At 42.8% G+C, this 144,179-nt stretch overlaps 4 protein-coding genes across 4 annotated transcripts; all 4 read left to right on the forward strand.

The window, feature by feature from the left end:
- Nucleotides 1–28,654: 28,654 nt before the first annotated feature.
- LOC129811471 (glutamate-rich protein 1) lies at nt 28,655–51,906 on the forward strand. Its single transcript, XM_055862806.1, has 6 exons — nt 28,655–29,117; nt 29,546–29,686; nt 29,902–30,048; nt 38,211–38,597; nt 39,277–39,471; nt 51,048–51,906. The coding sequence occupies exons 1-6, from the start codon at nt 29,099–29,101 to the stop codon at nt 51,173–51,175; spliced, it is 1,017 nt and encodes a 338-aa protein (XP_055718781.1). The 5' UTR covers nt 28,655–29,098; the 3' UTR covers nt 51,176–51,906.
- Nucleotides 51,907–59,895: 7,989 nt separating this feature from the next.
- On the forward strand, nt 59,896–80,104 carry LOC129811472 (cytospin-A-like). The gene is made up of 11 exons (XM_055862808.1): nt 59,896–60,244; nt 61,479–61,588; nt 62,575–63,489; nt 63,688–63,761; nt 72,351–72,913; nt 73,357–73,453; nt 73,648–73,714; nt 73,839–74,011; nt 76,514–76,630; nt 79,180–79,339; nt 79,454–80,104. Exons 2-10 carry the CDS (start codon nt 61,549–61,551, stop codon nt 79,270–79,272), a joined length of 2,139 nt encoding a protein of 712 aa, XP_055718783.1. The 5' UTR covers nt 59,896–60,244; nt 61,479–61,548; the 3' UTR covers nt 79,273–79,339; nt 79,454–80,104.
- A 5,432-nt stretch (nt 80,105–85,536) lies between these two features.
- On the forward strand, nt 85,537–105,036 carry LOC129811473 (CD109 antigen-like). Its single transcript, XM_055862809.1, has 24 exons — nt 85,537–85,646; nt 85,774–86,022; nt 86,555–86,659; nt 86,887–86,949; nt 87,053–87,235; nt 87,452–87,595; nt 88,100–88,195; nt 88,566–88,690; nt 88,905–88,961; nt 89,102–89,219; nt 89,495–89,608; nt 89,899–90,117; nt 90,827–90,968; nt 91,598–91,774; nt 93,604–93,685; nt 93,788–94,016; nt 96,627–96,798; nt 97,096–97,286; nt 97,449–97,604; nt 97,751–97,816; nt 103,292–103,434; nt 103,611–103,767; nt 103,962–104,064; nt 104,174–105,036. The coding sequence occupies exons 1-24, from the start codon at nt 85,572–85,574 to the stop codon at nt 104,353–104,355; spliced, it is 3,348 nt and encodes a 1,115-aa protein (XP_055718784.1). The 5' UTR covers nt 85,537–85,571; the 3' UTR covers nt 104,356–105,036.
- Nucleotides 105,037–112,401: 7,365 nt separating this feature from the next.
- LOC129811239 (uncharacterized) lies at nt 112,402–113,427 on the forward strand. Its single transcript, XM_055862397.1, has 2 exons — nt 112,402–112,856; nt 113,064–113,427. The coding sequence occupies exons 1-2, from the start codon at nt 112,402–112,404 to the stop codon at nt 113,425–113,427; spliced, it is 819 nt and encodes a 272-aa protein (XP_055718372.1).
- Nucleotides 113,428–144,179: the final 30,752 nt, after the last annotated feature.

Here is a 144,179-nt window from a genome sequence, read left to right on the forward strand (position 1 = left end):
ATCGCAATAAACTGATATAAACTGCTATAAGTCGGTTTAAATTAACTACCTTATGATGTCTTTAACACCTATAACGAATAAAAACATGACCGGAGATATAGAACTGCTAAAACGAAAGCTTTTGCAGGACGCCATTGTGATGTCCCTCTTGCGCCAGGCGCCCCGTTGAAAAGAACGGTACTTCCGTTCCATGAGCCTTTATAGTGTCCCAGATTGCGCAATCCAGTCCATTCAAATTCTCACCGCTTACTGACATCTAGAGGAAGGCGTATGCAGTGCATGTAGCCCCATAGCTTACATAAGCTATGGGGACTTATAAACTGACCTCAGAACAGGGACCTCGATTTCAGAAATCTCACTTCCTGACAGGAAATGTGCTGCAGAATCAGTTCTGTTTCACTCAGAGAAATAATTCAAACGGTTTTAGAAACTAGAGAGTGTTTTCTATCCAATAGTAATAATAATATGCATATTGTACGAGCAAGAATTGAGTACGAGGCAGTTTAATTTGGGAACGAAATCATTACAAAGTGCAAATAGCACCCCCTATTGACAAAAGGTTAACTGCCTTGTTCAGGGGCAGAACGACAGATTTTTACCATGTCAGCTCAGGGATTCCATCTTGCAACCTTACGGTTAACTAGTCCAACGCTCTAACCACCTGCCTCACGAGGAGCCCGCCTGTTACGCGAATGCAGTAAGAAGCCAAGGTAAGTTGCTAGCTAGCATTAAACTTATCTTATAAAAAACAATCAATCAATCATAATCACTAGTTATAACTACACATGGTTGATGATATTACTAGTTTATCTAGCGTGTCCTGCGTTGCATATAATCGATGCAGTGCGCATTCACGAAAAAAGACTGTCGTTGCTCCAACGTGTACCTAACCATAAACATCAATGCGTTTCTTAAAATCAATACACAGAAGTATATATTTTTAAACCTGCATATTTAGCTAAAAGAAAACCAGGTTAGCAGGCAATATTAACCAGGTGAAATTGTGTCACTTCTCTTGCGTTCATTGCACGCAGAGTCAGGGTATATGCAACAGTTTGGGCTGCCTGGCTCAAAGCGAACTAATTTGCCTGAATTTTACGTATTATGACATAACATTGAAGGTTGTGCAATGTAACAGGAATATTTTGATTTATGAATGCCACCCGTTAGATAAAATACGGAACGGTTCCGTATTTCACTGAAAGAATAAACGTTTTGTTTTCGTTTTGTTTTCGAGATGATAGTTTCCGGATTCGACCATCTTAATGACCTAAGGCTCGTATTTCTATGTGTTATTATGTTATAATTAAGTCTATGATTTGATAGCGCAGTCTGACTGAGCGATGGTAGGCACCAGCAAGCTCGTAAGCATTCATTCAAACGGCACTTTCGTGCGTTTTGCCAGCAGCTTTTCACTGTGCTTCAAGCATTGCGCTGTTTATGACTTCAAGCCTATTAACTCCAGAGATTAGGCTGGTGTAACCGATGTGAAATGGCTAGCTAGTTAGCGGGGTGCGCGCTAATAGCGTTTCAAACGTCACTCACTCTGAGACTTGGAGTAGTTGTTCCCCTTGCTCTGCATGGGTAACGCTGCTTCGAGGGTGGCTGTTGTCGATGTGTTCCTGGTTCGAGCCCAGGTAGCGGCGAGGAGAGGGATGGAAGCTATACTGTTACACTGGCAATACTAAAGTGCCTATAAGAACATCCAATAGTCAAAGGTATATGAAATACAAATCGTATAGAGAGAAATAGTCCTATAATTCCTATAATAACTACATCCTAAAACTTCTTACCTGGGAATATTGAAGACTCATGTTTAAAGGAACCACCAGCTTTCATATGTTCTCATGTTCTGAGCAAGGAACTTAAACGTTAGCTTTCTTACATGGCACATATTGCACTTTTACTTTCTTCTCCAACACTTTGTTTTTGCATTATTTAAACCAAATTGAACATGTTTCATTATTTGTTTGAGGCTAAATTGATTTTATTGATGTATTATATGAAGTTAAAATACGTGTTCATTCAGTATTGTTGTAATTGTCATTATTACAAATACATTTTAAAAAATCGGCCGATTAATCGGTATCGGCTTTTTTTGGTACTCCAATAATTGGTATCGGTATCGGCGTTGAAAAATCGGTCAACCTCTAATACAGAGTCAAGTTATTATGAGGTGAGGTAAGGACAGAGGCATTAGACTAGACAGGGTAATATCTCTTTACATCGCTCTGTCAGAGGAGACCCCGTGTGGCTCAGGTGGTAGAGCATGGTGCTTGCAACATCCAGGTTGTGGTTTCTATTCCCATGGGGAACCAGTACAAAAATGTATGCACTCACTACTGTAAATCACTTGCTTTAGATAAGAGCATCTGCTAAATTACTAAACTGTAAAATGAGACAATACCTGACAGACCCACTCCTTGAAAAATAACATAACTACTTGTTTGACAGTTGGTTTCAAGGGCACCTACCTCCACATTTAGCTTACATTAGACTTGATACTCTCAAAGTAATGCATTGTAGAAGTGCTCTAAGCACAAAACGACTGCAGCTTCATACAGTAGATGTGTCTAGATTACAGTAGTTGTGTCTAGATTACAGTAGGTGTGTCTAGGTTACAGTCAGGGTGTCTAGATTAAAATTGGCAGCATTTAAGCATTACCCTGCAAAAAGCTCTCTCTCTCTCTCTGTCTCTGTCTTTCTCTCATTCTGTCTCTCTGTTTCTCTCTGTTTCTCTCTCTATTCTTCCATGGTCCTAATCCCTCTCCCTCTCGGTCTCTCTCCCAGCTCCTTTCACCATCTCTCTCTCTCCTCCCCTTTTCTTCCCTCCCTCCCTCCTTCCAAAGCAGCAGAGAGGCTAGGAGCTGCAATAGGAGATGATGATGGGGCACCATAAACTAGGCATGGAAGTAAAAAATGGTGATACAATGGTGAAATATAAATACTCTAATGAATGCCTAAAAATAGGCAGCAGAAGCTTTGAGTCCATGCTATACGCATGCTGGTTCCCCAGGCCTCTCTCTGAGTACGGCGGGAGAGGAGGGACACACTGATAACAGACACACAGTAATATAAGGAAAACTCATCTTCATGGTTAATATGTAGATCCAATGAATATACAGTACAACTACAGCCTCTTTGATAAGGTACAACTTAAAGTAATGGGAAATGTGTGAGTGTGGGGGGATGGGGGTGCATTGACAGTAAAGGGGAGTGAGATAGAAAGGAAGAAAAAGAAAGAAATAGGGAGAGAGAGTGGGTGAGGGAGAGGCAGAATGAATTAATGTTTTTGTTAATGCATGGCTGTAGTGTACAGAGATGTACACACTACAGCATAGTGCCAGCAGAGGGCGCCACTAACTCAATACAAGGAGAGGAGGCACCCTAAATGTTGTGGCACTCCTTGTCACACACACACAATCTCTCATGCACGCACGCACACACACACACACACACACACACACACTAAGGGGGTTTGTCTTTATAAACGATGGCAGAAATGCCATCGTTTATTTATTTGCTGGGATCTAAAGTGGAATTTAATTTACAGTACAAAACTGCCAGGGTCCCAACTAGATATTGATATGGCAGAAATGCCATCGTTTATTTATTTGCTGGGATCTAAAGTGGAATTTAATTTACAGTACAAAACTGCCAGGGTCCCAACTAGATATTGATATGGCAGAAATGCCATCGTTTATTTATTTGCTGGGATCTAAAGTGGAATTTAATTTACAGTACAAAACTGCCAGGGTCCCAAATATGCTCCATCTTCTCATCTACATTATGTTATTAAATCAAATTAACATAATTTCTCAGCTAATGTATCAAAGCAGCCATTAACTCTCTGAAAACATATTTTTTTCAACTAAGGTGTCCATTTCCAAATGTGCATGTCCATTTAGGACAACTATTCATCATGGTTATATCATTGAATCAACAGACAAGTGAATGTAATTGACAGGATGCACAATACCATCTTTTATAACCTCCACTGGCATCCATGGCTCTGTCGCCATAGAAACAGAATGTGGCCATAGTGATTATATTCTCAAATTGTTGAGGTTATTTGAGTTTGTTGAGCTGAAATAACAACTCCAGTACCTACCTCACTAACGTAAGACACAAAAGAACTGTCACAGATTTCCCTTGGAGAAATAATGACACAGTTGAGTTGTGATCTATGACCCTTGGAATATTCATAAGAGGTACGGGTGACATTCAACTCTTCTTTTAATAGTCAAGCAAGACCGAACACAGTCACATATTGATTTAAAAACAAATCATCGCATTCCAAGATGGCGTAGCAGTTGGACATGTGTTTGTCTTGTCCCGTCTTGTCCCGTCTTGAAAGTCATTTTCCTGTTTTTTTGTTGTTATATATTTCATATATATTTTAGTCTAACTTTCCATCTATGAACTGAATATACTTTCCTGCAACCCGCCTCACCCAATGTGGTACGGATCTGCTATTTTTATACTTTACAATCGGAACCCCCATCAGAAGCTAGATGCTAAATTGTAATTATTTCGCCTCTAGGGCCTATTTATTGCCTTACCTCCCTACTCTTCTACGTTTGCACACACTGTACATAGATTTATCTATTGTGTTATTGACTGTACGTTTGTTTATGTCTAACTCTGTGTTGCTGTTTGTGTCGCACTGCTTTGCTTTATCTTGGACCAGGTTGCAGTTGTAAATGAGAACTTGTTCTCAACTGGCCTACCTGGTTAAATTGTCACGCCTGCTCCCGCTCTTCCTCCCTCTGGCGCTCGAGGGCGCCAGACTCCCCAACATTACGCACTCAAGCCACCATCAGTACGCACACCTGACTTCCCCCTGTCACGCACATCAGTGATCATTGGACTCACGTGGACTTACTTGTGTCATTACCTTCCCTATATCTGTCTGTTCCCAAGCTCTGTTCCCTGCTTCTGGATTGATTGGCATATGTCCGTGTTACCCGTGTTCTGACGCTGTTCCTGTCTTGTTCTATGTCTGTTCCCTATTAAATGTTTGACTCCCTGTACCTGCTTCTCCTGTCCGGCGTCACTCCTTATATAAATAAAGGTGAATTTTTTTAATTTTTTTTATTAAAATATTTTTTGTTGTTGCTGAGGGTGTGAAATGTCATTTTAACATGAGTTTGACATCAAAGTAAGTAATCCCTGAGCTTCAGACTGCCTCTGTCACCCCATAAGTGACAAGGTTTCTGATAACAATATCCACTTGAGACAGGCCTGGGCTTGTTTTTGTGGCGTTAGTTACAGCACTAACACACAGCAGTTATTAGTTTCAGCAAACTGTGTATCATCTCCTGCGGTCATATTTTCCCAGGATTTGTGGGAGCGTAATAGTCTTAGCTACTCTGATAAGAACTTCCAGTCCCTCTACAATCACACTGGCCAAACAAATAGACAGGTTGCCATGCTAGCTCTGTCTTGTGCTCTATATAAAGACTGGCAGCTGGCACCCAGAGAGAGAAAGAGAGTTTGATCTCTGGCTGTGACCTCACATACGGCTTGGCTGTGTCTGATGTGAGGCATCAGTGATTTGGTCAGTAGTCAGTACTGTGGGTATTCACAACCCCTATCTCTGTGGGTGAGAGTGAATGTAAGGGTGAGAGTGAATACACTACATTGAAATTCTTCTTAGTGCTACGATGAGGCCCGGCGTTGGCCCAAGCTGCTGCACTGAGGTAACACCTTCTGTCTTAGCTGCCTGGGAGATATAGACAGGTACACCAGGAGGGGGCGCTGCCATGCCCCTCATGCAGACAGGAGACCAAGGTACTGCATTCTGGTGTGGCTAAACTAGCAGATCATTTTGCCATCATCGGTTTGGTGACAAGAGGACAAGAAGAGTCAGAAGTGGGCGTCTAATGTGAGAAACATGCAGATTAGAAACTGAAGATATTCTGCACATCGTGCCACAGGTTTGTGCTTGGAAAAGGAATAATCAACATGTGCGCGCCCACACACACACACACACACACACACACACACACACACACACACACACACACACACACACACACACACACACACACACACACACACACACACACATACACACACACACACACACACACACACACACACACTGTGGCGCCCACACACACACACACACACTGTGGCGCCCACACACACACACACACACTGTGGCGCCCACACACACACACACTGTGGCGCCCATACACACACACACACACACTGTGGCGCCCATACACACACACACACACACTGTGGCGCCCACACACACACACACTGTGAATCGTAAGAGCTGAGCCAGGTGGACTTCAAGCTAACTCTTCTCTCCTAGTCAGCCACTGTGTGCTTTAGTCCCATGGAGACGGAAGACATCCACATTCATAAGGCATTGTTTGGATAAATGTCCACTCAGTCATAACTACTCCTCTCTGAACAGCACCAGTACACCCAAGACACATTCCTCCACATTCATTGTTCCACATTGTCACCTGCTTCAACAAATACCAGTATGAGATGGCATCTATTTCCCTAGAGATTGGTGCATGAAGATTTAAATATGCACTCATAGCTGTCAATAGAATATAGATACTAATTTGTTTCACTAAGGTCAGATACAGATATTCAATCAGACTTTAACTTTTAACTAACTTGAACTTGTAGCTCTACTATTTTTATCTCTCCTCAGGGTTTCTGTTCCCTTGGTGCTCTCACCCCCCCCTCACACCCCCTCCCCCCTCTCACCCCCCCACATCCCCCTCATCCCGCCACACCATCCCTCACACTCTCTTACATCCACTCACACCCTCCCTCACACCCCTACATACCCCCTCACACCCTCTTACACCCCTCACCCCACCTCACCCCCCCTCACACCCCCACACACCCTCCCTCACAACCCCTCACACTCCCCTCACCCTCACCCCCCCCCCCCCCCTACACACACACACACACACACACACACACACACACTGTGGAGGATGCAGAGTCAGCCGCAGCCCACTACAGAGGCAGGATACGCTCTGCTTTAGATCAATGCCAGCAGAGGCAAACACCCCCCCTGGACCAGATCGTATGAGACTCACTGGATGAGAGGCGCCAACTGCAGGCCCTGTCCCAGTCTCTGAAGCACCTGCTGAACAACACATGTGACACAAAGCTGCTGTCCCAGAGAGGAACACTGACGGCACTACAGGAGCCTCACCTCCTGTGGGGACACTGCCACCCCACTAGCCAACTCCACTCTCCCACAGAGGCACACTCAGTCTCCTCTCATTACCAATGATCTGGAACTGAACATGCTGGTCCCACGAAGACAACAACAACAACAACAGAGATTGTTGCTGTAGAATCTCAGCTCCTCCATAGAGCCCTAACACTGACTCTGCGGTTCTGGAAGTTGGAGGTGACAGTATAGAACTGAGTGTAGGAAAGAGCAAAACTTCTATGAACTTCCCTTCTCGGGTATCAGTCAGTAAAGATGGCTGAACTCTCTGGGGAAGCAGACTGGCTCCTTCTCAGGTATCAGTCAGTAAAGATGGCTGGACTCTCTGGGGAAGCAGACTGGCTCCTTTTCAGGTATCAGTCAGTAAAGATGGATGAACTCTCTGGGGAAGCAGACTGTCTCCTTCTCAGGTATCAGTCAGTAAAGATGGCTGGACTCTCTGGGGAAGCAGACTGGCTCCTTCTCAGGTATCAGTCAGTAAAGATTGATGAACTCTCTGGGGAAGCAGACTGGCTCCTTCTCAGGTATCAGTCAGTAAAAATAGCTGGACTATCTGGGGAAACAGACTGGCTCCTTCTCAGGTATCAGTCAGTAAAGATAGCTGGACTCTCTGGGGAAGCAGACTGGCTCCTTCTCAGGTATCAGTCAGTAAAGATGGATGAACTCTCTGGGGAAGCAGACTGGCTCCTTCTCAGGTATCAGTCAGTAAAGATGGATGAACTCTCTGGGGAAGCAGACTGGCTCCTTCTCAGGTATCAGTCAGTAAAGATGGATGAACTCTCTGGGGAAGCAGACTGGCTCCTTCTCAGGTATCAGTCAGTAAAGATGGCTGGACTCAATGGGGAAGCAGAATGGCACCTTTGCGTTCCTAGACAAGGGGTCAGACCTCGGGTCCTCTGAGGGGTGTCTAAGGTCACCTGTGGTTGTGGCTGCATCCAGTCTGGGGTGCATGGTGGTCCTGGCCATCCTGAACGCAGGTGCATCTTCATCCACACCTGAGATGGGGAAAGACTATTCACCCTCCAGCCAGAAGGCCTTTTGGAGGGCCAGATATTTGTGACTGACCACTGTGAGGAAGGTGTCCAGACCATCCTGACCATAGAGTGGATGACAGAGAACCTGCTGCTAACCCTAACTGAAGTGGCCCAGCTTTGTGGCCAGGACAGGGGGACCCCCAGCTTTGTGGCCAGGACAGGGGGACCCCCAGCTTTGTGGCCAGGACAGGGGGACAGGGTGGCTGTGTTTACTGAAGACTCTGGTCTTCTCTATGACACTACAAGCTCTCTGCTATGGAGGAGTGAGCAGAGAGTTGTCCACCCAACTGGCATCGCTATAGATGACAGGAATAATGTCATAGTAGCGAACCACAGCCCTGGAGATATGGTGGTTTTCAGCAGTGAGGGGAGGTGGCTGGGCTGGACTGGTAGAGGGTTGGCAGGACCTCAAGGACTGGCACTGGGTAATGACAGGGTGCTTGTCATTACTAACAGCCAGAACAAAAAAACATTATAATACGCCCTTATCAATATCAAGATACTAATGTCAGCTTTCAGAAAACATTGGCTATCAGAAATCACTAAATGCACTAACCTTCAGGTGCTGTTAAAGGATATGCTGCTAATAGACATATGGCACAAAAGCATTCAATAACTCATCTTTTTTATTTAGGAGCTAAATCAAATATCTTGGGACAGAACGATTCTGTATCTAGTGAGCATACTAATCCATCTAAATCCTGTTTTCTCAATGATCCAGTCGTGTCCATTTCCCCCAATAGGATGCAACAGGTGAGTAAGCACGACACATGGCTGTGGGCCAACAACACTACTGCGGCATTGCTTTGTGAAATGAATGGTTTGTGGAACCCTCATGCAAGGTAATAATGGGGCCCTACCCTACAGCAAGAGCATAGAGAGAAAAAGTGGGCAGCTCTGTAAAAGTAAACTGGAGAAAAGCCTCAGCCAGGTACCTGAGTATATCTCCCTGCTCTTCAATTTCATCAGCCACCTCTTCACACCTGCAACAATGATGTGAAGAAGCCCGTCATGTGCAGAGCAATGTTACAGCAGCCCTGAAACTGGTCAAGGCAAGGACCTTCATGCAGGAGGCTGGCAGTAATATAGCAGTTAACATTCAGTGCAGCCGTAACATTGAATCATTTGCTTTAATAAATCACCACCCGTCCTAACCCCAAACTGAACAACATGAGCAAATACCTGTTGCCGTTTCAAATGAGCAGACGGCTTCTGCAGTAGCACTGATGACACCCATCAGCATTTACACTGAGTGAACAAAACATTAAGGACACCTTCCTAATATTGAATTGCACCCCCTTTTGCCCTCAGAACAGACTCAATTTGTAGGGGCATAGACTCTACAGGGTGTCTAAAGTGTTCCACAGGGATGCTGGCCCATAATGAATCCAATGCTTCCCAAACTTGTGTCAAGTTGGCTGGATATCCTTTGGGTGCTGGACCATTCTTGATACACACAGGAAACTGTCGCTCGTGAAAAACCCAGCAGCGTTGCAGTTCTTGACACACTCAAACCGGTGCGCCTGGTACCTACTACCATACCTTGTTCAAAGGCACTTAAATATGTTGTCTTGCCCATTCACTGATTGGAACACACACAATCCATGTCTCAATTGTCTCAAGGCTTAAAAATCCTTCTTTAACCTGTCTCCTCCTCTTAATTTACACTGATTGAAGTGGATTTAACAAGTGACATCAATAAGGGGTCATAGCTTTCACCTGGATTCACCTGGTCAGTCTATGTCAAGGAAAGAACATTGTTCTTAATGTTTTGTACACTCAGTGTATTTATACTCCCGGCCGAGAGGAGACAGAAACAGCAGGTCTTTCCCTGGGACACTCCAGGGACCAGGTGGACAGATATGAACCCCCTCATCCCATGCTGGCTGGCTGACAGTAGATCTCCCCCTGTTCTAGTCCCCTATCTGCCTCTGCTCTGAATGATGTGTTTGGCTGTGGGGCACCTGCTCTTACCTGTGTTTGTGTCAGGTAAGATACAGCAATGCTTCTGCAGGATGCTCGGCAGCACCTGTGGAGGGAGACAGAGAGGGACAACAATTAAACAGGTGTGTCACACAACAGAATGGATGGCAATGAGTCCTGGGAGACCATTCAGCCACACTTAAAGACCTACAACTACAGCAATAGGCAACAATTTCTCACCGCATTTGTATGGGCTGAGAATCATCATGTTTATCTAAATAGATTTGTTATGCAGCATTTGATTCATGCAGTAAACCATGAAATTGTGGTCCAGATACAGATGTGTGTGGGTGGACTATTTCATTCTAAGAGAGTTTTATCTCAACATTGGCAGAGGTGTATTTAGTGTTGTGGAGAGGAGAATGTGATAGGATATCAAGTATCTAGCCCCTGGGAACCAGTAGTAGCACAGAAATACTGTTCAATGAAGGAATGGAAGACTATCTGATAATTTAATCTGACGCGTTCACTACAAGATTGAAGAAGCCTGATTTAGAAGCATTTTCTGCATCAACAGTTTGCCAGGAAGTTATGGAACAAAAAAATAGAACATGCACGTACATTACTTCTATGATATAATTAAGCAATAGGGGGTGTGGTATATGGCCAATATACCACGGCTAAGGGCTGTTCTTATGCCGCCTGTCCACGAGAGACTAGGGTAGAGCAGGTGTCACAGCAAACCTTTTCATGACTACTGATTTACAGGTTCAATGTCATCAAAATTACTTTCATAATATATTATAATAACGACTGCTCTGCATCCTCCCATTTATCCACGGGAAGACCAGTGGGAAGGGAAGCAATAATATTCCCTTTATTTGCTCTTCTCCGTAACTTCCAACACGTCAATCTTCCAGAGTATTTCAGGTCCTATTACTGGATATTGGATAGGCCTCTCTTAATTAAAACTGAAATATATCAAGGTCCTATTTGACCATGATAGGAGTCTAGGAGGAATATTTATTTTATTTAACCTTTATTTTGACAGGAAGTTGTGCTGAGACCAAGCAAAGGTCTCTTTTACAGATGAGCCCTGTATACACATCAATACACATCAATATACATACACATCCATATACACATCAACATTTACATCAATATACACAACAAAACACAATCACAGAAAACAAACACATTCCTCAGAAAAAAGGTCCTCAATCAGCCTTTTGAAATGCCTTAGAAGCAATATAAATATGAGTTAAATCAATGGGCCTCTCTGTTGGGGGTTACTAATAAGCCACTGCATGAGATCCTACCAGAGGTGCTATAACATGTACTTTCCATTGTCATGAGCAGCATGTATCTGAGTAGATGACTCATAACTGTAGCTATGTATAGGTTAATAACATACTGTACACATGACCATTGCATTCTCACCACTGTATTAAAGGTGCAATATGCAGAAATCGCTCTGCCATTTCCTGGCTGCTAAAATTCTAATAATTCCCCTAATGTCAGTTTATGTTTAACCTCTGCTTCATAAGCACCCCAAATCATCCACACCTTGTCCTCTTAATTAGCAGCTGTCATTGGCTGCTGCTCCACCAGGCTCAGCCAGGCCTTTAAAAGATGACCTAAGCCGTGCCGTGGTTAAGTGGATAAGAAGCAAGAGAGTAGCATCAACGCCAAATGAGAGGCTCCACAAAAGTGAATGATAAACAGTTTGGCCTGTGTGGATCGAACTCAGCATAGTGGGCTAAGCGATTGGGATGACTAGATGGTGCTGGGGGATGGCTGCATGGTATGACTAGATGGTGCTGGGGGGTTGGCTGCATGGTGATGGGAATGGTGATGGCTGCATGGTGATGGGAATGGGGACAGCTGCATGGTGATAGGGATGGTGATGGGGTAGGCTGCATGGTGATGGTAATGGGGATGGCTGCATGGTGATAGGGATGGTGATGGGGACGGCTGCATGGTGATGGGAAAGGGGACAGCTGCATGGGGATAGGGATGGTGATGGGGATGGCTGCATGGTGATGGGAATGGGGATGGCTGCATGGTGATAGGGATGGTGATGGGGACGGCTGCATGGTGATGGGAAAGGGGACAGCTGCATGGGGATAGGGATGGTGATGGGGATGGCTGCATGGTGATGGGAATGGGGATGGCTGCATGGTGATGACGATGGGGATGGCTGCATGGTGATGGGGATGGCTGCATGGTCATGAGGATGGTGATGGCTGCATGGTGATGGGATGGTGATGGGATGGATGCATTGTGATGGGGTTGGCTGCATGGGGGTGGGGGTGGCTGCATGGTGGTGAGGATGGCTGCATGGGGGTGGGGGTGGCTGCATGGTGATGGAGATGGCTGCATGGGAGTGGTGATGGCTGCATGGCGATGAGGATGGCTACATGGGGGTGAGGATGGCTGCATGGTGATGGGGATGGCTACACGGGGGTGGGATTGGCTGCATGGGGGTGGGGATGGCTGCATGGTGATGGGGATGGCTGCATGGGGGTGGGGATGGCTGCATGATGATGAGGATGGCTGCAAGGTGGTAGAGATAGCTGTATGAGGGCGGGGATGGCTGCGTGATGATGGGGATGGCTGCACGGGGCTGCATGGTGATGAGGATGGCTGCATGGCGATGGGGATGGCTGCATGGGGGTGGGGATGGCTGTATAACAATGAGGATGGCTGCATGGGGGTAGAGATGGCTGTATGGGGTGGGGGGGATGGCTGCATGGTGATGGGGATGGCTGCATAGTGATGAGGATGGCTGCATGGGGTGGGGGTGGCTGCATGGTGATAGGGATGGCTGCATAGTGATGGGGATGGCTGCATAGTGATGAGGATGGCTGCATGGCGGTGGGGATGGCTGCATGGTGATAGGGATGGCTGCATAGTGATGGGGATGGCTGCATAGTGATGAGGATGGCTGCATAGTGATGAGGATGGCTGCATGGCGGTGGGGATGGCTGCATGGTGATAGGGATGGCTGTATGGGGTGGGGGGGATGGCTGCATGGTGATGGGGATGGCTGCATAGTGATGAGGATGGCTGCATGGGGTGGGGGTGGCTGCATAGTGATGGGGATGGCTGCATAGTGATGGGGATGGCTGCATAGTGATGAGGATGGCTGCATGGCGGTGGGGATGGCTGCATGGTGATAGGGATGGCTGCATAGTGCTGGCTGGCTGGGCTGGCAGAAGTTGCTTTAGGAGGGGGAGAGACAAACTGTTAGGATGCTCATCAATGTTTCACACCCAGAAAGAGGAGTACTCTCACCCTCTCATTTCCGCTTTAAAGGGATCATAGGGCTTGAAGGCATATCGTCTCATTTCATATAAACATGTTAGGCATCTGTCTGTCTTTCAGCTTCATTTCATATAAACATGTTAGGCATCTGTCTGTCTTTCAGCTTCATTTCATATAAACATGTTAGGCATCTGTCTGTCTTTAAGCTTCATTTCATATAAACATGTTAGGCATCTGTCTGTCTTTAAGCTTCATTTCATATAAACATGTTAGGCATCTGTCTGTCTTTAAGCTTCATTTCATATAAACATGTTAGGCATCTGTCTGTCTTTAAGCTTCATTTCATATAAACATGTTAGGCATCTGTCTGTCTTTAAGCTTCATTTCATATAAACATGTTAGGCATCTGTCTGTCTTTCAGCTTCATTTCATTTAAACATGTTAGGCATCTGTCTGTCTTTAAGCTTCATTTCATTTAAACATGTTAGGCATCTGTCTGTCTTTCAGCTTCATTTCATATAAACAAGTTAGGCATCTGTCTGTCTTTCAGCTTCATTTCATATAAACATGTTAGGCATCTGTCTGTCTTTCAGCTTCATTTCATTTAAACATGTTAGGCATCTGTCTGTCTTTCAGCTTCATTTCATTTAAACATGTTAGGCATCTGTCTGTCTTTCAGCTTCATTTCATTTAAACATGTTAGGCATCTGTCTGTCTTTCAGCTTCATTTCATTTAAACATGTTAGGCATCTGTCTGTCTTTAAGCTTCATTTCATTTAAACATGTTCAGCATCTGTCTGTCTTTAAGCTGCATTTCATATAAACATGTTAGGCAATATTGCAAAAGAGAGTTTAGTATATTACCCTCAGGACTAAGGACAGATCTTGTGAATGAACTGTCTGAATCCACTGTGCCAGTGTGCTATTAAAAGGTGCCATTAAGCTAAGCTATATCAGTGCTTACAAATCCTTGGTGTTACTGGCAATATTATTCTATGTTATGGTTTTTGCTTAACCCTTTACACTCGTGGGAAATGGCCATATGGATAGGGCTAAATTGAAACGTTTCTTTTAGAAGAAATATGAAAAGCATATGCATAACCATGATAACAAAGGAACAGTTTGGAAACAATGGGAAATTTATTAGACCAAAGGTCTACAACAGCAGTTCACCTGACACAAGACATCACACTGTTGATTTCATGTGCATTTACAGTACTTTTCACCACATTTGTTGATAACGAAATCTGAAAATACTCTGGATACATTCAGTAACATGATAAGACTATTCATGGAAAATATGGGGTAGGTGCAACATAAGACAACATTTTGGGTTAGGTGGGCAAGATTTGAAAGCTTTTTCTATTGCCAACATGACTAGCTAAATTACAAAACATAATCTTACAGTGTTAGGCTTTCATAATGCAATTCAGAGAAACACATTGAGTGCATTCAGGTGTGTGTCGGCGGCTAATTTTCATAGGCTGTCACGCCCTGGCCTTAGTATTCTTTGTTTCCTTTATTATTTTAGTTAGGTCAGGGTGTGACATGGGGAAGGTATGTGTTTTTGTATTGTCTAGGGTGGTTGTATGGTTTAGGGGGTTAAGTAGAGTAGATGGGTTTGTGTTTAGTGTAGGTGTCTAGCTGAGTCTATGGTTGCCTGAATGGTTCTCAATCAGAGACAGATGTCATTAATTGTCTCTGATTGGGAGCCATATTTAAGACAGCCATAGGCACTAGGTTAATGTGGGTAATTGTCTATGTTGTACGTTTGTAGCTTGTGTGTGCACTTACGTCTATAGCTTCACGGTTGTTTTGTTTCAGTTTGTTAAAGTGTTCGTTGCATGGTTTTTCCTTTCTCTAAAATAAAAGAGAATGTATTTTGCACAGGCTGCACCTTGGTCCACTCTCTCTCAGCAAGACGATCGTGACATAGGCTCAACATAGGCTCATTCTGTTCAGAACAACCCAAGGTATGACGACATGTCATCTTATAACTATCTTAATACATGTCATCTTATAACGACATGTCATCTTAATACATCAAACATAGTGATCATAAATGTTGACACTGTATATGACATGGGTTTAATGATTTGTAAATTAGATGTGCACATTTGGACTCATGGGTATTTGGCTTACTTGTATGACATCAAAGAGGTATTTATTATCATCCTCAATGTCTCATCTTTCAAAATACATAGAGTCCTCTTAACTTACAGGATTTCCCTCACTCAGACAATTACAAATTACAAAGGGGGCAACTTCTTGTTGCTCAAGTTCAGGACGGCTGTCAATCAAAACTCATATAGCGCTGTGAAGCGCAGAGGCAGAACTCTGACGGCATTTATAGCATGTAACTGTACAGCCACTACGATCCAATTTAGGCGCTTATTATTGCCCAAATTTTCAATTTTCAACCTGTACATGGGTACAAGTGTAAAGGGCTACTCATCTTCGGGGCTGCAGATGAAATAGAAAGGAATCAGAGTAGGTCTCATTATTCTCCTTCTGGATGCTGCCTGTTTGTTTCTCTCCCCTCATCTGCCATGTGTGGAGAGACACATTAAATTAACTGTGGGGTCACACATTAAATTAACTGTGAGGTCACTGTAACCAAGGAGAACACACAACAAACCTGTTTCCTGGCAAAGCCAAAGCATCACAGCAGGAGGATTTTCTCAGAAGAGAGAGAAAAGAACGATGAGAGTAAAGATAATGTATTGTGCACTTTACAGGTTTCTGAGAAGTATGAGTATTTTCATTGTCAACCTACCTGAGTACAGCCTATTAGATCCGGGACAATACCAGTATCGTGATTCTCCTTAATATGGTGGCAAGGAAACAAAACACGAAGCGGATTTAACTTCTTCTTTTGTTGAAAACAAACATGTTCTCAGCCAGAGTGACATTTACAGTACCAGTCAAAAGTTTGGACACACATACTCATTCAAGGGTTTTTCTTTATTTTTACTATTTTCTGCATTGTATAATAAAAGTGAAGACATGAAATAACAGATATGGAATCATGTAGTAACCAAAAAAGTGTTATATATGTTATATTTGAGATTCTTCAAAGTAGACACCTGTCAGGGGTTCACCTAGAGGTCATGATAGGGCCTGTACCAAATGTTTGATGTATTATCATAATTTATTATGCTTATGTTGTATTAATCGAAGGGGAGGGGTTATAAGACCCCGCCCTCCTTACATTTATAGGGTTCTAGACTACAGATTGACAATATATATATATATATATATATACACTGCTCAAAAAAATAAAGGGAACACTTAAACAACACAATGTAACTCCAAGTCAATCACACTTCTGTGAAATCAAACTGTCCACTTAGGAAGCAACACTGATTGACAATACATTTCACATGCTGTTGTGCAAATGGAATAGACAAAAGGTGGAAATTATAGGCAATTAGCAAGACACCCCCAATAAAGGAGTGATTCTGCAGGTGGTGACCACAGACCACTTCTCAGTTCCTATGCTTCCTGGCTGATGTTTTGGTCACTTTTGAATGCTGGCGGTGCTCTCACTCTAGTGGTAGCATGAGACGGAGTCTACAACCCACACAAGTGGCACAGGTAGTGCAGTTCATCCAGGATGGCACATCAATGCGAGCTGTGGCAAAAATGTTTGCTGTGTCTGTCAGCATAGTTTCCAGAGCATGGAGGCGCTACCAGGAGACAGGCCAGTACATCAGGAGACGTGGAGGAGGCCGTAGGAGGGCAACAACCCAGCAGCAGGACCGCTACCTCCGCCTTTGTGCAAGGCGGAGCACTGCCAGAGCCCTGCAAAATGACCTCCAGCAGGCCACAAATGTGCTGTGACAAGGTAGGGGTGGTATACAGAAGATAGCCCTATTTTGTAAAAGACCAAATCCATATTATGGCAAGAACAGCTCAAATAAGCAAAGAGAAATGACAGTCCATCGTTACTTTAAGACATGAAGGTCAGTCAATATGGAACCTTTTAAGAACTTTGAAAGTTTCTTCAAGTGCAGTCACAAAAAACGTCAAGCGCTATGATGAAACTGGCTCTCATGAGGACTGCCACAGGAAAGGAAGACCCAGAGTTACCTCTGCTGCAGAGGATAAGTTCATTAGAGTTACCAGCCTCAGATTGCAGCCCAATAAATGATTCAAAGAGTTCAAGTAACAGAAACATCTCAACATCAATTGTTCAAAGGAGAGACTGCGTGAATCAGGCCTTCATCGTCGAACTGCTGCAAAGAAACCACTGCTAAAGGACACCAATAAGAAGAAAAGACTTCCTTGGGCCAAGAAACATGAGCAATGTCTTTTGGTCTGATGAGTCCAAATTTGAGATTTTTGGTTCCAACCGCCGTGTCTTTGTGAGACGTAGAGTAGGTGAACAGATGATCTCTGCATGTGTGGTTCCCACCGTGAAGCATGGAAGAGGAGGTGTGATGGTGTGGGGGGTGCTTTGCTGGTGACACTGTGATTTATTTAGAATTCAAGGCACACTTACCAGCATGGCTACCACAGCAATCTGCAGAGATACGCCATCCCATCTGGTTTGAGCTTAGTGGGACGATCATTTTTCAACAGGACAATGACCCAACACACCTCCATGACATGTAAGGGCTATTTGACCAAGAAGGAGAGTGATGGAGTGCTGCATCAGATGACCTGGCCTCCATATTCACCCGATTTCAACTCAGTTGAGATGGCTTGGGATGAGTTGGACCGTAGAGTGAAGGAAAAGCAGCCAACAAGTGCAAATGTGGGAACTCCTTCAAGACTGTTGGAAAAGAATTCCAGGTGAAGCTGGTTGAGAGAATACCAAGAGTGTGCAAAGTTGTCATCAAGGTAACGGGTGGCTACTTTGAAGAATATCAAATATCAAATATATTTTGATTTGTTTAACACTTTGTTTGGTTACTACATGCTTCCATATGTGTTACTTCATAGTTTTGATATCTTCATTATTATTCTACAATGTAGAAAAAAGTTAAAATGTCCAAGCTTTTGACTGGTGCTGTATATCACAGAAGACTGAAAAATAACAATACCATTTGACATAGAAACACCAGATTTTCTATGTTTATTTTTGTATGTTTATTAATTACGAAATTATAAAAAATATTAATAAGATTCCACCCATGAGGCCACTAGGTCATTTGACTGCAGGATAGGGCTACACCTTAAATACACTACAAGTTTTAAATGTCCTGCATTGGAGGAAATTTCTCCTGCAAGCATTAGAGGAAAGTTATCCTGCAACAGGATGATTAAATTAAGATCCTACACCTGTATAAAATCTCCACTTCATGTGTAGATGCTTTCAGTTTCAGGATAGGATGTGTATACTAATGCACCATAAATAAAGATAATACATTTTACAACACCTATGCCATGTTTGTATCGTCCCTAACGGTTCACACCAAAATACCTACGAAAAACAGAGAGAGAGAGAGAGAGAGAGAGTCTTTCTGAATGAAGGTTAAATGAGATGAAGTCTGGGCTAGGGCTTTAGCCTTGGTAGTGGGGAGGATGAAATAATGGCCTAGGCAGGATTCCCCATGGTAGCCTCTCTTCTCACAAAACTGTAGAAATACTGAGTTTGTAAATGTGTTATTAGTCCTTGATAAATGAGACTGGTCCATCTCCTGAGTCATTATCGTACACAATATGACAAATAAGGTACAGCAATACATTTTCTGAAAAATACATTCTGGTTTCAAATTCCATACCTATGGCATGCATTAGACTTCAAAGCCATCAAAGGACAATATTTAGATGTTCTAATCTTTCAAGTTCAGTGTAGTTCCTAGTAGCCTGATATTGGTACATCTCAGCCTCTAGTATCATTACACCTCCATAAAGTTCCCACCGTAGAGTTTAAGTGTTTTACTCACATCTGTCTGATTGTTAATCTCTCCCTGTCGAAGCAGAGCAGAGCCATGCAGAGAAACACAGTTTGTTAAAGTAAACTGTACTGTCACATTAACCTTCTGCATCAACAAACAAAGGCAAGAGAGACTACTAGGCCTGTAGCTGAAGAACTTTACTGTACTGTACAGTTTAGTTCTTCAACTGTGGAAATCAGAGGGAACATGAGCAGCAGAAGTGATACCACAGGGAGAACAATTGCCAATTAAGTCCAACTGAACAGCATGATCAGATGTAAACAATAGCTGCTTGTTGACTAAAGAAGCCAGAGGCAGAGCTCTGTGTTTTTACAGTATCTTAATCCAATTTAACTCATACTGGACCCATTAAGTCTGTGCCTGATAAAAAACAATTTTGGAAAAAGTTTAAACAGAGTTAAATAATTTCAGTACTGGCTGTGTTTTTACAATAAAATGTATTGACTTGGCTGTAAAGGAACTGGGCTTGTAGCCAATGATAATGGTATTACACCTATAACCAGCCTAGTAAAAGAGAGAACAATCATTCTGAAGTGCAGTCAAGCATGCTTTTGTTTGAGTGTTGCAGTGGTATCAAATCTATAGACCAAGTGTTAACATTGCATTGTTACCAATAAGACACAAATCAAATTTGTTACAGAAACAATGACCTTCGTTGACCTCTATCTCTACCTAAAATATTAAAGATGTACTATGCAGAAATGGCTCCACAAATTCCTGCTTACTAAAATTTGAATACTTCACCTAATTTCAGTTTACGTGACAAAACAAGCAATGTACTGTACAGTGTAAAGCAGGAATTCCCAAACTTGGGTACACGCAATGCTGGGGTATGCCAAATAAAAATGTGATTCGTATTTTCAAACAGTCCATTTAAATTTTCCAACGTGACTATACATTTGTGTCAGGTTTTCTTCTTGCCTGAGTAGCCTCGTTGCACTCCCAAAAATAAAATTAAACCATCTAGTGTTCAGCGAAATAACAACACGATGTCAAATACAGGTAGCCTAGTCAAATAATTAACATCCAATTGCATTAACCGTTAATCTCTTGCAGGAATTCCACTAACGGTCCGTATGTAGCCAAACGTAGCTGCTGCTCATTCGTTTGCTCGAAAATTGATAAATGGTTAAAAATGTAAGGCCCGCGTCCATAAAGACACATACCAGCTCTACTGCTTGTACTGCTACTACCAGCAGTACTACACCTGCACCTGTCGACAAAACAAGTTGTTCTGCTTCCACGAGCACATCCAATGCTAGCATCAGTAACTCTACATTTGTTGTTAGCCCAGCTAGCATGGACATGACAATTATGAATCTGATGACAGGGACGTTGGACCATCGAAGAGGCGCAAATATGATGAGAACTACATTGATTTGGGGTTCACTTATTCTGGGAGTAATGCCTTTCCTCAGCGACAGTGTGATATTTGTGGAAAGGTACTATCTAACAACTCGATGAAACCTTCACTCTTGCGCAGACATTTAGAAACAAAACATGCCAATTTGAACTACAAGCCACAGGAGTTTTTTGTGCGAGAATTAAGACAGCTTTCGAGAAGTAAGTCATGTATAAAAGCAATAGATACCATTAATAAGAAGGGGCTAGAAGCATCTTATACGGTGAGCTACCTAGTTACTCGGACAGGCAAACCCCATACTACTGTGGAGGACTAAATTCTTTCTGCTGCCGCGGATATGGCTGGGACAATGCTGGGGAAAAAGGCCAAAAAAACTATACAGACAAAGCCTTCATCAAACAACACTGTTTCACAACACATCAGTGACATGGCAGGAGATGTTGTGAAACAATTACTGCTTCGCATACAAGCCAGTGAATTACACGCATTACAGCTGGATGAGTCAACAGATGTGCCGGGCCTTAATGCCTTTTTCATTGGCAAGATAAGCAAACTTAGGGATGACATGCCAGAAACAAACGCTGACACTACACATCCAAGTATATCGGACCAAATTATGAAAGACAAGAATTGTCCTTTGAATTCCGTAAAGTCAGTGTGGAAGAGGTGAAAAAAATATTGTCTATCAACAATGACAAGCCACCAGAGTCTGACAATATAGATGGAAAATTACGGAGGATAATAGCAGACTATATTGCCACTCCTATTTGCCATATCTTCAATTTAAGCATACTAGAGAGTGTGTGTTGTTATGAGAATTTCGTTATCAATGTTCATAAACTTCAATTAATCTACTCAGTCTGCAACCCAGAGTTTGTAAGGTTCTATTTTAAATGAAACAGACAGATTTCCCAGCTTACAATAGTCAAAATGTTTATTCATGAGAGCACTCTAACATCAAAAATGCAACCCAGTCTTTATAACACACACAAACAAGTTCAAATCTTAAGCTCCGCCTTGCTCAGAAAGTCTGTGTTTTTCCACTACACAGATACATTGTTTAATCTGCAACATGTTTCATCATTCTCTGCAAGCCTAACAGTTTCTCCCCTCCACGGGTGGAGACAGAATGTCCTGTAAGGAACACAGTAGTCCAGCTTGTCTGTCGATAGCTCCTCTTATCATTTGTTTCCCACTTGCACCCTGCTTATATACTAAAAAGGAACAAAAGGTCCTTGTTCTAATTCTGACTAAAACTACACACATCATCAGATTATAGTTTTATGATTCTAATAAATTTCATACAATTATATGGTTTTAGAGTGGAACTATTTAATCATTATCTTTAAACATATAAATTATTTTATCAGTGCCCTCATGCCTGGAGGGAAGCTAAAGTCATTCCGCTACCCAAGAATAGTAAAGCCTCCTTTACTGGCTCAAATAGCCGACCAATCAGCCTGTTACCAACCCTTAGTAAACAACTGGAAAAAATAGTGTTTGACCAGATACAATGCTATTTTAGAGTAAACAAATTGACAACAGAATTTCAGCATGCTTATAGGTAAGGACACTCAACAAGCACAGCACTTACACAAATGACTGATGATTGGCTGAGATAAATTGATGATAAAAGGATTGTGGGGGCTGTCTTGTTAGACTTCAGTGCAGCTTTTGACATTATTGATCAGTCTACTGCTGGAAAAACCTATGTGTTTTGGCTTTACACCCCCTGCTATAATGTGGATAAAGAGTTACTTGTCTAACAGAACACAAAAACCTATCAAATAAAATCCAGTTAGAATCAGGAATTCCCCAGGGTAGCTGTTTAGGCCCCTTGGTTTTTTTACATTTTTACTAACAACATGCCACTGACTTTAAGTAAAGCCAGAGTTTCTATGTATGTGAATGACTCAACACTATAGATGTCAGCTACTACAGCGACTGTATTGACTGCAACACTCAACAAAGAGCTGCAGTTAGTTTCAGAGTGGGTGACAAGGAATAAGTTAGCCCTAAATATTTCTAAAACTAAAAGCATTGTATTTGGAACAAAACACTCACTAAACCCTAAACCTCAACTAAACCTTGTAGTAAATAATGTGGAAATTGAGCAAGTTGAGATGACTAAATTGCTTGGAGTAATACTAGATTGTAAACTGTCATGGTCAAAACATATAATGCAGTATAGCTAAGATGGGGAGACGTTTGTCTATAATAAAGCGATGCTCTGCCTTCTTAACAACACTATCAACAAGGCAGGTCCTACAGACCCTAGTTTTGTCGCACCTTGACTACTGTTCAGTCGTATGGTCAGGTGCCACAAAAAAGGACTAAGGAAAATTGCAATTGGCTCAGAACAGGGCAGCTGGTCCTTGGATGTACACAGAGAGCTAATGTTAATAACATGCTTGTCAATCTCTCCTGGCTGAAAGTGGAGGAGAGATTGACGTCATCACTACTTTTATTTATGAGAGGTACTGACATGTTGAATGCACCGAGCTGTCTGTCTAAACTACTGGCACACAGCTCGGACACCCATGCATACCCCCACAAGACATGCCACAAGAGGTCTCTTCAGAGTACCCAAGTCCAGAACAGACTATGGGAGGCACACAGTACTACATAGAGCCATGACTACATGGAACTGTATTCCACATCAACTAACAGACGCAGTAAAATTACATTTAAAAACAGATAAAAAAACACCTTATGGAACAGCGAAGGAAACATTGGCACAGACACATGCATACACACACACGCACGCACGCACGCACGCACGCACGCACGCACGCACGCACGCACGCACGCACGCACGCACGCACGCACGCACGCACGCACGCACGCACGCACGCACGCACGCACGCACGCACGCACGCACGCACGCACGCACGCACGCACACACACACACACACACACACACACACACACACACACACACACACACACACACACACACACACACACACACACGGATTTAGTAATGTAGATATGTGGTAGTGGTGGAGTAGGGGCCTGAGGGCACACAGTGTGTTGTGAAATCTGTGAATGTGTTGTAATGTTTTAAAATTGTATAAACTGCCTTAATTTTGCTGCACCCCAGGAAGAATCGCTGCTGATTTGGCATCAGCTAATGGGGATCCATAATAAATACAAAATACAAATACAGCTCCTGGTATATGTCCATTACGTTTATGGGGGGTCAATTAAGGAAGACATCCTCTTCAGAAAACCACTGGAAACCAGGACAACAAGTGACATCAAATGGACTTTGGTGGTCAAGATGTGTTGCTATTTGTACTGATGGCGCAAAAGCCATGACAGAGAGACATAGTGGAGTGGTAACACGCATGCAAGCAGTTGCTCCCGACGCCACTTGGGTAAACTGCAGCATCCACCAAGAGGCTCTTGCTGCCAAAGAATGCCTGACAGCTTGAAAGACGTTTTGGACACTAGAGTTAAAATGGTTAACTTTGTTAAAGCAAGGCCCCTGAACTCGCGTGTATTTTCTGCACTATGCAACGATATGGGCAGCAAACATGTAACGCTTTTACAACATTCAGAAGTGCGCTGGTTATCAAGGGGCAAAGTATTTACACGAGCTTAAAGTTTTCTTCACTGACCATCATTTTCCCTTGTCTGACCGCTTGCATGATGACAAGTTTCTCACACGACTGGCCTATCTGGGTGATGTTTTTTCTCGCCTGAATGATCTGAATCTAGGATTCCCGGGACTCTCCACAATTACATTCAATGTGCGGGACAAAATTGAGGCTATGATTAAGAAGTTGGATCTCTTCTCTGTCTGCATTAACAAGGACAACACACAGGTCTTTTCGTCATTGTATGATTTTTGGCTTGCAAGTGAACTCAAGCTTACGAACAATGTCAAATGTGATATAGCGAAGCACCTGAGTGAGTTGGGTGTGCAATTACGCAGGTACTTTCCCAAAACGGATGACACAAACAACTGGATTCGTTATCCCTTTCATGCCCTGCCTCCAATCCACTTACCAATATCTGAACAAGAGAGCCTCGTTGAAATTGCAACAAGCTGTTCTGTGAAAATTTAATTTAACCAGAAGCCACTGCCAGATTTCTGGATTGCCAGAGTATCCTGCCTTGGCAAATCGCGCTGTTAAGACACTGATGCCCTTTGCAACCATGTACCTATGTGAGAGTGGATTCTCGGTCCTCACTAGCATGAAAACGAAATACAGGCACAGACTGCGTGTGGAAAATTGTTTAAGACTGAGACTCTCGCCAATGCAACCAAACATTGCAGAGTAATGTGCATCCTTTCAAGCACACCCTTCTCATTACCCTGTGGTGAGTTATTCAAAATTTTCGATGAACAAATCAAGTTTTATATGTAAGATGGCTAAATAAAGAGCAAAATTATTCATTATTATATTATTATTATTTGTGCCCTGGTCCTATATGAGCTATTTGTCACTTCCCAACAGCCACGTTATGACAAAAACTGTTTAATAAATGCATCGTGTGGCAGGCTTACAATGATGGCAAAAAACAACATTTGAGAGTGCGCTGACCCTGGTGCTAGAGGGGGTGCGCAGCTGGAGGTTGAATGTTGGAAGTGGTACGGGACTATAAAAAGTTTGGGAACCACTGGTGTAGAGAATCATCATACCATCTAAACCACTGTGAAATATATTTTCAATAACAACAAATATTGCATTTTCAGCTGTTTGAAGCTGATGTACAAAAGTAAAAGATGCAAAAACAAACTTAAGAACCGAAGCATAGAAATAGCGCACATTGAACATATCTAACGCTTCTTAGACTTGCTTTCAAGGAGAAAGACAGATCTATAACTCACATTTCTATGTGAATTTGGTCGGGTCGCCCAAAAAGTTACATAATGCAGGTTTAAGTCAACTATTGAGATGACTAACACAAATGTGAATAAGAGAAGATTGTCCTTTAATAATTTTCGGTGTCATGGGGCTTTATGATGACGGGCTAAGTGACATGAAGGGTAATAACACCCTCATCATTATGAAGAGGTCTGATTAAATTGCCTTTATAAATGGCTGTGCAATTAGTGTTAAGAACATGTTACAGATAAGACAGCCTGTTAATGGACGTGGTAATGAGTCAGCTGTGACCTAGGGCGACATGCCATGCACTTACACTCACAGTTACTTAAACTTACACCGGGAGCCTGCAATGAGGGTCACTCACTTAAACCTAGCTGCAGTAATGGTGCCGGCACACACACTTAAACACAATTAAGCTATCATGCATGGCCAAATTCATATAGCTCAGTCCCAGGCTCCCAAATTTGTCTGCAGCACTCTACTGAAGCCAGACTAATAGAGATGCTGGTAGCATTATGAGAAAGACCGATTGAGAGAAAGACAGATTGAGAGCGAGAGAAAGAGAAAGAGAAAGAGAAAGAGAAAGAGAGAGAGAAAGAGTGTGTGTAATTGGGGAAAGAGAGATAATGAGGTAGTACGACATTTGGGTTTAACCAGAAATCGTTGCACACACATTGTTACTGCTTCAACTCCCACTAGGGTCTGGTAACTGAGCCTATCTGCTTAAGAATCTTAAACGATACTCCCTCAAACAACAAGCTACCTACAGTACCAGTCCCAGGAGTTACAGTTTTTCATACAGTAGCTTTTAATTAGGCCCTCTTCCTTTGAAATGAGGCAATTGCCTGCTAGGACAGAGAAATAAAAAATGAAGTACCTGAAATTCTCCATCTCATCTGAATAATTACAGTTTCATTGAAAAGCTGCTAATTTGAAGTCAAAGGGCAGGTGATTGGAAGAGTGATAAATAGTGTCCAGGCGGATTGCCAGCTTTTTGCACAAGCAATTCGTGACTTGACACACAGCCACACCGAACCACACACACTCAACCTCTTGATAACTCCTTGTTCGTTTGACTCCAGGTCCGCCCACCTCTTCCATTCACTTTATCTCATTACACAGAGCTTGCCCCCTGGCTGTCTCTCTCTCTCTCAGCTATATTTCCACGCGTTTGAAAATGCAGTTTCCATGTTGCGACTATAGCAGACCTCCCTGTTCATCTAGGGAGGTCTGCCTCTCTGGTTTCTGCCTCTCTGGTGCGCAGCTGGCTGTCATTGAAGAAAGACATGTGGGATACTATGAGCTAAAAATGAAGACAGGCTCATTGGTATGTGGGGTACTTACAACTCTCTTTACGGTACCAATGGTACACCAGGAATTTTACAGCACTTCTTCCCATTGTCCTCAATCACCCAATTTTGCACAACAAAACAGCTTTTTTGTGGGCATCAATACTTGCACCTGCAAACTGTGAATCGTAACTACTGTCGCCTTAGTGACTCATCATCATACCTGACAATAGCAAATATCATACTGTATACATTTTCAATAAGCCAGCCTCAGCCCAAGTGATGTAACCTAATTCACAAATGATATGTAATTTAGGGGTGTATACACCCCTCATGGAAATACATCTAGTCTTGCTGCTAGTGATCAGTGGCAAACAAACAAACCTCACAGTGTGCACTTGTAGATCATTATTGTCCCAGATAGTGTTGTTGAATACTTGGCTTTTCTCAATGTGTCCTCAACACCCAAGCATTACATAACATGTTTACTCAGGTTTTCTTCTCAGCTTCTCACTGAGAGACTGAGACGGACTATTCAAACACCGCTGCCTGCCTGCCTCCCTTCCCTAGCTGAGCCAAGCTCTCCTTTGACAGCTTGCAAGGCAACTACCCACCACCACCGCTACCACTGAGTATAGTCTACACAGACAGATAGCAGCAGCACATTGCATGTCTGGCGGCTGCTCACAGGAGTGTGTGTGATTGTGATGCACTGTAAGTGTTAGTGATCAGCCTGGCATGCATTTCAGAGTTTAATACCTCACAAAAAGTGTTTTTTTTCTACCTGGAAAGTTCCCATCTCTCACTATCCTCCTCCAGGACAAAGTTGTGCACATGCAGCAGCAACCAGAGAGAACAGTGGTGTCGGTGAACAAATTGACACCTGCACTACAATGCAACATCATTCAAATTAGATTATTTCTAGGAAGGACGCAGGGGAAAATGAGTAATTGCTAATAATTCAAAAAGTAGTACATTATCTTTCCTAACAGAATCATCTATCAAAATTCCTCAACAACGGATATGAAATTAGACTGATCAGTCATACAGCAAATTCGAGGTAAGATGCTGAGACCCACCCATTTCCCAACTGACTTAATCTATGGGTATGCTTAACGCGCTGACTGTTCAAACACACCGAAATCCATGCGCTGCCAACATTGCTAACCCAACACACTTAGACTTTTCTAATAGACTATAACTATGACATGAGAGGTACATTATGATTTTAAAAAACAATTACCTTCTTCAGAGCTGACATTCTAGTTAATTCCTCCTCCTCAAATCCTGTTCACATGCTGACGTTCCCAGCGAAGTTCAGAGGGTGCGCGCATTCCAAACTAGGCTCACTCTGGTCCTGATGCTGAGCTATTTGATATTCACATCGCGGTGTCCATGCGCTGCTGTCAAACCCTTCTTTCACAGCTGGCTTAGTTTGCGCATGTCGATGGATTTGATGTTACTGGATGCGACCAGAGGGGGAGCTGTTGGTCAGGCTACAGACAGCCACCGTGTCATGCAGGCAGTTCCTTCAGAGAGGAAGAAGCGAAGCAAGACGTATGACAGGGTATGACCCAAAATCTGTATTCTCCATTTTTTCCAGTTTTTTTCGCTCACCAAGCAGATTTTGTATGGAGATCAACGAGTGTTTCAAATTTGGTCATCAAAACATGTAATGGCTTTATTTGCTACGTGAGGCTTATTTGATCGAATACAAGTTTCGTAATGGTTAGGATGTTAAGAGTGTACTGATATAAGTAGGACAATTGACATCTCGGAAACGTTGAGAAAAAACATTTTATATCGGAGTTATGCCTGTTGTTCACACGTTTATCTGCCCTCTCATTGGCTAGAATGGTCCCACCTGATCTTGCCTCCTCTCGACTGCCTTCCATTGTTGAAGACATTTCACATAGTTAGAGCGGCCACTTCAGTATCTGGTCAATATGGATCATCTTTGGTTCCTTCCTCATGTGTGGATGATTGAGGTCTGTGCTGCAGCTCGTTTGGTTGTTTTCTGTCGCGGCTGTGCACATAATGATATTTAGCGATATTTTTTCAGTCGTAACTGAGCATGATTTCTCATCGCAATGATGCAAACGATGGGGTGTCATTACAAAAGTTCCTTAACAAAGCTGCAAAACATCAACTAGCAGGGTTGATGCCAGGAGCTAGCAATGCTAACTAGCTAGCTGGTAACATTAGCATTTTTCACAAGTGTGTTTTATCTAATGTTACATTCGAGTTAAATATAGTGATATGGCACATAGGAAAGAAGGTAAGTACTTTATTTACGTATGTCGTTGCTGAAACATTAAACGCCAGATGTAGCTAGTTTTTACTAGTCTGTACTTATAGCTAGTTTCTGTCACGCTAGCCAGGCAGGCTACTGTCGCGCAACTCATTGAGCGTTAACAAACGCCAAGTTGACCGATCAATCCCGCGTGTTTTTGTGCTACCTTCGCTGATGTATAACGTTATATCGGTGAATACGTTGGATCACGTTTCGTTTTTATAGGCTTCTGATATTAATAAATAATTTATGCATTTTGTGAATTTTACTTTGATCTATCAGCTACTAGTTATTGAGATTAATTTCAATTGAAATTGTGTAATTAGCAAAACATGTATTTATACCCTAGATGGCTTGTACTTGACATGGGCAGCAATGTGGAAGTAATGTTAAGAATGTCAACTACGTTTCAGTATTCCAGTCTAAAGTTCTTCAGAGGCTGTACCCCTTACCTCCCAAGCCTGAGAAAGAACCCAACTCTTCACCCCCTGAGTTTGTTCTCGAAAAGTCCTCTGTGAAACAAAAAGTAGGCCTAGAGGAGGGCACTATCACTGGTAAGTAAAGTCCATTGAGTTATGCTCAATTGAATTAGAAATATTGTTCCTGGAGCTAAGCGAAGTGAGACATCACCCACTTTTTATTACTTCCAAATAAGTTGGTGTCACAGTCTGGAAATTATATAGCCTACAATACAATCACCTCCAAACCAATCGCCAAACACTTACAGTATAGCTAATGTTCTTTCTTTCTCATTTGCTCTGTGTCTCAGGAGATGAAGGGATAATACCATCCTCAACCCAGCCAGGCAGACGAATGTACACAGTCGTAGCTCCCCCTGCAGAATACAAGACAGGTGCAGAGGGATCTGTCACGCTCTCTCAGCCAGCATGCATAAATACTGTGGAAGACCCAGCTGGTAAGAGGGCTATAATCTTACATTTATGGACTGTGGTGACAGAGATGTGCCATAAAGCAGGGGATTTACTAGAAGGGGCTCTCCTCAGTTCCTCTGTCCAACTCAGTGTTACCATCACTCTCCTTTATTGTCTTTTCCAGTCCAGTTGTGGGGAGATTAAAGCGGGAACAAATATTTTTATCCAAGACCTTAGTTGATAAATGTGAGATGGTTGTGTTGAGTGTACTGATGAAGAAATCCCATCTGAATGCAATCTGTGCCAAATGGATCAGACCACCCACTGTCATTCACATTTAATGCTGTGTGTTCTCAAGGTCAAATGTTGTTATTATTACAGATACGTGGTGATTATTTAAAGGTATATGGCTTATGTGAGCACTCATTGAAACCATTTTAGGCTCAACAGTTGACATTGATTCACCACAGAGCTGATCATTTTGTGATATATGATCAGTAGACTTAAAGGTGCAATATGCAGAAATCACTCCACCATTTTCTAGTTGCTAAAATTCTAATAGTGTAATTTCAGGTTGTGACAAAACAAGCATTGTGTAGAGAATAATTGTACCATCTAAACCTCTGAAATATCTTTTCAATAACCAAAAATATTGTATTTTCAACTGTTTGAAGCTGGTGTACAAAACTGAAAGTAAAAGATGCAAAAACTAAATGTATGAACGGAAGCATAGAAAAAGCGCATATAGAACATATCTACCTATTCTTTGACTTGCTTTCAATGAGAATGAAAGATCTATAACTCATATTTCTATAATAATTTGTTAGTATCGTCCAAAAAGTTGCATATTGCGGCATTGATGTAATGCAGCACATTACATGTGTTTTAGTGAATGTTTCCCTGGCATCAAAGAGCTAGCTGAACAACCTGCTCTAAGCCGTCCTGACAGGATATCCACTACTAACCCAGTCCGTTTCATTCAGTCAGCATCTGCCTGCCAGAGAGGTAAAGGGGTTTAGGCTACCTGACAGAAACTGTTTAGATTATATTAATAGTTGACAGTAGAGAAATTAGCCTTGGGCAACACCTTCATTTGGGTACACTGAGTAGGTTGTACCGGTATTTCCACTTTACCTGCAGCAAATTTCACATTAATTGGAAGACTTAATGTATGTTTTTCTAGAAACTCAAGAATTTATGACTTCGAAGTATATTCAATGCGGCTATATTTGCCTGTTATAATGGACTAGTCAGCCATTTAGGCCTATTAGTGCTTTCTCTTACGTACTTGGTCATCAGATGGCTGGGTTCATGTTCATTCACTTTGTGACTCTGCTGATGTAAAAAAAGGCTTTATAAACACATTTAGATTATTTTAGAAGTAGTACAAGTTAGCCATTAGGCCTAGTCTTGTAGCGGTACAGGTGGAATAAGGGAGTGGTTTTTAGCTTCTTTCTGCAGTCTTGAAATGGTCTGTGTGAGCAAATGTTTGTGGCTCTGTGCTACGCTTTCAGGTATCTGTTACCATGGAGAAAGCAAGTACACCATGACAACCTCATAGTCATAAATGTTTTTGTTTTTTGGTTACAAGTCCTTTATCATTTAGCTGGGCAAGGTGTCTACCTTGAATAATGTCTTAAAATACTTTCATGTAGATCAGCTGCTAGGTCTGTACACATGAAGCAGTTCTGCTCTAATTACCATCTAGGCCTAAGAAACAAATTAAGTCATCATAAATATTGCATATTTTAAAAGGCCAACTTATGGGAAAATCTGAATGCACAGTGCGCACACATGCTAAATATTTAGCAAAAACAACTAAAAATAGGCATGGAGAGAAGCTCAGCAATACTCAAATTATGGAATAATGAATTTTAATCATAAAACATTGACACTGTAAGAGCAATGTTTACAATGATTTTAGAGAGCCTAGTTGCTCTTAGCCTACATGGCCTGGTGATTATTGTTGGGTTCTGAATAGGGCTGTTACGGTGACAGTATTACCGCTACACCGGCGGTCACGACATTTACATTTACATTTAAGTCATTTAGCAGACGCTCTTATCCAGAGCGACTTACAAATTGGTGCATTCACCTTATGACATCCAGTGGAACAGCCACTTTACAATAGTGCATCAATCTTTTAAGGGGGGGGGGGGGGGGCAGAAGGATTGCTTTATCCTATCCTAGGTATTCCTTGAAGAGGTGGGGTTTCAGGTGTCTCCGGAAGGTGGTGATTGACTCCGCTGTCCTGGCGTCGTGAGGGAGTTTGTTCAACCATTGGGGTGCCAGAGCAGCGAACAGTTTTGACCAGCAGTCAAATTCCACATGACCATTTAGTCACGGTAATTAGGCTTCTCCAAGCTCTGATGCTGCTGATGGTCATTAGTAGCCTACCAAACTTGCTAACTGCCTGGTACTTGGCACTCTATTGTCCCACTAATCACTCTGAAATCAATGCAAATGTAATCGAAAATCGAATCAAACACTTCATGAGAGCTCATGTTGCATAACACTTCTATAGTCTATCGAATTGCGTTAGAGAACCGATTGATGGCCTCTTAACCTCTCTTGGGTACGTGAGACGTTAGCGTCCCACCTCTTCAACAGCCAGTGAAACTGCTAGGCGCCAAATTCAAATACAGAAATACTCATTATAAAAATTCAGAAAACAAAACATATTTTACATAGGTTTAAAGATTAACTTCTTGTGAATCCAACCATGGTGTCAGATTTTTAAAATGCTTTACAGCAAAAGCATACCGTACCTTACAAATCATTACAAACAGTAACCAGCCAAGTAGAAGTTACACAAATCAGAAATAGAGATCAAATTAATCCCTTACCTTTGATGCTCTTCATATGGTTGCACTCAGCAGACATTAATTTACTCAATAAATGTTCCTTTTTTTCGATAAAGTCTCTATATCCCAAAACCTCTGTTTTGTTCGCACGTTTTCTTCATTAATCCACAGGCTCAAACAGCCAAAACAGGCAGACAAAAAATCCAAATTGTATCTGTAAAGTATATAGAAACATGTCACACGATGTTTATATTCAATCCTCAGGTTGTTTTTAGCCTAAATAATCGATAATATTTCAACCGGACAATAACGTTGTCAATATAAAAGGTAAACAGGAAAGGCACTCTCTCGGTCGCGCGCATGAAAAAGCTCTGTGACACGGCAGGGTCCACTCATTCAGACTGCTCTTACTTCCTAATTTTTCAGAATAGAAGCCTGAAACAATTTCTAAAACTGTTGACATCTAGTGGAAGGCATAAGAACTGCAATTTGACTCCTAAGTCAATGGATACTGTAATGGCATTGAATAGAAAACTACAAAACCAAAATAAAAACTACTTCCGAATGGATTCTCAGGTTTTCGCCTGCCAAATCAGTTCTGTTATACTCACAGACACTATTTTAATAGTTTTGGAAACTTTTGAGTGTTTTCTATCCAAATCTACCAGTTATATGCATATCATATCTTCTGGGCCCGAGAAGCAGGCAGTTTCATTTGGGCATGCTTTTCATCCAAAATCCCAAATGCTGCCCCCTAACCTAGAGAAGTTAAGAAGAGGATACCATCAGCTTTCTATAGGCAAGGATGACTATTTAATTATCAACTTTCCTAATATTAAGCACATTGCTTCTCTTTACAACAGGAGTATAGCCTACCTGGCTGGCATGAAAAATAACCACTGGAAAGGCGTCCTCCATTCGCTATTTAAGTGCATAGATGACATGTATTCCTTTGTTCCTTGTTGCAAATAGGATGCATGTTTTTTTATATATTTTTTTTTATTTATAGACTTCCTCCTTTTCGTTTAGTCAATTAGGTTAGTATTGTGTAGTAAGTACAATGTTGTTGATCCATCTTCAGTTGTCTCCTATCACAGCCATTAAACTCTGTAACTGTTTTAAAAGTCACCATTGGCTTTATAGTGAAATCCCTGAGCGGTTTCCTTCCTCTCCGACAATTGAGTTAGGAAGGACGCCTGTATCTTTGTCTTGACTGGGTGTATTGATACTAATTACACTTTGGATAGTGTAACTTCACCATGCTCAAAGGGATATTCAATTTATGCTTTTTAATTTTTTTACCCATCTGCCAATGGGTGCCCCTCTTAGTGAGGCATTGGAAACCTCCCTGGTCTTTGTGGTTGAATTGTGTGTTTGAAATTCACTGCTAAACTGAGGGACCTTAAAGATAATTATGTGTGGTGTACAGAGATGAGGTAGTCATAACACTGGTGCACACAGAGTTCATATAAGTTATGTGACTTGTTAAGCAAACATTTTCTCCTCCGTGGATTTAGGTTTGCCATAACAAAGGGGTTGAATATTTGACATTTCAGCTTTTCATTTTTAATGAATTTGAACAACATAATTCCAATTTGACATTCTGGGTGTGTGTAGGCCAGAGACAATCTAAATGTAATCTGTTTTAAATTCAAGCTTTACCACTTTGTGGCAAAGTTCATGGGTGTGAATCCTTTCTGGAAGCACTGTATCAATCATTCATTTGTTCATGTCATCACACAGCATATAAGTCATTAATGCTTTGAAATGCAATCAAACATTTTTGTTTTAAAATTGAATAACGGTAAATAAACCGCAATTCACTAATGCATGTAACTTTTTTAAAGTCTTTATATGTAAAGGCGATATACACTGAGTATACCAAACATTAGGAACACCTTCCTAATATTGAGTTACACCCCCATCCCCCTTTTGCCCTCAGAACAGCCTCAATTTGTCAGGGCATGGACTCTACATGGTGTCGAAAGCGTTCCAACTGGGATGCTGGCCCATTTTGACTCCAATGCGTCCCACAGTTGTGCCAAGTTGGCTGGATGTCCTTTGGGTGGTGGACCATAATAGATACACACGGGAAACCCTATCATACCCCGTTCAAAGGATATTAAATATTTTGTCTTGCCCATTTTATCCTCTGAATGGCACACATACGCAATCCATGTCTTAATTGTCTCAAGGCTTAAAAATCGTTATTTTAACCTGTCTCCTCCCCTTCATCTACACTGATTGAAGTGACATCAATAAGGAATCATAGCTTTCACCTGGTCAGTGTATGTCATGGAAAGAGCAGGTGTTGTTTTGTATACTTTGGTGGGGTGTGTTCCTTTTTCAGGACCCTGTCTTTCAAAGATAATTCGTAAAAATCCAATTAACTTCAGATCTTCATTGTAAAGGGTTTAAACACTGTTTCCCATGCTTGTTCAATGAACCATATACAATTAATGAACACGAACCTGTGGAACGGTCGTTAAGACACTAACAGCTTACAGACTGTAGGCAGTTAAGGTCAGTTATGACAACCTTAGAGGACACTAAAGAGGCCTTTCTACTGACTGGGAAAAATACCAAAAATAAAGATGCTCAGGGTCCCTACTCATCTGTGTGAATGTGCCTTAGGCATGCTGCAAGGAGGCATGAGAACTGCGGATGTGGCCAGGGCAATAAATTGCAATGTCTGTACTGTGAGGCACCGAAGACCGCGCTACGGACGGACAGCTGATCGTCCTCGGAGTGGCAGACCACGTGTAACAACACCTGCACAGGATCGGTGCATCCGAACATCACACTTGCAGTACAGGTACAGGATGGCAACAACAACTGCCTGAGTTACACCAGGAACGCACAATCCCTCCATCAGTGCTCAGACTGTCCGCAATAGGCTAAGAGAGGCTGGAATGAGGGCTTGTAGGCCTGTTGTAAGGCAGGTCCTCACCAGACATCACCGGCAACGTCGCCGCCTATGGGCACAAACCCACTGTCGCTGAACCAGACAGGACCGGCAAAGTGATCTTCACTGAGGAGTCGCGGTTTTGTCTCACCAGGGGTGATAGTCGGATTTGCGTTTATTGTCATTGCAGGCAATCGCAACGCTGTGCGTTACAGGGAAGACATCCTCCTCCCTCATGTGGTACCCCTCCTGCAGGCTCATCCTGACATGACCCACCAGCATGACAATTCCACAAGCTATACTGCTCGTTCTGTGCATGATTTCCTGCAAGACAGGAATGTCCGTGTTCTACCATGGCCAGCAAAGAGCCCGGTGGTGGCAGCAGCATCATGCCTTTTTTTTTTCAGCGGCAGGGACTGGGAGACTAGACAGGATCGAGGCAAAGCTGAACGGCGCGAAGTGCAGAGCTAATGAAAAACCTGCTCCAGCGTTCCAACAGTACAATGACCCTAAGCACACAGCCAAGACAACGCAGCAGTGGCTTCGGGACAAGTCGTCGAATGTCCTTGAGTGGCCCAGCCAGAGCCCGGACTTGAACTCTATCAAACATCTCTGGAGAGACCTGAAAATAGCTGTGTAGCAATGCTCCCCATCCAACCTGACAGAGCATGAGAGGATCTGCAGAGAAGAATTGGGGGGGGGGGGTGTATATATTTCATTAGAACAGACACACCGGTACACTTTATTTAGTGTTTACATTTTGTTCCAAATCGTCAGAAAAAAATATTGTCATTGTAACACTACTCCCACAACGTTTGATCCTATACCCTCCTTTATCTGGATTTCCAATAGTTTCCACAACTAAGTCAAATGTCTTCCACACATCTGACTTCCTGTTCTGAGCAACCAGTAAACATTCTCCAGGTTAGAGTTTATTTTTCACCACTTCCGCATCCAGTTTGCTGTCAGAGTGTTCGGAGTTTGATATAATCAATTTATTGATGTGATTGATAGGCTATAGATCAGGCCCTATTGGTCACGTGCATGAGATGCTTACATGTTTCACGTAAAGAGAGCAATGATTGAGGAAATAGGCAATGTTTTTCCTAAACAAATCAGGGATTTCGGTAACCACTTGTCAGTGAAACAAGTAAGAAACGAAATAGCTGATATGTTGCAGCTTCAGCACGGACAGTGCGAAGAAACACTTGCAGTGCTCTGGTGCCTTTTTCGCTGCAGCAGGGAGAAGAGTAAGACAATGTTCACCAGTCACAGGCATTCCCTGTCATTTTGTTTTTAACAGCATGGCCATCAGGCTCCTTCTTGAGTCATTTGTGTCTTAATTATTTAGTCAAACAGTGCTTGTGAAGCATAAGACAAGCTCAGTGCATATAGTGGATTTTATTCAAACACAAGGTAAATGAGAGGCAAGGTAGATAGAGCTAGATAAATCCAGAATAAGAATAGTTGATGAACATGGCGAATGCGAGCGCATCACTCAAACGACATTTGATGGTAAACAGGAAATGGCTCTGTGGTTTGATCCCTGACCACTAGAGTACATCACCACTAGAGGGAACACTGACTCACATTCATTTGACTGCAGTTTACCTGTTGAACAGTCTTAAGTCATGATAAAATGGACTGTGTGCATGTCCATCCTCATTCTACAGGACATCCTGTTTCTTTGAGAGACTTTTGAGCTGGACCTAGCTGAATCACATTTGCTGCATTATGTGCCTTTTATCAAGCCATGTCCGCTTTGCCCCACATCTGTTGCAGCATTCACTTATTGCCACCAACAGTAAATCGCTTCCTACATGCTTATTATGATTAGTTTTATGGAAATGCTGTGAATAATCATCACCGGCTGTTTATTTGTGCTGTTTCCAATTTCGATCTCCTTTCACAGCTGAGAATTGATACTTAACACGACCTTTTTTAAAGATTCTTATTGTTGCACTCTCTGCACAGCTGGCCATATGGTGGCAGTTTCTCTTTCAGACCAAAAAGCTCTTGAAACTGTTTCAAGTCTAGAGAAAGAGAGTGGTGTGTGTGCGCATGCATGCTCTGCAGTAGGGGGTACTGGAGTGTATTGACTGGTTGGGTTGCTCAATCCCAGACAGCCTCTCCACCCATCAGTTACTCTGGGGAACAGCCACCACACTCTGTGGGCAGGGGCCCAGCTTTACCACAGGGGAAGGTGATGCAGTCAGCTTTTGACTTCAGTGCTCTCTGAGCCCCAGACAGCCATCTATCCTTGCGCATCAATCCAAGGGGTGCTGCTTGGCTGAATAAACTTTCTGCTACCAAATAAACAAAGTCTTATGTCAAAGGTGGGATAGACATGGTGTTGAAGGTGGCTGATTCCAAGTGCTATGAAATGGATATAAGTTATGAATATGGATCATAGGGACTGACTTACCATAGCGCAGCACCACAGCCAAATGAATGCTAGATTAGTTAACAAGCTCTCGCTTTTTCTTCTTCCCTTCAGATGAGAATACTCATGAGTCTGAAGGAGAGGGAGAAAGACAACGACTGAGGAGAAAAAGAAGAAAGAGGAAGGGAATAACAGCTCCAGGAGGAGGGACAGTCGCGGGACAGGCTACAGACTCCAACCCTGGGGATCCAACCATGGCTCCGACCCCCACGGAGAAGGAAGGAGAGTGGCTCAGCAAGAACAAGAAGAGGAAGCTAAAGAAGAAACGCCACAAAGAAAAGCTCCTGTCTCTGGGTCTGATGCCCCGCGCTGCAGCTCTGGAGTTCACCTACCAGAGAGAGGGGAATGGGCAGGAGGATGAGGATGAAGAGATGAAGCAGAGAAGAGCAGCTGAAGTGATGGACTTCCTAAGGACCACACAGGAGATCTACGTGTCTGATCGTGAGTATCAACCCAGATACGGTCACACACAGCCTAGGCCAGAGCTCTCCAACCCTGTTCCTGGAGATCTACCCTCCTGTAGGTTTTCAATCCAACCCCAGTTGTAACGAACCTGATTCAGCTTATCAACCATCTAATTATTGGAATCCGGTGCGCTAGATTGGGTTGGACTGGAGACCTACAGGACAGTAGTCTCCAGGAACAAGGTTAGTCTGGCTCAGTCTTCCTAAGAGCTGGCCAAATGTAGTGCACTATATAGGGAAAGGGGGGTTTTGCACATGCTCTTCAAGTTCTGAAGCATGGTTTATTTTATAGCCTTCATATTGGCAAAAAATAAATAATTTGAGGAGCAGTGTGCAGAGCACAACCCAAAAAATGGTCCCAACTTGAGGACCATGGGAGATTTTAAGGTCTGAGGTGTTTAGGTTACTTCCTAATGTACAGGCTCTGTCGTCTGGTCTGGCATAATCGTTCCCTGACTTGCCTCTGGAAGTAATTCTCCTGTCCTTTTTATGTACCTCAGTCTCAACATAGACCTGACGATTGTTAAGGTATTAGACATTTTGCTGCTGTCATATGATTGAATTACCAACATCCTGCTTAGCACATTCCCATTCAGTAATGGATATTTGAAAGGTTGGTGGAGTAATAGCATCTCCTCTTTCCTCACACTCTCCAGGCTCATTGCCTGCAGTCAGGCTCCATGTGTCCTCAGTGGTAGTGGAGGGCCTTCTGACCAGTCTGTCCAATGGAACATTCCCCCCTCCTGTTTTGGCCCAACTCCACAGCCTCAAGTCCCTGGTGCAGCAACAGGACACTGAGAGGCTTGCCAAGGCTCTGCAAGAGCTCCAGAACAGCTCTACCATGTCTCCTAGTGAGTAGTCTTATCTGGTTTTCCCTTAACTATTCTTGTCTGAGCTCACCTGTCCATACTAGAGGTTGACCGATTTAATTAGGGACGATTTCAAGTTTCCATAACAATCTGTAATTGGCCTTTTTGGATGCTGATTACATTGCAATCCACGAGGAGACTGCGTGGCAGGCTGACCACCTGTTACACGAATGCAGCATCAAAATGACCTTGTGGCTGCAAGGGAGCCAAGGTAAGTTGCTAGCTAGCATTCAACTTATCTTATAAAAAAACAATCAATCTTCACATAATCACTAGATAACTACACATGGTTTATGATATTACTAGGTTAACTAGCTTGTCCTGCATTGCGTATAATCAATGCGGTGCCTGTTAATTTATCATCGAATCACCGCCTAGCAATTGTTGCACAAATGTACCTAACCATAAACATCAATGCCTTTCTTAAAACCGATACACAGAAGTGTTTATTTGTTATTTTTTAGCTGCTAATTCATGTTCAGGCAATATTAACTAGGGAAATTGTCACTTCACTTGCGTTCTGTGCACGCAGAGTCAGGCTATATGCAGCAGTTTGGGCCGCCTGGCTCGTTGCGAACGGTTCCGTATTTCACTGAAAGAATAAAAGTTTTATTTTCTAAATTATATTTTCCAGATTTTACCATTTTAATGACCAAAGGCTCGTATTTGTGTGTTGATTATAATTAAGTCTGTGATTTGATAGAGCAGTCTGACTGAGCGGTGGTAGGCAGCAGCAGGCTTGTAAGTGTTCATTCAAACAACACTTTACTGCAGCTCTTAGCAGTGCTTGATGCACAGCTCTGTTTATGACTTCAAGCTTATCAACTCCCGGGATTAGGCTGGTAATACTAAAGTCCCTAATACTAAAGTTCCTATAAGAACATCCAGTAGTCAAAGGTATATGAAATACCAATGGTATAGAGAGAAATAGTCGACGCGTCATAATTCCTGTAATAACTACAACCTAAAATTTCTTAACTGGGAATATTGAAGAATCATGTTAAGGAACTACCAGCTTTCATATGTTCTGAGCAAAGAACTTAAACGTTAGCTTTTTTACATGGCACGTATTGCACTTTTCCAACACTGTTTTTGCATTATTTAAACCAAGTTGAGCATGTGTAACGGATGTGAAATGGCTAGCTAGTTAGCGGGTGCGCGCTAGTAGCATTTCAATCAGTTACGTCACCTGCTCTGAGACATTAAGTAGGGTTGCCCCTTGCTCTGCAAGGGCCGCGGCTTTTGTGGAGCGATGGGTAACGACTGTGCTTCGTGGGCGACCGTTGTTGATGTGTGCAGAGGGTCCCAGGTTCGCGCCCGTGTCGGGGCGAGGGGACGCCGTAAAGTTATACTGTTACATTGATGCTGTTGACCCGGATCACTGGTTGCTGCGGAAAAGGAGGAGGTTGAAAGGGGGGTGAGTGTAACGGATGTGAAATGGCTAGCTAGTTAGCGGGTGCGCGCTAGTAGCATTTCAATCAGTTACGTCACCTGCTCTGAGACATTAAGTAGGGTTGCCCCTTGCTCTGCAAGGGCCGCGGCTTTTGTGGAGCGATGGGTAACGACGCTTCATGGGTGACTGTTGATGTGTGCAGAGGGTCCCTGGTTCGCGCAGAGGGTCCCTGGTTTTAATCAGTATCTGCTTTTTTTGGTCCTCCAATAATCGGTATCGGCTTTAAAATCATAATCGGTCGACCTCTAGTCCATAATACCAGTCACCTAATCATACCTGCCCTCGTCTGGCCATACTAGCATGCCTTACCTATACATGCATCTTCTCCCCTATCCAAACACAAACCAGTTTGACAGTCCCCAGTATCTCCTGCCACTGGGTGTTTTACTCAAGAGCTGCCAGGAGAGCAGACTTTGTACAGGTCTGGAAATTGTGTATGAGAGGGTCTCGTGTGTGTTTTGGGCCAGTTCAAATCTAACTGATAAGATCAGTGGTGACCTGGTTGGCCCTAGTGCAGAGTATACTACTGCAGTGTATTATACGACGGTCCTGTCCAGGGGATTCAGGGCACGGCTGAGCAGGTGGTCATAGTGATGATCAACTCTGCCAAGGCAACGCTGAAGAGGAAAACAAACTCCAGTCCAGACCTGTGATCAGTTCCCATAGCGGACTCTATAGACCAGGGATCATCAACTAGATTCAGAAGCGGGACGATTTTTTGTTGTTTTTGTTCTCGGGTGGCTGGTCGGGGGATCAGAACATAATTTGTAGACTGCAAATTGACTGCATGAAGATATATATTTTACTAGAACATAATAATTTCAAAACTTGCTTACATTTGTATATGATCACGTGTTTGTGTGTGAATACTTTGGAACAGATGTCCAAAATGAAAGTCACTTGGAGCTGATTTCCTGGTGTTTTTACAGACTTATGTCCAACAATAAAAATGTAACACTTGGGTAGTCAAATAATACCACCCGTGGGCCACCAGTTGGGGAACCCTACTATAGACTCACTATAAACTAAAACCACACAGCTTTTTCCTGCTGGTCCCTCCACCTGCGTGATGTGGACAAGCTTTGTGGATTCCACCAAAACGTAATTAGTCATTAAAGGTCAAATGCTGCCGCTTTCATCTCAATATCAAATCATTTCTGGGTAACCATTATGTACCTTATTGTGATGGTTATGAATTAGTGTCAGAAAAAAATTCTTAGCAAAGAGCAGTTCACGCAAGAATTTTACTTGGACTGTCTGGGAGTGATCTGAGTGGGAGGGGAAATCTGAAAACTAGCTGTTATTGGCAGAGAGGTTTGGAACTCTTTGTTAATGGTCTATTAACTAATTTACTGCCTGGTGATGTCCCCACGCAGGCCAAAACTCCATCCTACAAAAAAAGACTGAAATTTAACCTGTCTGGCTCCGGCGCTCCGCTAGCGGTGCTCCTCCCACATTCCACTGAAAAGGCAGCGCGCGAAATTCAAAAGATATTTTTTAGAAATATTTAACTTTCACACATTAACAAGTCCAATACAGCAAATGAAAGATACACATCTTGTGAATCCAGTCAACATGTCCGATTTTTACAGCGAAAACACCACATATATTTATGTTAGCTCACCACCAAATACAAAAAAGGACAGACATTTTTCACAGCACAGGTAGCATGCACAAAACCAACCTAACTACCCAAGAACCAACCAAACTAACCAAGAAACAACTTCATCAGATGACAGTCTTATAACATGTTATACAATAAATCTATGTTTTGTTCGAAAAATGTGCATATTTGAGGTATAAATCAGTTTTACATTGCAGCTACCATCACAGCTACCGTCAGAAATAGAACCGAAGCAGCCAGAGTAATTACAGACACCAACGTCAAATACCTAAATACTCATCATAAAACATTTCTGAAAAATCGATGGTGTACAGCAAATTAAAGACAAACATCTTGTGAATCCAGCCAATATTTCCGATTTTTTTTTGTGTGTTTTACAGCAAACACAATATAGCATTATATTAGCTTACTACAATAGCCTACCACACTACCGCATTCATTCATCAAGGCACGTTAGCGTTAGCGAATAAACCAGGAAGATATATAATTTTGACTAACCTTGATAAGCTTCATCAGATGACAGTCCTATAACATCAGGTTATACATACACTTTTGTTCAAAAATGTGCATATTTAGAGCTGAAATCAGTGGTTATACATTGTGCTAACGTAGCATCTTTTTCCCAGAATGTGCGGATATTTTTTCTGACACCAACTATTCTGACCAAATAACTATTCATAAACGTTACTAGAAAATACATGTTGTATAGGAAATGATAGATACACTAGTTCTTAATGCAATCGCCGTGTTAAAATTCTAAAAATAACTTCATTACGACATCCAGCTTAGTTATAGCGAGAGAGTGCCCAAACTCTGGGCGCAAACGACTAGTACAACATGTTCGACAGATATATGAAATAGCATCATAAAATGGGTCCTACTTTTGATGATCTTTCATCAGAATGTTGTACAAGGTGTCCTTTGTCAGGAACAATCGTTGTTTAGAATTTAGAATGTCCTCTTCTCCAGTCAATTAGCACGGAAAGCTAGCAAAGTGGTGCTAAGCTCTCCTTCCTGAACAAAGGCACACAACGCAACACGCCTAACGTCCCGAATAAATTTCAATAATCTAATAAAACTATATTGAAAAAACATACTTTACGATGATATTGTCACATGTATCAAATAAAATCAAAGCCGGAGATATTAGTCGTCCATAACGACAGCTTATCAGAAGGCAAATCCTGGTCCCTTCACACGCTCTCCAGAAAACAGGAAACTGGTGACACGTCATGCCGAGAGCTTTTATTCGACCCCAGATCAAGTTACACACTCCATTTCTTCTCTCACTGCCTGTCGACATCTAGTGGAAGACGTATGAAGTGCATCTATACTAATAAATATCAAGGACATTTAATAGGCAGGCCCTAGAACAGAGCATCGATTTCAGATTTTCCACTTCCTGTCAGGAAGTTTGCTGCAAAAGGAGTTCTGTTTTACTCACAGATATAATTCAAACGGTTTTAGAAACTAGAGAGTGTTTTCTATCCAATAGTAATAATAATATGCATATTGTACGAGCAAGAATTGAGTACGAGGCCGTTTAAATTGGGCACAATTTCCCCCAAGTGAAAACAGCGCCCTCTGTCCTCAACAGGTTTTAAGGTGTTCTCAAACAGCGCTTTCACTGAAAGGGCATTTATCATAATTTTCACAGTATTATTCCAACCTCGTATTGTGGAAATGTATATAAGTCACATTTTTGACTGCACTGAGCCTTTAAAGAGCAAATAAAGTAGTCTAATATCCATCCAGTCTGTTAACTAATCTATTCCCACCTGTTCTCTTTTGCTGAAGGCAAATGTCCATTAAACGGAATGTAAAACAATGGGGTAAAATAACTTACTGTTTTAAGGATATTTATATAGCTAAACAAATGGAATTGGCCACCAGTGGAATAAAGCCAGCTGTTTCTGTCCAGCCATGCTTGAGCCCAGTAAGCCTCCTGTTTCTGTCCAGCCATGCTTGAGCCCAGTAAGCCTGCTGTTTCTGCCCAGCCATGCTTGAGCCCAGTAAGCCTGCTGTTTCTGCCCAGCCATGCTTGAGCCCAGTAAGCATGCTGTTTCTGTCCAGCCATGCTTGAGCCCAGTAAGCCTGCTGTTTCTGTCCAGCCATGCTTGAGCCCAGTAAGCCTCCTGTTTCTGTCCAGCCATGCTTGAGCCCAGTAAGCCTGCTGTTTCTGCCCAGCCATGCTTGAGCCCAGTAAGCCTCCTGTTTCTGTCCAGCCATGCTTGAGCCCAGTAAGCCTGCTGTTTCTGCCCAGCCATGCTTGAGCCCAGTAAGCCTGCTGTTTCTGCCCAGCCATGCTTGAGCCCAGTAAGCCTGCTGTTTCTGTCCAGCCATGCTTGAGCCCAGTAAGCCTGCTGTTTCTGTCCAGCCATGCTTGAGCCCAGTAAGCCTGCTGTGCTGTTGGTTTAGCCTGTTCTGTGGAAAACTCTGAAGTCTTTTCCACAGTTCCCTGGAGCTTCTCTTCAGCTCTGAGAGACAGAGAGGGGGAATCAGTTGACCACGAGGGCAGTGCTAAAGCATATCCCACAGCTTACATTTCACTGTTCTACCCAACACCTCTGTCGGCGATGACGTCTGCTGCTTGCCTGTTGCCAGTTTTATTTGATGACTTTCGTGCACTTGTCCTTTTAATTTGGACTCAACAGCACGGTTATATAAAAGACATAGCCCAGGGGGAAAGGGAAGCTGTTAGAGGTACTGTAGGTGACAGTAATCAAATCAAACCTTTTGTCACATGCGCCGAATGACAGGTGTAGACTTGAAATGCTTGCTTACGAACGAGCCCTTCCCAACGATGAGTTAAAGAATAATTAGACAAATTGTAACACAAGGAATAAAATACACTAGAATTAAGCTATATACAGGGAGTACCAGATCAATGTGGAGCTATATATCAAATTTATTTATAAAGCCCTTACATCAGCTGATGTCACAAAGTGCTGTACAGAAACCCAGCCTAAAACCCCAAACAGCAAGCAATGCATGTGTAGAAGCACGGTGTCTAGGGAAAAACTCCCTAGAAAGGCCAGAACCTAGAGAGGAACCAGGCTGATGCGTGGCCAGTCCTCTTCTAGCTGTGCCGGGTGGAGATTATAACAGAACATGGCCAAGATCTTCATAGATGACCAGTAGGGTCAATTAATAATCAGTGGTTGTCGAGGGTGCAACAGGTCAGCACCTCGGGAGTAAATGTCAGTTGGCTTTTCATAGCCGATCATTGAGAGTATCTCTACCGCTCCTGCTGTCTCTAGGGAGTTGAAAACAGCAGGTCTGGGACAGGTAGCACGTCCGGTGAACAGGTCAGGGTTCCATAGCCGCAGGCAGAATAGTTGAAACTGGAGCAGCTGCACGGCCAGGTGGACTGGGGACACCAAGGAGTCATCAGGCCAGGTAGTCCTGAGACATGGTCCTAGGGCTCTGGTCCTCCGAGAGAAGAGAAAGAGAGAGAATTAGAGAGAGCATACTTAAATTCACACAGGACACCGGATAAGATGGGAGAAGTACTCCAGATAGAACAGACTGACCCTAGCCCCTCGACACACAAACTACTGCAGCATAAATACTGAAGGCTGAGACAGGAGGGGTCGGGAGACACTGTGGCCCCATCCGACGATACCCCCGGACAGGGCCAAACAGGCAGGATGTAACCCCACCCATTTTGCCAAAGCACAGCTCCCACACCACTAGAGGGATGTCTTTAACCACCAACTTACCATCCTGAGACGAGGCTGAGTGTATAGCCCACGAAGATCTCCGCCACGGCACAACCCAAGGGGGGGCGCCAACCCAGACAGGAAGATCACGTCAGTGACTCAACCCACTCAAGTGATGCACCCTTCCTAGGGACGGCATGGAAGGGCACCAGTAAGCCGGTGACTCAGCCCCTGTAATAGGGTTAGAGGCAGAGAATCCCAGTGGAGAGAGGGGAACCTGCCGGGCAGAGACAGCAAGGGCTGTTCATTGCTCCAGTGCCTTTCCGTTCACCTTCACACTCTTGGGCCAGACTACACTCAATCATAGGACCTACTGAAGAGATGAGTCTTCAATAAAGACTTAAAGGTTGAGACTGAGTCTGAGTCTCTCACATTGTTAGGCAGACCATTTCCAGGGAGTACCAGTACCAGATCACTGTGGAGGTATATACAGGGAGTACCAGTACCAGATCACTGTGGAGCTATATACAGGGTGTACCAGAACACTGTGGAGCTATATACAGGGAGTACCAGATCACTGTGGAGCTATATACAGGGAGTACCAGATCACTGTGGAGCTATATACAGGGAGTACCAGTACCAGATCACTGTGGAGCTATATACAGGGAGTACCAGTACCAGATCACTGTGGAGCTATATACAGGGAGTACCAGATGAATGTGGAGCTATATACAGGGAGCACCAGTACCAGATCACTGTGGAGATATATACAGGGAATACCAGTACCAGATCAATGTGCAGGGGTATGTATATATTAGAGGTCGACCGATTATGGTTTTTCAACGCCGATACCGATTATTGGAGGACCAAAAAAATCCGATACCGATTTAATCGCCGATTTATATTTTTTAAAAAACGAAAAAAATAACAACATTACAACAATACTGAATGAACACTTATTTTAACTTAATATAATACATCAATATAATCAATTTAGCCTCAAATAAATGAAACATGTTCAATTTGGTTTAAATAGTGCAAAAACAAAGTATTGGAAAAGAAAGTAAAAGTGCAATATGTGCCATGTAAGAAAGCTAACGTGTAAATTCCTTGCTCAGAACATGAGAACATATGAAAGCTGGTGGTTCCTTTTAACATGAGACTTCAATATTCCAAGGTAAGAGGTTTTAGGTTGTAGTTATTATAGGAATTATAGGACTATTTCTCTATACCGTTTGTATTCCATATACCTTTGACTATTGGATGTTCTTATAGGCACTTTAGTATTGCCAGTGTAACAGTATAGCTTCCATCCCTCTCCTCGCCGCTACCTGAGCTCGAAAGAGGAGCACATCGGCAACAGCCACCCTCGAAGCAGCGTTACCCTTGCAGAGCAAGGGGAACAACTACTCCAAGTCTCAGAGCGAGTGAAGTTTGAAATGCTATTAGCGCACACCCCGCTAACTAGCTAGCCATTTCACATCGGTTACACCAGCCTAATCTCTGGAGTTAATAGGCTTGAAGTCATAAACAGCGCAATGCTTGAAGCACAGTGAAAAGCTGCTGGCAAAACGCACGATAGTGCTGTTTGAATGAATGCTTACGAGCCTGCTGCTGCCTACCATCGCTCAGTCAGACTGCTCTTTCAAATATCAAATCATAGACTTAATTATAACATAATAACACACATAAATACGAGCCTTTGGTCATTAATATGTTCGAATCTGGAAACTATCATTTTGAAAACAAAACGTTTATTATCGCATATACCCTGACTCTGCGTGCAATAAATGCAAGAGAAGTGACATAATTTCACCTGGTTAATATTGCCTGCTAACCTGGATTTCTTTTAGCTAAATATGCAGGTTTAAAAATATATACTTCTGTGTATTGATTTTAAGAAAGGCATTGATGTTTATGGTTAGGTACACGTTGGAGCAACGACAGTCTTTTTTCGTGAATGCGCACCGCATCGATTATATGCAACGTAGCACACGCTAGATAAACTAGTAATATCATCAACCATGTGTAGTTATAACTAGTGATTATGATTGATTGATTGTTTTTTATAAGATAAGTTTAATGCTAGCTAGCAACTTACCTTGGCTTCTTACTGCATTCGCGTAACAGGCAGGCTCCTCGTGGAGTGCAATGAGAGGCAGGTGGGTAGAGCGTCGGACTAGTTAGCTGTAAGGTTGCAAGATTGAATCCCCGAGCTGACAAGGTAAGAATCTGTCGTTCTGCCCCTGAACAAGGCAGTTAACCCACTGTTCCTAGGCCGTCATTGAAAATAAGAATGTGTTCTTAACTGACTTGCCTAGTTAAATAAAGGTGTAAAAAAATTCAGATTTCCGATTGTTATGAAAACTTGAAATCGGCCCTAATTAATCGGCCATTCCGATTAATTGGTCGACCTCTAGTATACATGTACATGAAGGCAGGATAAAGTGACTAGGATATTCTTAGTGTGAAAGTGTGTGTCAAATCAAAAAAAATCTTTGTCAAATGCGCCGAATACAACAGGTGTAGACCTTACCGTGAAATGCTGACTTACAAGCCCTTAACCAACAATGCAGTTAATAAAAAAACAAGTGTTCAAGTATTTACAAAAATTAACTGAAACAATTAAGGAGCAGCAATAAAAGAACAGTAGCAGGGCTATATACAGGGGGTACTGGTATGGAGCCAATGTGCAGGGGCACAGGTTAGTCCAGCTAATATGTACATGTAGGGAGGAGTGAAGTAACCTACACATAGATAATAACAGAGTAGCAGCAATGTAGAAGGGCGGGGCAATGCAAATAGTTCGGTTAGCCATTTGATTAGCAGGAGTCTTATTGCTTGGGGGTAGAAGCTGTTAAGAAGCCTTTTTTTACCTAGTCTTCGGCACTCCGGTACCGCTAGTCTGTGACTAGGGTGACTGGAGTCTTTGGTAATTTTTAGGGCTTTCCTCTGACAACGTCTGGTATAGAGGCCCTGGATGGCAGGAAGCTTGGCCCCAGGCAGTGATGCAACCAGTCAGGATGCTCTCGATGGTGCAGCTGTAGGACTTTTTGAGGATCTGAGGACCCATGCCAAATCTTTTCTGTGTGGGTTTTGTGTGTGTATACACTGAGTATACAAAACATTAAAAGCACCTGCTCTGTCCATGACAGACTGTCCAGGTGAAAGCTATGATCCCTTATTGATGTCACTTGTTAAATCGACTTCAATCAGTGTAGATGAAAGGGAGGAGACCGTTTTAATGAAGGATTTTTAAGCCATGAGACAATTGAGACATGGATTGTGTATGTGTCATTTAGAGCGTGAATGGGTGAGGACAAAATATTGAATTTCCTTTAAACTGGCTATGGCAGTAGGTGCCAGGCGCACCGGTTTGTGTCAAGAATTGCAACGCTGCTGGGTTTTTCACACTCAGCAGTTTCCCGTGTGTATCAAGAATGGTCCACTAACCAAAGGACATCCAGCCAACATGACACAACAGTGGGAAGCATTAGAGTCAACATGGGCCAGCATCCCTGTGGAATGCTTTTGACACCTTGTAGATTTCATGCCTTGACAAATTGAGTCTGTTCTAAGGGTGTATACTCAATGGATATAGTCTTGAGTGTGCATTGTCCATGTAACCATTTATATAACTATTTAGCAGTCTTATGGCTTGGGGATGGAAGCCGTCTCAGAGCCTGTTGGTTTGAGAGCCGGTGCTCCGGTACTGTTTGATGGACAGTAGCAAAATGAACAGTCTTGGTTGGCTGAAGTCTTCGGCAATTTTTTCAGGCCTTCCTCTGACACTGCCTCATAGATGTCCTCGGTGGCAGGGAGCTCCGCCCCAGTGATGTACAGGGCCGTCCGCACCATCCTCTGTAGCACTTTGCGGTCGAGAGCGGTGCATTTGCCATACCAAACAGTGATGCCATCAGACAAGATGCTCTTGATGGTGCAGCTGTAGAATTTGAGGATCTGAGGGCCCATGCCAAATCTTTTTAGCCTCCTTAATGGGGAAGAGGCGCTGTTGTGCCCTCTTCACGACTCTGCGTGTGTGTGGACCATCCTTAGGGATGTGGACGCCAAGGAACTTGAAGCTCTCGACCTGCTCCACTACAGCCCTGCTGATGTGAATGGGGAAGTGCTCTCCCCTCTCCTATGTAGTCTACGATCAGCTCCTTGGTCTTACTGACATTGAGGGAGAGGTTGTTCTGTCACCACACTGCCAAGTGTCTGACCTCCACCCTGTAGGCTGTCTCATCACCGTAGGTGATCAGGCCTACCAGCGTCAGCTAACTTGATGGTGTTGGAGTCATGCGTGGCCACGCAGTCTTGGGTGAACAGGGAGTACAGGAGCCCCTGAGGGGCCCCTGTGTTGAAGGTCAGCGTGGCGGAGCTGTAGTCAATGAACAGCATTCTCACATAGTTATTTCTCGTCTTGTCCAGGTGGGAGATGGCAATGTGAAATGCAATGAGATTGGAGTGGGTCTGGGATGGTGTGTGTCATGACCAGCACTTCAAAATTACAGATGTGAGTGCTACTGGGGTGCTAGTAGGGTGATAGTCATTTAGGCAGGTTAACTTGGAGCTCTTGGGAACGGACAATGGTGGTCAGCTTAACATGTTGGGATTACTGACTGGGTCAAGGCGAGGTAAAAAATGTCTAAGGAGACAGACAGTACACACAGACAGACGGGTACAGTACTGGACCTAGACCAGGATAATTGTCCTTATCACTATAGAATGGCAGTAATGATGTCATTAAATAACTGTTTAACCACTCACTGTTCCTAATTGCAATCAAACTAATGTAACGTGTGTCTCGTCTTTCCAGGTGAGGCCACTGCAGTTGTGTCCTTATTTCAATACTGGATCACAGACATCCTGCCCCTGCAGAGACAGAAAGACAGGCCAACCAACAACACAACCTTCCTAGTCGAACCAACCAACAACACAGCTTAGACTTTCCTAGATGTTCAAGGTTTTAAACAATACTACTGATGGAAAATTAATCTGAATCATACATTGTGTGCCCACAACCACGACTGTTTGAGAAGACCACTACATACAAACGTTCTTAAAGGTGCTACCTGTAGGATTTTTTGTTTAATTTTTGCATTGTGATTTCCTGAAAATGTCCCTAATATATCTGCAGTAATAGTGGAATGATAGTATTACTTACCCACCTTGTGACTGGCTGTGATATTCAACCTATTGATTTATCCTGCCGGGCCGTCATCTGTTGTCAAAATAGGAAAGCTGTTCTGTCTTTGGCTGTGTTATCTAGTGGAAATCGGATTAAGCGGCCAATGTAGAAATAACTTTCATTTTTTTGGTCGCTAAAATTGTACTCTCAATTTCAGTTTGAGAGAAAACAAGCACTGAATAGTGTAGGGAATCATTGTACCATCTAAATTGCAGTGAAATGCATTTTCAATTACAAAAAAAAATGTTTTATAGCTGTTTGAAGCTAGTGGACCAAAACACAGTAAAAGGCTCACGCGCGAGGCTCTGCCATGTTATGGGTAAATGGATGCGGTGCAGGGGTTTGTTCTGAATGCAGCCTAGTGCGTACCACTTTTTCCCCCCATGTATTTAATAAAATTTTTATGCACACATGTGAAGCTGTTAATTAGGAGTGGATATGAATGGAAATCAATTCGTGTCTGTGCGTATTAAAACTTTTTGATATATTTTGCTTTTATTTTTATTGTCCACCTGATATACAGTAAGACATTACACCCTAATTACTTTAAATGAAGAGGCTGTTGGATCATTCTACCTTCCATGAGTGTGTTAATGCCACTTGAGTTACTGTTAGTTGTTTCATATGATAGCATAACACTACATCCTTCCAATTGACGTGAGACATAGGCCAAATCTGACGCAATTGTTGGCTTGTTGAAATAACATTTGGACCAACTTGATAGCTCACCAATTACTGTACGATGGAGTCTTCACAATCCATTTTCAATGAGGTCAGAACATACACCTTTTGACTAAACTAACTTGGCGACAATTTACTTCACTAATCAAGTCACGGTACACGTACGACTTCCGAAGTTCTGTTCATGCGACTGCAGCCCACTACATCCCCTTATCTATCAGTATATAGCACAATGCACAGTACATTGGTCAGTGCCGTAGTCTCAGTGGTTAGCATTGAGCCCGTTTAGAAGGCCTATTATGATTATCCTATGGATGCCATCTCCCAGACCATTATTCATGAATAAGAATGCTTTCCCCTTTAACCACATCATGTCATGTTGATTTGTCTCCCCATCAGACCCAGGCTATGGAGAGTGAGACCCAGAGAGCTGGGGACCTGCCCCGTCTGGCCATGCTCCTGGGGGCCTTGGGGATCGGGGTGTGTGGCTACAGCTTCAGGCAGCTGGCACTGCACCACCGGCCCTCTGCCCGCGTGCTGACCTGGATGGACGTTGGGAGCACCCCGGTGAAGGGGAGAGCCCCTTCCTTCATGGACCTGTCTCAAAGCCACAGCATCTGTCAGGACATCCCACCTCCAGCATTCGCTGGGCAGAAAGTGCCTTAAAACAACCACCAAATCTAGAGTGCATGTTTTAATCCCTCAGTATGCAGTACCTAGCCAGGTATGGTGCAGCTTTACTCCACTGTGCTAGCACTTCAGTGTTAACACACGTTTAACCCTAACCCAGAGATCCATAATCTGATAATCAATAATTACTAGCCACACCTGTGTGAGATTCTGCATTGACATGCAGTATAGGAGCTGCTATACCAGGTTATGGATTTAAAATAGCTGATTGGATGAGTAGGTCAACTTGTTGCCACAGTGGGTAGGAAGGTTTAGCTATGGAAGTCTGATTTAGCTACATCCTGTGTGTCTTTTGTGAAGTCACCGTGTTTGGCTCTGGTACACAGATGGTTGGCAACCCCTCGGGCTGGTTGCCATCCGTAAGTGTTGGCAGCTCATCCACAGCCAACAACTTCCATTGATTTCAACTGATAAGAACTATGGGGACCTATCCATCACTAGAGCTTGGCATCCACTGTCAGGTCTGGACTGGAGTGAAAGACACAGATTTTATTTCACGGTGTTTTCAAACGATAGTGCTACAGTAGTCGTCCTCTCTGAAGGTGTCAATTCTCTTACATATTGATATTGTAATGAGGTACATTGCAAGGAAAGGCTGGACGATTGTTCAGCTACAGTTACTGAAGCATGCTAGTGATGCCTCTGGTTGTATAGAATGATCCACACTCTCTTTATGATGTCTCACTGCCATGTAAATAATGTAACTGTATCAATACTGCTCATTAGATTATAGCTCTTATTTGAACCATGGTTAAAATGATGAGGGAGAGCGAGAGAGAACAAAGCTCCTCATCACTAAACCAATTTCCTCCTATGGGATTAAACCAGGTGGAACATCCGTGAGCTGGCATACATCGCTCCAATCTGGTACTAGTGATGAGGACAGGAGACTGGTTCCTGCAGTGCCATGAGCAAAGGCTTTGTTCCAAAGAGTTCATATGATATCAGGTATCTTTAACTAGATTGGGAAATGTGCACAGCATCTTTCAGAATGAGAATTTTTCTGTTACTGCTACCAAGGGCCGTTATGAATTTCTCAGAGCTAGTGTGAACCACGCCTATATTTTTCCTCCAAAGAAGATAGTGAGATGCAAAATCAAACATCCATTGTACAACCACTAAATGTCGAACCAATGCTTTTGTCTGTAAACAACAGAGGAATGATATTAAGGAGAGCAGGTACAGTAGAGGTCTGCAAAAGCTGATCCCATAATCCTTTTCCACAGCAGCTGAGCCAGTTTCCTGTGTCTGCCAAAATAGAAGTTTTTAGCAGGACCAGATTAGCTGTGCTAGCCCTGCCACTGCATTTTAGGTCACTACAAATGGCCCTAATCCACTCAGCAGATGTGCTAATTGGCTGAGCTGGCACCAAAGAGCGACCGGCAGTTCCCTCAACTCATGACAGAGACTGACACTCAAACACTTGTTAATGGACTATCTAATGGTTTTACGCAGAAACATGACACGGTGTGTTCCCGTTGAGCTCAAATTGGAAACCACTTTTTTTGGGAACAGAAAACGAATGCATTATGTTAGGTCAACCCCTATTTCCTTCCAACTAGAATATGATGTAGTCTGTACCTACTGCTTACATGTTGTATGAAATTTGCTTGGGCTTGTAAGGAATTTCTGGGACAAATAAATTTGTTCAACTTTTGCCATGGTTTTTCTTTTATCTATATTTGTTTTACAAATGTATGATTCTTTTAAGTTGTTACTATTGTTGACCGCTATTGTTGACTTTTACTATTCCTCAGTCTGTTCTCTACCTGTACATTAGTACAGATGGATTGAACAATGTGTTATCTATTGTTTAGTCTTATAGAATAATTAATAATGGTCACTGAAACCGCATGTGGGCATTTCCATCAAATGACCCATGACCACTGAAGTGATATTCATAGGAACATGTACAATTGGGTGTCACATGAAAGTTGGGTCTATATTTTTTGGGGAATTTGAGTTCTAAATCAACAGATGGAAAATGGGTCTTACCCTTTATTTTTTGGGGTATATGTTTTGTATCAGATATACATCAAAACACGATGTAATGACCCCTGCCTACTAATACCAACATATATATTTAGTTTTGGAGAAATTGTTTACCTTCTGTAAGTTTAAGAAATATTGCCTTCGGCCTCCCGAGTGGGGCAGTGGTCTAAGGCATTGCATCGCAGTGCTAGAGGAGTCACTACAGACCCGGGTTCGATCCCGGGCTGTATCACAACAGGCCGTGATCGGGAGTCTCAGGGCGGCGCACAATTGGCCCAGTATCTCTGGGTTAGGGGAGAGTTTTGCCGGGGGGAATTTACACTCTAGCAACTCCTTGTGGCGGGCCGGGCGCCTACAGGCTGACCTTGGTTGTGGAAATTCTAATCAAAAGGAAGAAAGATTGCAAATTCTTCAAAATAACTTTTTATTATAAGAGTTGCAAATCTGGAGCTGTTTAACAATCCACTCAACAACAGCACAGAGTTAAGAGCCCAACTCACAAGAGTTGGGTCTCAGCCTTAATATGAAAATACAACCTCTGTCTACGTGGCAGTTTAGCAGGTGTGTGAGAGCATGGTAAGAACATTGCGCACAAACAAGTGAAAACACCAGTTGTGTTACTCCTTTCTGCTGATAGAATTGTCGCTGATGCTCAAGCTAGCCTCTTCTCTTCTTATCTCCACACAGCTGTGCCCTTGAAAGATACGAAAAGAACCGGATGAACCAAAAACTGTGTTCTCTGAAGCTCTTTGTCTTTGGCCGCGTGACCAACTTGCTCAGAAAATAGAGGAAAAACACTGGCTTCTTCTTACATGAGAGAAACAGACAGTGGAACTGTACAGGTTTACAGTTCATACAGAGCATGTACATAACAAAGTTTGTCATTTTGCCACCGTATGGTGTAGTCAGGTGAACAGTGTTTCCTCCAACACATTGGTGCAGCTGGCTTCCGGGTTAAACAGGCGGGTGTTAAGAAGCGTGGTTTGGCGGGTCATGTTTCGAAGGACGCATGACTCAAAATTCGCCTCCTGAGCCCGTTGGGGAGTTGCAGCAATGAGACAATCGAAATTGGGGGGAAAAATGGGGGTAAAATATGTAATTCCATTAACAGAAACATATCTTTAAGATATTTTTGCATAGTAAAATACAGTACATAGTACAGTACAATAATTTAAAGTAAAAAGTAAAGTATATTGTATTGTACTGCACTCTACTGTGCTCTGCTGTGCTGTGATGTCCATACTTGTTGAACATGATAACATTAATATCCATAATTATGCTTTTCTTTGAAGTACAGATCACGACCCATGATGTAATTCCGATACCATAATTATGTTACTGGTTGTAAATACACTTCACTTACTGTAGATCAATAACCAAAATATATTTTTTCATAGCTGACACCCCATTCTTTCTGCAGACATCTTTGAATCTTAATTCGGAGCAGATATGAGAGTTTTTGGAGAACGTGGCAGCATAAACACCTGAGGGAGATTTTTCTGTAATTCCATTACTTAAATTTACATCTGCACAGTTCTTCCACTATATTTGTTTTAGTACATCTTTCAATGGAAATTGTTAAAAGTAGTCCTTGTGCATGGTTGTATCAGTGGTTTGTTAAACTTTGAAATCAATGCTTTTTGTTTAGCATACATTTTAAAGTGAAAAAACGAAGTTAAAGTAAAATTCCGTTATCGTGGAATTGCCCATGTAGAATAACATCGACTGTACCAAGAACACTAACAGGCATAGTTAGAGCAGTTGATGTTGTCTTATTCCTTCCATACGGTTTCCTGTGGAGGCTAAGGCTCTTTGGCTGTATAATGAAGAATTGGGCATGAAACAGCAATGAGAGGCATTACTTCTACATCAGCTCTGTTAGCTGTGGTCAACAGAGCAAACACAGTGCCTTCAAAAAGTATTCACAACCCTTAACTTTTTCCACATTTTGTTGTGTTAGTCTGAATTTAAAATTTAGTAAATTGAGATTTTTTTGTGACTGGCCTTCAGGATAAAAAGGAAACAGAATGGAGATAAACACAGGCAAAATCCTAGAGGAAAACCTGGTTCAGTCTGCTTCCACCAGACACTGGGAGAGGAAATTCACCTTTCAGCAGGACAATAACCTAAAACACAAAGCCAGATCTACACTGGAATTGCTTAACAAGAAGACAATGAATGTTCATGAGAGGCCGAGTTACAGTTTTGACTTAACCATTTTCAGGTCTTGCAATAGATTTTTCTAGAAATGATCAACAACCAATTTTACAGAGCTTGAAGACCTTTGAAAAGCTGTAATCACAGCTGTAATCACTGCCAAAGTTGCTTCTGCGAAGTATTGACTCGGGTGTGAATACTTACATAATAAGATATTTCTGTATTTCATTGTCAATAAATTTACTAAAATTACTAAAAACGTTTTCACTTTGTCATTATGGTATATTTATTGTGGTTGAGGAAAAAAAAATATATTTTGAATTTAAGATGTAACAACAAAATGTGGAGTAAGTCAGGCACTTGAAGGCACTGTATTGCTGGTGTATCCCCACCACCACACTATCATCATCCAACTAGATACCATACATTCTCTTAATGAACCCAAAGGTTGGAATAATGTGCTTTTACCCAGTACTAAATTCCAAATTGATTCAACTTAGTTTTATCAGGGAGAAATTGAGTCATTAATTATATTTAAGGAGGAAAAATTCACTGTGTGTGACAATATAAAGCCAAGTGTGTGAGTTCTACAACCAATGAGTGTATTCATAGAGTTGGGTTGTTTTTATTCATTCATGTTCTTCATAGAGATATATTACGGATATTTGGTTGTTCATTATTTTGCGTGACAAAGTATTTTTTAAATGTTTAATTCACCTTTATTTAACCAGGTAGGCCAGTTGAGAACAAGTTCTCATTTACAACTGCGACCTGGCCAAGATAAAGCAAAGCAGTGCGACACAAACAACAACACAGAGTTACACATGGAATAAACAAACGTACAGTCAATAACACAATAGAAAAAAGTCTATATACAGTGTGTGCAAATGGCGTGAGGAGGCAAGGCAATAAATAGGCCATAGTAGCAAAGTAATTACAATTTAGCAAATTAACACTGGAGGGATAAATGTGCAGATGATGATGTGCAAGTAGAAATACTGGTGTGCAAAAAAGTAAATAAAAATAATATGGGGATGAGGTCGGTAGATTGGATGGGCTATTTACAGATGGGCTATGTAAAGCTGCAGCGAACGGTAAGCTGCTCAGATAGCTGATGTTTAAAGTTAGTGAGGGAGATATGTCTCCAACTTCAGCGATTTTTGTAATTCGTTCCAGTCATTGGCAGCAGAGAACTGGAAGGAAAGGTGGCCAAAGGAGGTGTTGGCTTTGGGGATGACCAGTGAGATATACCTGCTGGAGTGCGTGCTACGGGTGGGTGTTATCGTTAAGTGTGGCTGTTGATACTCTATCAAATCAGTTTGTGAAATCCAGTGGCAATTTTAGCATGTAAATCTTGGTGGGACAAACTCCCAATATTATCAATGCATGATAGTTAAATGGATACATGAAACACATCCTAGCAGGCAATTGTTACATCTATTTTCTATGCAAACGTTCTAAATGTTGACTAAAGAAATCACAAGTTAATGGAAACTGTAGCTTCTGAAATCAGAATTATGGTTCTGTCGCCATTCAACACACCTGTCCGAATCTGTATCTGTCCAATTTGCAAACCTGAATTGGGAGATTCCAAGGACAGAGAGACTGGAGAGGTACCATCATTCCAGGGTTTCAAACCACAGGAGGTTGGTGGCACCATAATTGGGGAGGATGGGCTCGTGGTAATGGCCGGAGCAGAATTCCATTTGCTCTGTTCCGTTCTCCCCTCAGCAGCCTCCACTGGTTCGAACCACATAAAAGCTCCTCAAGCTGCTCACAGCATGGGTAGGCAGACCAGAGATGGTATAGAAAGCGAGACATCCCACTCCCTTATTTGTTCTGCCACTCTGGTCTGATTATTGCCCCAGCCCTGCTAAGAGGTGTTTTTTTTCTGGTTGTGCTGGGGCGGATGGGGCGAGTGGGGATGGGACAATAAGTAGACCAGAACCATCTGTTCACGCGAGAGAGGGAACGGCCACTTACACAGACAGGAACCTTGACCATTTTTGTTCAATGTTAAACGGCCTGAGTGAACTATCTTCATTTATCCACCATCTTTGACCAGACCACCATGAGAAACACTTTATGATAGATAACATGGCACTCCTTTTTAGCTTTGTACAAACCATCCTGATCTCGCGAGCTTAGGTTCTGTTTCGTGAGACCAGGATGATTCATACGAGGCTAACTCTTTTTAGGGCCCAAGCCAAGTTGGCATAGTCTAAAGTTTTTTTTCCCCTCAAGTTTGTATAAATCTGTCATTTTTATTTTGTCAGGCACTGTAAATAGCCTAATTCCCATAGAGACCTGGAACTTTCCATATTTTTTGTGAAATTAACCAATGATGTAGGCCCAGGCTACCACTGCCTCCATTCCAATGCTTTCAAGCCTCCAAGCCTACTGCTGGGCCAAACTTACAGGCGCAGGCCTACCCCTGCAACAGGATTCACCAATATGTTTAATTTTATATGATTATACACCTGAAATACTTAATAAGATACCACTAGATCATAAAGAGGTGACAACTCAAAAGGCTATAACACAGACTTTCAATACCCAGAGGCGCAACATCGCAAGTTTTCCGGGAACGCTTGATAAGCAGACCAGGCCGGGGTTTTGGGTTAGAGAAGTCAATGAGAGAAGTGAAAAATTCTTCCTTCGTTCCTAATTTTCTCGAAATCTAAAGGCACAACCTAGATTCAAGCCAACGTCTTAAGTAGTTGAATATGTCAATTTCTCCAGCCTCGTGAAAGTGAAACTACTTTATATTGAAGGAGTGCCTTTGATTTGACATCTTGTACATGCGCAGTTTGCAGCATGACGACCGTTAGATCCGATGACGTGTGTCTGCACATGAGATTTGCTAGCTATCTTCATACTGTACTGTCTTTGGCTATAATTCCATCTGGTAGGTTGCATGCTGTAGGACAGCCCAACTATGCTCCCTAGTGGTCAAGGCCAGAATTTAAAGGACATCAGAGAAGAATGGATCAAAGTTAGAGAAAGTTAGGCCTGTATAAAGTTGATAAAGATGCATTCAGTTCTCTTATAAAATAATCACATGACATATTGGGTGTTTTCATGAGAGAAACGGGAGTTTATATGTCAACTCCACCGAAAACAAGTGGAGTTGGTGCGCTTGGCTACTCCGTCCCGACTCTTTCGTTGTGCTCAACTCCACCGCATTGACAAAGACGGATCCAATGCGCGGTAGGCTACAGAGGGAAGAAAGGACAACACACGGACTATATTTCCACGAGGAGGAAAATAAATCGATTAAAAAAAGAAATTATTCTACTTTAAAGGTTGTGTATAGTTACTTTTTCGCAGAGTAAAAAGTTTGATGCATGCGTCACTGTTTGGAAAGAAAACATATCAGCCAACTTCTTTTGAAACTGGTTTTGTGTTTGTAGACAAACAATGTTTGCTTATGTAATTCCTTGGATATATAGGTATGTTTCTGAATAAATATTTTTATGGGACGACTTGGGTTGCCCTCCTAGGCTACATTAATTAGATTAAGGTGCGGTTCTGTACGTCTAGGACTACATGCATGAAACTTCATTCGGTTTATCAATCCAATTTAACATCTTGATTATTAAAGGCCTTCGTGTTCATTTAAAATGCGAGAACAATGCAAACGCCCAAAAGCCATTGAGGTTTGAGTGACCTCCATCATTAGTCGGCTACAAATTTGGATTGAGTACTGCCAGTGCCTCATGCATTGGCACTCTCCTTTGGACTGATGTTACGCACTCACACGATTACACAACCTAACATAGGATACCAGCACCGATTTTTATTATTATTACTACTACTACTAATGTAAATAGACTTATGTCTAGTGTCTTCTGTAATTAAAATGTATGCAAATTTAACTTGGATATGAAATCGTTTGTTTTCTGTGCTAATGATAAGAAGTTGTGGGGTTCTATTCTGTCTTCTGGTATATCCCTCTCACTAAAATGTAGTTTATTTTGTTGTAGGCTTTGATTTACACCACAGGTACTACAACAAATTCAAATGAACATTCAAATGAACATGGCGTAGAGTCTAGGGTGTGTAATGTTTAGTCTGGATGCACGATCTCTCTGTCTTACTGGGCATTCAATATGCTAGACTAGATGGTCAGGTTCAAGTGATTGGTTTACATGTGAAACAAAGTAGCCTTTTTCCATAGCACTTCTCTAATCATATCAAGTGATTAGAGAAGAACTATCACTGGCTTACCACACACCCTGCAGCCCCCACAAAAAAATAAACTGCTACGTTTTCTCTCAGCCTCATGCCAAAATGTGATATTAGCTATGTAACTGCACATTTTTATTTTTGCCCCATGGCCAAATGTGTAGAACTGTTGGAAGTTTGTTATTTTCCCCCAGACCTTGCAGGGCCCCTCAAATGTGTTATGCCACTGAGTTCTGTGTGTATGATTAGAGAAGTGATGACCGATTCATTGGTGCATAATTTCCCTTGTGGAACATGACATAATTGTGCAGTGTCATATTGGAGATTAATCCTACTGATTGTTGTGTGCAGGTCTCCTCTGCAGCCTCTGCTCTGTCCTGACTGAGAGCCACTGGTGTGTTGCCCACTTTCCCACTGCATCATGGGTACCTTCTCCAGCAAGGACGGCCATGGACCCACAGGTACCCTCTGCCCCCCAACAATACACACACACCTCACTTAAATAACCTGTCAACCCCCCTTGCTGTGCTGAACAAGTCTTTATTGACTTTTCTTACAGAGAACAAAGACAACATACCTTGAGACTCGCATTTATATTTAAGCTTTTAGTCACCGGTGGAAAGACCGAAAGGAGACAGGAGGGGGGATGGACAGAGACTGACATGAATAGAGAGAAGGAATGAGACAAGAAGAGGGGAAGAGACAGGAGATTGGGGAACACAAAGTGTGTGTGTGTGTGTGTGCGTGTGTGTGTGTGTGTGTGTGTGTGTGTGTGTGTGTGTGTGTGTGTGTGTGTGTGTGTGTGTGTGTGTAAGCCAGAGGGTAGAAATCTTGGCTTGGCTGGGCTCATTCTCCTCGCATCCTCTTGTGATTCGTCAGGCTCTGCTGCCCCAGCTGTGATGAATCGGCAGAATTCCCCAGCTCTGCACAAGGGCAACGGCTTAATCATGGCAAGCCTAATGCTGGCGGACACACACACACGAGCACACTATGGCTTGGAATAGGTACATAAAGGCAGCGGTGGAAGTGGGGACTTATGGCCCTTCACTCTGTTTTTGATGTGGATTGATATTTACCTGATCATGATGCATCACTTTCAATAACTTGTTTAGTTGAACTCTATCAGTGATAATATCCATTAAACCTAGAGAAGGTCTGTTCAAGCGAAGGACAGAGGAGGACGGGGTCAGTGGTGGTGTAGATCAGCAGCACAGAGCAGAGGAATGTGTCTCCTGATGAGCAATTGCCCATTCATCCGGAATGACAGCCTGGGTATTGTACGGGGTTAATGGTCTGGTTTAGTCATCCTGGCAGCTCTGCATGCCCAACCAGTGACCACTGCACTCAATCTCTCACAGTCTCTGTCAGTCTGCCTGTCTCTCTGACCATCTGTACGTGTCCCTCACTCACCCTCACACTCGTGCGTCGTTGCTCTTATTCTCTCCAGGGCCCAGCTTGGATTTGTTCCAAACCCCTCCTACTTCTCCAGTGACCTCCACCCTGCCTGCTCTTACTCCAATCACACCCTCTACACCAGGCCGGCCGGCAGCCCCAGTACCAGTCACAGCCCTATCCCCAGTACCAGTACCAGTCACAGCCCTATCCCCAGTACCAGTCACAGCCCTATCCCCAGTACCAGTCACAGCCCTATCCCCAGTACCAGTCACAGCCCTATCCCCAGCACCAGTCACAGCCCTATCCCCAGTACCAGTCACAGCCCTATCCCCAGTACCAGTCACAGCCCTATCCCCAGCACCAGTCACAGCCCAAGGCCCAGCACCAGTCACAGCCCAAGGCCCAGCACCAGTCACAGCCCAAGGCCCAGCACCAGTCACAGCCCAAGGCCCAGCACCAGTCACAGCCCAAGGCCCAGCACCAGTCACAGCCCTAGCCCCAACTCCAGCACCAGTCACAGCCCTAGCCCCAGCACCAGTTACAGCCCCAGCCCTAAGTGGGAAGAGACTCTTGCCCATCAGCCCAGGCTACTCTGTGATTGGTCCTGGGTTTATCTCCCTGCAAGGAAGAACAGGAAGTAATGCAGCAGTGCCTGAAGGGTGGGTTGTGATGGGGTGTAATGGAGGCCCCACCAGGTCTAGTCCCAGGATCCCTGTACCCCAGGGGAAGAGCTCATCGATGAGCCCCACCAAGACTCCTTCATCCCTGGGTAGCTCCCTGTCCTCGGCCAGCCCGATTAGCCTGGTCATCCCCTCGGGGCAGAGCGAGAAGGACAGTGGGCTGAGCCTGACCACGCTGGAGCACCATGGGGCTGCAGACAACCAGGGTGAGATTGAGAGGCTGGTGGAGGAGTGTAGGACAGCACTGGGTCTCAGTCCCAGTCAGTATGCAACACTAAACAGCGCAGGTAAAAGCAGCACATCATGTACATAAACATTACCACTCCCTCTTTATAGCAATGCCTAAAATAATCCCCCATTATGAAATGCATGATGTCATACCTCTGAATTATATGAATAACTACTACCAAACTACTACCATCTTTCTGTCCTCCTCCCTCTCTCGCGCTTACTCTCTCCTTTTTCTCCCTCCCTCCCTCTGTCAGATGTGTTGAAGCATCTGCTAGTGGAGCGCCAGGAGTTGACCGCTGAGGTCCAGAGTCTGCAGAAGACCATGCAGGTGAGAAACACCAACAAGGCATCCCAATAAACACTTAACTTACCTTACGACAGGAGATGTCCTGTTTCCAAATCAGGAAACTGATTTTACATAATGTAACCCTTCAGCTTCAGTCTAGTTCCAGATCTGATTAGGCTTTAGCCAATTCTTCTGACTATTGTTGTCATGCCATGCAGCACATTTGGCATAATACCAAAGGAACACTGTAGAGAACAGTTGGCTAAAGCACAAGTAGATCTGGAGTGAGGCTCATCATGGCTACAAATTTAGACAGTAGAGCATGACAGATTGTTTTCCTATTAATCTAAGTACTGAAGCCCAGGTGTGTTTTTAGGTTGGGAAAACTACCTTCAGTTTTAATCAAATCAAATTTTATTAGTCACATGCTTACTTATGAGCCCTTAACCAACAATGCAGTTTAAAAAAATATGGATAGGAATAAAAGTAACAAGTAATTAAAGAGCAGCAGTAAAATAACAATAGTGAGACTATATACAGGGGGGTACCGGTACAGAGTCTTTGTGGGGGCACCGGTTAGTTGAGGTAATATGTACATGTAGGTAGAGTTATTAAAGTGACTATGTATAGATGATAACAACAGAGAGTAGCAGCGGTGTAAAAGGGGGGGGGGGGGATGCAAACAGTCTGGGTAGCCAATTGGTTAGGTGTTCAGGAGTCTTATGGCTTGGGGGTAGAAGCTGTTTAGAAGCCTATTGGACCTAGACTTGGCGCTCCGGTACCGCTTGCCGTCCGGTAGCAGAGAGAACAGTCTATGACTAGGGTGGCTGGAGTCTTTGACAATTTTTAGGGCCTTCCTCTGACACCGCCTGGTATAGAGGTCCTGGATGGCAGGAAGCTTGGCCCCAGAGATGTACTGGGCCGTTCATAGTACCCTCTGAAGTGCCTTGTGGCTGAGCAGTTGCCATACCAGGCAGTGATGCAACCAGTCAGGATGCTCTCGATGGTGCAGCTGTAGAACCTTTTGAGGATCTGAGGACCCATGTCAAATCAGTCTCCTGAGGGGGAATAGGTTTTGTCGTGCCCTCTTCACGACTGACTTGGTGTGCTTGGACCATGTTAGTTTGTTGGTGATGTGGACACCAAGGAACTTGAAGCTCTCAACCTGCTCCACTGCAGCCCTGTTGATGAGAATGGGGGTGTGGAAAAGTTTAGAAATGTAAACAGGAAATGACACCACCCTGAGGCAGAGGTCAGGGCTGGGTTTCACCGCTTGTAACATCGGAGTTCAGGAGATAACAACAAAAGACCCTGTCATCTCCACCCAGAAATGGATCAGAGCAAGGTCCTCTGGGAGACGTGGTCCTGCTAATAGGCCTCTTCCTGTCCTAGACCCATCCTGAGAGGCCCAGGAGGAAATGCTCTGATATCATTTTGCCCCCCCCCCCCCCCCCCCCCCCCTTGCCCAACGCACTATCACAGTTTCCTGTGTTGAAAAGGCTAGATGGTGTGTAGAAAGACAAGGTAGGGAAGATGGAAGTTTAAATTCTTTGAGCGTTGCTCAGACAATCCAAAGAGGCTCCCAAGAGATTCCAATTCAGATTTTTTAAAAATCTGGTAATTTCCTGTCAAAAGCCCATTCCAAACCTTGACCCACCATAATTATTATTCTTTGCAGGGGCTCACATTTTTTCCTGATCTGCTACAGATTGGGAAGATGGAACACAAGCCCTACTCCCTCCATCCCTTTCTCTTTTCTTACCATCCTCTCTTTTTCTACTTCCTTCCTTCCATCTCTTTCTATCATTTCCTCTCCTTCCCTGAACTCTTCAACATATCTGTAGAGGCCCGAGACAGATAGACTGAGCTGGGGAAAGCCAAGAGAGACGGGCTCCAGTGAGAGAGAACCTCTAACCCTAAATATTCAATTCAGTGTTTCTAACTGTTGACTCAGTTGTGTAATATAAGTGATAAAAGCGTTAATGTACTTTCAGAGAGAGACAGATGTGTGGAGGAGGTGGGCTGCATTCAGTTGTCGGAGACAAAACTTGTTTTGTTTGGTGGCGTTAGGGGAAAAAGTCAGACTGTGTTAGAGGGAGAGAATGGAGAGACTGACTGACTATTGTTGGTGTGTGTGTGTGTGCGCTAGAGAGAGAGAATGGGGAGAGAGATCAGACACATTGAGAGTCTTGGCTGAGATGTGGCTGTCGGGCTGCAGTGTTTACCCTTTCCCTGGGCCTCGCTCTCTCTCTGTGCTTCTCTCTACCTCTCCGTCACTACCTCTCCCTACCTCTCTCTCTTTCCCTGGGCCTCGCTCTCTCTCCCTGTGCTTTTCTCTACCTCTCTCTCTATACCTCGCTTTCTCTACCTCTCTTCTAGCGGTCGACCGAATATGATTTTCCAACGCCGATACCGATTAGTGGAGGACCAAAAAAAGCCGATCTAAATCGTCCGGTTTTTATTTATATATATATATAATGACAATTACAACAATACTGAATGACCAATGAACACTTTTATTTTAACTTAATATAATACAGAAATATCATCTATTTAGTCTCAAATAAATAATGAAACATGCTCAATTTGGTTTAAATAATGCTAAAACAGTGTTGGAGAAGAAAGTAAAAGTGCAATATGTGCCATGTAAAAAAGCTAACGTTTAAGTTCCTTGCTCAGAACATATGAAAGCTGGAGGTTCAATATTCCCAGGAAAGAAATGATTCAGTTGCAGTTATTATAGGAATTATGACGTGCCGACTATTTCTCTCTATACCATTTGTATTTCATATACGTTTGACTATTTGATGTTCTAATAGGCATTTTAGTATTGCCAGCCTAATCTCAGGAGTTGATAGGCTTGAAGTCATAAACAGCGCTGTGATCAAGCATTACTAAGAGCTGCTGGCAAACACAGTAAAGTTTGAATGAATGCTTACAAGCCTGCTGCTGCCTACCACCGCTCAGTCAGACTGTTATATCAAATCATAGACTTAATTCTAATATAATAAACACAGAAGTACAAGCCTTAGGTCATTAATATGGTAAAATTTGGAAACTATAATTTGGAAAACAAAACATTTATTCTTTCAGTGAAATACGGACCGTTACGTATTTTATCGAATGGGTGGCAACCCTAAATCTAAATATTGCTGTTACATTGCACAAACTTCCATGTTATGTCATAATTATCTAAAATTCTGACAAATTAGTTCGCAACGAGCCAGGTGGCTCAAACTGTGTCATATATCCTGACTCTGCGTGCAATGAAGGCAAGAGAAGTGACACTATTTCCCTAGTTAATATTGCCTGCTAACACTAAATATGCAGGTTTAAAAATATATACTTCTGTGTATTGATTTTAAGAAAGGCAAAAGATGTTTATGGTTAGGTACATTCGTGCAACAATTGTGCTTTTTTTTTTCCAAAGAGCCTTTGTTAAACTTCTCTGGGATATATGGGACACTAGCGTCAACAACAGCCAGTGAAATTGCAGGGCGCCAAGTTCAAAACAACAGAAATCTCATAATTAAAATTCCTCAAACATACAAGTATTATACACCATTTTAAAGATAAACTTCTCGTTAATCCAGCCACAGTGTCTGATTTCAAAAAGGCTTTACGGCGAAAGCACACCTTGCGATTATGTTAGGTCAGCGCCAAGTCACAGAAAAGCATACAGCCATTTTCCAAAGAAGGAGAGGTGTCACAAAACTCAGAAATAGCGTTAAAATTAATCACTTACCTTTGATGATCTTCACCGGATGGCACTCCCAGGACTCCATGTTAGACAATAAATGTGTGTTTTGCTCGATAAAGTTCATCTTTATGTCCAAAAACCTCATTTGAAATTGGTGTTATGTTCAGAAATGCATTGTCTCAAACAAACATCCGGTGAAAGTGCAGAGAGCCACATCAAATTACAGAAATACTCATAATAAACATTGATAAAATATACAAGTGTTATGCATAGAATTATAGATAAACTTCTCCTTAATGCAACCGCTGTGTCAGATTTCAAAAAAGCTTTACGGCGAAAGCACACCTTGCGATTATGTTTGGTCAGTGCCAAGTCACAGAAAAACATACAGCCATTTTCCAAAGAAGGAGAGGTGTCACAAAACTCAGAAATAGCGTCATAAATATTCACTTACCTTTGATGATCTTCATCGTAATGCACTCCCAGGAATCGCAGTTCCACAATAAATGTTTGTTTTGTTTGATAAAGTCCATCATTTATGTCCAAATACCTCCTTTTTGTTTGCACGTTTAGTCCAGTAATCCAAATGCTCAATGCGCGATCACTTAGTTCAGACAAAGTAAAAAAAATTATATTACAGTTTGTAGAAACATGTCAAATGATGTATAGAATCAATTTTTTAGGATGTTTTTATCATAAATCTTCAATAATGTTTCAACCGGATAATTCCGTTGTCTTTAGAAATGAAAAGTAACGCAGCTAACTCTCACGGCCGCACGCCTGACTGAGCTCATGGCATTCTGCCAGACCCCTGACTCAAACAGCTCTTATTCTCTCCACCCTTTACAGTAGAAGCCTGAAACAAGGTTCTAAAGACTGTTGACATCTAGTGGAAGCCTTAGGAAGTGCAATATGACCCCATAGACACTGTATATTGGATAGGCAAAGACTTGAAAAACTACAAACCTCAGATTTCCCACTTCCTGGTTCGATTTTTTCTCGGGTTTTGTCTGCCATATGAGTTCTGTTATACTCACAGACTTCATTCAAACAGTTTTAGAGGCTTCAGAGTGTTTTCTATTCAAATATACTAATTATATGCATAATCTAGTTTTTGGGCTTGAGTAGCAGGCAGTTTACTCTGGGCACCTTATTCATCCAAGCTACTCAATACTGTCCCCGTTCCCAAAGAAGTTAAATCATTACCCGTTTGGCGAAGTAGGCTGTGATTCGATGATAAATTAACAGGCACCGCATTGATTATAGAAAACACAGGACAAGCTAGTTAACCTAGTAATATCATCAACTATGTGTAGTTAACTAGTGATTATGTTAAGATTGATTTTTATAAGATAAGTTTAATGCTAGCTAGAAACTTACCTTGGCTCCTTGCTGCACTCGGGTATCAGGTGGTCAGCCTGCCACGCAGTCTCCTCGTGGAGTGCAATGTAATCTGCCATAATCTCCGTCCAAAAATGCCGGTTACTGATTGTTATGAAAACTTGAAATCGGCCCTAATTAATCGGCCATAATCGGTCGATCTCTACTCTCTACCTCTCTCTCTTTCCCTGGGCCTCACTCTCTCTCCCTGTGCATCTCTCTACCTCTCTCTCTTTTCACCTACCTCTCTTTCCCTGTACCTCTCTCTCAATTCAAATTCAATTTAAGGGCTTTATTGGCATGGGAAACATATGTTAACGTTGCCAAAGCAAGTGAAGTAGATAATATACAAAAGTGAAATAAACAATAAAAATGAGCAGTAAAAATTACACTCTCAGAAGTTCCAAAAGAATAAATACATTACAAATGTCATATTATTTATATATATATGTATGTGTTGTAACGATGTACAAAAGGGAAAATAAATAAACATAAATATGGGTTGACCTTTTCTTGTGGCAACAGGTCACAAATCTTGCTGCTGTGATGGCATACTGGTATTTCACCCAGTAGATATGGAGTTGATCAAAATCGGGTTTGTTGTCTAATTGTGGATCTGTGTAATCTGAGGGAAATATGTGTCTCTAATATGGTCATACATCTCTCTCTGTGCCTCTCTCTCTCTCTGTGCCTCTCTCTCTCTCTCTCTCTCTCTCTCTCTCTGCCTCTCTCCCTCTCTCTCTGCCTCTCTCTCTTTCTCTCTTTCTCTCTCTCTCTCTGTGCCTCTCTCTCTCTGTGCCTCTCTCTCCCTCTCTCTCTGTGCCTCTCTCTCTCTCTCTCTCTCTCTCTCTCTCTCTCTGTGCCTCTCTCTCTCTCTCTCTCTCTGTGCGGCAGGTACCTTAGCGGTTAGGAGCATTGGTCCAGTAACCGAGCAAAGGCACTTAACCTCAATTTCTCCTTTTAAGTCACTCTGGATAAGAGCGTCTGCTAAATGACTAAACTGTAAATGTACCTCACTCTCTCGCTCCTGTGCCTCTCTCTCTGGACATTTGAGGGTTCACCGCTCCTCTCTCACCAACCCTCCCTCCTTCAGCACAGAAACTACAACAATTACTTCACAACTGTTGCTCCTGTCTCTTATCCCCCCCATGCTAGCCTCCCTGTCTCCCCCCCATTCATTGTGCCAGTCCGTGTGGTTGATTGGTGGGTGGGCTGATCCCGAGGATTTAATAGCTCTCAGGTCTGCTCTGGGATCAGTTCCAGGTGGACAGTGCTGCAGATTTCCTGGAATGAGCTATTTGGTTTTGGCTCCAAAAACTCAAGAGGCTGGGGTTGAACATGTTTACATGCCAAATGAAGGTTCTGTGTCAAATTTGCAATGCGTAAAAAATGGTGGAGGCTGGGGAGAAGGTAGTGTGTGTGTGTATATGGGAGAGGTATAAGCAGTATGTCTTTTCTCTAGGTGTGTGGGTGAGTGTATCCACAGGCCTTGTAAGTAGAGGGAGTGAGGCAGTCTCTTAATGAGTATCAGAGTGTATGGGAACTGGTTGTTCAACACACCCCAGTGAATGTGGAAAGCTGCAGAGCCACGGCAGAGTGAGGATGTTTCCCCAAGTACGCGTTAGGGAGTCTGGGTGTGGACGTAAACTGAGGCGTGGGGACAGATGGATGGTTCTTTCTCTCTCTGTCTCACACGCACAAACCCACCAACCGAGAAACACACATCTGGAATAAGCTCAACACTCCCAGAGAGACTGTGCATGAATCAGTGTATGAGAGTCAGCATCTGTGCCTGTGGTGGGTCACTATGTCAGTACCTCAGGGATATATAGAGAGAGAGTGTGTGTCTGGGGGGAAATCAGCAGTGTTATCTTTGAGTTAAGGAGTGTCCCATCCTGTTTCCCTTCTAAGACATACCCTAGTTGAACACTGACAGTTAGTTAGCTGTACAGACAGGATTCAGAACATAGGCTACTAAAGAATGTGGTGGTTTAGACTAATGGTTTCCCACGTTGTCCTTTTTCTCCCATCTGGCGTTATGAGTTGCATCATGTGTACCAATAAAAAGTAGTTTGTCTCTGCTGCCATAACAAGGCAGTTTAAACTCTGTGTGAGGCTGTGTGTTTGTGGCTTTGAATCAACGAATGGAGGAATGAGTTGTTCAGTGTTTGTGTGGTTTTACATGCTGTAAAGTTTGTGTTCGAGAGAGGGGTGAACTTCACTTTATGGCTGTGTTCGAAGGGAAAAGACAAAGAAGGGAGGTGTGTGTTATCGAGAGGGGGTGGAAGAGAATATGTTCTGTGTGTGTCTCCAGTGACTGCATAATTGGCCCCAGCTGTGGTCTTGAGTCGCTGGTCAGATGAGGAAATGAGTTGGCTCCAGTTTCTCCGTCTCTTCTCCTCCTCCTCCACGTCTCTATCCATTCTTCATTTAATTACCAAACGACCCAACTCCTCCACACTCCCACGTCACTCTGCGGGTCACATTGCAATGTTCACGAACCGAGTCCATCTGTATGTTACTTGACTGCTTTGGAGCTTGTTAGTCCTCTATTTCCATCATTATAGGGATGTCTGCTCTCAAAAGCTTTTCTCAATATGAGAGCTTGGGACTAGAAGGTTCTATCTGCAAAAAGATGATTCTGAGATAATTGGCTTTAAATGTGCTTTTTGATCTTAAATGATGGTTAGGGTTAGCATTGTGGTTAAAGTTAGGGTTAGCATTGTGGTTAAAGTTAGGGTTAGGTTTAAAATCAGATGGTATGACTTTGTGGGTATGCCAGCTAGTGACCACTGCAGAACTGTCTCCAGAACAAGAGTCATGATGAAAACCACTAACCTGCTGTTTCCTTTGAAATTTAGCAATAATGCTCTGATTTCCTTTCCCTGTTTGAACTTGTATATGTTTCCTTACAAATTTATCAATAATCTCAGTGCATCAAAAACCCTTGGGAGTAAGAGCTGTTAACACTAATTTCCAGGTTAGTGGATCTGATCTGAGCACCTGAATGGGGCCAGGACTATTTAAATCAAAATACCATTTTATTGGTCACACACATTTAGCAGATGTTATTGCGGTGTAGCAAAGTGCTTAGGAGCTAGAAGCAGAGCTTCCATGTCTGTCAGCGCCACCTTGTCACTTAGAACAACCCCTTGGCACAGGGTCCCGATGTGCCTCATTTGATTCCCTAGTGCCACTCCTCTAAACTTGCAAAAGCTTGCCTCTCATTCTGTCCAATATTTGAGTCAGATTATGAATGCCAAATGGATATTTGATCACTAAATAGCTCATAGTCTCTAGAGGCCCAGTGCTGTGTATAATGTGATGCTGGCAGACAAATTAATATGGAAATGATGTCATATGAAATCAAAGAATAAAGGCTTGCACTCTGGGTGTGAATATAGAAATAAACTTTAAGACCGAATTAGTTAACTCCAGGCCTTGAGCTGCGGACTATACATATGTTTGTTCCAGCCCAGCACTAACACACGTGATTCAACCTTTGGATTGTTCTTCATAGTACCTAACTGTTAGTGTCTTCCTTCCTGCAGACGGAGCGCGTGGAGTGGCACCAGTTCCAGTCTGACCTGCAGGTGGCGGTAGCAGTGGCTGACCGGCTGAGGGCCGAGGCCGAGGAGGAGCTGAACACGCTCAGAGCGGCTCAGATGGATACAGAGCGCGAGCTGGAGGCTGCCCAGCAGAGACAGAAAGAGACTGATGGGCAGCTGGTTAGCCTGAGAGGAGAGCTGAGGGAGAGCAGGCAGAGACTGGTCCACCTCACCCAGAACCAGGGACCAGGACAGGCCCAGGCTCAAGCCAAGACCCAGGGCATGGAGATGGCTACTGGGGAGACCAGCACACTGGAGACCCAGGAGGGGGGAAACCGGGGAAGGGAGAGGGGGATCAGCAGGTTTGGCCGAGGAAGAGGAGATGACAAGATGGAGAAGAGGATCCAGGAAGAAGGGAATAAGAATATAAGCGTGAAAGAGGCTCGAACAGACACTAAGAGCGTGGCCAACAGGTACTTGAGGAACGTGACCAATGAGGAGAGGAGTGGAGAGGAAGGGTGTAGCATGAGGGAGACACGGAGGATAGTCACACAGGAGAGGGCAAGGTGAGTACCACGATGACTTCCTGTTTGTATGATTTCAACTACACATGAACTTACGCTCAGCCTTTTGCTTGTAATGAAGGTTAATGTCCATGATTTATATAGCTGGCTATTCTAACATAAAGCAATCCAGACCGATTTTGGACTGCTGTAATGGAACAGAGATTAACAGGCAGGGCACTTGAGGACATGGATTTGTAAAAACCATGTTAAAACTGTGCTCTACTACTACGCTTTCAGTTAGATTATTAAAAAATAATCATTATTTTCGGTTTTGATATATTTTTTAAACATGAACTGAGAATAAAGTGTATCAACAACAGTTGGCTTTGCTCTCATGTCTGACCCCTGATAAGTTGGAACAACAAATGTTTTTTCTCTGCTCAGTGTGGCTGTGTGAGTTGAGTTCATCCAATAATAGCAAAGCACATTTCTTGATTTCACAGAAGCCTTTCTAGACTACCCGCATCTTCAGACTCCCCTGCTATAATGAATGGAACATCCCAGTCCAATACTGCCACAATAGCTGGATCTACAAACAAAGTGAGACCACTTAAAAGTTGGGGTCTAACTGCTTGTCTGTGTGTCATACCTCTGGAAATATGTAACGCTATTACTGTTCCAACCGGTGGCATCATCGCATTAGTCAGTGTGTTTTCTGATCTACTAGAATTTGAAAGAAATGTATGCTATGTTATTGCGTAGGAATATATATACTGTATGGTGTATCCTTTCAGAACCAAAGCCAAACCAGAGGAAGAAAAGGGCTAGAATGGCAAGACAGCTGGTCCAGCACTCACACAGGTGTGTTTCTGTGTGTGTTTCACAATCACCCATGTGTCAGGACGCTCACCATTCCATGTTGCTCTTATGTCTAGTAACGGAAATTAGGTAAATCCCTTTCTATTGACATATATGTGTGTTCCAGGGAAACGGGAGGAGGCATTGAACCAGTACAACTCTGCCCTGGCAGAGCTGCCCCCTAACACGACCTCTAAGACCAGGTCTCAGGATGGCTTTAATCTGCTCCTACGCCGCCATGGAGGCTCCAAGAGGAACTCTCTTCTGCGCTGGTGTCAGAGCCGCACTCAGGGCTACAAGGTACTGTAACGTGTGTGTGTGTGTTAGGGTTGGGCGATTTATTATGATAGCATCGTCTATCGACGATGATTGGCGATGACATCGTGATGTGACCCAAAACGTAGTCTCGCAGGGATTCACACGTGACATTCTGAGTAATTTGTCTTTTCCTATTTGCTATAGTTTATTTCTATACATATGTTCTATAGGCCTACAGAACACGAGAGGAATGAAGGCCAGACAGAGCGGAGAATTCCACAAAAGCGGAGAATTCCACAAAAGCAGCACAAAATGTCCAGTCAGAAAATATAGTTTCTCTCTCTGTCAGATGCATGGGCATCAGGCTATAGTAGCCTAAACCTATATATTCTTTTATAACAGACATTCCTTAACTATCTTATGTCAAGCTGTTTAAAAAAATGACTTTGCCTATATTCCTTTCTCTCTCCATTTGATAGGCTATGAATATGACAGAAGGCTATGCTTCATCGTTTTATGCATGGCTTTCTCCCGATCAAACAATGAATGAAACAGCGTTCCATCTCAAAGTTATTTGAACAGCTTAAAACTTAAGGTAGCCAGTAGTGCTGAGCGATTAGTGCCTTTTGAGGTCAGTTTGGTTTTGGTTCGATTATAAGACAATTATCACGATTTTGGGTTTCAGCGATTTTATTTTTATTGAAATTGTATCATTATTATTCTTTTTTTGTATATAAACTCAGAAAAAAAAGAAACGTCTTCTCACTGTCAACTGAATTTATTTTCAGCAAACTTAACATGTGTAAATATTTGTATGAACATAACAAGATTCAACAACTGAGACATAAACTGAACAAGTTCCACAGACATGTGACTAACAGAAATGGAATAATGTGTCCCTTAACAAAGGTGGGGTCAAAATCAAAAGTAACAGTCAGTATCTGGTGTGGCCACCAGCTGCATTAAGTGGGGCTGCAGCCCTCACCCTCTGATCCAACAGGTCCCAGACGTGCTCAATGGGACTGAGATCCGGGCTCTTCGCTGGCCATGGCAGAACACTGACATCCGGGTTTGGCCGGTGTAGGCCGTCATAGTTAAGAACAAATTCTTATTTACAGACTTTTCTAGTTAAATAAAGGTTAAATATAATTTAAAAAAATAATAATTCCATTCCAAGTCATCTCATATCTATAGAGCTGCCGGCTATGCTTTCTGACAAAATCACTATTTTGTACTTCTTCAAAGTAAATAAGGCGTACTTTTATGACTGCTGAATACCAACTATCAATCCCTTAGATCATGTATTTTCAGGTAGAGATACCTCACAAAGAAACTGCTCTCTGTGTACCCTCTTGATCGCACAGATCTGACATAGTAGTTAGTTTAGCGTAGAAAACTTGATAATTATGTAGAACATTGGCCTGTTGGAATCTACAACTCCCTACTACATCGCACAGTTTGGGCAGATTATCTGATTTATCTGTAGAGAAACTGCAGCAAAATGTGCCATTGAGCTCACAAAAAAAAAAAGTACGAAATGGAATTCAAGTAATTGAAACCACGTTAGTCAATTAGTTGTTTAAAAACATTTTGGTTAATCGCTCAGCACAAGTAACCAGAGGACTAATAATGAGAGAGAACAAACAATATCAATAGCCTATAGAACAATCTAATGACAAGTTTAAGCTTATTAAGACAGAAATGATCCATGCGGCCCGGGAAAATCCCTCCGTGCGACGTTAAACCAAATGGCCAATAACCTATCCTCCTACTAGGCTGATCATAAAAGCTTTAAGAAAAATGTAAGTTAAGAACATTAGCTCATTTCCTAAATATTCTAGTCTAAGGTATTGTTCAAAATGAACAAGAAAAGTCTATAGCCTAAGTCTAGGCATACTGTAGGCTACTTTCATCCACAGCTTTATGAGAGATGGAACAAACAATATCATTTATTTTTCTACTTTATGATGCAAATAAAGCAAGAATTATCCAGTACTGAAGACTGTAGACTGCTTCTATCCAGCACTTGATATAGTCCTGTAACCTGGAGCTCACTACTGTAAGACAGCTGTTCCTCATCACAGTCACTGCATCATCATGTGCGTGCCACACACACACACACACACAAAAAGCTTTTTCTGCTCCTCCACCAGAAAGGAATTATATAAAAGATTTGCCATTGTCTGCACTTGGCCTCTGACCAGGCTTTCAACAACATTATCTTCGACATGATTCGTCCAGTTTGATTTGATTTCGAAGCTACAGCCCAATAGTAATTTTAGCAGATTTGTATTATTTATTTATTTTAGTAGGGGGGGCGATAGCATCGCTCATCACAATGTTTTATGGGTACATAATCACGATATGACAAAGGTTGACATCACCCATCCCTAGTGTGTGTGTGTGTGTGTTGAACAGGGTCAGGAGAAAGAATGCTTTGGGACTCTGATGTAAAGAGAATGTTGTCCAGATGTAATCAGTCAACAGTCATTATGGTGGTGTCTTTACCCTTTCTCTGCCCCCGCTCACTTTCTCTATTGACAGAATATTGACATCACTAACTTCAGCAGTAGCTGGGCGGATGGTCTGGCCTTCTGTGCTGTGTACCACACCTACCTCCCCTCACACATCCCCTACTGCACCCTTAGCCCTGACAATAAGGTGGGTAATACTAGGGCTGTGGCGGTTATGAAATTTTGTCAAACGTTGATTTTCATCCAAATCTGCCGGTGTCACGGCAATTGACCGTTAATGAACATAAACACGTTTAGCATCTCCAGGCTTCCACACATAGCCTACAAGCTACTGATGCGGACTTTTGGAACATGTACATCCATTTAATGTCAGCTAGACCATCACAATAAATCCATTATTTATTTTAGACAGGTCTAAAGAAACATGATATGAAGAAAATGTGGTCTATTTCAAAAGAACACAATAGCATATTCTGAGTTGTCCTTATGTTAGGCTCTGATCTTGCTATGTCATATGGGTGTGGGGTACACTAGTTCATTTAGCAGACTTGCTTAGAATTCCGTGGCATTATTTTATAGTATGAAGAATATAATTGAACAAAAAAATAATAATAATAATATTTTACCCAAACGATTTCCAGATGGAGTGTGCACATGCGGCTATTTTGTGTTGAGTCGTTTACAAGGAAACAGGTCCTCTATGCTTAATTTATAGTTAATTATGTAACTTTAGTTGTGATACAAATGTTAGGCTATATGTTTAGATGTTTAGTACATTCTAAGACTGCATGATGCGACTCTAATGATGATTTGAAAAAAGTTGCATGAAAGGCATGAGCTCTGCTCTATTTCTTGCGCAGGCTGCACACACTTCATCAGTCTCTCATTCGCAATTTGACAAGCACTTGATAATATTCTCACCCATAAAACAAATCTTTATTTTAAATTGTTTTATTTAGATCTTGTCCCATCGCTGCAACTCCCCAACACCCGCCCGCTTAACCTGGAAGCCAGCCACACCAATGTGTCGGAGGAAACACAGTTCAACTGACGACCGAGGTCAGCCTGCAGGCGCCCGGCCCGCCACGAGGAGTTGCTAGAGTATGATGTGTCAAGTAAAGCCCCCCCCCTGGCCAAACCCTCCCCTAACTCCGATGACGGTGGGCTATTGTGTGCCCCCCATGGGACTCCCGATGCAGTGGCTTAGACCGCTGCCCCACTCGGGAGGCCCTCCATCAGACTATTCTTAATCTTATATGGTCTTTACATATAGCTTACTAATATACACTGAGTATACAAACATCAATAACACCTTCTCTTTTCATTACATAGCCTGACCAGGTAAATCCATGTGAAACCTATGACCCCTTATTGATGTCACTTCAATCAGTGTAGATGAAGGGAAGACCAGTTAAAGAAGGATTTTTAAGCCTTGAGACAATTTAAAGCATGGATTGTGTATTTGTGCCATTTGGAAGGTGAATGTGCAAGACAATACATTTAAGTGCCTTTGAATGGGGTATGGTAGTAGGTTCCAGGCGCACCGGTTTGTGTCAAGAACTGCACCGCTTCTGGGTTTGTCACGCTCAACAGTTTTCCGTGTCTATCAAGAATGATCCACCAACCAAAGGACATCCAGCCAACTTGACAACTGTGGGAAGCATTGGAGTCAAAATGGGCCAGCATCCCTGTGGAAAGCTGTTGACACCTTGTTGAGTCCATTCCCCAAAGGCTGATCGGAGGGCAAAATGGGGGAGTGCAACTTTTATATTAGTGCACACTGAGTATACCAAACATCAGGAGCATCTTCCAAATATTGAGTGCACCCCCCGTTTTGCATTCATGTGCTTAATTTCAATAAATATAGCAGTACGAGAAAGCTGGGATCGTCTTTTAAATAGTGGTCAGTCAAAACTCTGTTTTCACACGCGATTGCTCATTGACTGGGCTTATAAGAACACGTTTCACTAGGCTTCTGTAGGCTATGTGCTCTGATTGTGTTCCAGGGGTCCTAGGCCTATACACCATGTTTGGAGTTATTTGGCCACTTTAGTTGTGATACAAACCTTAACTAAATATATAGGCCTATGAGCTAGGCTACACGATGCGTGCAACTATGATTTGATAAAGTCACAAAAAGGTAATCGCTGTTTCTTGTCTGGGCATTATTCACAAGTGATAATACATCATTCAGAAGTGATAATATTGTCACCATCAAACTCAATTTCATATTTTCTTTAGTTTTGAAATTAGTTTTCATATAGAATGGACCATTATTATGCACCTGTCGAACAGGAGCAGGGGGGGAAATACATGGCATCCTCATGCACTTAAATAGCGAATGGAGGATGCTTTTCCCGTGGTTAATTTTCATGCCAGCCAGGTAGACTACTCCTGTTGTAACACAAAGCAATGTGCATTAAAAAAAAGAGAAATAAATATAGTAGGCCTAGCCTATAGAAAGCTGATGACATACTCCTCTTTTTAATAGAGGCCATCAACTCAACGCAGTTGCATAGCTTATAGAAATGTGGCGCAACATGAGTTCATGGGCTCTCATGGAGAAGCCTAGTTACTGTGACTAAATGATCACATGGAATTTGACTGTGGTCATGACTCGTGAACGCCGGTGTGGCGGTAGTACGGTCACCGGAACAGTCCTAGGTAACACACATGCATTGCACACTCACCCAGTTATTTGCCTGTCAGACATGGTGCTGCTTCTTTTATCCATAGAGCGAGAACCTCAGCCTGGCATTTAAGACGGGAGAGAATGTTGGAATCACAACATCACTGGTGAGTCTGTTAATCAGAACTTGTGTTATTTAAAGACTAGAGCGAGAACCTCAGCCTGGCATTTAAGACGGGAGAGAATGTTGGAATCACAACATCACTGGTGAGTCTGTTAATCAGAACTTGTGTTATTTAAAGACTGTCAAGTTTGTTGTATGCTTGTATGAAAAAACTCAACAGTGAATGCTGCAGTATTGAAGTCATCTGTGTTTTACAGACCATGGAGGAGATGCTGAGAGCCGGAGGACCAGACTGGCAAAGAGTTCTGGGATACGTGGAGTGCATGTACCGTCACTTTGAGATGTAACGCCCAGGACTGTGTGCTTGAGGGAAACCTTGGCGGGAGGTACAGTTCACTGCTATTGGTGGAAGGATGGGGAGTGGGAGTCACTCCTCTACTAGCTGATATGGTCATTAATAGCCATGTAGAGAAAGTTAGGCTTTGTTGGCACAACAGAGCCCCCTTCTGGTCAAGAGTGCAGGTGCAAGTTGCTGTAAATGTCTACACTGGGACCCCATCAGAAGGTTACACAAAGTAACTGATCTTATCATACCAAACCTTTGCTTGACTCCTAAACTTTTTCTCAGCAGTGCCATCTAAAGCTGCTGATCTGTGTCCAGTGCCTTTAGTACCACAGTCTTCCATTTAAAACATGTTCATATTTTCTATCTGTTTTAGCACTCTGTAAATATGCACTTTTAATAAGCACTTTGATGATTGTAATTTAAAGGAGGAAGGGGGAAAAGGAGTTGTATGGATGCAGTCTCCCTGTCTAGCAATCCATTGATTCTTATATGTAACTAAAATGTGAACGCTGACTATGTTGCCAAAGATGCAGAATAAATAAAATGGGCAATATAAAGCTAACGATGTCTTTTTGTTCTGTACAGTGCTGTCCAGCAGGGAGACTGAAGTGCTTTAATACAGTGACATGACTTGGGAAATTATAGGGGAGGCCTTGGTTAGTATGGTCTTTGTCTCTATCTACTGGGGTCTTTGAAGTTGACAAGTTATAGCCATTGTAGTGATTAGTACTGTGATCAAAACAAATGTAATAATTGAAAGGTTTTTTAAAGATTATTACAGAAGAACCATAATCACACAGAGACAGACACACACACGCAATGACCGGCTAAGATAACATCCCACCCAGTTGCTGCCCTCTTGTCACCTGTATTAATCTGTTCCCAAGTGGTAATGGAAAGATCACGTCCATTTATTACATACAGTTGAAGTCGGAAGTTTACATACACAGGTTGGAGTCTTTAAAACTCGTTTTTCAACCACTCCACAAATTTCTTGTTAACAAACTATAGTTTGGCAAGTCGGTTAGGACATCTACTTTGCATGACACAAGTAAATTTTCCAACAATTGTTTACAGACAGATTATTTCACATATAATTCACTGTATCACAATTCCAGTTGGTCAGAAATGTATATACACTAAGTTGACTGTGCCGTTAAACAGTTTGGAAAATTCCCGAAAATGATGTCATGGCTTCAGAAGCTTCTGATAGACTAATTGACATAATTTGAGTCAATTGGAGATGTACCTGTGGATGTATTTCAAGGCCTACCTTCAAACCCAGTGCCTCTTTGCTTGACATCATGGGAAAATCAAAATAAATTGTAGACCTCCAGAAGTCTTGTTCCAAACACCTGAAGGTACTACCACGTTCATCTGTACAAACAATAGTACGCAAGTATAAACACCATGGGACCACGCAGTCGTCATACCGCTCAGGAAGGAGACGTGTTCTGTGTCCTAGAGATGAACGTACTTTGGTGTGAAAAGTGCAAATCAATCCCAGAACACCAGCAAAAGGACCCTGTGAAGATGCTGGAGGGAACGGGTACAAAAGACACAGATCGTACTTTTTGGAGAAATGTCCTCTGCTCTGATGAAACAAAAATAGAACTGTTTGGCCATAATGACCATCATTATGTTTGGAGGAAAAAGGGGGAGGCTTGCAAGCTGAAGAACACCATCCCAAACGTTAAGCACGGGGGTGGCAGCATCATGTTGTCGGGGTGCTTTGCTGCAGGAGGGACTGGTTCACTTCACAAAATAGATGGCATCATCAGGAAAAGAAAATTATGTGGATATATTGAAGCAACATCTGAAGACATCAGTCAGGAAGTTAAAGCTTGGTCGCAAATGGGTCTTCCAAGTGGACAATGACACCCAGCATACTTCCAAAGTTGTGGCAAAATGGTTAAGGACAACAAAGTCAAGGTATTGGAGTGGCCATCACAAAGCCCTGACCTCAATCCTATAGAAATAACTGTAAAAGCGTGTGCGAGCAAGGAGGCAAACCTGACCTACAAACCTGACTCAGTTACACCAGCTCTGTCAGGAGGAATGGGCCAAAATTCACCCAACTTATTGTGGGAAGCTTGTGGAAGGCTACCCGAAACGTTTCACCAAGTTAAACAATTTAAAGGCAATGCTACCAAATACTAATTGTGTGTATGTAAACTTCTGACCCACTGGGAATGTGATGAAAGAAATAAAAGCTGAAATAAATAATTCTCTCTACTATTATTCTGACATTTCACATTCTTAAAATAAAGTGGTGATCCTAACTGACCTAAAACAGGGTATTTTTACTGGGATTAAATGTCAGGAAATGTGAAAAACTGAGTTTAAATGTATTTGGCTAAGGTGTATGTAAACTTCAGACTTCAACTGTACTTGAATGAATGATGAAAACCTTAGAAGACTGAATAATATTACTCATATAGCTCTTGGTTTGGAAGTTGTTTTGCTCCGAACTAACTTTTGTTCCAAGTTGGTGATATTGAAAAAGCTGGATTTAGTTCATACGTGGTATCATCTCAGCTACTGAATATAGTCCCTCTGGGCCGAGATGTAGTGTCAATCCCCACATGATCCTCTTCAGCCCCCTACAGCATGGTACAGGGATGAACCTGATATGGCTGTCTGTGTGTGGGGCTGGGAAAGGGCAGGGTGGTGGCCGCTTGGGCTCCACACTGGGTGTGGTTTGTACAGGTACGGAACGGGTCAGTGGGGTTGGTTAGAGCAATACGGACTGGTGTTGCTTTCAGTCTGGCCCTGGGTACAGTAAAGAAGACATGGAGAAGATTTGGCTCCTGGGAGTTTGTGTGGCACTGGCTGTCGTTTCTACTTCTGCTCAGGTCTCCTCCAGGTAATTCGCCTTCAATTTGAGCTGATGATAATTAGATATTTCTGTGATTTATTTGATATATTTTGCCATATCTTTAAATTGAATTTCTAAAGATGACTGGATCTTCTCTGTCAGGTAATCTGTTTATTATTAGAAGTACTCATGTCAGATAGGCAGAACTCATAGGAGCCAAGAAGCATGCTTGAATAGTTTAAATTGCCATCTTTTTTGGGGGGTGGGGGGTGGGGGGGGGGGGGGCATTTTATTGATTGCTTGAACACTCTTAGGCTTTACACAGGCTGAACAATTCTAATATTTTTTTCTTCAGTAATTGGTATTTTGACCAATCAGATTAGCTCTGAAAAAGTTCTGATGTGATTAGTCAAAAGATGAATTAGTGGAAAAATGATCAGAATTCTACCTCCTCTCTCTCTTTCTCAGTATGAGTGCTACATACTTGATCTCAGCTCCCAGTGTGTTGCGTCCTGGGACCCCTACCTCCCTGGCTGTCACCATCCTCACTAACGATCCAGTCAGGGTCACAGCAGAGCTGACCAATGGCAACACCAGCCTGGTCCAGGCAGAGAGCACCTTTACAGGAGGTGACATTGACTTATATGATGCTTACTGCAAGATAACTTGGCAAGATGTTAAACTTACTTTTTGTTATTAAGCAACTTAAACATTGTTGCTGTTTTTTTCCCGAAGGTGTGACTGGAGTTCTAGATCTTCTTCCAGTGAGTATGTTAAATCTGTATTTATTGTCTATTGAGGTAATATCTGGGCTGGTCAGGGGTGGGTGAAGAACCATTGATGATACAAAAAGTATACACATTTGACCAGTTAGACCAAGCATGGCACTCATTTTGATTATTGACATGATCAACTCAATTAAGTAATATACTTTTCATTTTTTAGTTTCCTGAGAGCTGTGTTGATCAGAGGTATTCCTTTAAACTGCTTGTGAGGGGATACCAAAGAGACCGAATGGTATTCATCAACACAACCACTCTACGCTTCAACCCCAGGACTTTCTCCACCTTCATCCAGACTGATAAACACAACTATAGACCAGGAGACACGGTCAAAATGAGAGTCCTGTCCGTCCAACCAGATGGCAAGCCACACAAGGGCCGTGTGTATATCTCAATAAGGGTGGGTCTGAATTTTCTGTGTGAGAAGTGTGAGAACTTCGAAACAAAACCCAGGGTGATGAATAGATTTCTAGCCTGTATTGTGTTCTAAACAGTTTGACTGTCCCTTTGTGCTACCTGCCCTGTAATCCAGGATCCCAAAGGGAACCTCATCCACGGGTGGCCGTCCCTGAACAGTTACCTGGGCGTTGTGTCCAAAGAATTCCACTTGTCTCAGAACACTCCCCTCGGCATATGGACCATCGAGACCATGGTGGATGTATGATTCACCATACTGTCATTCTGCATTGTCATCCTACTGTATTCCACCACGATTACATTCTGTTTTTCATATCGTGATGAAGATCTGATCTAGTTTCACCCCATTGACATTGGTTTTTGTTTCTCTGTAGGAGTTGACCACAGAGGAGAAGTTCATAGTGGATTACTATGGTAAGATTATCCTAACTATGTTGCCATAGCTAATGATTGGAAACAGCCTAGTTAAGGGTTGGCTAAAGGAATGAAAGGGTGAAGGGGGGTCGGGTCATTGAAATGTTTCCGATAGGTGACATATCAGACTATTATCTATTCAACCTCTCTTTGTGGCTGTTGTTCTAGAGCCGCCCCACTTTGATGTGCAGGTAAAGACGGCCCCAGAGATTATCATGGTGGACGACCTCTCAGGGACTGTGACTGCTCAGTGAGTCAGGCTTTAAATAAAACAAGCAAATCGATATTAAAGGTGCTAGAAAAATGTACTTTCAATATGTAAATTCTATTGGTTCACATAAATTATATTTTTTTCTAGACACACCAATGGACAGCCAGTCCAGGGAACACTGTCTGTCACAGTTACTCTGGTGTCTGCTTTGTTCAACTCTGGCCGTCCAACCATTGTCCATAATACAACTAAAGATGTAAGACTGTCATGCTAAGTTTATGAAGTGAAACCAGTAACAGCAAACCATGCTAGCTAAATCCAGTTTGAGCCAGGATTCAGTCACTGTTTGATCCAAAATGGATATATGTTACAGGTGTACCTGCCTGACAATGGTGCCAGAATGTCATACACATCATCTATCTGACGATCTCTTTCAGATTCATGGGTCGACCCAGTTTCTCATCAGCCAAGATGATCCTCCTGTACGCCAGCACAGGGCAACAGATCTGAGTAATTCTCAGCACCACACCAATGGAAGCCTTTATATTACAGCTTGTGTTACAGAGATGTCTACAGGTGAGGTACCGATGTATGATCTTAATTTGATCACCCTGTTGCAGGAGAACTTTCCTACAATGCAGGAAATTCAAAACTTGTAGTGTATTTGAGGTTTAAAAAGGCTTCTGAAGTTTAATTTCTACTTTCACATTTGACTTGATTTTCCCTTATGAAAAATGTATCAACCCATACAAAAATTTAAATTAATTATAATCCACATAATTCACATTTCTTATTGCTGCAGGATTATTTTTCCTGCTGTAGCAAATTGGCTTAAATTAAGATCCTACATCTGTATATCACGTGTTTTACAAAGTATATTGAAAGCAGGTGCTTCCACACAGGTGTGTCCCTGAGCAATTCCTCGGCAATTAACATCCCATCATGCTTATGTATAAAAGGCCCAGTTGCCCATTATTTTGACTACCATGGCAATGCCCCCATCCACAGGGCACGAGTGGTCACTGAATGGTTTGATGAGCATGAAAACAGTGTAAACCATATGCCAGAGCCGTCTGTTACCAGATCTCAACCCAAAAGAGCACTTCTAGGGAGATTCTGAAGTAGCGTATTCTACGACACCAGCAACAAAACACCAAATTATTGATTTTCTCATGGAAGAATGGTGTCGTATTCCTCCAATAGAGTTCCAGACATTTGTAGTATCTATGCCAAGGCGCATTGAAGCTGTTCTGGCTCTTGGTGGCTCAACGCCCTGCCCTTTTAAAATAAACTTTATGTTGGTGTTTCCTTTATTTTGGTAGTTACCTGTTTCATTGTCTTTTATCCTAAAGGACTCAAAACCAATAAGACTGTGGTGGTGCACATTATGGAGAATACATACCACCTTGAATTATACAATTTCCCACATGTTCTGAAGCCATCTTTAAACTTTTCAACACATGTGAGTGGTAAATATCTATTGGCTTGGAGTAATACATACCTCTACATACCTCTACCTTTGGTACCACTAGTTCACTGTTCTAATAATACTGTATGAATCACAGACTACACCTTCCTGTATCCCTCAGCTGAAAATATCCAGGTACGACAACGAGCCTCTGACTCCAGAGGATCGGATGAACTCTGTGTTCATTGACATCGGTCACAGAACATCTAAGCCCATCGGACAGAACCAGGGAGAAACCAACTCCGAATCACCACAAGACAAGATGGAGGAAATAAAAAGCTATAGACGCTTGACTCTACCAGTGCCTCAGGATGGGATCGTACACATTGAGTTCCAGTTACACAAACAAGTAGAGATGCTTTTCATTCAGGTGAATAGACACATTTCAAGGAGCTACTCTATACCACAGGAATCCCAATACGCAACGAAACTCACTTTAAGCATTTCAGCTGAACGGATATTAATCAAGACTCAGTTGTCAAGTGAGGGTAAGCAGTAAAGCTATACAAGAAATACACAACGGAAGGCATACTTGACCTAGTATGGAACCACAGATTTTCCTCTCAGTAGTATAGGTCAGGGCTCTGTAGGTTTCCAGTCCAACCCTAATCTAGCGCAACTGATTCTAATAATTAGATGGTTGATAAGCTGAATCAGGTTCGTTACAACTGGGGTTGGATTGAAAACCTACAGTAGAGTAGATCTCCAGGAACAGGGTTGGAGAGCCCTGTAGTAGGTCAAGATGAATCTAATCCAACACAATCCCAAGTCACCATTCTATGACGATTGTATGAACATGTGCGCCACAAGAACTATAATCTCGGGACCCAGAACCGAGTAAATTCTGTGTGCGCCTTTTATCTGTGACGTGACACTACAAGAAATGAGTTTGTTCTCTGCAGGCCATGTTCATGGGCAGTGAGGAGAGCCTGGAGCTCTACAATAGTAACCACTCCTCTCCCAGTGGATCATACATCCAGATCCAACGCCTCCGCTCTCCACCACAGGTGACATATCAGCATCCACTTTAGATCACCAAAAGTTGACTGCATCTCTAAATGAGTCTGACCTTAACTTAAGGCCCTCAAACTCAGCTCTGGATCTTGTTTAAAGAAAAATGCTATTGCAACCTCTTTGCAATAAGGAATTGGACCTCGTAGAGTAAGAGTTGAGTACCCCTGACCTATGGTATACAGTTGATGAAAATAATACTTTTTTGCATTTTATGTTCCAGATTGGAAAACCTCTTCCTATATCTGTAGAGAGCACTTTCCAACTCACTGAGCTTCACTATCTGGTAGGTATTTTTCTTGATTGGTGAGATTGTAGAGAAGTAAAGTGATTCCTCAGTGCTCTTTAGGTTGACCTCTGCTTTGACTTCTTGTGTTATTGACTTCCAGGTGACGTCCAGGGGTCAGGTGGTGGCTGCTGGGACAGCAACCTCTCCCTCCTTCTCTCTGACCCCTGCAGTATCCTGGTCACCAGAGGCCTGCATCACTGTGTTCTGTGTCCTACCAGATGGAGAGATCATCAATGAGTCCATGCACGTCTTCCTCAAGCCCCATGGAGTCCTACAAAATGAAGTAACTAACTTATTCAAACTTCTGACCCACTGGGAATGTGATGAAAGAAATAAAAGCTTAGTCTGAACCTTACTGATGATGCTACAGAGCCCCAATGGTGATTTTAGCAACTCTGTTAGAAGCCATGAAATACATACGGAATGCTGACATTGTTAAGTGTATAGACTAGGTCTGGCATATTTTACTTGCTTATACTGTATGTACATGTTTCTCCAGGTATATCTGAGCTGGAGCCATGAGAAGGTGATGCCAGGTGAAGAGGTGTCCCTCACTGTCCTTGTGATTGAACCTGGCTCTCTGGTCGGAATCATGGTGATGGACAAGGACTCTGACTCTGATGGTGACATCACAGAGGAGAAGGTAAGGAACACAACAATACCGAACTGTACTGTACATCTATATAATCCCTGCCACATGAAATACATCCTACTGTAAACAACGCTTAGGATTTACCATGCTTTATTGTCTCTATTGTCTGTAAAGCACCCGTATCGGAGATTTAATCTGTGAATACAAAAAATTTGATTTGAAATGGATACTTCTGTGAAGCACTGAACAGTTCAATCAGACATAAAGGAGGTTTCAGATAATGTCAGTGATAATTGTATTTCTCTTTGGGCTTTCCCTTCGATTACAATAGTTGCAATCACAATGAGCCTGGAATAACCCTCAAGTGGTTCATCTTGTGACTGTAACAGTTTTGGGAATCAGCTCAGCAGTCAGGCTCTGTATCAATGGAGACGTGGTGAACTTCAGTCTCCCCCAGAACTGACCCAACTGGCTGTAATGTAGCTAGTTGTATTGTTGTGGAATGCTGTTTTTTTCTAAGAGGTTGTGATAACTCTAGTGTTGTGCTGTTCTCAGGTGCTGGCGGAAATGACTGAATACCTCAAGGAGGAGATAACCCTTCAGCATAGTGGAATAACTGGAGGGAATGACAGCCCGCTCTCCGTTTTCACGGTATTAACGCCACACATTGTGTCTTGCTGAATAGACCACACTGAGCCTGGAATAACCCCAAGCCTCACCTCACTGTAAATCAACCCAGTTATCCAATGTCATGTTACATCATGAGCAACCTGACCCACTTCTGGGCCCTACGCATGTAGTTGACAGTGATGGAAGCGCCTGTTATCATACTGTATCATTTTGGCTGTGTTACAAGTGTTGTATTACTATTGTGTTAATATTAAACTTTCAACACATTGCAGAGGAAATTTCATATAAAGTTGCAAAACCTTTTCTGTTTGTACACACAGGCCTAATAGGCATACAGTGTTTTGTGTACAATGTTGTCATGAACATTTGCTTTTTGCTTTTCAAATCTTAGGCTTGCAACCTTGTGGTTTTAACAGATGCCAGTTTACATACAACTGGAGATTATCAGGAGACTGAAATGGGTATGAAAACAATGACACACTCTAGTGTTTGGATAAATGAACATTTATACAAAACGCATTAACAAACACACATTGGGAGATCTTTCTGTGTGTCTGAATTGAATATGAAATCAAGGGGTCCCTCTTGTGGAGCTGTGGCGTACTACATAAATAAAATACTACATCTACATTCCCAGTGGTACAGGCTCTGTGACTGAGGCTTAGATAGTTCTGATGACCTATGTTGTGTATCCATCAGATCATGAGGCGGAGGATCAGCCAGAGCGGAGGCCCTCCATGGGACAGGACTTCTCTAAGACCTGGCTGTGGCTGGACATGAACATCAGGTGAGCTTTAGGAGAAGCACATTAACAATGCTTAGGTGTGAATACACTTGAGGATACAGTCTACATTCACCACTATTGAAAACGATCAGGGTTATTTGGAGGGAATGTTGAAATACTCTATTCCTTCCTGTCTGTATCAGTGAGTCAACAACAACTAGTTTCCATGTGGCTGTCCCAGACAGCATCACCTCCTGGAGAGCAATGGCGTTTGTTATGTCAGATAACCTGGGCTTGGGCCTCACCTTTAAACCACAGAAGGTATGTTAAGACCTATCCACTACATCCACCGTTACCTAGTCTGGGCAGCTAACTAGTAGTTTATTAAGATTAATATTACTTTATTGGCCAATTGCACCCAAGGTCCAACCAAAATTTCACTTCCACTTTTAACCCTTCTAATTGCTGGCTGGCCACTCTAAACATAAATACATGGTTGATAAAGATGGTATGTTTCATTTAATGTCAGTGCAATATTCAGATATTCTAGAATTCAATTTTTGAGGATAATCTTGAGTATTGGTTGTCTCCCACAGCTGATAGTGTCAACGGATTTCTCCCTGTCTCTTGATGTCCCAGAATGCATCACCAGAGGAGAGCAGTTTGTCCTCGAGGTCAACCTCTTCAACCATCTAGAAGAGGACACGGAGGTCAGTGGTCTTGGTTGAAAAGGCCAGGAGGTTTTTACCTCTCCTCACATGTTTATGGTCTTAACAATCTCACCATGTAGGGTGATTTCTTCAAAGAACAGTTTGTGTGACTCGAACAGTGAACAAAAAAAACAAGTTGTTAAACACTTGTGAAAACGTCTTAGAAATCATTACCTTCTTCCCATTCTCTTTGTATCTCCCACATCAAACAGCTTCCTGGATGTAAGTGATCCATCCTCAATTGTTTTCCCATTCCTCAATTGTTTTTCCATTCCTGTTGTTCTCCACAGGTCATAGTGGTGGTTGCTGAGAGCTCTCGCTTTGAGTTTGTTCTGGCAGACCGAGACCTTGTTTCTATGGTGAACGCACGTAGAGTGACGGTGGGGAGCCAGGGCGGCGCCACCGCTCTCTTTCCCATCAGGCCTCTGGTTTTTGGAGAGATATTGATGTCTGTGAAAGCAATGACTGGACAGGCCACAGAAAAGATTGTTCGTAAAGTACTTGTGAAGGTACAACGGGGCTGAATAACTGAGTCTTCTAAGTTATAAAATGGATCCTTGGTGACTGTAAAATTATTAACTGTATCTCTGTCTTTTGATGCACACCTTTCAGTACCCCTCTCTCCTCAGAACACCCCAGTAAATCACTAATTAACACTATAGTGAGTATACAAAACATTAACTCCTGCTCTTTCCATCAACTGGTCAGTCTATGATCTCTTATTGATGTCACATGTTAAATCCACTTTAATTCGTGTAGATGAAGGGGAGAAGACAGGTTAAAGAAGAATATTTAAGCCTTGAGACAATTGAGACATGGATTGTGTGTGTGTGCCATTCAGATGGTAAATGGACAAGAAAAAAGATTTAAGTGCCTTTGAACGGGGTATGGTAGTAGGTACCAGGCGCACCAGTTTGTGGCAAGAACTGCAATGCTGATTGGTTTTTCAGGCTCAACAGTTTCCTGTATGTATTTAGAATGGTCCATCACCCAAAGGACATCCAGCCAACTTGACACAACTGTAGGAAACATGGACCATCATCCATGTGGAACACTTTAGACACCTTGTAGAGTCCATGACCCAACGAATTGAGGATGTTCTGAGGGCAAAAGGGGGGTGCAACTCAATATTAGGAAGGTGCTCCTAATGTTTGGTATACTCAGTGTATATTTCCAATTGGTTCTCCTCCCGTAATCGCTGTCTTTGTGTTCTCTTAGCCTGAGGGTAAAGAACAGTCCTTCTCAGAGACCGTGTTTCTGGAGGTGGTTCCGACCAACCGTAACCTGTCCAGACAGCTCCACTTCTCCTTCCCTCCAGATGTAGTGCCAGGCAGCGAGAGGGCTCACGTGGCAGTGGTTGGTATGTACCATGCCCTACTGTATACCAGCCATCTTTTGTTATCACCAACATAGCTCTGTTTACTTTTTACATGTCGTGAACTCAACCGCAGCATACGCCCATGTTTCATTTTGTGTTTAGATGCAGGGCATGAAGCAGGCATATCGTAGTCCAGTAAAGAGCTGTCATTTACCATGTTGGGTGTTAGATGATGGAAAAAGAAATGAGGGCTGTCAAAACAATATTTGTGGCAAGCCGACTCGGAGCGGCTGCTGGGTTGTTTATGATGATCACCAATCAGGTCCAGAGATGTTGGGTATTTGTCGTGGTAGAATGCTAACCTACAATATTTTTGCGCTTGGTGTTTACTGTACAGGGCATCTTCCTCTTTTCTAAACACCAAGGGCTTTTCTGTCTCTTCATCTCTGCCATATTCTTCTCTACATTCATACGTTTTTCCTCCCTCTGTTTAATCTGTCCGTCTCTCTCTGCTCGCACATTTACCTTTTCTCTGTTCAGGTTGCTTGGTCTGAAATGTCCTCTGGTGAAATCAATCCCAATCCGTCTGTATTACCACCACAATGTTTGGGTTGTATAACATCTAAATGGTTCCTCCTTTCCCTTCTTGTTTGTGGGGTGTGGTGTGACAGGTGATATCTTGGGCCTGTCCATCACAGGGCTGGGCTTGCTGGTTAAGATGCCTCACGGCTGTGGAGAGCAGAACATGATCAACTTCGCTCCCAACGTCTATGTCCTGCAGCGCTTGGCGAAATCCAGCCAGCCATACGAGGAGATACGCAGCAAGGCTTTGTTATACATGATGGAAGGTGATGAACTTTCAAACACGCTGAATCCATGCCCTATAGTTCAGTATGATACTCAGTTTGATTTAATCCATGCCCTATAGTTCAGTATGATACTCAGTATGATTTAATCCATGCCCTATAGTTCAGTATGATTTAATCCATGCCCTATAGTTCAGTATGATTTAATCCATGCCCTAAAGTTCAGTATGATACTCAGTATGATTTAATCCATGCCCTATACTTCAGTATGATACTCAGTATGATTTAATCCATGCCCTATAGTTCAGTATGATTTAATCCATGCCCTGCAGTTCAGTATGATACTCAGTATGATTTAATCCATGCCCTAAAGTTCAGTATGATTTAATCCATGCCCTATAGTTCAGTATGATACTCAGTATGATTTAATCCATGCCCTAAAGTTCAGTATGATTTAATCCATGCCCTATAGTTCAGTATGATACTCAGTAGGATTTAATCAATGCCCTATAGTTCAGTATGATTTAATCCATGCCCTATAGTTCAGTATGATTTAATCCATGCCCTATAGTTCAGTATGATACTCAGTATGATTTACTCCATGCCCTAAAGTTCAGTATGATTTAATCCATGCCCTAAAGTTCAGTATGATTTAATCCATGCCCTATAGTTCAGTATGATACTCAGTAGGATTTAATCTATGCCCTGTAGTTCAAGTTGATACTCAGTTTGATTTAATCCATGCCCTATAGTTCAGTATGATACTCAGTATGATTTAATCCATGCCCTAAAGTTCAGTATGATTTAATCCATGCCCTATAGTTCAGTATGATACTCAGTATGATTTAATCCATGCCCTAAAGTTCAGTATGATTTAATCCATGCCCTATAGTTCAGTATGATACTCAGTAGGATTTAATCCATGCCCTATAGTTCAAGTAGGATTTAACCCATGCCCTACAGTTCAGTATGATACTCAGTATGATTTAATCCATGCCCTATAGTTCAAGTATGATTTAATCCATGTCCTATAGTTCAGTAGGATACTCAGTATGATTTAATCCATGCCCTAAAGTTCAGTATGATACTCAGTATGATTTAATCCATGCCCTATAGTTCAGTATGATACTCAGTATGATTTAATCTATGCCCTATAGTTCAGTATGATACTCAGTAGGATTTAATCCATGCCCTATAGTTCAGTATGATTTAATCCATGCCCTATAGTTCAGTATGATTTAATCCACGCCCTATAGTTCAGTATGATACTCAGGATGATTTCATCCATGCCCTATAGTTCAGTGTGATATTCAGGATGATTTCATCCATGCCCTATAGTTCAGTATGATACTCAGTATGATTTAATCCATGCCCTGCAGTTCAGTATGATACTCAGTATGTTTTAATCCATGCATATAGTTCAGTATGATACTCCAGATGATTTAATCCATGCCCTATAGTTCAGTATGATACTCAGGATGATTTAATCCATGCCCTACAGTTCAGTATGATACTCAGTATGATTTAATCCATGCCCTACAGTTCAGTATGATACTCAGTATGATTTAATCCATGCCCTATAGTTCAGTATGATACTCAGGATAATTGAATCCATGCCCTATAGTTCAGTATGATACTCAGTATGATTTAATCCATGCCCTATAGTTCAGTATGATACTCGGTATGATTTAATCCATGCCCTATTTTAATCCAAGTCCTATATTTCAGTATGATTTATTCCATGCCCTATATTTCAGTATGATACTCAGTATTATTTAATCCATGCTCTATAACTCTGTATGATTTTAGTATAATGTTGTCTCTTCCGAAGAGTTATATTCATATGTAGCATGTTCTGTCATTCCTTCCAGGATATCAGAGAGAGCTATCTTTCCAGAGAGATGATGGATCTTTCAGTGCCTTTGGAGTCAGCGACACTTCTGGTAGTACCTGGTAAGTCATTATATAATCATGTGAATATCATAGCTGTGGTTCAGACTTAGGGCATTCATTTCAAAGTGTATCTGTTCTCAAACTCTTCTCTCCCTGGTCCAGGCTGACAGCGTTTGTCCTGAGGTGTTTCCTGCAAGCCCAGTCCTTCATGCAGATTGACCAGAGTGTTCTCTCCAGGGCCATGGGCTGGCTGGTCCAGCAGCAGGGATCCCAGGGAGAGTTCATCGAGATGGGCAGGGTCATTCACACTGAGCTACAGGGAGGCCTGGATGGACCCGTCTCTCTGACCTCCTATGTACTGATGACACTGCTGGAGGACCAGGCCTATGTGGTAAGGAGAACCAAGAGTTCGAGATTTACAAAAAAATGATGAAAGTGTGTGTGGTGGCAAGTTGAGTGAGTTTGATACTCTCCAAAGTCTTTTGAACCAAGTGTAAGCAGAAGAAGGTTGACATTCTAAGTATTTGAGGAGTCTCAGCCTTCAAATAAACATTTGTCATGCTAGCGTCCCACCTTGACAACAGCCAGTGAAATTGCAGGGCGCCACAGTGTCTGATTTCAAAAAGGATTTACTGCGAAAGCACACCATGCGATTATGTTAGGTCAGCACCTAGTCACAGAAAACCATACAGACATTTTCCAGCCAAGGAGAGGGCTCACAAGTCAGAAATAGCGATTAAATTAATCACTAACCTTTGATGATCTTCATCAGATGGCACTCATAGGACTTCATGTTACACAATACATGTATGTTTTGTTCGATAAAGTTCATATTTATATCCCAAAATCTCAGTTTACATTGGCGCGTTAAGTTCAGAAATGCATTGTCTCAAACAAACATCCAGTGAAAGTGCAGAGAGCCACATCAAATTACAGAAATAATCATAATAAACATTGATAAACGATACAAGTGTTAAACATACAAATAAAGATAAACTTCTCCTTAATGCAATCGCTGTGTCAGATTTCAAAAAGGCTTTACGGAGAAAGCACACTTTGCGATAATGTTAGATCAGCACCAAGCCACAGAAACCCATACAGCCATTTTCCAGCCAAGGAGAGTGTCACAAAAGTCAGAAATGGCATGAAATTAATCACTTACCTTTGATGATCTTCATCTGGTGACACTCCCAGGTCTCCATGTTAGACAATAAATGTTTGTTTTGTTCTATAATGTCCCTCTTTATGACCAAAAACCACATTTTTGTTCGCACGTTTTGTCCAGTAATCCGAATGCTTAAGTCCAGACGAAAAGTCAAAGAAAGTACAATAAAAGTTAGTAGAAACATGCCAAACGATGTTTAAAATCAATCCTCCCGTTGTTTTTGTCATAAATAATCAATAATATTTCAACCGGACAAAAGCTTCGTCAATAGGAAAGGAGAAACAAGAAAAGCGCCTTCCCGATTAGGCGCATGGCTGATGAATGGAAATTTCCACTGGCCACTGATTGAAAGTGCTATATCTCCCTCATTTTTCATAGTAAAAGCCTGAAACAATGCCTAAAGACTGGCCACATGTAGAGGAAGCCACGGAGCTCGTGAACTGGGTCCTAAGTCTTTGTATGGTGGATAGGCTTTCAATGGAAAAACAGCCTTTCAAAATAATAGTACTTCCTGGTTGGTTTTTCCTGGGGTTTTCACTTGCCATATCAGTTATGTTATACTCACAGACATTATTTTAACAGTTTTGGAAACTTTAGAGTGTTTTCTATCCAGATCTACTAATTATATGCATATCCTATCTTCTGGGCCTGAGTAGCAGGCAGTTTAATTTGGGCACGCTTTTCATCCAAAATTCCGAATGCTGCCCCCTCCCCTAGTGAAGTTAACCAACAATGCAGTTCAAGAAATAGAGTTAAGAAAATGTTTACTAAATAAACTAAAGTAAAAATACTCAAATCAATCAAAAAGTAACACAATAATAACGAGGCAATATACAGGGGGTACCGGTACTGAGAAAATGTACAGGTTAATCGAGGTAATTTTCCAAGTGACTATTCATAGATAATAAACAGCGAGTAATAGCAGTGTAAAAACAAAGGGGGGAGGGGGGTTCAATGTAAATAGTCTGGGTGGTCATTTGATTAGTTTAGTTGTTCAGCAGTCTTTTGGCTTAGGGGTAGAAGCTGTTAAGTAGCCTTTTAGTCCTAGACTTGGCGCTCCGGTTCTGCTTGCCATGCAGGATCAGAGAGAACAGTCTATGACATTTACATTTACATTTAAGTCATTTAGCAGACGCTCTTATCCAGAGCGACTTACAAATTGGTGCATTCACCTTATGACATCCAGTGGAACAGCCACTTTACAATAGTGCATCTAAATCAACTTGGGGGACTGGAGTCTTTGGATGTCAGGAAGCTTGGCCCCAGTGACGCACTGGGGCCAAGTGACGCACTACCCTCTGTAGCGCCTTCCGGTCAGATGCCGAGCAGTTGCCATACCAGGCGGTAATGCAACCAGTCAGGATGCTCTCGATGGTGCAGCTGTATGGTGCAGCTGTAACTTTTTGAGGATCTGGGGACCCATGCCAAATCTTTTCAATCTCCTGAGGGGGAAGAGTTGTTGTCGTTCCCTCATCACAACTGTCTTGGTGTGTTTGGACCGTGATAGTTTGTTGGTGATGTGGACACCAATGAACTTGAAACTCTCGACCCGCTCCACTTCAGTCCTTTCAATGTTAATGGGGGCGTGTTCGGCCCGCCTTTTCCTATAGTCCACAATCAGCTCCTTTGTCTTGCTCACATTGAGAGAGAGGTTGTTTTATTGGCACCACACTGCCAGGTCTCTGACCTCCTCCCTATTGGCTGTCTCATCATTGTCGGTGATCAGGCCTATCACTGTTGTGTTGTCTGCAAACTTAATGATGGCCTTGGGCCACCATCTTGTCTCTCTTGATGTGTCCCTGTCTCATGCCATCCTTTATTCTTGTCTGTGTGTAGAGCATGTTCCCCGGCAACGTGTCCCTGACCAGGAGCTATCTAGAGGGCGAAGTGGCTAGCGGGGTGTCCAGTAACTACAGCCTGTGTCTGGCGGCATACGCTCTGTCTCTGGCTAACAGTCTCACCGCAGGCACAGCCCTTGATGAGCTCAAGAGCAGAGCTGATATTAGAGGTAATTTGCGTTTGAATTAGCTATGGTTATTTACAGGTTGTCAATATGTGCCGCAGAGAGAAGATGGTTACTAGCCCATGACAGCCCATGACAAAATGTTGACAATCAATTTTTTGAGTGATCAGTTGAGGAGCATTATGGTCAGTTGAGGAACAGTATGGTCAGTTGAGGAACAGTATGATCTCAACCATCGACATTGGTCTAATGATAACGTACACAATGTGTAAATATCGATGACATCAGCTCATCTACCTACGAGACCCTGTTTGACCTGGTGTCTGTTGCTGTCCCCTCCAGATGGGGTCCAGACCTGGCGGTCGTCCAGTGCCGAGGTGTCTGACTCATGGCAGCCGCGCTCAGCAGAGATAGAGATGGCTGCCTACGTGTTGCTGGCGCTGTACAAGCGGGCTAGTGTGGTGGAGGCCATCTCCCTCATGAAGTGGCTGAGCCAGCAGAGGAACCACCTGGGGGCATACGGGAGCACACAGGTAGACCCTAACTTCACATACTGTAGAGGACCCTCTAGTCTATCTTCATGCCACTGTTTCTGTATGACCCTCTGTCTTAAAGTTACCTTTTCAATAAGAGAGATTTATCCCTGATGGGTGGATTTCCAAAATGATACCACCTTTGACCCTTTCCTCTCTTAGGACACAGTGGTAGCCCTACAAGCCCTGTCTGTCTACGCTGCCTTTAGTGGGGCAGATGCCATTGAGCTGGGGGTCGAAGTGTCCACCTCAGTCTCACCTACAGTGTCCCACTTCAACATCAACTCCACCAACTACCTGGTACATCAGAGCAAAGAGGTAAAACATTTGGGCATAGTGGTCTTTGTCTGTTTCAAGATATATGATATTTCAACGATCATCTAACCGCATACACAAGCAAACAGCCACCATAATGTATAGTTTACAGGCAGTACAGTATTAATAGAGATTTTTTATTTTTCAAGGTAGATGCTGAACAAGATTTACTCATCAATGTATTTATGGAGGGAAGAGGATTCGCCTTATTTCAGGTATTGCCATATATTTTTCACTGGATGTCTAAGTCATTGCTATGAACACCATTTTCTATTTGTGCTTGCCGTTTATGATATGTGATGACATAACTATGTCAGAACAGTGGTTCCCAACCTTTTTCGGTTACTGTACCAGCAACTGAATTTTGCTTTACCTAGTATACCCCTGCAAGCATTTCGCTACACTCACATTAACATCTGCTAACCATGTGTATGTGACCAATACAATTTGATTTGAAGTATGTTTTGAATTTTCCCAGTAGGCCTATGTTTTCATGAGTTCTCAAGTACCCCCTGTGGATAGACCAAGTAATCTCAGGGGTCCTAGTTCCCCTGTTTGGGATGTATAGGTATGCTCATACAGGCAATGGAGGGGGCCTACAATGACTCCTACACTTCAGATTTAATGGCCATACATTACAATGGTTGTCTCCTCACTAGCTTTCCATGCAATCTCGGAACCATGTCCAGTGTGAATGAAGGCAACAGCTGTGAACCATAGATCTGCCCGCCACAATGCAGCATGAACCCTGTGTTGAGATGGGTCAACATAAAAACGTGGTAATTGACCACATTAATACGGCAATTACCATCTGGAACACATACCGTCTGGTCCATGTTAAATCGGCTCCGATTGTATCACAGAGAGGATATGATGGAAGGTCCTACCTACAACTGCCTTTAATTTAGTCCTCTGTTACAGACCCTTTCTAAACATCTTGTTCTAGATCTCCCCTAAACATCTTGTTCTAGACCTCCCCGAGCCATCTTGTTATAGACCCCCTAAACATCTTGTTATAGACGCCCTCTAAACATCTTGTAATAGACCCCCTCTAAACATCTTGTTATATACCTCCCCTAAACATCTTGTTACAGACCCCCTCTAAACATCTTGTTATAGACCTCCCCTAAACATCTTGTTATAGACCCCCTCTAAACATCTTGTTAGAGTTCCCCCTAAACATCTTGTTATAGACTCCCCTAAACATCTTGTTATAGACACCCCTAAACATCTTGTTATAGACCCCCCTAAACATCTTGTTATAGACCCCCTCTAAACATCTTGTTATAGACGCCCCTAAACATCTTGTTATAGACTCCCTAAACATCTTGTTATAGACCCCCCTAAACATCTTGTTACAGACCCCCTCTAAACATCTTGTTATAGACCCCCCCTAAACATCTTGTTATAGACCCCCCCTAAACATCTTATTATAGACCCCCCCTAAACATTTTGTTATAGACCCCCTCTAAACATCTTGCTGTAGACCCCCCTAAACATCTTGTTATAGACCCCCTCTAAACATCTTGTTATAGACGCCCCTAAACATCTTATTATAGACCCCCCCCTAAACATCTTGTTATAGACCCCCTCTAAACATCTTGCTGTAGACCCCCCTAAACATCTTGTTATAAACCCCCCCTAAACATCTTGTTATAGACCCCCTCTAAACATCTTGCTGTAGACCCCCCTAAACATCTTGTTATAGACCCCCTCTAAACATCTTGCTGTAGACCCCCTAAACATCTTGTTATAGACCCCCTGTAAACATCTTGTTATAGACCCCCTCCAAACATCTTATTATAGACCCCACTCCAAACATCTTGTTACGGACCCCCTCCAAACATCTTGTTGCGTATCCCCTACAAACATCTTGTTACGGACCCCCTCCAAACATCTTGTTACGGACCCCCTCCAAACATCTTGTTACGGACCCCCTCCAAACATCTTGTTATGGACCCCACCAAACATCTTATTATAGACCCCCCCAAACATCTTATTATAGACCCCCCTCCAAACATCTTATTATAGACCCCTCCAAACATCTTGTTACGGACCCCTCCAAACATGTTGTTACGGACCCCCTCCAAACATCTTGTTACGGACCCCCTCCAAACATCTTGTTACAGACCCCCTCCAAACATCTTGTTATAGACCTCCCCTAAACATGTTGTTATAGACCCCCTAAACATCTTGTTACAGACCCCCTCCAAACATCTTGTTACAGACCCCCCCTAAACATCTTGTTATAGACCCCCCCTAAACATCTTGTTATAGACCCCCCTAAACATCTTGTTATAGACCCCACAAACATCTTGTTATAGACCCCCCTAAACATCTTGTTATAGTTCCCCCTAAACATCTTGTTATAGACCCCCTCTAAACATCTTGTTATAGATCCCTCCAAACATCTTGTTACAGATCCCCTCCAAACATCTTATTATAGACCCCCTCCAAACATCTTGTTATAGACTCCCTAAACATCTTGTTATAGACCCCCTAAACATCTTGTTATAGACCCCCCTAAACATCTTGTTATAGACCCCCTAAACATCTTGTTATAGACTCCCCTAAACATCTTATTATAGACCCCCCTCCAAACATCTTATTATAGACCCCTCCAAACATCTTGTTACGGACCCCCTCCAAACATCTTGTTATAGACGCCCCTAAACATCTTGTTATAGACGCCCTTAAACATCTTGTTATAGGCCCCCTAAACATCTTGTTATAGACCCCCTCCAAACATCTTGTTATAGACCCCCCCTAAACATCTTGTTACAGACCCCCTCCAAACATCTTGTTATAGACCCCCCCTAAACATCTTGTTACAAGACCCCCTCTAAACATCTTGTTACAGACCCCCTCTAAACATCTTGTTACAAACCCCCTAAACATCTTGTTACAGACCCCCTCCAAACATCTTGTTATAGACCCCCTTTAAACATCTTGTTATAGTCCCCCCTAAACATCTTGTTACAGACCCCCTCCAAACATCTTGTTATAGACCGCCTCTAAACATCTTGTTACAGACCCCCTCTAAACATCTTGTTATAGTCCCCCCTAAACATCTTGTTACAGACCCCCCCTAAACATCTTGTTATAGACCCCCCCTAAACATCTTGTTATAGACCCCCCTAAACATCTTGTTATAGACCCCCTCTAAACATCTTGTTATAGACTCCCCTAAACATCTTGTTATAGTCCCCCCTAAACATCTTGTTACAGACCCCCCCTAAACATCTTGTTATAGACCCCCCCTAAACATCTTGTTATAGACCCCCCTAAACATCTTGTTATAGACCCCCTCTAAACATCTTGTTATAGACTCCCCTAAACATCTTGTTATAGACACCCCTAAACATCTTGGTACAGACCCCCTCTAAACATCTTGGTACAGACCCCCTCTAAACATCTTGTTACAGACCCCCTCCAAACATCTTGTTATAGACCGCCTCTAAACATCTTGTTACAGACCCCCTCTAAACATCTTGTTACAAACCCCCTAAACATCTTGTTACAGACCCCCTCCAAACATCTTGTTATAGACCCCCTCTAAACATCTTGTTACAGACCCCCTCTAAACATCTTGTTACAGACCCCCTCCAAACATCTTGTTATAGACCCCCTCTAAACATCTTGTTATAGTCCCCCCTAAACATCTTGTTATAGACCCCACCTAAACATCTTGTTATAGACCCCCTCTAAACATCTTGTTACAGACCCCCTCAAAACATCTTGTTACAAACCCCCTAAACATCTTGTTACAGACACCCCTAAACATCATGTTACATACCCCCCCTCTCAACATCTTGTTACAGACCCCCTCTAAACATCTTGTTACAAACCCCCTAAACATCTTGTTACAGACACCCCTAAACATCATGTTACATACCCCCCCTCTCAACATCTTGTTACAGACCCCCCCAAAACATCTTGTTACAGACCCCCCCCCTAAATGTATTTTCTTGTTCTGTCTCTGACAAGCTCTTTTTTTTATTGTGGTACTGTAGTTGCTCATAACAAGTTAAACAGTACTATGCTTCAAATACACTGCTCAAAAAAATAAAGGGAACACTTAAACAACACAATGTAACTCCAAGTCAATCACACTTCTGTGAAATCAAATTGTCCACTTAGGAAGCAACACTGATTGACAATAAATTTCACATGCTGTTGTGCAAATGGAATAGACAAAAGGTGGAAATTATAGGCAATTAGCAAGACACCCCCAAAAAAGGAGTGATTCTGCAGGTGGTGATCACAGACCACTTCTCAGTTCCTATGCTTCCTGGCTGATGTTTTGGTCACTTTTGAATGCTGGCGGTGCTCTCACTCTAGTGGTAGCATGAGACGGAGTCTACAACCCACACAAGTGGCTCAGGTAGTGCAGTTCATCCAGGATGGCACATCAATGCGAGCTGTGGCAAAAAGGTTTGCTGTGTCTGTCAGCGTAGTGTCCAGAGCATGGAGGCGCTACCAGGAGACAGGCCAGTACATCAGGAGACGTGGAGGAGGCCGTAGGAGGGCAACAACCCAGCAGCAGGACCGCTACCTCCGCCTTTGTGCAAGGAGGTGCACTGCCAGCACCCTGCAAAATGACCTCCAGCAGGCCACAAATGTGCATGTGTCTGCTCAAACGGTCAGAAACAGACTCCATGAGGGTGGTATGAGGGCCCGACGTCCACAGGTGGGGGTTGTGCTTACAGCCCAACACCGTGCAGGACGTTTGGCATTTGCCAGAGAACACCAAGATTGGCAAATTCGCCACTGGCGCCCTGTGCTCTTCACAGATGAAAGCAGGTTCACACTGAGCACATGAGCACATGTGACAGACGTGACAGAGTCTGGAGACGCCGTGGAGAGCGTTCTGCTGACTGCAACATCCTCCAGCATGACCGGTTTGGCGATGGGTCAGTCATGGTGTGGGGTGGCATTTCTTTGTGGGGCCGCACAGCCCTCCATGTGCTCGCCAGAGGTAGCCTGACTGCCAATAGGTACCGAGATGAGATCCTCAGACCCCTTGTGAGACAATATGCTGACACATGCACATTTGTGGCCTGCTGGAGGTCATTTTGCAGGGCTCTGGCAGTGCACCTCCTTGCACAAAGGCGGAGGTAGCGGTCCTGCTGCTGGGTTGTTGCCCTCCTACGGCCTCCTCCACGTCTCCTGATGTACTGGCCTGTCTCCTGGTAGCGCCTCCATGCTCTGGACACTACGCTGACAGTCACAGTAAACCTTTTTGCCACAGCTCGCATTGATGTGCCATCCTGGATGAACTGCACTACCTGAGCCACTTGTGTGGGTTGTAGACTCCGTCTCATGCTACCACTAGAGTGAGAGCACCGCCAGCATTAAAAAGTGAACAAAACATCAGCCAGGAAGCATAGGAACTGAGAAGTGGTCTGTGGTCACCACCTGCAGAATCACTCCTTTTTTGGGGGTGTCTTGCTAATTGCCTATAATTTCCACCTTTTGTCTATTCCATTTGCACAACAGCATGTGAAATTTATTGTCAATCAGTGTTGCTTCCTAAGTGGACAGTTTGATTTCACAAAAGTGTGATTGACTTGGAGTTACATTGTGTTGTTTAAGTGTTCCCTTTATTTTTTTGAGCAGTGTATATAACTATAGTAATTACAATGTAACTCAGATATACACTGACTTTTATCACCCCTCCTGTCATTCAGATGAATGTGTTCTACAACATAGAGGACAGAGTGCTATCTGAGAAGAGCCAAGATGACACAGACCATGAAGGTTTCTCTCTGGACGTTGAAGTGTTAGATGATGAGGATGACCTGGACCACATCATGTTATCCATATGCACCAGGTAAGTGTCCATCTCTATGGAGATGTTTTCAACCATTCTTTGTCTGTTGCAGGCATCAAGACGTGTTCGTATTTTGAGCCACTATTTTAAATTTATCTAGACAGTTTTATGTGTTTATAAATGTCTGTGAGCAGACAGAAATATGCTCATTTAATCATGTATTTGTTCTGTGTTAGGCTGCTGGAGAGCCAGAAGATAGCTCAGACAGGTATGGTGCTGGTAGATGTGGGTGTGCTGAGTGGCTTTACCCTTGCGCCACAGGCTGTTGCCACGGGCGACCTGGTCAGAAAAGTTGAGGCTTCTCCTGGGAAAGTTAGCCTCTATTTAGATTCAGTAAGTTGACTTTACCTATTGTACGTCTCATGTTTAAATACAATAGCATTGCTGTTTCAGAGGTGGAATTGGGAAAACACACATTGTATTTGCTGTATGTTGGAAGTTTCATTTGTGTCACCTATTGATTGTGTAGATTGTGTGTAGCTATTCATCTATTGATTGTGTAGCTAATTCATGACTTTTATTTGCAGTTGACCACAACACAGGTGTGCATCAGAATCCCAATGATAAGAAACTTCAAAGTGTCACATGTGCAAGATGCTGTGGTTCAGGTGTACGACTACTATGAACCAAGTAAGTACCTTTCACTATCACAGCAGACAATCACTCATGCGTAGACTGTCTCTCTTGTTATCAATGCAATATTTATCAATACAATATTTCCCTCTGCCATATCTTAAAGGGCGTAAAGCAGTGAGGTCCTACAACTCCGACGTGATGCAGGACATGGGCTCCTGTGCCTTCTGTGGGAGAGACTGCGGTCTCTGCAGGCAAGAAATAATTATCTCGAGCTCCTCCACCACCCACACAAAGAACACTGCCATCTACTGGTTGGGATGTGTACTGGTTGCAATTAAAGCTTGACTGTTATAACAATATCAATGTCTCGTGGACAGATCTACGTAAACATAACTGGCACCATGGAATCTATGGGATGCGTGAGATAACATCAGAACTACTGCTGCTCGCTGAGTTTTTTTCGTCACTAGTTATTTGGACAAATCACGATTTGGCAGGTGTTAGCGTCTTTGGAATTGGGAATGGGAGTGGACATTCGGCTCGTAACTTGTAAAGAGAGAGGGTGGAGCTCCTGGTTCTAGCATTTCTTCATCACTTTTGGACCCAGAACTTCATCCAGCAGCTGCCCAATTACACAAGACTTTAGTTCTATGTTAACTGAGATTATAATAATATTAACAGCTTATTTTAAAAGCCGTTGTCAGAAGGCAAAAACGACCTGTAGAAATACCTAATTATTATTCTATGAATAGATTTGATTTACTTAGCCCGAATCAGTAAATTGGTCAAATCAGACTGTTTTATTAGCTATTTGATGCGCTGGATTTAATGTGGAATGTACTTTTTATATTTATCATAAATCTGTGTTTTTTTTGTAACCTCATTAATTTGTACACTTTGATACAAAAATGTAAACAAAGTCAAATAAATTGAGGTGAATAATGAAGATATAGTTTGCAGGACATAGTTTTCCATCCACTATTATGAGTTACTTGGCAGACTAAATGACTCATGATGTAGCCTAGATTCTGGATATTTGGCAACAGAAGAAATAAAGAGGATTAGGTTCTTATCCTCCACATGTCTCTGACCCTTTGGAAGATTATGACAGACATGTTAAGATGAAGCAGTAAAATAGTGAATTAAGATTTATTCTGGCAGCACTCAACTTGACTCCATGCAAATGCATCACTTGTGGGATCAATCTGTTTTAGCTTACAGTGATGTATGGCACTTTTGGAAGCATCTGGCCGTTGCGTGCACTGGACTCTTCTGTGAGTTTGTGTGAGTCTTGCCACTTTAGGAGAGATGTAATGTCGTCCACCAGCCGGCTCTCTCTCTAGGCTCCAGCAATTCGAGCCTGGTAACGAGTTAAAGAGAGAAACCATGGTTTCTATGGCTAGGGTCAGTCAACTGTAAAGTCTACCACGATGATGAAAGGACTTAGAAGTGAAACTCTGTTTCAGGTGATGAATGTCTAATCTCACATGTGTAATGTCTCTAGTATCTGCCATTGGGATATCTCTCGTCACATCTTTAGTGTGTTGTAGCTCAAAGCATGGGTGTGACAAGTTCCTGCTCTCTGGCTTTCTCTCTGGTAATACCTTGCTTCAACTGTACTGGACAATACAACTCTGTCAGAATGACTGTTACACAATCATCATAAACCTTCCCTGCTTTATCTACAGCCAGCTGAATGGGGATAATTAGTGTCCTGGCCAACTAGACTTCCTCAGCTGTTTCTATTCACAGACAGACAGATGGAGGGACAGACCGCAGACTAGACAGAACAGGGCGTAGCGTGGGCAGCTGCTGCAGCAGGACTGTTCCAGGGTCTGTTCTACGTCTTCGCACCAATACCTTCCTGTTAGAATATGACAATTCTCAGCCATTATCATTCCCAGTGACTTCCTCTGAGAGTGACTAACTGACAATACCTTTGTCCACACAATTTCTGTCCATTTGTAACCATACAAAACTATTTAAATCTACAGGTCATGCAACTCATCAATCTCTCTAGCCTGTTGGCTGTGTGACCCCCTATAACTCCCAGAGCAGTGACACAGAACGGCTCCATATCATACAGCATCTATTAAAAACAGGTGTCCTTACCAGAGGATGAGGTTGTTAGTGCACACAGGAAAGACGGATTCACAGACACGCCTTGCTCCTCCTGGGTTGTGGCGAGTTGCGAACACATAATAATCAAAGACACCCTCTTAAATACACGTTTCTCAGTCAGCTGTGACGGCACGCTGTGCCCATGGGAATATAAACTAGGCAGAGGGGATGGGAACACACACACACATTCTAAGCACATTTAAAGGAAATACACACACTAATTCCTCATTCCTCAATATAAACATGCCAGGTCGCTGTGTACACAATAAGGGTGGAGTTTCTTTATGCAACACCAATTACACTGCATGACCAAAACTATGTGGACACCTGCTCGTCGAACATCTCATTCCAAAATCACGAGCATTAATATGGAGTTGGTCCCCCTTTGCTGCTATAACAGCCACCACATCTAATAAACCACTAGATGTGCAACATTGCTGTGAGGACTTGCTTCCATTCAGCCACAAGTATTAGTGAGATCGGACACTGATGTTCGGTGATTAGGCCTGTCTCGCATTCGCCATTCCAATTCTTCCCAAAGCTGTTCGATGGAGTTGAGGTCAGGGCTCTGTGCAAGCCAGTTAAGATGTTCCACGCCGATCTCGTCAAACCATTTCTGTATGGACCTCGCTTTGTGCAGCATTGTCACGCTGAAACAGGAAAGGGCCTTCCCCAAACTGTTGCCACAAAGTTGGAAGCACAGAATAATGAAGAATGTCATTGCATACTGTAGTGTTAAGATTTCCCTTCACTGGAACTAAAGGACCAAGCCCGAACCATGAAAAACAGCCCCAGACCATTATTCCTCCTCCACCAAACGTTACAGTTGGCACTATGCATTGGGGTAGTTTTCTCCTGGCATCCGCCAAACCCAAATTTGTCCGTTGGACTGCCAGATGGTGAAGTGTGATTCATCACTCCAGAGAACGTGTTTCCACTGCTCCAGAGTCCAATGGTGGTGAGCATTACACCTCTCCAGCCAACGCTTGGCATTGCACATGTTGATCTTACGCTTGTGTGTGGCTGGACGGCCATGGAAAACCATTTCATTAACTTCCCGGTGAACTGTTCTTGTGCTGACTTTTCTTCCAGAGGCAGTTTGGAACTCTGTAGTGAGTGTTGCAACCAAGGACAGACGATTTTACACGCTTTAGCACTCTGTGAGCTTATGTGGCCTACCACTTCACTTCTAAGTCGTTGTTGCTCCTAAATGTTTCCACTTCTCAATAACAGAACTTACAGTTGACCAGGGCAGCTCTACAGGGCAGAAATTTGACAAACTGCCTTGTTGGAAAGGTGGCATCCTATGACGATGCCACGTTGAAAGTCACTGAGCTCTTTAGTAAGACCATTCTACTGTCAATGTTTGTCTATGGAGATTGCATGGCGTATGCTCGATGGTATACACCTGTCAGGAACGGGTGTGGCTGAAATAGCCAAATTCACTAATTCCACATACGTTTGTGTGTATATAGTGTATCATTATTGTTATAGCCTAGCAACCATATCAAGGTCTGTCAAACATACACTTTCCATCTATAGGAAAATGTGTTCTGAAACAATACCTCCTTGTTTATCAAGAAGGACTCACAGCTTTAATTGCTGCCAAAGGTGATTCTAACATGTATTGACTCAGGGGTGTAAATATTTACGTAAATTAGATATTTCTTAATTGAAATTTCAATAAATTAGCAAACATTTCTAAAAATATGTTTTCACTTTGTCTTTATGGGGTAATATGTGTAGATAGGTCATAAAAAAAAGCAATTTAATCCCATTTGAATTCAGGCTGTAACACAACAAAATGTGGAATAAGTCAAGAGGTATGAATACTTTCTGTATGTGACAGGCTGAAGTACCTTTTGCTTGCCAGTATATGGCAGGCTTGTTATTGTCCTGCTCTCAGTTGTAATGGTTGTGCTGTAATCCCAAGAAACAGGAAACAGGAAACAGACACAATCTCACACACTAGGACATTGTTTTGCCATATATACATATCTGTGATTATTATGATAACTGTGTGCTCACATATCTAGGTGTGAGTACTCATCATAAACCCAGTGGTGGAGTGTCATTGTAAACTTAGCCTTAGAGGGAGTTAGTTTCCTTTGGGGATTTTCATTGGTTGGAAAAGGGAGATGCAAATCTAAGGTATGTTGTCTAATGACATGTTTACAAGTAACCATCTTAGTGCTTTGACAATCTGGTCATGACAAATGAGTCATGACTGACCATTGACACATACCAACACTTTGGTTAGCTAAAGACAACTAACTAGCCAGCCATGGTCATACCTTGATCCTGACATCAGGTCTATGGCATCTGTTATGTCACACAGGTGATAAAGTATTGGTCTCTATGAGGTGTTACCATGGTCTTATGGAGGACTTAGGGCTAGAGATGAATGGTACCATGAATCTTCGCTGGCAGGGTCAGAGTGTGTGAGGTAATGTAGCTTTGTTATTTTGACTAGAATGTAGCCTGAGGGAGTGGTTCTCTCTAGATCCTCTCCCCACAAGTTATCTAACTGTCTGAAGGCAAGGAGTCTGGACAAACGACAGACCACTCAGTATGTGGTTATGTGTCTTTTAAAACAGCTGAGAAATTCTAACACCTTTATGCACCAAAGAAAAGCTTGGTATCGGGGTGCGTCATTGTCTTGCAGTAGGATGTCACTTTTCACATGGAGCAGGATGATAGTAAGTCCCTGTTGTTATGTGCTTTTGTTTTGTGACGACTTTATTGGTAATGCAGATGCAACACTGTTATTGCATTTATTCTCAGGATGAAACTGAATGATTTGTAGACTTATGGTTAGAGAAAATGCAATTATTTTCAATAATCAGCTGTTGAAACTTGCAATGTATGACAGAAGGAATCTCTGATGGTGCAGACATCTGTCCCTAACTGCCAATGTTGGTTTCTAAGTTTCTAGACAACATCATGACCATGATGTTCAAATCACAACCATTGAGACTGTTGACATTTATTCATATTCAATAATGTCCAAGTGCTTGGAGATTATGGTTTGCTAAAATACTGTCGCCATGGGGAAGAACATGAAATGAACTAAGGAAATATACTAATTTCTGATCCCCACTCCCTAACAGGAAGCCTGGTGAGCAACATGTACTGCTGCTGTTGAAGAGAGATCTGACCAACAGTTTTAACTTTATTACAAATAAACGTCAGTGACTGCATGGGGATGAGTTAGATTGTTGAATTCATTCTGCATATGATTTTGCATGTGAAGTTGTAGGCCTATTACACTTCTGCTGTTCAAACTGGAGTTCTATACCTGGTATTTCATACAAACATAGGCATAATGTTTTGTTCTGGCATCAGAGGTGAAATGGTTAAATGGAAAGCAATAACAAAAGGCAAATCAAACAAAAATCCCATGGTTGGTAAGCTAGTACGGTAAACTACATGAAAGACAACAGAGGTCTTCTCAATAACAATAAGAGGGATGGGGAACACAGGAAACACCCTAGTGATGGGCTTTAACTGGCCTCTGTAATGAATGTGATGTCCACCATAATGATGCGTGAGTTTGGGAGGCCACACTCCAGTCATCCCGGAGAGTCATGGAAACTCATTTGAGCTTTCATCCTAGACAAATTGTATTTACACAACCCTGTGAGCTGCTTTGTGCTATCTCCTCAGGGACCTTCCACAGCACCATACAGACAGCTCTGCTCTGCTGGTGGGGGCTGAGCCAACCCAGACACAAAGAGACCCACAGGGGATTAGAGAGAGCCTGTATGGACTAAGAAACATCAGCTATTTGCTTTAGTCATTCCAGACACATGAAACCGCCCTAATCTCACCACAACACCATAATGCTTCCAGGTAGAGGTGAGACGTACATGAAGAGTCTGGAAGAAGCTGTTAGCACAGGGTGTTGTCAGGAAGCACTGAGAATGATGAGGGTGTGTGTGTCTGTGCATGTCTGGATCACAAGGTTGCCATTCAAAGACCATGAAACTCAAACAAAGAGTCCTCTTTCACAATTCAGTGTTATTCTTCCAGTCAAAAAGTCGTCATGACTCTTCCACTCAGAGGCCTGGCCATGCAGAAAGAGACGGAGTCAACTATTTTAAATAGGTCCCATTGGCTTTTAAACCAACAAAATGCAGATGTTCTCAGTGTGGTGAAAGGGGAAAGCATGAGAGGCTGAGACGTTGTGAACTGAAGTCTCTGTCATTCTGCCTGACACATGGCGGGACCTTTTGAATCACCCCCTCATCAGCTGCCTCTGTGTGATTAATCTGGCCTGATGCTTTGGCGTGGCTCTGTGAAACCTGGTGTACCGAGGCTGTGTTAAACTTGATTGGATGTGTTTGAATTAGTGACTCACAGCGGGGGATCGTAGCTTCAACTTTACTCTAGTTGGCTGCTGCTTCTGCCCAGGAAAAGCAACTCTATAGTGTCACTAGACTCGGTACAGTATCTCGCAACAGAGTTTCAAACCCAGAGGTGCAACATCGTGAGACTTCCGGAAAAGCTTGCGAAACAGACCAAGCAGACCAGGCCGGGGTTTGAGAAGTCAATGAAAGAAGTGAAAAATTCATCCTTAGTTGTTAATTTTCTCAATCTAAATGCACAGCCTAGATTTGAGCCAATATCTTAAGTAGTTGAACATGTTATTACTCCAACCGCTGCGAAAGTGACAAACTGATACGTTTTCATTTTCATCAAAAATAACTTTATATCGAAGGAGTCCTTTTGATATGAGGGTCTGCACAGTTCAGCGTGAGATGACTGTTAGACCTGATGAGGTGTTTATGTGCATGATCTTAGCTAGCCAACATTGCCATAACATCGCCTACAAGCGTGATCAGGGATGGATTTCTGCCCATCTCCATACTGTACTGTCTTTAACCTCACAGTCCAACCAAGATGCATGAGTTAAGGAGATATTGAGCCAATCTTGGAGGACAATGCAACTTGAATTGGAAAATACTTGTGTGTGTGTGTGCTGTTCTAAACACAAAGTGACTTCTGTCTTCATACTGCTCTCCACTCATTTTTACACTGTTCAGTTTTTGTGGCACAGACTCAGACAGCCGCCACCGATTTCCTTTCCTAGGCTAATCAGAAACAGGTGAAGACTGTGTGTTACACCATCCCTGTCTCTGAGTGATTGGCATGGTATAATATAGCAGGGAGGTAGCCTAAACCATGAATGATGTGGAAGCTCCTATAGGCTTGATTGGGGTCCTTCCATATATTGGTGTTTGACGTGTCTGGGTAAGGGCTGGTGTGATCAGCTGCTTTGATAGTTCTGTGGTGGAAGGAAAAGCAACATGGGTCTGACTTCCCAGGGTTAAACACACATGAAATCTATATGTGAACAGTAGCAGGGAGGGAGCCCTTCCTCCTTCACCCCACGTCCCCATTCTACGCATATTCCTCTGGGTCCATTGGCATTCTCGGAGACTGACAGTGCTAATGTGTTGTCTAAATATTTCCTGTCACAGTTTCAAGACTTCTGTAGGATGCTTTTTCCAGCTACCGGGCTGCGGGCCACTTCTGATCCAAGAGTACCAAGCCCAGTCTGAGTGACAGAGTTATAGAGGATATTCACACTCTGGATATACTAACACCTCCCCATAAGTGTGTTAGAGAGCTGATAAAATCCTGGGTTGCCAAGCCAAGAGAGTGTGGGTCATAGTGTATAGTGTAACTTGACTTCTTTCATCAAGGGGGGAAATATCATGTATTTTTGATACAGAAGATGCCTTTGAATCTTTGAATGTATCAACTTTTAACATTACTTTATGAATGAAGACAGCCACTTGGCCTAAAGAGTAAATAGTATCCAGTTCTAAGCAGGGGTTGGAACCGGTTCAGGGAACAGAACGAAAACAGGAAAATAACAAACATTTGAGGAACGGTAACAGAACCGGGAACGAAAGTGATTAACTAGATTTCCGGAAGAGAACCATTATTTTAAAAGCATGGGAACCGGTAAAAATGTAATTTTACCTTCAGTCCCACAAAAACACCATTCAAAGCGCCTATGGCTATGTAAAGCACTCTCTGTCACTCAGACCCAGTCTGGAATACCTACTGTACATGTTTCAAGAAAACCACCATAGTCCCTGTGCCCAAGAATGCCAAGGTAACCTGTCTAAATGACTACCGCCCCATAGCACTCACATCTGTAATCATGAAATGCTTTGAAAGGCTGGTCATGGCTCACCCTTAACACGGAGGCCCCTGAGGGGTGCATGCTCAGTGCCCTCCCTGTTCAACCATGACTGCATGGCCACACATGATTCCAACACCACCATTAAGTTTGCCGACGACACGACAATGGCCATCCAAGACCACCCGAAAACCACCCCTCAACCATCCAAGACCCCCGAAAACCGCCCCTCAACCATCCAAGACCCCCCGAAAACCACCCCTCAACCATCCAAGACCCCCCGAAAACCACCCCTCAACCATCCAAGACCCCCCGAAAACCACCCCTCAACCATCCAAGACCCCCCGAAAACCACCCCTCAACCATCCAAGACCCCCCGAAAACCACCCCTCAACCATCCAAGACCCCCCGAAAACCGCCCCTCAACCATCCAAGACCCCCGAAAACCGCCCCTCAACCATCCAAGACGCCCCGAAAACCACCCCTCAACCATCCAAGACCCCCGAAAACCGCCCCTCAACCATCCAAGACGCCCCGAAAACCGCCCCTCAACCATCCAAGACTTTTTAGTGTCAATTTTAAATTATTTTTCTTTTTTACTGTCATTTTACCCCTCACTCAGCAACTACACTCAATTCCAGTACCACATTACCGCCTTGGTTTCCCTCATCCCATCCCTCCTATCTCTGCTGGCCACCCCTTCAGATTTCTACGTGCGATATATCTTTCAACTATACTGTTAGTTTCCAATTGTATGTTAATTAAACATATCTAATAGAATAGAATCCATCGATTGCGAGTTGAACCACCCCTCAACCATCCAAGACCCTCGAAAACCGCCCCTCAACCATCCAAGACCCCCCAAAAACCACCCCTCAACCATCCGAAAACCACCCCTCAACCATCCAAGACCCCCGAAAACCGCCTCTCAACCATCCAAGACCCCCGAAAACCACCCCTCAACCATCCGAAAACCACCCCTCAACCATCCGAAAACCACCCCTCAACCATTCGAAAACCACCCCTCAACCATCCAAGACCCCCGAAAACTGGCCCTCAACCATCCAAGACGCCCCGAAAACCGGCCCTCAACCATCCAAGACGCCCCGAAAACCGCCCCTCAACTATCCAAGACTTTTTAGTGTCATTTTAAAATTATTTTTCTTTTTTACTGTCATTTTACCCCTCACTCAGCAACTACACTCAATTCCAGTACCACATTACCGCCTTGGTTTCCCTCATCCCATCCGTCCTATCTCTGCTGGCCACCCCTTCAGATTTCTACGTGCGATATATCTTTCAACTATACTGTTAGTTTCCAATTGTATGTTAATTAAACATATCTAATAGAATAGAATCCATCGATTGCGAGTTGAATATAATTACTTTTGTTAAGAGTATTAATATATTAGTGATTGACTGACCAGGTCTCTCCAGACCTCCCAACAATGGGTACATTTTAAATGAATTATGCTTTTTCAGCCATTCCTGAGACCAGAAGCCGGCTACCTGAGGGCTATACCAAAGCAACACGCTTGTTAGCTAGCTCTGGTCCTGGGCGTTGCGCTAGTCTCAGCGTTGAGCCAACTCTCGGACATTCAAAGTTCCTCCATATTAGCCGCTCCTCAGTAGTAATTCAGTGAATTAATGATAGGCCTACTAGTAATATCCTCAACACATAATGCACGTTATATCATGATGCCCAGAGATTCAAGCCTCCTCCATGTTCACCCCTCTACCTCGCTCTCTCCCCACCTCGCAAAATGTGTTGCATCTCGCACCCTAGACTTGTCTATCCATCAAGCATGTAAACAACCAGCTTCCCTAGTCCATAGACATCTGCTCTATCTGCACTGATGGGTGGCGTAATTTAATGAGGTAAATGTAAAAACGGTCAATTTCACAGGTTAAAAAAGGAATGATATAAACCGGTACTTTTTTCTGGTTCGAACCGGTTCAGAAATGTATGCTGGTTGGAACAGTGGAACAGGAAAAAATTGTGGTTCTGTTCAGAACAAAACGATTGGAAAATGATTTTGGTTCCAACTCCTGGATCTAAGTATCCATCTATCATCTCAGATATGTTGTTTTTTGAAGACTTCCCCCCGAGACGTCCCATTTCCACTTTCATATTTATGCCATTTGGCAATTTATCCTAGCTGTTCTATTTTATTACTTTTTATGAATTAATGACTAAGACATTAGTCCTGAGCTAAACAGAAGGATATGTAAGATTGTTCTAGGGAGACCAATATGTGAGGCTGTGTTGCTATCTCATTCATAAAGCCCACCTGGTGTTCAACCTTCCTAAGTTCTCCCATGTCACCCCGCTCCTCCCCACACTCCACTGGCTTCCAGTCGAAGCTCGCATTCACTACAAGATCATGGTGCATACCTACAGAACAGCAAGGGGAACTGCCCCTCCCTACCTTGAGGCTATGTTCAAACCCTAGACCCCAACCCAAGCACACCATTCTGCCACCTCTGGTTTCTTGGCACTCCCACCACTACGGGAGAGCAGCTTCCGCTCAGCCCAGGCAAAGCTCTTCTCTGTCCTGGCACCCCAATGGTGGAACCAGCAATGCCTCATAATAACAAAGCGATTTATTTTTTAGAAATGTTATTAAAAATAAAAAACAGAAATATCTTATTTACGTAATTATTCAGACCCTTTGCTATGAAACTCGAAATTGAGCTCAGGTACATCCGGTTTCAATTGATCATCCTTGAGATGTTTCTACAACTTGATTGGAGTCCACCTGTTGTAAATTCAATAGATTGGACATGATTTGGATAGGCACACACCTGTCTATATAAGGTCCCACAGTTGACAGTGCATGTCAGAGCAAAAACCAAGCCATGAGGTCGAAGGAATTGTCCTTAGAGCTCTGAGGCAACATTGTCGTGGCACAGATCTGCGGAAGGGTACCAAAAAATGTCTGCAGCATTGAAGGTCCCCAAGAACACAGTGGCCTCCATCATTCTTAAATGGAAGAAGTTTGGAACCACCAAGACTCTTCCTAGAGCTGGCCGCCCGGCCAAACTCAGCTATTGGGGGAGAAGGGCCTTGGTCAGGGAGGTGACCAAGAACCGAATGGTCACTGACAGCTCTAGAGTTCCTCTGGAGATTGGAGAGCCTTCCAGGAGGACAACCATCTCTGCAGCACTCAACCAATCAGGCCTTTATGGTAGAGTGTCCAGGCAGAAGCCACTCCTCAGTAAAAGGCACATGACACACCGCTTGGAGCTCACCTAAAGACTCTCAGACCATGAAACAAGATTCTCTGGTCTGATGAAACCAAGATTGAACTATTTTGCATGAATGCGAAGCATCACGTCTAGAGTAAACCTGGCACCATCCCTACGGTGAAGCATGGTGGTGGCAGCATCATGCTGTGGGGATGTTTTTCAGCGGCAGGGACTGAGGCTAGTCGTAGTCGAGGGATTGAACCGAGCAAAGTACAGAGATCCTTTGATGAAAACCTGCTCCAGAGTGCTCAGGACCTCAGACTGGGGCGAAGGTTAACCTTCCAACAAGATAATGACCCTAAGCACACAGCCAAGACAACGCAGGAGTGGCTTTGGGACAACTCTCTGAATGTCTTTGAGTGGCCCAGCCAAAGCTTGGACTTGAACCCGATCGAACATCCCCGGAAAGACCTGAAAATAGCTGTGCAGCAATGCTCCCCATCCAACCTGACAGAGCTTGAGAGGATCTGCAGAGAGGCTGTAATCACTTCCAAAGTTGCTTCAACATAGTACTGAGTAAAGGGTCTGAATACTTATGTACATTTTATATTTCCGTTTTATTTTTTAATGAATGTGCAAAAAAATTCAAAAAAACTGTTTTTGCTTTGTTATTATGGGGTATTGTGTGTAGATTGATGAGGGAGAAAAAAACAATTGTATCTATTTTAGAATAAGGCTGTAACGTACAATGTGGATTAAGTCAAGGGGTCTGAATACTTTCTGAATGCACTTTATGTGGCTTTCCCACCTAGCTATCTTAAGATGAATACACTAACTATAAATTGCTCTGGATAAGAGCATCTGCTAAATGACTCAAATGTTAATGTAATATAGAATGATAATGTGTTTCTCATTTCACTGATGGTAAAATGAGAGCTTGTTTTTGAATGGAACTCAGGCACGCACGGTTGCGCACACATAAACACGAAAAACCAAGACTCTGATCACAAAAACATGACAAAATAGCCATCAATATCTGCTATTGAGATAATTGGTCACTTTCGTCAATATGACATGAACAAACATTGGTACCTCTGTATGTTATGATTGGTCCATGTCTCAGTATGTGGCATGAGATAAATCATTGGTGTGTAAACATGTGATTGGTGTGTAAACATGCCACATTGTTCCACTACTCTGCACTGCCCTCCAATCCCAGACAGGCAGCAGCTGCATGGGGCGTCTGTGGATGGATTACGGCCTAGTAGAGTCCGTCCATTCCTCTCTAGAGCCTTCTAACACACAGCAGTCAGAGGAACGTAATGCACACGTTCAATGTGGTCTAAATCCATGCACAGTAAATCTCTTGGTGAAAGACCGAATTAAAACCTAGATGAGCGTTGGTGTTGTTGAGGCAGTGGTCATGTCCAAATGCCCATACTTGCGTACTACATACTTAAACTGTATACTAATTTTGGTGTTTGATCGAGTAGAATTCACTCGTCTCTTCTTTTCTGACAACCGCTAATAATCAGATAAATTGACGCACTACCGAAAATGAACGACTGGCATGAATCAATGCAATCGCACATTAGATGACGCATTCAGAGTACTATTTTCAAATGTCACGTACTATAAAGAACGCTAGTATGGGTATTAGGACACGGCCAGTGTTTTCTGAGCTGGAACCAGGATGTCACCCAGGTCAGAGGTGTCCATGAAATGATCCCAGTCCAACCCAGGTCAGGTAGTGGTCAGTAACCATGTCACCTGAACAATCAGATGTGCTGATGGAGATGTGTGGTTTCTCACTTATTTTCATTTCATATCCCTCCTCTTCTGGAACGCTGTATAGACTGCTGGAACTCTAAACCATGCTACATAAAACTGCTGAACGCGAGCCTCTACTATGTTAAATGGTTGCTGCTACTGCTTGCATATTGAGATACTTCACCCAGGACTATTTCTAGATGCTATAAAAAATGACTTAAACATAAACCATTGCCCAGCCATAATATCATCTTATTTTATGTTTTCTTGTCACACACACCGGATAAGTGTAATGACATGTTGTTTTACAGATTCTGCAATGGCGGCACGGTGCCCCTGGAGCAAATTAGGGTTGAGTGCCTTGCTCAAGGACTCAGTTATTCAAACCAGCAACCTTTTAGTTACTGGCTTAACGCTCTAACCGCAAAGCTACTTGCTATCAATCCAATTCACCTGTCCATGTTATATGAGGACCATGACCACCCTTTATCTCCTATAACATCATGATAGTGATTTACTCCAGGGTCTGAGGGGTGAAGGCCAACCATGCTCCAGTCATCCCCCGTTCTCTCCACATCCTGATAGTGATTTGTATCTCCAGAGGGTCTCTGACAGGATTAGAGCCTTGCTGTGCTCACTGCTCACTCCATCCCCTTCTCTGACGTGGCCTGGGCTGGTCTGCATGTTGAACTCTTCACTGACAGAGCGTTGGACATGTTTTTTTTTCCAGGGGGAAAAGCCATCTTCTCCCTCTGATCCCCTTCAAGGGAATACTACATACCACAAAGCTGGAGGCTTCTACTAAAGTATGTGTTCTATGGAATTTCCTTTTGATGGCTCACTTCAAACATCTGAGTTCCACATGAGACAAATCATCTGCTGGATCCTCAACACTGGGATCCACGTCATATCCATCTCCACACATCTACGTTTAAGATACATGTAAATTAATGCCATGACGGTGTAGTACTTAGGAATACTGTACAATATATCTCTATTATATGTTACGAACATTTCACGTTTGGAATTTCTGTATGCCATGCGAAAATGACACCTTAGATTCATTTCGATGTTAGCCCATCTCATGACACCTGACAATGGTTGTGAGACATTAGGGCCTCATCTGAGCCATACATGCCACTGAACATAGATTTATTATGGTTTTCATTATTTTTGGGGGGGGGATACTCTGTGGCTATAATGCATGATGAGAATAATGGATGGATTCCTTTAAATCCAAGTTTTGCAATAAAAGTATTAAATAGAGAATGATGAATTTCTTGAAAAGACAAACGATACTCGATTAGACATGAAAGTCATGTTAATTTCCGTGTCTGTAGTTTCATTGATATAGTTATTAATCATGCTTAATCAAGTCTTATATGAATTGGATGTAGTGGCAGGTTTTGACAGCAATCATAACTGAAGAAAAATGCCAGACGAGGCCAAAATGAATTTGGAAATAGAGACCAAATGTGGAAATGTGATAGTACTGACCTAAATAGATTTTACTGCTTGAGTCTTCCATGTCCCAGACATATGGACAATACATCAAGTGGTGCTTGCAAGACTCTGTCTCTTTACTGGGTCTGACATGACAAATACTTTAGTGTGGGCCATGACCTGCAATCAGAATGACACTGCTTCTGGTGAGGACACAGTGCCAGGTATGACATAACCCACAGGGCCAGCTCTCCACTTAGCCAGGCCACAGCTCAACCTTTCCCCCAGGTGACCTCCTCCCAGCAGATACTCCTGGTTCAACCTTTCTGCATTCTTCTCTCTGTGGATCTCAGGAAGCCGACCAGCTCCCTCCCTTTGATGTCTCCTGCAGGATCATACCACTGCTCTGCGGGTTGTCTTTGAAGACTTTCTGGGACAGAGAGGGAAAGAGGGAGAAGGAGAGAGAGAGAGAGAAAGAAGATGGATAGAGCAGCTAACATGGACCCTGTTATTCTGCAGCAGAGTGGGGGCCATTATCTTGTCTAGACTAGACAGTTTTTAATGTATGACAGCGGGACCGGACCTCAGAGCCCAGGGGGGGGGGGCGTTCCTCCGTACATCCATCTGCATCAAACCCCATCCCCACCCCCTGGCCCAAGCATCTCTCCAGCAGACGCCATGGAGCTGTGGCCAGGATCGCCATGAGCTACTCTTAAGTCATGGAAATTATGGAAGGCACAGCTTGTAATTGGTTAAATGGTCAGCCTCACTCTCCTCCTTTCTCTTCACGGGCCCGAGGTTCAAACCAGAAGGCTCTGTTTGGGGCTGTAGAGAATGGGCCTTGTCTTGCTGTGATTTCAGGCTGCCTGACTCAGGCCCTCTCCTGTCCCTAACCACAGGGTTGATGTGCACTGCTGTTGGTCATGGAGGATTTGTCCTGAGGGGAGGTGTTTTGTGTCTTGTTTCCAGTGGGTAAGACAGACTGGACACCCTCCTTCTCGAGACGTCAAGTAGTAAAAGTTAAACATGGTTTGTGGTGAACACGATCAAGAACACTCCTCAGCAACAGAGAATGGAAAAATAGATGGTAACTTGATATGTTTATTAAGGGAAGACCTAGTCAGTTGCACAACTGAATGCATTCATCCAAATGTGTCTTCTGCGTTAAACCCTACCTCTTTGAATCAGAGAGGTGCGGGGGGCTGCTATAATCGACATCAACAGCGCCTGGGGAGCAGTTTTTCCACCTTTGCCGGCTCAGTGATTCGAATCAGCGACCTTTCGTTTACTGGCCCAATTCTCTTAACCGCTAGGCTATCTATGTCTGCATGGTTAGCCATTACTGATAAACCACTGAAAAAGTGACAAATATATATCAATGTTTGTTAAAAGGTAAGCCAGCTCCTTTGGGGTTTTAGCAGCACTACCAATTTCTGTACCCTTCAGAGTTTTACAGTATGTTTACATATACAGTTCACATTAGATATTTTCCCATTTATTCAATTTACAGTAAGAGCGTTGAAACAGGCCCAAGTAAGACATATATGCATTGGCATTGTACTGTAGCAAGTTTACCCACTTTCACAGTGGGGCATTTTTCTTTTTATGTCACAAAACTACACAACATGACCAAACGCATGTGGACACCTGCTTGTCGAACATCCCATTGCAAAATCACGGACATTAATATGTAGTTTGCTCCACTTTACTGCTATAACAGCCTCCACTCTATTTGGAAGGCTTTCCACTAGATGTTGGAACAATGCTACGGGGAATTGCTTCCATTCAGCCACAAGCGCATTATTACGGTTGGGTACTGATTTTGGGTGATTAGGCCTGGCTCGCAAACACCTTGAGTTCCAATTCAAGGAGTTTGATGGAGTTGAGGTCAGGGCTCTGTGCAGGCCAGTCAAGTTCTTCCACACCGATCTCGATAAACCATTTCTGTATGGACCTCGCTTTGTGCACTGGGGAATTGTCATGCTGAAACAGGAAAGCACCTTTCCCAAACTGTTGCCACAAAGTTGGAAGCACAGAATCGTCTACAATGTCATTGTATGTTGTAGCGTTAAGATTTCCCTTCACTGGAACTAAGGGACCTAGCCCGAACCATGGAAAACAGCCCCAGACCATTATTCCTCCTCCACCAAACGTTGGCGCTATGCAGTTTGGCACTATGCATTGGGGCAGGCAGCATTCTCATAGCATCCGCAAAACCCAGATTTGTACGTCGCACTGCCAGATGGTGAAGCGTGATTCATCACTCCAGGGAACGTGTTTTCACTGTTCTAGAGCTTTACACCACTCCAGCAGAGGCTTGGCATTGCCCATGGTGATCTTAGGCTTGTGTGCGGCTGCTCGGCCATGGAAACCCATTTCATGAAGCTACCGATTTTATACACCTGTCAGCAACCGATGTGCTGGAAATAGCCGGATCCATACATTTCAAGGGGTGTCCACATACTTTTGTGTATATAGTGTATGTGTTAAAGTATGGCAGTTGGCTATTCACTGCTCTCAGGGGCTTCTCTTAAAGTAATCTTCACATCAGCACGTGCTTGGCCTGCAGAACACCTAGGTGAGAGAGAAAAGCATGTCTCTGGCCAAGTCATTATGCCAGTTAAGCATTGAAGCACTGTGAAACCAAACAGACCCTGGAGGACCATTGCGGGTTCACCCCCACATTCACAACAATGGAGTAGCAGAATAGAAAAGGGAAACCATATACTTATAACTTTATATACTTATGAAACTATAGTGCTATAGGATGACTGCTTTTCAGGAGGACTAGTTAGACACAATGGGCTATTTTCAATGCTTAGAGAACTATGGCTGTAGTTTTGGTGGTATACAGCCTGGTCTCATAGACTAGACATAACATAGTAAATGTAAATCAGGGACACTCAAAATAGTATGATATGTTACGTTTGGTATGGTTACATAAGACAGAAGGTTCCTGAAGACAAAAACCAAAGTAGTGTGGCTGGTCGGTGTGGATGAGTAGACGTATAAGGTGAACGTCTAGCAACCCAAAAGTTGTGTGTTCGAATTTAAAGCCAGCAGTCCCAGTAGCTCTCCTCTCCAGAGAGGATTAGAAGTCCTTGGCTGTCTGATGGCATAGCCAGACACATATTCACTCAATCTCACTTGTCATAAACCTGTCACACAGCTGGTCGCCAAAAACACATACGTCATGTTGTCCTAAAGCGTATCGCTGCAATACCCGTCAGTCTGTGAATATCCGAATTAGGACACATGTCGATATTGTATCATTCCTGCTGTTACGATCTAAACAACAGACTGCAACACAAGCCTGTAGAAAACGCAGGAGAACGAACTGCCAAAGAAGTTACGACTTAATTTGAATGCCATTACTTAGAAAGCCATTCGTATTTTTGTCTGTGATTTTGTGAAAAATAAGTGGTACACAAAACCACACATTTAAACTTTTATATATTTATGTCACACGTTGTAAATATATATTTTTTTATTGCAACATTGGTGGTGTGTAGTGTGTCAATGCTGCAGTTCCACATTTCTTATGTTCCAGTGTCAGAAGGCTGTCAAAGCATTTAGGCCATTTTTAGCAAGCATACAAAAAGAATCATGGCAGAGGGAGTGAAAGGTATGAGGAATAAAATCATCACCTGAAAACTCTGTGATTTGTTGTGATAGACCAATGGCATGGCCCATTCAAGCAACACTCAGACCAATGGCATGGCCCATTCAAGCAACACTCAGACCAATGGCATGGCCCATTCAAGCAACACTCAGACCAATGGCATGGCCCATTCAAGCAACACTCAGACCAATGGCATGGCCCATTCAAGCAACACTCAGACCAATGGCATGGCCCATTCAAGCAACACTCAGACCAATGGCATGGCCCATTCAAGCAACACTCAGACCATTGGCAGACAGACAATATCTCTAAGCACATCTGTGAAAATTAAGTGTTTTTTCACCTTCTGCCCAGGTAACAACACCCCGGCAACAGGCGTCATGATTAGTCACAGCTACTAATGGTTGTTGACAAATGAGCCATTACTGTCATGTAACCGTCAGCTACATTGTGTAACTAATGTTCAAATCACATTTTATGGGTCACATACACATGGTTAGCAGATGTTATTGCGAATGTAGCGAAATGCTTATGCTTCTAGATCCGACAGTGCAGTAATATCTAACAGGTAATATCTAACAATTCCACAACAAAACCTAATATCTAACAAATCCCACAACAAAACCTAATGCACACAATCTAGTAAAGGAATGGGAGGAGAATATATAAGTATAAAATATATGGATGAGCAGTGACAGAGCAGCTAAGATGCAATAGATAGTAAAGAATAGATAGTGAAGGAAACAGTATACATTATATACATATGAGATGAGTATTGTAAGATATGTAAACATTCTTAAAGGGGCATTATTAAAGTGACAAGTGTTTCATTTATTAAAGTGGCCAATGATTTCAAGTCTGTAGGTAGGCAGCAGCCTCTCTGTGCTAGTGGTGGCTGTTTAACAATCTGATGGCCTTGAGATAGAAGCTGTTTTTCAGTCTCTCTGTCCCAGCTTGGATGCACCTGTACTGACCTCGCCTTCTAGATGGAAGCAGGGTGAACAGGCAGTGATCCACCTGTACTGACCTCGCCTTCTCGATGGAAGCAGGGTGAACAGGCAGTGATCCACCTGTACTGACCTCGCCTTCTAGATGGAAGCAGGGTGAACAGGCAGTGATCCACCTGTACTGACCTCGCCTTCTCGATGGAAGCAGGGTGAACAGGCAGTGATCCACCTGTACTGACCTCGCCTTCTAGATGGAAGCAGGGTGAACAGGCAGTGATCCACCTGTACTGACCTCGCCTTCTAGATGGAAGCAGGGTGAACAGGCAGTGATCCACCTGTACTGACCTCGCCTTCTCGATGGAAGCAGGGTGAACAGGCAGTGATCCACCTGTACTGACCTCGCCTTCTAGATGGAAGCAGGGTGAACAGGCAGTGATCCACCTGTACTGACCTCGCCTTCTAGATGGAAGCAGGGTGAACAGGCAGTGATCCACCTGTACTGACCTCGCCTTCTCGATGGAAGCAGGGTGAACAGGCAGTGATCCACCTGTACTGACCTCGCCTTCTCGATGGAAGCAGGGTGAACAGGCAGTGATCCACCTGTACTGACCTCGCCTTCTAGATGGAAGCAGGGTGAACAGGCAGTGATCCACCTGTACTGACCTCGCCTTCTAGATGGAAGCAGGGTGAACAGGCAGTGATCCACCTGTACTGACCTCGCCTTCTAGATGGAAGCAGGGTGAACAGGCACTGGCTTGGTGGTTATTGTCCTTGATGATCTTTTTTGCCTTCTTGTGACATCGGGTGTTGTAGGTGTCCTGGAGGGCAGGTAATTTGCCCCCGGTGATGCTTTGTGCAGACCGCACCACCCTCTGGAGAGCCTTGCAGTTGTGGGCGGTGCAGTTTCTGTACCAGACGTTGACACAGCCCGACAGGATGCTCTCAATTGTGCACCTGTAAAAGTTAGTAAGGCTTTTCGGTAACAAGCCAAAATAAATTCTGCCTCCCTGTTGCACCACACTGTCTGTGTGCGTGGACCACTTCATTTTGTCGGTGATATGAACACAGAGGAACTTAAAACCTTCCACCTTATCTACTGCTGTCCCGTCGATGTGGATAGGGGGGTGTTCCCTTTGCTATTTCATGAAGTCTACGATCATCTCTTTTGTTTTGCTGATATTGAGTGAGAGGTTATTTTCCTGACACCACATTCCTGAGGGCCTTCACCACCTCCCTGTGGCTGTCTCGTCGTTGTTGGTAATCAAGCCTACCACTGTTGTGTCGTCTGCAAACTTGATTGAGTTGAAGGCGTGCATAGCCACGCAGTCGTGCGTGAACACAGGGAGTACAGGAGGGGGCTGAGAACGCACCCTTGTGGGGCCCCTGTGTTGAGGATCAGCGGAGTAGAGATGTTATTTCCTACCTTCACCACCTGGGGGCGGCCCGTCAGAAAGTCCAGGACGCGGTTGCACAGGGCAGGGTCAAGACCCAGGATCTCAAGCTTAGTGATGAGTTTGGAGGGTACTATGGTGTTGAATGCTGACCTGTAGTCAATGAACAGCATTCTTACATAGGTATTCCTCTTGTCCAGATGGGATAGGGCAGTGTGATGGCGATTGCATCGTCTGTGGACCTATTGGGGCGGTAAGCAAATTGAAGTGGGTCTAGGGTGACAGGTAGGGTGGAGGTGATATGATCCTTGACTAGTCACTCAAAGCACTTCATGACAGAAGTGAGTGCTACAGGGCGATAGTCATTTATTTCAGTTACCTTAGCTTTCTTGGAAACAGGAACAATGGTGGCCATCTTGAAGCATGTGGGGACAGCAGACTGGGATAGGGATTGATTGAATATGTCCGTAAACACACCAGTCAGCTGGTCTGCGCATATGTTCTGAGGACGCGGCTAGTGATCCTGTCTGGGCCGGCAGCCTTGCGAGGGTTATCACGTTTAAGTCAGCCACCAAGAAGGAGAGCCCACAGTCTTTGGTAGCGGGCGCGTCGTGGCACTATATTGTCCTCAAATTTGTCTGGTAGCAAGTCGTCGATGTCCGATTTCTTTTTGTAATCCTTGATTGTCTGTAGACCCTTCCACATACATCTCGTGTTTGAGCCGTTGAATTGCGACTCCACTTTGTCTCTATACTGACACTTTGGTTGTTTGATTACCTTACGGAGGGAATAACTACACTGTTTGTATTCAGCCATATTTCTAGTCACCTTGCCATGATTAAATGTGGTAGTACGTGCTTTCAGCTTTGCGCGAATGCTGCCATCAATCCACGGTTTCTGGTTAGGGAAGGTTTTAGTAGTCACAGTGGGTACAACACCCCCTACACACTTCCTTATAAACTCGCTCAGTGAGTCAGCGTATACATCAATGTTATTATCTGAGTCTACCCGGAACATATCCCAGTCCATGTGATCGACGCAATCTTGTTGTGGAATGTATCATGACTGTGTGTTAATTTGTTGTAGTTATGTTGTCATACTTCACCGTGTGAAATGGACTTCAGGGTCGATGTTACATCTTGTGTGTTGCTAAGAGTTGATAAAATAAATCTTTAACCGTTATGTCAACCCACCTCGTAATGCTCAACATTTTTTGCTGCTGATAGTCCTTTCATTGAGGAAACACTGTAGGTCTAAACAGTATATAACATCATTTGCTGTGTATTAGCTTTCAACCCTCTGAAATGGTAATGTTTCCCCGTCTGTGCAGTAGTATGGTGGTGAGGCGGCTGGAACCCTGCAGAGTGCGCTCAACACATCTCATACACACACCAGGACGGAGTTGTTTGTGTTTCCTTCCGTGAGCACGTGCTGGAAACCCAGGGATTGAGAACACAGTGATGTAGAACCAGGAACTCTACAGTCTGTGGTCACCAAGCCTCTCGCTCCCTCTCCACCAAAGAGGCCCTGGACTTTTCCATCCACCAATGGCCTTCCAGAATATTTTCCGAACCAACAATGCAAATATACCGTGGCTCCCATTCCTGATTTTCCGCTCATTAAAAAGTGCCCCAAACTTCCTCACAGAAAATCCCCCGACATCAGATTTCTCCCTAAAACAATACGACGATGTGAGGACTCGGCACTCCCCCCCGCAGTAACCTGCTTGTTCATCTGGCTGCGTCATTTTATTGACTGTTAGGATAGAATCTTCAGAGCGTATTGCTGGGGCGTTGAGTCACACTGCACCAGGTCATGCACTGTGGTCGTCCATGAGAGAGCATATTCCTGGCCCAGGAGGAGATCATTGGCGAGGGGTCATTGGCGAATATCAGTAGGAGTCTGTCTTTCAATGCCAGATGTAATTTCCAGCATCACATTTAGCAGGTTTTGATGGCTGTTTAGTAACGGGTTTTATGGTGTGTTGAATGTTTCTGTGAGAGTTGAATGTAGATTTAGCTGTTGGCAGATTTGAGGGCTCCAGAATAAATGCACTGAACACAGGAAATCAAGGAAAAGCGGCAGCATGTTGTCAGGTTTGGAGCAGGACAACTGTGTAAGATTAATCATCTGGCTTGAGCAGTTACTGATGAAAGGACATGTACAAATAATCACCTGCATCCTGCTGAAAATGGTGTTGGCCAGACCCATTACTTAACCTGTCTAGGATCAGCGTGGCGCTAGCGGCACACCCCCCCCCCCCCCCCCCCCACTGAAAAACCAGTGCCGCGAAATTCAAAAAAAATATTTTTTTTAAATATTTAACTTTCACACATTAAAGTCCAATACAGCTAATGAAAGACACAGATCTTGTGAATCCAGTCAACATGTCCGATTTTTAAAATGTTTTACAGGGAAGACACAATATGTAAAGATGTACATCTATTACCTAAAAACACATTAGCATAATCCACCATCTTTTATTTGTCCACCAACACCAGTAGCCATCACCAATTCGGCTAAACTAAGATATTTATAGCCCCTAACCAACAAAAAAACTCATTAGATGACAGTCTGATAACATATTTATGGTATGGGATAGGTTTTGTTAGAAAAAAGTGCATATTTCAGGTAGATGGCATAGGTTACAATTGCACCCACCGTCACAAATGGAATAGAAAAACTACTTAGAGCAACGTGTTTACCTACTTACTAATCATCAAACATTTCGTAAAAATACACAGCATACACAAATCGAAAGACACAGATCCTGTGAATACAGACAATATTTCAGATTTTCTAAGTGTCTTACAGCGAAAACACAATAAATCGTTATATTAGCATAGCACATAGCACATAGCAGCCCAGCATTGATTCTAGCCAAAGTGAGCGATAAAAGTCAACATCGCCAAAATATATTAATTTTTTCACTAACCTTCTCAGAATTCTTCAGATGACACTCCTGTAACATCATATTACACAATCCATATAGAGTTTGATCGCAAATGTTTATATTTAGCCACCAAAATCATGGTTAGACAATGTGAAATGTAGACAAGCTGGTCAGAAAATGTCCTTGCGCCACTTAGACAGTGATCTACTCTTATACATAAATACTCATAAACGTGACTAAAAAATATAGGGTGGACAGGGATTGATAGACAATTTAAATCTTAATACAATTGCGGAATTACATTTTTTAATTTATCCTTACTTTTCAATACAATTTGCGCCAAGCGAAGCTACGTCAAAAAACATGGCGTCCTAAGCCACTAAAATGTTTCGACAGAAACACGATTTATCATAATAAAAATGTCCTACCTTGAGCTGTTCTTCCATCAGTATCTTGGGCAAAGGATCCTTTCTTGGGACTAATCGTCTTTTGGTGGAAAGCTGTCCTCTTGCCATGTGGAAATGCCAACTGCGTTCGGGATGAACTGAAAGCGTGCCCAGCTATTCACAGCGTTAAAGAAATAAATGTCCCAAAATCGCACTAAACGGATATAAATTGCTATAAAACGCTTTAAATTAACTACCTTATGATGTTTTTAACTCCTATAACGAGTGAAAAGATGACCGGAGAAATATAACAGGCTAAACTAACGCTTGGAACAGGAGAGGGTCGGTGTCCTCCACGCGCGTGACGCACCAAGAAAAGACTTGCTAGCTACAGGGTTTTTTGATTTATAGGGCCTGTGAACGCGCAATCGACCCCATTGGAATCGTCATCACGTAAAGGCATCCAGGGGAAGACGTAAGAAGTGTCCGTATAGTCATAGCAATATCAGTGCCCTTTTAACTGACTTCAGAACAGTGGCCAACATTTCTGAAATCTGACTCCATGTCAGGGAAATTGCTGTAGAATGGGCTCTGTTCCACTTAGAGACAAAATTTCAACTCCTATAGAAACTATAGACTGTTTTCTATCCAATAATAATAATAATATGCATATTGTACGATCAAGGATTTTGTGGGAAGCCGTTTCAAAAATTACCCAATTAGCATAAATAGTCTAAACAGCGCCCCCATCCCCAACAGGTTAAACCAGGGATGGGCAACTGGCGGATAACTGTGGGGGGAGCTCAGTCAGGATCTCTATTAGAATTGTAGAATACATATGGTGTAATTTCGATATTTGGTTGTGCATCATCAGTTTTTCTCTCTTATCAATTAGCCCATGTACATTTTTTGGGGGGGATTGTTAAGTTAGTTCAGCGGACAGCTATCTAAACTTATAGTAATCATGGTCAAATTACCGACCAGGGGCCCCCATTGATTTTACATTAAAAGCTGCAAACATTTCTCTCCACCTTATGGCGGAGAGACTATACAACATTTACAACTATAAATACCTAGGTGTCTGGTTAGACTGTAAACTCTCCTTCCAGACTCATATTAAATATCTCCAATCCAAAATCAAATCTATTTCGCAACAAAGCCTCCTTCACTCACGCCACCAGTAAAAACGTACCCTAGTAACTTACCCTACCAACTTACCCTAGTAAAACTGACTATCCTACCGATCCTCGACTTCGGCGATGTCATCTACAAAATAGCTTCCAATACTCTACTCAGCAAACTGGATGCAGTCTATCACAGTGACATCCGTTTGTTACCAAATCACCTTATACCACCCACCACTGCGACCTGTATGCTCTAGTCGGTTGGCCCTCGCTACATATTCGTCGCCAGACCCACTGGCTCCAGGTCATCTATAAGTCTATGCTAGGTAAAGCTCCGCATTATCTCAGTTCACTAGTCACGATAACAACACCCACCTGTAGCACACGTTCCAGCAGGTATATCTCACTGATCATCCCCAAAGCCAACACCTCATTTGGCCGCCTTTCATTCCAGTTCTCTGCTGCCAGTGACTGGAACGAATTGCAAAAATCGCTGAAGTTGGAGACTTTTATTTCCCTCACCAACTTTAAACATCAGCTATCTGAGCAGCTAACCGATCGCTGCAGCTGTACATAGTCCATCTGTAAATAGCCCACCCAATCTACCTACCTCATCCCCAAATTGTTTCTATTTACTTTTCTGCTCTTTTGCACACCAGTATCTCTACTTGCACATCGTCTGCTCATTTATCACTTCAGTGTTAATCTGCTAATTGTAATTATTCGCTCCTATGGCCTATTTATTGCCTACCTCCTCATGCCTTTTGCACACACTGTATATAGACTTTTTTTTTTTTTTACTGTGTCATTGACTTGTTTATTGTGTTATTTGCTTGTTTATTCCATGTGTAACTCTGTGTTGTTGTCTGTGTCACACTGCTTTGCTTTATCTTGACCAGGTCGCAATTGTAAATGAGAACTTGTTCTCAACTAGCCTACCTGGTTAAATAAAGGTAAAATAAATAAAAAATATATAAAAAATGTGTAGAATTGCAGGAAATAAGCTGTAAAAATGCACATTTTCCTCTCAGCCCCAAGGCAAAATGAGTAGAAGTGCATGAAATGAGTTATAAAATCGCAAAATCTTCTCTGCACACGATAGCAAAATGTGTATATCTTCAACTTTCTTGCTTTAAAATGGCAAAATATTCTTTAAGCCCAATGGTAAAATGTAGAATTGCAGAAATGATGAGATCAGATTTTTTGTGGCCCCAAACCCCATCAAAGTTGTCTATCCCTGACTTAAATCATTACCTAATTTGTCCCTATTCAACCTGTATTTTCCATATCCATCACTTGGTGCAGATGGGTTGGTGGAAGCTGAAAACATAATGAGTTAGAGTTAGGTACACACCTATTGTTGTGTACTACTTGCAGACCTGTGCAACACCAGTCCTCGGGGGCCTGATTGGTGTCACACTTTTTCCCCAGCTAACACACCTGACTCCAATAATTTGTTAGTTTAAATCAGGTGTGTTTGTGTGGGATGGGGGAAAAGTGTGACACCAATCAGGCCCCCAAGGACAGGAACTGCCCAGGCCTGACAAGGTACCTCTAGAATTGCAAATAAGTTTGCTGAGCTTCCCTGAGTGCAGAGCTCATGACACCTTGATAGCACTCACCCTAGCTGTGTTTGAATACCCATACTAACATACTGTATACTACATACTTAATCAGTATATACTATTAGTTAATTTTAGTATACTGTAAACGGAACAGTATCCTTTCAGTTGCGCGTACTAGCTCTTCGCCGGTCTACTGGAAGTTGATTCTGTTGCTATGCAGCCTCTTGCTAGCTAGTTAGCATAACAAATTACTAGTTAGACATTTTACGACTTCGGATGTGATCTTAAATTCAATCTGGAGTGCCAGAGTGCGCTCGTAAATTCAGATTGTATGTTTGTAAATTCGGAGCGTTTCGCTCTCGGAGCGCACAATGAACATTCAGGCCTAGGAGTAGGGTTGATTCGAGCGTTCTGACCTTACAACGGCAGTCAAGCACCCAAGTTAACGTTGGCTAGCTTGCTAGCTACTTCCAGACACAAATGAGAGTGACCACTCTGACCATTTTTCTCGCCCTAGAAGAGCTGGTTTGGCGGTTTATGTTATCCAGAGCGTTGGTGACTAATTGTGTTAATTACACTTTTTGCAGACGTTAACTGACACTGGCCATATTCAACCGGTGTTGAGCACTCGTAAATTCATTATTCTGTGCTCTGGTACACTCAGATGAGTGTGCTCTGAAATTGGAGTAGATAGCCAGAGCAAATTTATGAAAGAACCCGAATGTCCACTGAGAACGCACCTCCGACTATACCATTTAGCTGAGCTAAGAATGACGGGAACAATCAAGTCAATAAACATTGGGTAGTAGGTCAGATAGCCTATAGTTAATATACTGTCAAGTTTGAAGTATAAGTAGCCAACTAACGTTAGGTAGCTAGCTAACATACCGGTACATATTGCTGTAATGATATGCTATGTGGTTCATAAGGACAGCGTAGCTAACAAATTGTCAGCCAACATAACGTGTTAGGTAACTTAATGGAAAATAATCTATTGCTCAACATTTTGTTAACTTTTCTCATAATTAGTTAAATCAATACATTTATATCCGCTATCGTTGACTTCGGCTGCATATTTTCCACCATTTTCTTCAAATCTGAAAATTATGTGAAGAAACATCAATTTCCTTAAGAATTGCATTATGGACCCTAAAGTACGGCAATAGTGTACTCTGCGTGTATACTTCATAGTTGGTAAATTTAGTACGACATCCGAGAACTTTTGGCATACTAACTATATCCATACTATGACCAATAAGCATACTATATACTCAATTCATGTCACAAATACTACGCTTAGTGTGGGTAGTATGAGTATTCGAACACAGCTCCTGTCTTGCAGAGGTCAGACTTCCTGATTGTGATGTCATCAGTGTACCTTGAACAGCATGACACCGGAGGGAGGAGACGTTAGCATCTCTAAAGAGCTGCCAATGAGACATGTCTAAGGAGCCCGTCTAAGACAGGAGAATAGGTGTTGCAGCTATACTCTATGCAGTCTGTTTTGACTGTGTCATGTTCATCAAGCTTCATCCAATTAATTAAATGTTATCTCAGTTGTTTCTGGTGGTGATTGTGATATTGCTGGACAATACCAGGGAGGGAAGCAGAGGTGAATGTAGATTTAGTTTCATGCTGATTACAGAAAACACTGTCAATAGCTGTTGTATGTCATGAAATTCGATACTTTTACAGTTAGCTCAGGTTGTTGGAGAAATGTTCTATAGTCCAAGACGTGTTTGGAAACTACAAACACGAACTTTCTGACAGAAAACAAGTTTGTTTTATTTTATTTATACTGTATAAATATTTTTGGGGTTGTTTCCTTTTTCTCCCCAATTTCAATCTTGTCTCATTGCTGCAACTCCCCAAAGCGCTCGGGAGGCGAAGGTCATCCTCCAAAACGTGATCCGCCAAACCGCGCTTCTTTACTGCGCCCGCTTAACACGGAAGCCAGCCGCACCAATGTGTTGGAGGAAACACCGTTCAACTGACGACCGTGGTCAGCCTGCAGGCGCCCGGCCCGCCACAAGGAGTTGCTAGAGAGCGATGAGCCAAGTAAAGCCCCCCCGGCCAAACCCTCCCCTAACCAGGACAACGCTGAGCCAATTGTGTGCCACCCTATGGTGGGTCTCCCGATCACGGCCTGTTGTGATACAGTCCGGGATCAAATCCGGGTCTGTAGTGACGCTCTAGCACTGCGATGCAGTGCCTTGGACCACTGCGCCACTCGGGAGGCCCTGTTTTCTGATTATTTAAACTCTCAGATGAGTTCATGCATGCATTGATTTGACAAAGTACGGGACCACACACATGCATAAATGTGTGCTCACACATACACACACATTTTAATGTGTATATACTGTACATACCACACACACTTAATGTATTTCCATTTCCTTGGCATCAGTAAAGTATTCCATTACAATCCGTGTCATGTTGAGAACAGCTAGAAACAGTCTAAAAACACATAAGGGCGAGGACCAGAATAACTACCTACTGGGAACAGGCATCAGTTCAACATCTAGTTTTGATTTACATTTGGTTGAGTTGTCAACTAATGTCTATTAGGATAAGTAGTAAACAGCAGCCAGTAGTTCTGGTTCCTGTGCATTTCTTCCCTCTCAAGACAGGAAGTCAGTAAACCTACACAGGCTTTTGGTCAAGCCAGACAGAGGAACTGCTTGAAGCGTTTTATGGAGGAACTTGGGAGTGCGGCTCACAGATGTTGAGTTTATCCAACAAAGAGGAGGGAGAAAGTCGAAGTGGGGATCAATGGCTTGTATTTGCTAAAATGCCGGATTGGTCGTAATAACCAATTGTGTTATTCTAGCCACAGCAGTTTCCTCTGCAAAAATGTTATGTATAAAGAGTGAGAAGCTCAATTCTAGTGCCCTTTTAAAAATTAATTCTACTCTAACATGAACAAAAATAAAATGATGCTGACACCATCTAAAATATATTTCCACCTCCAGAAATGAGCCGAATAACATAATGGTAAAATTATTTCCAATTATTTTAACAAATTGGACCGTACATATAGCCTATGCATGGTCCATATTATCAGGTATGCTATTAGCAATAAGCATGATCACCTGTAGCCCAACTGATGCAGCATAGTGGCTAGAAATAAATAGGGTTTGCCTGTCTGCATTTACCCTATTGGGCTAATCATTAGCTAGGTCCCAAATATAATATTTTAACTAGTTAGCATCCTATGGGGAATTTTATGTCCCCAAAAACATTTAGCCCCACTCTCCTTTATGCACTCATGACTAATTGCAGAGCTGTAAATTGCTTAGCGATGAAGCTGCTAAAAACTGGGTTTAAAATGGTGCAGTTGACTCATATTTAGGAGTTGAAAAATAAATAAAGTAGAAATGGAACGCTGGAATCCCCCTCTTTTTAACAAAGGCCATAGAAACTGCTGTTTTCCCATGATTGCAAGACTTGTGGTGCATTGACTGCTTGTCAGAGTGCAGGTTCCCCTCCCTATGGTACTCCTAACCTACTCCTAAATGTGCTTTGAGAGGAATATTTATCTCACATAGAACACACAACAACAAGCTGACTATGTTAAATACAGGTCCTAGAATGGGGTTGTCAGAGTTTTCTGTTCTTTACTCGTTTTGTTTGCAGAGGAAAAGTAAATGTGGACTGTTCTGTTCAAAGGGCACATCCACAGAAATATTTTATGTTTCATATTTTTGGGGAGTGGCGGCAATGATTTTGCTGTAGCGCAGCACCTCAGTTAAATGACTGCAGCGGAAAACACTGAGCCACAGAATGAGGTGTGTGGATAGGACACTAAGCTGGCCAGTTGAGTGGTCTCTCTGACATCGTTACCTTTTATTAAGATATACGAAATACAAGAGACGAGAGGATGGTGCGACAGTGACTTTTGTACTATTAAACTGTGCTTCTATTTGTTATTTCTGGTACTTTACACTCCGAAGAGTTCAAGGGTCACAGAGGATACCTGGGGTGAGAAGTAGCCAGTCGCTAAAGAAAACAAAGTTTTCCAGTAACCATTATCAACTGAACACACAGACAGGGACCCAACAGAAAGGCCATAGAGGAAGTCAGGTCTGGTTAGAAACAGTGGGAGAGCAACCCAAATGTTAGTGAGTGAGAGAATCCCTCCCTGATCATTGTTGGCGCACAAGTAAAATATCACCATAAAATATTGGTCTTAAAAGTGCAGTTAAGCTTAGTCTTGGCAAGAGCAGCTTGGACAGTATGGGTTTCGATTTCTCGATCAACGTTACAGTGTGCTAGTGATATCAGGGCCCATAAAGCCCAGTGAAGAGCTGCTCAGGTGCCTCTGTTTCTCGGCACTAGGTGTCACTGTTCCTCTGCTGTCTCACCAGTCCCCTCAGTCCCCTCAGCCAGTGAAAGACAGGGATGCTAAGTGCAGCTTTCACACAGAATCACCCCTGATTTCATTTCAAGGCTTCTCTCTCTCGCCACCACTTCCCAGACCCCCGTCTGTCCTTCTGTCTGTGTGTCTGTCTGGTGAGAGAATCCACACTGCAAAACATTCCGCCTGGCACCCCAGAGAGTGGACGTTAGTTTTTCCACTACCACACACTTCACCTTCTGGTAACCCCCATTTAAACCCTGGACCTCCGGAGATAATCTGTCTGAACAAGGGCTCCAACGATGACTGAGCCAGTCTGCCTTCTCCATATGAGTTGTTTGATATGCAGCAGCATGGACCACTGAATGGAAAATTATGTTCATGTTGTGCTAGGAAGAACACCTCCTGTGTGACCGACTATAATGGGCTATACCTCTGCCCCTTATTATGACAGACAGCAGCTGTTATTTTCATACTCCTATGAAAATAAACTCACTCTGTACTCAATGTACATTTCTCTACCATTTTCTCTTGTTGCCTTTCATCTAGCTACCTCCTCTTGTGCATTGACATTATTAGAGCAGTGATTTGGGTAAGCGTTCAACTCCACATCCGTGTTGGCCACTCTTATTTTCAAACATGTGAAAGCAATTTGCCATACTATGAGATCCCCCCCAGTTTCAAACATATTTTCTGATGCTCCTGTACTGTAGGTCTATAATATGTGCGTGCCTGCATGTGTTGCATTCATTTCTAGACAAATACATTTTCACTAATCAATGTACTGTACTGCTCATTGGATTTCGCTTCACATTTAGCATTTTTTATGAATTTGCCACTTTTTTATTAACCAACGTGTGCCTTCCCAACATTTGTAAAGCAGCATGTCAGTTTGATTTACATTTATTTTGACTGCACTTAGGACTCCCCCACCTACTGTGCACAAATGCCAAACACTTTAAAAGCAGATACTTTTGGGTGTGTCTATTTAGGTGGAAATCTACATTTTTGACATTACAGTTAAGAGGTTAAACTCTGAATACCTCTCGTAAAAATTACAATGAAATTAAATTCTGCTCAGATGAGGTAAATAAATAGAACGTTTGGGATGGCAGCTGATGAGCTCTAGGTGTTTTAGTGGATTTCAAACGCTGAGATAATTTCAATAAAGTGAATTACATGTAATTGATGCATGCCATTTTGGAGGGAGAACATATCAGAGGGAGAACATATTCATATTAGATTGAGGACATATTCGAGGGAGAACATATTCATATTAGAGGGAGAACCTCTAAATACCAGTGCTAAGACTTCACTGGGAATATGTGTAATGACCAAACCAACAATGACGTTGCAGTAGCAAATAAGTAAGTAAATAACCTAGACCATAAGTTACTGTTGTTGAACCTCCTATCCAGTAAATCTGCCTGTTAAGTTAACTCATATTTATTATTGGAGTATACAGCCCGAGGACTTGGGTTTTATATGAGTTAGATTATAATTGGATTTTATAAAATGGGTGGTTTGGAGTTCCCATTGTTTAGTCTATTCTGCCCATAATATACTAGACAACATACAGTGGATTTGGAAAAGTATTCAGACCCCTTGACCTTTTCCACATTTTGTTATGTTACACCCTTTTTCTAAAATGGATTAAATATTTTTTTCCACTCATCAATCTACACACAACACCCCATAATGACAAAGCAATAACTGTTTTTTAGAAAATCTGTCCTTTGGTCTGATGAGTCCAAATTTGAGATATTTGGTTCCAACTGCTGTGTCTTTGTGAGACGCAGAGTAGGTGAATGGATGATCTCTGCATGTGGGGTTCCCACCTTGAAGATGTGATGGTGTGGGGGTGCTTTGCTGGTGACACTGTATGTGATTTATTTAGAATTCAAGGCACACTTAACCAGCATGGCTACCACAGCATTCTGCAACGATACTCCATCCCATCTGGTTTGCACTTAGTGGGACTATCATTTGTTTTTCAACAGGACGATGACCCTAAACACACCTCCAGGCTGTGTACGGGCTATTTGACCAAGGAGAGTGATTGAGTGCTGCGTCTCCACAATCACCCAACCTCAAACCAATTGAGATGGTTTGGGATGAGCTGGACGGCAGAGTGAAGGAAAAGCAGCCAACAAGTGGTCAGTATATGTGGGAACTCCTTCAAGACTTTTGGAAAATAATTTTTAGGTAACTACCTCATCAAACTGGTTGAGAGAATGCCAAGTGTGCAGGGCTGTCATCAAGGCAAATGGTGGCTACTTTGAAGAAAATAACATATATTAAGATTTTCTTAACTTGGTTACTAAATGATAGAAAATAGTAAAAATAAAGAAAAACTCTTGAATGAGTAGGTGTGGTCTAACTTGACTGGTACTGTATGTGCCTTATTATAGGCAAGTCAACCCTGTTTTCATGATTTCTGGTAGATCATCTAAATAAATAAATCACATCACGTTTTTGGACTCATTCCGTTGTTACCTAATTAAGTAAAATACTATTGGAAATGTATGTTGAAAGTTACATTTATATTTCTGAAACCTAAGTTGAAAGTGATGCTATTGCTGCATCCGTTGACCATAACTTTTGAATAATAGCCCAATTTATTTTGTATTTTTTTAAATGTAATTTTCCCTTTATTTAACCAGTTAGGCTAGTTGAGAACAAGTTATCATTTACAACTGCGACCTGGCCAAGATAAAGCAAAGCAGTTCGACACATACAACAAAAGAGTTACACATGGAATAAACAAACATACAGTCAATAATACAGTAGAAAAAGTCTATATACAATGTGTGCAAATGAGGTAGGATAAAGGAGGTAAGGCAATAAATAGGCCATGGTTGTTACGTAGCAGAGCAGACAAACCAGAACACGCCATACACTCACCTAGATGAGCTGGATCACAGTCCAGGCCTAAGGGGAAGGGGAGCAGAACTGAGACATGAGCCAACTGAAGGTGAGGCTTCTACCGGCAATACTTACTCACGGGTGGGTCGGCTGTGCAAGCCACCGGACAGGATTACTCTGTAAGCAAGAGACTGTTAACTTGTCCTCTGTTAATTAAAAAATGTAAAAGGGAAGATGACAACTGAAGTAAAAAGAACATGTCATGCTTTTTCAATTGTTATGACTTCACTGTTAAGAACTTAATGTCATGCCGTTATGTTTGCACTTTCTATTGAAAAGGATGATGTTACGGAGTAGTTGATAGGTATTCGACTAGTCGGACTGTTCCCCGGACTCCACGTGTAGGGATTTGTACAATGCTTAACAAGGCTATTGAACTTGACATTGGTGTCTGACGTTATTCCTTTATCTAACATATCATACTGAAACAATGGTGGCAAAGTAATTACAACAGAGCAATTAAACACTGGAATGGTAGATGTGCAGAAGATGAATGTGCAAGTAGAGATACTGGGGTGCAAAGGAGCAAAATAAAGGAATCTGAAAAGACTCATATACCGCATGATGGTGTACTTACTCCATGCACATGCTAAAAGAAAGAAACGACGTGGCTAGCTAAGTGTGTCATTGTAGCAAAGTATTTATGATTTAAAAAATCTGATCGCTTAAAAGTTTTGTTCATGTAGCGTTGAAGTCGGAGTTTACATACATCTTAGCCAAATAAATTTAAACACAGTTTTTCACAATTCCTGACATTTAATCCTAGTAAAAAATCCCTGTCTTAGGTCAGTTAGGATCACCACTTTATTTTAAGAATGTTAAATGTCAGAATAATAGTAGAGAGAATTATTTATTTTTAAATATCTTTAATCACATTCCCAGTGAGTCAGAAGTTTACATACACTCAATTAGTATTTGGTAGAATTGCCTTTAAATTGTTTAACTTGGGTCAAACGTTTCGTGTGGTCTTCCGCTTCCCACAATAAGTTGGGTGAATTTTGGCCCATTCCTCCTGACAGAGCAGGTGTAACTGAATCAAGTTTGGAGGCCTCCTTGCTCACACACGCTTTTTCAGTTCTGCCCACACATTTTCTATGGGATTGAGGTCAGGGCTTTGTAATGGCCACTCCAATGCCTTGACTTTACTGTCCTTTAGCCATTTTGCCACAACTTTGGAAGTACGAATGGGGTCATTGTCCATTTGGAAAACCCATTTGCGACCAAGCTTTAACTTCCTGACTGATGTCTTGAGATGTTTCTTCAATATATCCGAAATAATTTTCCTCCCTCATGATGCCATCTATTTTGTGAAGTGCACCAGTCCCTCCTGCAGCGAAGCACCCCCACAACATGACGCTGCCACCCCCATGCTTCACGGTTGGGATGGTGTTCTTCGGCTTGCAAGCATCCCCCTTTTTCCTCCAAACATAACGATGGTCATTATGGTCAAACAGTTCTATTTTTGTTTCATCAGACCAGAGGACATTTGTCCAAAAAGTACAATCTTTGTCCCCATGTGCAGTTGCAAACCGAAGTCTGGCTTTTTTATGGGGATGAATACTTTCATCCCCATTGGCATTTTTCTTATTTTGTTGCCCTACAACCTGCAATTAAACTAGATTTTGGGGGGGGGTTGTATCATTTGATTTTCACAACATGCCTACCACTTTGAAGCTGACAAATATTTTTTCTTGTGAAACATACAAGAAATAAGACAAAAAAATTGAAAACCTGAGCGAGAATAATTATTCACCCCCCCAAAGTCAACACTTTGTAGAGCAGGGGTGTCAAACTCATTCCACGGAGGGCCTAGTGTCTGCAGGTTTTTGGTTTTTCCTTTCAATAAAGCCCTAGACAACCAGGTGTGGGGAGTTCCTAACTAATTAGTGATGTTAATTCATCAATCAAGTACAAGGGAGGAGCGAAAACCCGCAGACACTCGGCCCTCCGTGGAATGAGTTTGACACCTGTGTTGTAGAGCCACCTTTTGCAGCAATTACAGCTGCAAGTCTCTTGGGATATGTCTCTATAAGCTTGGCACATCTAGCCACTGGGATTTTTGCCCATTCTTCAAGGCGAAACTGCTCCAGCTCCTTCAAGGTGAATGGGTTCCTGCTGGTGTACAGCAATCTTTAAGTCATACCACAGATTCTCAATTGGATTGAGGTCTGGGCTTTGACTAAGCCATTCCAAGACATTTAAATGTTTCCCCGAAAACCACTCAAGTGTTGTTTTAGCAGTATGATTAGGGTAATTGTCCTGCTGGAAGGTGAACCTGCGTCCAAATCTCAAATCTCTGGAAGACTGAAACAGGTTTCCCTCAAGAATTTCCCTGTATGTAGCGGCATCCATCAGTTTCCCTGTCCCTGCCGATGAAAAACATCGGGGATGGTGTTCTTGGGGTGATGAGAGGTGTTGGGTTTGTGCAAGACATAGCGTTTTCCTTGATGGCCAAAAAGCTACATTTTAGTCTCATCTGACCAGAGTACCTTCTTCCATATGTTTGGGGAGTCTCCCACATGCCTTTTGGCGAACACCAAACGCACCCCTTTTCAGTTTGAAATTGGATACACAATTGGATACAACTTTATTGGACAATCTCATAGCTAAATATGGCACAGAAACCTGAACTATGTTAAACTGCAATCAAGATTAAAGACCAGTAAAAGAACAGCATCTTTCCTGATCTCCGGAGCACAATCTCCATATCTTTGCCTCACACCAGTGATAATTCCCTGATGTTTTCATCCTTTTCAACACACCGTCACAATATGGGAATGATTCAAGGCTGCAAGTTCATTTGCAGTAGGACCAATAGAAAAATCATATCAGATTTTGGAACCAGTCCTATTTGACTCATACAGGATTCTATCTTATAGGATAAAAACCTAGAGGATAGGTTCAATATTTTTTTTTATTGCTCTGAAAACTTTCTTGAGCGTCCTTCATGGATGAATTAGATTTATGTCGCTCCTGGCTGAAAAGAAAGATTAGCTGTTATTTATATCTTAGAGAGAGGGAGAAGAAAGTTCTCCCATATTGCCCTAAGTCATTGTATTGGAACGAGGTAGGCCTTTGCTGACTGTGAATCTCATATTTCAGAAGGACTTTGAAGAACGAGAGAAAGAACTTCCATGCTAATCCTCCAGCGTGTAGACTAGTCCTCAGGGCAACTTGTTTAATAGTTTGGGATAGGGCCATGCTCGATTGGTTGTGAGAAGTTGAAAAGAAAAAGCAGAGTCCGTCCCACCCAAACAGTCCTTCTCATCCACATGCTGCTCTGTGTTCCTGATAAACTGCTATCTGTCGCTCTGGTCTAGACATGGCAAGGCAGCTTTTTATGCTTCACTCGCCATACACACACACGCACACACACACACACATATTTACACACACACATACACACATATACATGCATGCAGACACACACGCACACAGAGACACATTTAAGCGTGTATGCAGACACTGATACAGACGCACACTTACACACACAGATGCGCATGAAAGTCGCACACACATAATACATAGAGTACCAGTCAAAAGTTTGGACTTTTCCAGGGTTTTTCTTTCCTTTGACTATTTTCTACATTGTAGAATAATAGTGAAGACATCAAACGATGAAATAACACGTGGAATCACATAGATTTTAGATTCTTCAAAGTAGCCACCCTTTGCCTGGATGACAGCTTTGCACACTCTTGGCATGTGTGTATGCGACCAGTAACATTTGATTTGATTTGATGTTGGTTGATCATTGCTAGACAGCCATTTTAAAGTCTTGCCATAGATTTTTAGACAATTTATGTCAAAACTGTAACTCGGCCACTCAGGAACATTCACTGTCATCTTGTTAAGTAAGTGTATATTTGGCCTTCTGTTTTAGGTTATTGTCCTGCTGAACGGTGAATTTGTCTCCCAGTGTCTTTTGGAAAGCAGACTGAACGACGGTTTCGTCTAGGATTTTGCCTGTGTTTAGCTCTATTCTGTTTCTTTTTATTCTAAAAATCTCCCTAGTCCAAGCTGATGACAAGAATACCCATAACATGCAGCCACCACCATGCTTGAACATGTATACTGTAGAGTGAAACTCAGTGATGTGTTGGGTTGGATTTGCCCCAAACATAATCCTTTGTATTCTGGACAAAAAGTTAATTTAGATGCCAAATGTTTGCAGTTTACTTTAGTGCCTTATTGCAAGGCATGCATGTTATTTTTATTCTGTACAGGCTTCTTTCTTTTCAATCTTTTATTTAGGTTACTATTGTGCAGTAACTATAATGTTGTTAATCCATCCTCAGTTTTCTCCTATCACAGCCATTAAACTCTGTAACTGTTTTAAAGTCACCATTGGCTTCATGGTGAAATCCCTAAGCGGTTTCCTTCCTCTCCGGCAATTGAGATAAGAAGGATGCCTGTATCATGGTTGTGACTTGGTGTATTGATACACCATCCAAAGTGTAATTAAATAACTCAAAGGGATATTCAATGTCTGCTTTTTTATTTTTACCCATCTACCAATAAATGCTCTTCTTTGCGAGGCATTTGAAAACCTCCCTGGTCTTTGTGGTTGAATCTGTGTTTGAAATTCACTTCTTGACTGAGGGACCTTAGAGATACAGTGCATTGTGAAAGTATTCAGACCCATTAGCTTTTTCCACATTTTGTTATGTTACAGCATTATTTTACACACAATTTTAGAAAATTTAGAATAAGTATAAAACAGATACCTTATTTACATTAATATTCAAACCCTTTGCTATGAGACTCGAAATTGAGCTGAGGTGCATCCTTTTCCAATCGATCATCCTTGAGATGTTTCTACAACTTGATTGGAGTCCACCTGTGGTAAATTCAATTGATTGGACATGATTTGGAAAGGCACACATCTGTCTAAGTAAGGTCCCACAGTTGACAGTGCATGTCAGAGCAAAAACCAAGCCATGAAGTTGAAGGAATTGTCCGTAGGGCTCCGAGACAGGATTGTGTCGAGGCACAGATCTGCGGAAGGGTAACAAAACATTTCTCCAGCATTGAAGGTCCCCAAGAACACAATGTCCTCCATCATTCTTAAATGGAAGAAGTTTGGAATCACCAAGACCCTTCCTAGAGCTGGCCGCCCAGCCAAACTGAGCAATCGGGGAGAAAGGCCTTGGTCAGGGAGGTGACCAAGAACCTGATGGTCACTCTGACAGAGCTCCAGAGTTCCTCTGTGGAGATGGGAGAACCTTCTAGAAGGACAACCATCTCTGCAGCATTCCATTAATCATGCCTTTATGGTAGAGTGGCCAGATGGAAGCCACTCCTCAGTAAAAGGCACATGACAGCCCGCTTGGAGTTTGCCAAAAGGAAAAGACAGGACTCTGAGACCATGAAACAAGATTATCTGGTCTGATGAAACCAATATTGAACTATTTGGCCTGAATGCCAAGCATGACGTCTGGACGCCTGGCATCATCCCTACAGTGACGCAGGGTGTTGGCAGCCTCATGCTGTGGGGATAATTTTCTGCGGCAGGGACTGGGAGACTAGTCAGGATCGAGGGAAAGATGAATGGAGCAAAATATAGAGAAATCCATAATGAGAATCTGCTCCAGAGTGCTCAGGACCTCAGACTGGGACGAAGGTTCACCTTCCAACAGGACAGCAACCCTAAGCACACAGCCAAGACAACGCTGGAACGGCTTCGGGACAAGTCTCTGAATGTCCTTGAGTGGCCCAGCCAGAACCCGGACTTGAACTCGATCGAACATCTCTGGAGAGACCTGAAAATAGCTGTGCAGCGACACTCACCATCCAATCTGACAGAGCTTGAGAGGATCTGCAGAGAAGAATGGGAGAAACTCCCCAAATACAGGTGTGCCAAGCTTATAGCGTCATACCCAAGAAGACTCGAGGCTGTAATCATTGACAAAGGTGCTTCAGCAAAGTACTTAGTGAAGGGTCTGAAATAGTTATGTGATATTTCATTTTTTTTTTAAATATATTTTTGTAAACCTGTTTTTGCTTTGTCATTATGGGGTATTGTGTGTAGATTCATGAGGGAAAAAAGTAATATAATCCATTTTAGAATAAGGCTGTAACATTTTCCACATTTTTCCAAAATTTTTCCAAAACGTTTTTCCAAAAGGGGTCTGAATACTTTCCAAATGCACTGTAATTGTATTTGTGGGGTACAAAGATGAGGTAGTCATTCAAAAATCATGTTAAACACTATTATTGTTCACAGAGTGAGTCCATGCAACTTATGTGACTTTTTAAACTCATTTTTACTCCTAAACG

This window comes from Salvelinus fontinalis, chromosome 15 (genome assembly GCF_029448725.1).
Source record: "Salvelinus fontinalis isolate EN_2023a chromosome 15, ASM2944872v1, whole genome shotgun sequence".
NCBI lineage: Eukaryota > Metazoa > Chordata > Actinopteri > Salmoniformes > Salmonidae > Salvelinus > Salvelinus fontinalis.

What these genes read in the sequence shown, in the direction of transcription:
- LOC129811471 (XM_055862806.1), top strand. An exon ending in AGAGGAGGGCACTATCACTG is followed by an intron (nt 29,687 to 29,901) that starts GTAAGTAAAGTC and finishes TCTGTGTCTCAG; the next exon opens with GAGATGAAGGGATAATACCA. An exon ending in CAGCTCTACCATGTCTCCTA is followed by an intron (nt 39,472 to 51,047) that starts GTGAGTAGTCTT and finishes TCGTCTTTCCAG; the next exon opens with GTGAGGCCACTGCAGTTGTG.
- LOC129811472 (XM_055862808.1), top strand. Translation starts at nt 61,549, where the DNA reads ATGGGTACCTTCTCCAGCAAGGACGGCCATGGACCCACAG. An exon ending in GGACGGCCATGGACCCACAG is followed by an intron (nt 61,589 to 62,574) that starts GTACCCTCTGCC and finishes TATTCTCTCCAG; the next exon opens with GGCCCAGCTTGGATTTGTTC. An exon ending in TGCAACACTAAACAGCGCAG is followed by an intron (nt 63,490 to 63,687) that starts GTAAAAGCAGCA and finishes TCCCTCTGTCAG; the next exon opens with ATGTGTTGAAGCATCTGCTA.
- LOC129811473 (XM_055862809.1), top strand. Translation starts at nt 85,572, where the DNA reads ATGGAGAATACATACCACCTTGAATTATACAATTTCCCACATGTTCTG. An exon ending in GCCTCCGCTCTCCACCACAG is followed by an intron (nt 86,660 to 86,886) that starts GTGACATATCAG and finishes TTTATGTTCCAG; the next exon opens with ATTGGAAAACCTCTTCCTAT. An exon ending in GAGCAGAGCTGATATTAGAG is followed by an intron (nt 96,799 to 97,095) that starts GTAATTTGCGTT and finishes TGTCCCCTCCAG; the next exon opens with ATGGGGTCCAGACCTGGCGG.
- LOC129811239 (XM_055862397.1), top strand. Translation starts at nt 112,402, where the DNA reads ATGGCCACACATGATTCCAACACCACCATTAAGTTTGCCGACGACACG. An exon ending in ACCATCCAAGACTTTTTAGT is followed by an intron (nt 112,857 to 113,063) that starts GTCAATTTTAAA and finishes CATATCTAATAG; the next exon opens with AATAGAATCCATCGATTGCG.